Genomic DNA, 144,179 nt, shown 5'->3' with positions numbered 1-144,179 from the left:
GAGTTGGGATCCGAGATGATATCATCCGACACACATGAACCTGTACATCATAGGATCTTGCATCTTGTTTGGCTGCCTCACTCCCCATATTAGGATCGCTTCATTGGCGGCAAGTTGAGAAAAGGACGTTGCTGCCAATCATCCTGAGATATGAACCTTGGTCCGGGCCTATGGACGTGGGATTCATAGATTTTGTAGGTGGATCGGTGGTTCTGCTGAGTGTTGTGATGTAGATCCACTTCCATGGAAAACGAAGCTCTCTAGCGTCCCGTGCAGCCGGAAAAGATCTGAACCTCCTACCTCTCGCCGTGAGAGCATCTCCAGCCGCGTTCCCCAAACAGTCCCCCAAACCGCGCCGGATTGAGCGTTTGGGGGACGTGTTTCGTTCGTGCTGCGTTTGGGGGACGTTGCTCCCCAGTCGCGTCCCCCAAACGAAATTTCGGAAATTTTAAATTTAAAGAGATTTGACTAAATTTAAACTAAACCTAATCTAGAACCACTTGCGGCGGCCGGAGGCGTCGTAGTACTGCTGGAAGTTGTACATGTCGTCGGTGACGACCTCCTGCTTGACGCGCTCGTCGACGGGCTCGTCCTTCACCAAGCCGCTTGGTCCTACCTCGCCGTCGTCGGTGAGGTCCACCAGCGGCTTGCCGGAGTCGCGGATGGACATGGCGATCGCCGCGTCCAGGTCGCCCCTCCAGGCGTCCTTGTCGTTCATGGACGCCAAGAACGCCGCTCGCTGCCCTGGGCAGTCCTCGGGGTCGTCGCTGCTGGCGATGAGCCGCTGCTGCCGCTCATACTCCGCCAGCAGCGCCGCCTGCGACGCTTCCTCCGGCTCCTCCTTCACCTCCGGCTTCGGGATGAGGAGGGTGCCGCCGCGCCTCCCTTGCTGCCGCCGGCTGCCGCTGCCGCCACGCCTCGTGTTGACGGGCGTCGCCGGCTCCTCCTTGACCTCCCGTTTGGGGACGGTGTAGGGCGCCGACCGGTACGACGAGGACGGCGTCGATCGCGCCGGTCCTGAGGAAGAAGAGTGCGAGGAGGACGAGTACGTCGTCCTCCTCGGCTGCCATTGAGGAGACGGCGGCGGCGACGACGGCATCTCCAACCTTGGAGCGCCGTTGCGGATGCCGCGGATGACGTTGTCGAGGGTGCGCCCCGGAACGCCCCAGAACAGGGCGCGGCCGTCCTTGTTCCAGCTGTTGGGGCCGCCGACGAGCCCGTCGATGCTGTCCATTGATGGCGTGTAACACACACGTTCGTTGGGAACCCCAGGAGGAAGGTATGATGCACACAGTAGCAAGTTTTCCCTCAGAAAGAAACCAAGGTTTATCGAACCAGGAGGAGCCAAGAAGCACGTTGAAGGTTGTTGGTGACGGGATGTAGTGCGGCGCAACACCAGGGATTCCGGCGCCAACGTGGAACCTGCACAACACAACCAAAGTACTTTGCCCCAACGAAACAGTGAGGTTGTCAATCTCACCGGCTTGCTGTAACAAAGGATTAGATGTATAGTGTGGATGATGATTGTTTGTAGAAAACAGTAGAACAAGTATTGCAGTAGATTGTATTTAATGTAAAAGAATGGACCGGAGTCCACAGTTCACTAGAGGTGTCTCTCCCATAAGATAAATAGCATGTTGGGTGAACAAATTACAGTCTGGCAATTGACAAATAAAGAAGGCATAACAATGCACATACATATATCATGATGAGTACTATGAGATTTAATTGGGCATTACGACAAAGTACATAGACCGGCATCCAGCATGCATCTATGCCTAAAAAATCCACTTTCAGGTTATCATCCGAACCCCTTCCGGTATTAAGTTGCAAGCAACAGACAATTGCATTAAGTATGGTGCGTAATGTAATCAACACAAATATCCTTAGACAAAGCATCGATGTTTTATCCCTAGTGGCAACAGCACATCCACAACCTTAGAACTTTCTGTCACTGTCCCAGATTTAATGGAGGCATGAACCCACTATCGAGCATAAATACTCCCTCTTGGAGTCACAAGTATCAACTTGGCCAGAGCCTCTACTAGCAACGGAGAGCATGCAAGAACATAAACAACATATATGATAGATGTAGGATAACGTTGCATAGAAAACAAAAATTTTCCTACCGCGAACACGCAATCCAAGCCAAGATGCAATCTAGAAGACGGTAGCAACGAGGGGGTATCGAGTCTCACCCTTGAAGAGATTCCAAAGCCTACAAGATGAGGCTCTTGTTGCTGCGGTAGACGATCACTTGCCGCTTGCAAAAGCGCGTAGAAGATCTTGATCACGATCGGTTCCGGCGCCACGAACGGGCAGCACCTCCGTACTCGGTCACACGTTCGGTTGTTGATGAAGACGACGTCCACCTCCCCGTTCCAGCGGGCAGCGGAAGTAGTAGCTCCTCTTGAATCCGACAGCACGACGGCGTGGTGTCGGTGGCGGTGTAGAAGTCCGGCGGAGCTTCGCTAAGCAAACCGGACAATATGAAGTGGAGGAGCAAAGCTAGGGTTTGGGAGGGGGTGGCCGGCCACTCAAGGGGGGCGGCCAAGCTATGGTCTTGGGGTGGCCGGCCCCCTCCCTTGGCCCCTCATTATATAGGTGGATCCCAAGTGTTGGTGTCCAAGTCTTCGAATAAGACCCGAAACCAAAACCTTCCATAGGAGGGGGCAAACCTAGCCCAACTAGGACTCCCACCCAAAGGTGGGATTCCCACCTCCCCTGTGGGGGGGTGGCCGGCCCCCTATGGTGGAGTCCACTTGGGACTCCACCCCCACTAGGGCTGGCCGGCCATGGAGGTGGAGTCCCTTGTGGACTCCACCTTCCTTGGTGGTTTCTTCCGGACTTTTCTAGAACCTTCTAGAACCTTCCATAGAACCTTCCGCGACATTTTATTTCACATAAAATGACATCCTATATATGAATCTTATTCTCCGGACCATTCCGGAACTCCTCGTGATGTCCGGGATCTCATCCGGGACTCCGAACAAATATTCGAACTTCATTCCATAATTCAAGAACTACCATTTCAACATCCAACTTTAAGTGTGTCACCCTACGGTTCGAGAACTATGCGGACATGGTTGAGTACTCACTCCGACCAATAACCAATAGCGGGATCTGGAGATCCATAATGGCTCCCACATATTCAACGATGACTTTAGTGATCGAATGAACCATACACATATATTACCAATTCCCTTTGTCTCGCGATATTTTACTTGTCCGAGGTTTGATCTTCGGTATCACTCTATACCTTGTTCAACCTCGTCTCCTGACAAGTACTCTGTACTCGTACCGTGGTATGTGGTCTCTTATGAACTCATTCATATGCTTGCAAGACATTAGACGACATTCCACCGAGAGGGCCCAGAGTATATCTATCCGTCATCGGGATGGACAATATCCCACTCTTGATCCATATGCCTCAACTCATACTTTCCGAATACTTAATCCCACCTTTATAGCCACCCATTTACGCAGTGGTGTTTGGTGTAATCAAAGTACCTTTCCGGTATAAGTGATTTACATGATCTCATGGTCATAAGGACTAGGTAACTATGTATCGAAAGCTTATAGCAAATAACTTAATGACGAGATCTTATGCTACGCTTAATTGGGTGTGTCCATTACATCATTCACACAATGACATAACCTTGTTATTAATAACATCCAATGTTCATGATTATGAAACTAATCATCCATTAATCAACAAGCTAGTTTAAGAGGCATACTAGGGACTTCTTGTTTGTCTACATATCACACATGTACTAATGTTTCGGTTAATACAATTCTAGCATGATATATAAACATTTATCATAAACATAAAGATATAAATAATAACCACTTTATTATTGCCTCTAGGGCATATCTCCTTGATCTCCCACTTGCACTAGAGTCAATAATCTAGATTACATTGTAATATACCTAACACCCATGGCATTCTGGTGTTGGTCATGCTTTGCCCTAGGGAGAGCTTTAGTCAACGGATCTGCTACATTCAGATCGGTGTACTTTGCAAATCTTTACTTCTCCATCTTCGATGTACTCGCGAATCGAGTGGTAACGCAGCTTGATATGCTTCAGCCTCTTGTGTGACCTTGGCTCTTGTGCATTGGCGATGGCACCCATGTTATCACAGTAAATGATTAATGGGTCCAATGCACTCGGAACCACACCGAGCTCTACAATGAACCTCTTCATCCATACCGCTTCTGATGAAGCCTCCGAAGCCGCTATGTACTCGATTACGTTGAAGACTTCGCCACCGTGCACCGCTTCGAGCTTGCCCGACCATCGCAGCACCATTCAATATAAACACGTACCTGCATTGTGACTTAGAGTCATCAGGATCAGTGTTCCAACTTGCATCGGTGTAACCGTTTACAACGAGCTCTTGGTCACCTCCATAACAAAGAAACATATCCTTAGTTCTTTTCAAGTATTTCAGGATATTCTTGACCGCTGTCCAGTGTTCCATTCCTGGATCACTTTGATATCTGCTAGTCAAACTAACAGCATGTGCTATATCCGGTCTAGTACATAGCATGGCATACATGATAGATCCTATCGCCGAGGCATAGGGGATGTTATACATCCTTTCTCTTTCTTCTGCGTAGCCGGTCCTTGAGTTTTACTCAATACCTTGCCTGGTAACATAGGTAAGAACCCTTTCTTACTTTCGTCCATTCTAAACTTCTTTAGAATCTTGTCCAGATATGTACTCTGTGATAGCCCTATTAGACGTCTTGATCTATCTCTATAAATCTTGATGCCTAATATATACGATGCTTCACCAAGGTCTTTCATTGAAAAACTATTATTCAAATAACCCTTAACATTGCTTAATAGTTCTATATCATTCCCGATCAATAATATGTCATCTACATATAATATCAGGAATGCTACAGAGCTCCCACTCACTTTCTTGTAAATACAGGCCTCTCCATGACACTGTATAAACCCGAAGTCTTTGATCACCTTATCAAAGCGTCGGTTCCAACTTCTCGATGCTTGCTTCAGTCCATAGATTGAACGCTGAAGTTTGCATACTTTGTCAGCATTTTTAGGATCGACAAAACCTTTGGGTTGTACCATATACAACTCTTCCTCAATGTCTCCATTAAGGAACGCCGTTTTGACATCCATCTGCCAAATCTCATAATCGAAAAATGCAGCTATTGCTAACAAAATCCTCACAGATTTCAGCTTCGCTACAGGTGAGAAAGTCTCATCGTAGTCAACTCCTTGAATTTGTCGGAAACCCTTTGCGACAAGTCGAGCTTTATAGACAGTAATATTACCATCAGCATCTGTTTTTCTCTTGAAGATCCATTTATTTTCGACAGCCTTTCGGCTATAGGTAAATCTACCAAAGTCCATACTTTGTTATCATACATGGATCCCATTTCGGATTTCATGGCTTCTTGCCATTTGTTGGAATCTGGGCTCATCATCGCTTCTTCATACGTCGCAGGGTCCTCATCATTGTTATCCACAATCATGACATTTAGACAAGGATCATACCAATCAGGAGTGGCACGTTCCCTTGTCGATCTGCGAGGTTCAGTAGTTTCCTCGTTCGAAGTTTCATGATCATTATCATTAGCTTCCTCTCGTTGCCGGTGTAGGCGGTACAGGTACAACTTCGATGCGCTACTACGATCAACGAGTATAGATTCATCAATCTCATCGAAGTTCTACTTTTTCTTCCAAATACTTCTTTAGTGAGAAATTCTTTCTCAAGAAAGGTTCCGTTCTTAGCAACAAAGATTTTGCCTTCGGATCTGTGATAGAAAGTGTATCCTATAGTTTCCTTAGGATAACCTATGAAGACGCATTTCTCCGCTTTGGGTTCTAGCTTGTCCGGTTGTAACTTCTTTACATAGGCTTCGCAACCCCAAACTTTCAGAACGATGACTTAGGTTTCTTATTAAACCATAATTCATACGGTGTCGTTTCTACGGATTTTGATGGTGCTCTATTTAAAGTGAATGCGGCTGTCTCTAATGCATAACTCCAAAATGATAACGGCAAATCAGTAAGAGACATCATACTACGAACCATATCTAAGAGAGTTCGATTACGACGTTCGGACACACCGTTTCGTTGAGGTGTTCCCGGCGGTGTCAATTGTGAAAGTATTCCGCATTTCTTTAAATGCATGCCAAACTCATAACTCAGATATTCACCTCCACGATCAGATCGTAGAAATTTGATCTTCTTGTTACGTTGATTTTCTACTTCACTTTGAAATTCCTTAAACTTCTCGAAAGTTTCGGATTTATGTTTCATGAAATAGATATACCCATATCTACTCAGATCATCTGTGAAGGTTAGAACATAACGATAACCACCGCGCGATGCTACGCTCATTGGTCCACATACATCGGTATGTATGATTTCCAATAAGTCAGTAGCTCGCTCCATCATACCAGAGAATGGAGTCTTTGTCATTTTTCCCATTAGACATGCTTCGCATCTATCAAGTGACTCAAAGTCAAGTGATTCAAGTAATCCATCAGTATGGAGTTTCTTCATGCGTTTCACTCCAATATGACCAAGACGACAGTGCCACATATAAGTAGAATTATCATTTAGTTTAATTCGCTTAGCATCAATGTTATGTATATGTGTATCACTACTATCGAGATCTAACAGAAATAAGCCATTCTTTTGTGGTGCTCGACCATAAAAGATATTATTCATAAAAATAGAACAACCATTATTCTCAGACTTGAATGAATAACCGTCTTGCATTAAACAAGATCCAGATATAATGTTCATGCTCAACGCAGGTACATAATAACAATTATTTAGGCTTAAAACTAATCCCGAAGGTAGATGTAGAGGAAGTGTCCCGATTGCGATCACATTGACCTTGGATCCGTTTCCAACGCGCATCGTCACTTCATCTTTCAGCAGTTGTCGTTTATTCTTTAGTTCCTGTTTCGAGTTACAAATATGAGCAACCGAACCAGTATCAAATACCCAGGTACTAGAACGAGAACTAGTGAGATAAACATCTATAACATGTATATCAGATATACCTTCTTTCTTCTTCTTGACAAGGCCGCTCTTTAGATCAGCCAGATACTTGGAGCAATTACGCTTCCAGTGTCCCTTCTCCTTGCAGTAATAGCACTCAGCATCAGGCTTAGGGCCGTTCTTAGGTTTCATAGGAGGCGTGGCAGCTTTCTTGCCACCCTTCTTGAATTTTCCCTTAGACTTGCCTTGTTTCTTGAAACTGGTGGTCTTCTTCACAATAAACACTTGGTGCTCTTTCTTGTTCTCAATCTCAGCAGCTTTTAGCATGCCAAAGAGTTCAGGTAACTCCTTGTTCATGTTCTCGCATATTGTAGTTCATCACAAAGTTCTTGTAACTTGGTGGCAGTGATTGAAGGACACGATTAATCCCAGATCTGTTAGGAATCACTAGTCCCAAGTCACGGAGCGGCTTCGCATGCCCGGACATCGCGAGCCTGTGCTCACTCCCGGAGCGGCCTTCTTCCATCCGACAGCTGAAGAAATGTTTCGATGCTTCATAGCATTCCACTGCCGCATGAGTCTCGAAGATAGCTTACAGCTCATTCATCAACTCATGAGGATCATGGAGCTCAAAACGATTTTGAAGATCGGATTCCAGACTGCACAGGATGGCACACAGAACTTGAGAGTACCGAGTTTTCCGAGTTGCGTAAACAGCTTTTACTTCATCGGATTCATCTTCTGCAGGAGGGTCACCTAGCGGTGCATCAAGCACAAATTGCAGATTTCCGCCAGAGAGGAAGATCCTCACATGACGGAACCAGTCGGTGAAGTTGCTACCGTTGCTCTTAAGTTTCTCTTTCTCTAGGAACTGATTAAAATTGATTGAGGACGCCATCTCTACAACATATATTTGCAATAGTTTAGACTAAGTTTATGACAAATTGAGTTCAAATTTTAATTCAACATAATTAAAACCCTAGGTGAACTCCCACTCAAAACAATATCCCTCGCATTGTCTTAGTGATCACACGAACCAAATCCACCGCACCTAAAACCGATCATCACGAGAAAAGGTGTGATTTCAATGGCGAACACTCATAGTGTTCATCATATCAACCATATGATTCATGCTCTACCTTTCGGTATCACGTGTTCCGAGACCATGTCTGTACATGCTAGGCTCGTCAAGGCCACCTTAGTATCCGCATGTGCAAAACTGTCTTGCACCCGTTGTATGTACTTATCGAATCTATCACACCCGTTCATCACGAGATGCTTCGAAACGATAATACTTAATAACGGTGCTACTAAGGATGAACACTTTATTATCTTGAGATTTTAGTGAGGGATCATCTTATAATGCTACCGTCGCGATCTAAGCAAAATAAGATGCATAAAAAGGATTAACATCACATGCAGTTCATATGTGATATGATATGGCCCTTTTGTTCTTGTGCCTTTGATCTTCATCTCCAAAGCACGGATATGATCTCCATCATCTTCGGGCATGATCTCCATCATCGTCGGCGTAGCACCAAGGTCAATGGCACCGTCTTCATGTTTGTCCTCCATGTAGCAACTATTACAACTACTTTGAAATACTACTCAACATGAAATTTAAAGACAACCATAAGGCTCCTGCCGGTTGCCACAATACAATAATGATCATCTCATACATATTCATCATCATATCATGGCCATATCACATCACCAAACCCTGCAAAAACAAGTTAGACGTCTCTAATTTGGTTTGCATATTTTACGTGGTTTAGGGTTTTCGAGAGAGATCTAATCTACCTACGAACATGAACCACAACGTTGATACTAATGTTTTCAATAGAAGAGTAAATTGAATCTTTACTATAGTAGGAGAGACAGACACCCGCAAAGCCTCTTATGCAATACAAGTTGCATGTCGAACGAGGAACAAGTCTCATGAACGCGGTCATGTAAAGTTAGTCCGAGCCGCTTCATCCCACTATGCCATAAAGATGCAAAGTACTCAAACTAAAGATAACAAGAGCATCAACGCCCACAAACCATTGTGTTCTACTCGTGCAACCATCTATGCATAGACACGGCTCTGATACCACTGTAGGATAACGTTGCATAGAAAACAAAAATTTTCCTACCGCGAACACGCAATCCAAGCCAAGATGCAATCTAGAAGACGGTAGCAACGAGGGGGTATCGAGTCTCACCCTTGAAGAGATTCCAAAGCCTACAAGATGAGGCTCTTGTTGCTGCGGTAGACGATCACTTGCCGCTTGCAAAAGCGCGTAGAAGATCTTGATCACGATCGGTTCCGGCGCCACGAACGGGCAGCACCTCCGTACTCGGTCACACGTTCGGTTGTTGATGAAGACGACGTCCACCTCCCCGTTCCAGCGGGCAGCGGAAGTAGTAGCTCCTCTTGAATCCGACCGCACGACGGCGTGGTGTCGGTGGCGGTGTAGAAGTCCGGCGGAGCTTCGCTAAGCAAACCGGACAATATGAAGTGGAGGAGCAAAGCTAGGGTTTGGGAGGGGGTGGCCGGCCACTCAAGGGGGGCGGCCAAGCTATGGTCTTGGGGTGGCCGGCCCCTCCCTTGGCCCCTCATTATATAGGTGGATCCCAAGTGTTGGTGTCCAAGTCTTCGAATAAGACCCGAAACCAAAACCTTCCATAGGAGGGGGCAAACCTAGCCCAACTAGGACTCCCACCCAAAGGTGGGATTCCCACCTCCCATGTGGGGGGTGGCCGGCCCCTATGGTGGAGTCCACTTGGGACTCCACCCCCACTAGGCCTGGCCGGCCATGGAGGTGGAGTCCCTTGTGGACTCCACCTTCCTTGGTGGTTTCTTCCGGACTTTTCTAGAACCTTCTAGAACCTTCCATAGAACCTTCCGCGACATTTTATTTCACATAAAATGACATCCTATATATGAATCTTATTCTCCGGACCATTCCGGAACTCCTCGTGATGTCCGGGATCTCATCCGGGACTCCGAACAAATATTCGAACTTCATTCCATAATTCAAGAACTACCATTTCAACATCCAACTTTAAGTGTGTCACCCTACGGTTCGAGAACTATGCGGACATGGTTGAGTACTCACTCCGACCAATAACCAATAGCGGGATCTGGAGATCCATAATGGCTCCCACATATTCAACGATGACTTTAGTGATCGAATGAACCATACACATATATTACCAATTCCCTTTGTCTCGCGATATTTTACTTGTCCGAGGTTTGATCTTCGGTATCACTCTATACCTTGTTCAACCTCGTCTCCTGACAAGTACTCTTTACTCGTACCGTGGTATGTGGTCTCTTATGAACTCATTCATATGCTTGCAAGACATTAGACGACATTCCACCGAGAGGGCCCAGAGTATATCTATCCGTCATCGGGATGGACAAATCCCACTGTTGATCCATATGCCTCAACTCATACTTTCCGGATACTTAATCCCACCTTTATAGCCACCCATTTACGCAGTGGTGTTTGGTGTAATCAAAGTACCTTTCCGGTATAAGTGATTTACATGATCTCATGGTCATAAGGACTAGGTAACTATGTATCGAAAGCTTATAGCAAATAACTTAATGACGAGATCTTATGCTTTCAGCTTAATTGGGTGTGTCCATTACATCATTCACACAATGACATAACCTTGTTATTAATAACATCCAATGTTCATGATTATGAAACTAATCATCCATTAATCAACAAGCTAGTTTAAGAGGCATACTAGGGACTTCTTGTTTGTCTACATATCACACATGTACTAATGTTTCGGTTAATACAATTCTAGCATGATATATAAACATTTATCATAAACATAAAGATATAAATAATAACCACTTTATTATTGCCTCTAGGGCATATCTCCTTCAATAGATTGATAATCAACTTGACATAGTATTCAATATCCATCGGATCCCGACAAACACAACATATAGCATTACAGATAGATGATCTTGATCATGTTAGGCAGCTCACAAGATCCAACAATGAAGCACATAAGGAGAAGACAACCATCTAGCTACTGCTATGGACCCATAGTCCAGGGGTGAACTACTCACTCATCACTCCGGAGGCGACCATGGCGGTGAAGAGTACTCCGGGAGATGATTCCCCTCTCCGGCAGGGTGCCGGAGGCGATCTCCTGAATCCCCCGAGATGGGATTGGCGGCGGCGGCGCCTCAGTAAGTTTTTCCGTATCGTGGCTCTCGGTACTGGGGGTTTCGCGACGGAGGCTTTAAGTAGGCGGAAGGGCAGGTCAGGGGGCGTCACGAGGTGGCGACACAATAGGCCGGCGCGGCCCAAGCCCAGGCCGCGCCGCCTTGTTGTGTCGTCGCCTCGTGGCCCCACTTCGTTTCCTCTTCGGTCTTCTGGAAGCTTCGTGGAAAAATAGGCCCCTGGACGTTGATTTCGTCCAATTCCGAGAATATTTCCTTTGTAGGATTTCTGAAACTAAAAACAGCAGAAAACAGCAACTGGCTTTTCGGCATCTCGTTAATAGGTTAGTGCCGGAAAATGCATAAATATGACATAAAGTATGCATAAAACATGTAGATATCATCAATAATGTGGCATGGAACATAAGAAATTATCGATACGTCGGCGACGTATCATCTATCTCGACGTCGTACTTCGCCTTGAAGTACGTCGTCCACCAGGCGTCGTTGTTGTCGGCCGCCCACGTCGGATCCAACCGCTCCTCGGCGGTGAGTTGAGCCCGCCGGGCCTTGATGGCGTCCCTCCATTGGTCCGTGCGCGGCTTCGGCGGCGGCGGAACGCCAATGCCGTTCACGGCCATCTTCCAGCCGCCGCTGCTTGGCAGCCGCATGTCCGGCGGGACTGGATACCGGGCGTGGTACAGCGCCCACGCCTCCGGCACGGTGAGGCTGCCGCGGCCGAAGCCATTCGCCGCGGCGATCTTGCGGGAGGACGAGCTCGACATTTTTGGAGCGGCGAGGAGAAGATCTGGGAGGGGGGAGGCGGCGGCGACGAGAAGGATTGTGAGCGGCGAGAACTGCAGGGCGTCTTAAAACAGCGGCGGCAGCGGGTGGTTGCACGCAATAACTTCGGCGCGGACGGCCACGCGGCCATGCACGACGAGACGCGTCCTTGCATCCATAGGCGGACCCAAAAAGTTTTTGAAGCCTGGGCAAACAAGCTTAGTGTGCTAAATTTTTATCAAATACATATGAATTTGGGCGAAAATAGGCTTGACGGCCGGCCGGAAGCCTGGGCGGCTGCCCGGGCAAAAGGGATGATAGATCCGCCCCTACCTGCGTCGCCTGGGAAAACAGGAACGCCATTAACGTCGCTTGACCAAAGGTAGGCGATGGGGTTTTAGCCTTCCGTGCCACTGACGGGTCGGCCCCGCCACTACCCGCCTCGCTTTTCGTTCTGTCCGGCATGCCCGGTGCGTCCCCTGTGGGACGGGGACGGGCTCAGGGCGCCGGACACCGTGTATCGGGGCGCCGGGCAAAAATGGGCTTTGGGGACGTGGCTGGAACGCATTTTTTATCCGATCCCTTTGGGGGACGCTTTGGGGGACGCGGCTGGAGATGGTCCGAGGTCCCTTTTACAGTGGCCTATGGCGATCAGTCCTTGCGGAAGACTGCGCCGCGAGTCGCCGAACTACTTCTCCGCAGCGCTCCGCGAAAGCTCATCCAGATACTCAGTCGTTGCTGATAATGTTTATCCGAACTAAGCAACTTGGCCAACGGCAAGATTACACACACGTACGTGCAGCTTAGAAAACCAAGTTACAACATGTACGTGCCGGTAGATGGACCGAGTCATCGTTTGATCGATTAATACATACTGCATTCTTTTGATAGTAGGTCCCACTCATAATCAGTTTCCATTAGTCATGCAAAACTCTTAGCTCTCATTTATGTGAGAGTTTCACATCAATGCCTACCATGCTATTGCTTATATTCACTAGTAGAAACAAGGGCTTTTATCATGTCCTCGAAAGTGCTTTTGCACCGGATTTGGCACGAACCGGTGTTAAAGGAGTCATTAGCACCGGTTCGTGCGGTCTGCACGTCCAGGGGGCATTAGCACCGGTTCGTGCGGGATCTTTTCCACCGGTTCGTAACACGAACCGGTGCAAAAGGGTTGGCGTCAGCCACAAACTCTTTTACACCGGCTCGTGTTACGAACCGGTGCAAAAGGTTTTTCTGCTCCCCACGCACCTCCACCCCCCCCCCCCCCTCCCCGTGGATCGCCTTTTTTAACACTGTAAAATAGAAAAGAAAATGATAGATTATTCAAAAAAAAATCTTTTGAGATTCATGTATGTTATGCAACCTACTATTAGGGAAAATTAACAAATTTGAATTTTCACATTTATTGCAAAAAATGTTTGAAAAATGGTAAAACCGCATTAACTTTTGCATACGACGTCGAAAAAAACGTATAATATATCAAAATCATCGTGGAAAAAAATTACATCCGAATTCACCCGGGTTTACCCGGTTAGCTAATTTTTAGATTTTGGAAATTCCAAATGAAAATATGAAAGCAGGAAGATTTTAGTTTTTTTCAGAAATTTAGGATTTCATATTTTTTATTTTTTAAAATTAAAATTAATAATTGCATCCTGCATAAAGATTGCTATTACTTTTAGAAAATTATAAGATTTTCAAATTTTTAGGTTTTAGGTTTGGCAAAAAAAAATTAAAAATTAAAAAATTGAAAATAATTAAAAATAATACTAATTATAGAGTTAATGTTTATTTATTTATTCAAGATTATTATTACAACATTACTTTGGTTTATTAAAATAATTATTTGAAATTCGAACAATAAAGAAATATGACATCAATCGACATGTTAATAGGATTGATATGATACTACTATCACATACATGCGCGCGAAGCACTTGGATGTGGGATGGAAAGGAACTTGGAAGTTAAGCGTGCTAGTGCTAGAGTAGTGGGAGGATGGGTGACCGAGCGGGAAGTTTGAGCATGAGTAAGTAATTGGATTAGAGATAAGGGTAGTTAGAGACTAACCTTGTGAAATAACTAAAATATTAGAAATTCCGAAAAAAGAAAAAAAAAGGGAGTAGAAAATAATTCAAAAAAAAGTGTTTTTCTGCCGCGGCAGACCCTTTAGCACCGGTTCGTATTACGAACCGGTGCAAAAGCTCCCCCGCCCAGCGCCCCACAGCCGGCCACGTGGAGACCCCTTTAGCACCGGTTCGTAAGCGAACCGGTGCAAAAGGGGGGCCTTTTGCACCGGATGGTTTGCACCGGTTGGCCATCCGGTGCATATGGCCATTACCAACCGGTGCAAAAGGCCATATTTCTACTAGTGTATTTGAACTGAAATATTTTTTTGTCTCTCTCAGGTACAGTGATATATGTTTTTCTTTTGCTTGATGAGAAATCTTGCTGATATTATGCGCACCCCTGGAATTGTGATTTGAACTTTCAATCTATAAACCATGACAAAGTATCGTCAAACAAATGCCCCTCGCTAAGTAGAGTAAGAATGCATAGCAATTCGAACTGTGCTTAGCGAAACTGAACTCTCACCAGCTAGATTTTCCAGTTTAGGTGATTGGGTGTGCCCTTGAGTGTTCTTTCTTGGCAGCGAACACACGAAACCTGCGTTGACCGGCCTAGTTAGGTTTAATTTTTTTTTGCAATATTTTATATTTATGTCAACCATGGTTCAAACTATGTATTAGTTTGTGGAAAACCAGGTTCTAAACTATATCTTCATGTAAACCCCTCGTTCCCAATTATGTATTAGTTTGTGGAATAAAATGTTTATTATTCAATTTTCTATGCATTTATTTATAATTTTAATTCAAAACATCTATCGGGACCGCCGTTTTGGGAGCACCAGTGTGGGAACAACTCGCCCAAATAGAGGACGCAGTGCCGGCGTCCCCCAAACGGAGGTGCTGGCGCCCCTGCCGGCGCCTATTTGGGGGCTGCCGGTGGAGATGCTCTAAGGGCATCTTCAACAGGGTGACCAAAATCAGATGCTAAAATCGATCGATTACGCCTTTCATCGGCTCGTGGACACGAAAATGGTTATTTTTTTTACAGCACGTTCGTTTGCATCTGGGTGTGTCTCTAGCCGCCAGAAGCATATTATTTTTGAACAATTTTTTCATTCAACTAAAAACATAATGTACATACGAAAATAAAGGAAAAAATTAAGAAGGAACAAGGCCCCTAGACTACTTGTTGCTCCTCGGGGCGGATGAAGGCCCGACCCCGTCGTCGCCTCCCTCTCCCTCAGCTTCTCCGCCGCCTGCCGCTCCATCCGCCGCGCGGAGGACAAAGCTCGGTGGGCGGCTACGTCTTCCAGTAGCCGCTCCCGCAACACCTCGTTGGCGTCATCCTCGGCCTTCTTCAGCGTCTCGAAGGACGCGATTAAGGCCCTCTGCTCTGCCGCTTTCTCCTATGGGTCGGGCCTGCTCCAGCAAAGTCGTCATTGTCGTCTGACTCCTCCCTTGCGGCCGCCGCCTCCATGTGGTGTTGCTGCTCTGCGTCGAACGCCGCGTGCGCTGCCCGCTCCTCCTCTGCCTCCTGTTCCACATCAGTTATGAACTTGGCGTTCATGTCCGCATCGATAACATCGTCGGCGCTATCCTTCTCATCGTCGAACTCCTCGATGTCAAAGTTGTTGGCCGGGGAAGGTGGAGTCGCCTGTGGAGACGGAGGTGGAGGTGGGGTAGCATGGCCACCGCCAGCGCTGCTCATCATGGCAAAGTTGGTGGCTATGGTGGAGGTTGTGCGGCGGCTAGGGTTGAGGAGGGGATGAGGCAGCCAAGCGTGCAACCCTCTTTATAAACTCCGGAGGAAGGTGAGGGGCGCGGCACGTTTGGCAACGGCATTAATTTCCTTGATAGAGGGGGCGGTGGCCGCGCGGCACGCGAGGCGTCGCCATTAACGTCGCCGGTACTAGCGCGTTTGGAAATACGCATCGACCTAAATCGTTACCATACAGGTCTGAGGAAGATGCGAGCGGTCACGGGACGTGACGCGCAAGGTTCCATACGCATTGAAGACCCATATTTGGTTCGTGTTTGCGTCTTCACCGATAGTCCAGTTATTATCCGTCGGGCGCTGGCTCTGTGTCCGGTTGCGTCGGACGGGCAGTTTGAGATGCCGTGACATGGTCGCACCTCGCTAAGTCCAAGAAAACTCGTCTCGCGCACGGACAGCTCACTGCATCCCATCGCACGCAGAAAACCGAGCGCCGCGCAGTGGTCAAAGCGTCAAGCCCTGGAGCGGAGCTGAGTGCGTGTCTCATCACCACTTCGCACGGCACTGAGATCGACGCCACCACCGTACCCAGAAGAGAAGCCTTGGCACAGAAGCACCTCCCATGGCAGAGCGACAGAGGGCTGTACTAGGGAAAAAGATGAACTGAAACAGGCAAAGACGAAGCAGCAAGCAAACGCACGCAGGCAGGCCCATGGATCGATGGAAGCCAGCAGCAATGGTGTAAAAGCTGCAGTATCACGCATGCAATCACCCTGGCCCCCGCCTGCAGCTGCAGCTGCAGGATCAAATCTCATGGACACTCGCCCAGTCCAGTCCGGAGATCCCTCGGCCTCGGCAAAGGCCAAAGGAAACAAAAACAGACACCGATGAACTGCTTCCTTTCTTGCGCCGAGGGTACATCGCTTGGTCCCTTTGTGGAGGTTTGACCCACCCACCAATGGCTTTTCTTTCTTTGGCCAGTTCATTTGGAAGCCTCTTTTAGGCTTTACACACGCCCCAAATCGCTCTGAACTCGACTCAAATCAGCTAGCGCCGCGCTTTTCTTTTGTTTCGCCATGATTCTTCTACGGGGCTTTTTGGTGGTTAGGTCTCTCCATCTTTGGATCAAGCCTGCCATTACTTTAGATTAGAGTCTGTCCCCTGATAAAGATGCAATTAAAGTGCCTCTTCTTCCTTGCGGTCGTCAAGTTCAGCTAGGTAATCTCCAGACTGACAGCGCTTGGAGCCTTGGAGGGTGGTGATCGTGGCTATGTCAAAAGTGAAAAGGGAGCAAGAACCAAGAAGGGTGCGGTGTTCCTAAGCACTGATGCACATGCAAAAGCCTAACCTTTGGAAGTTACAGTGGCAGCCTGTTCTTCCTTTACAAAACATCCAGGCTATGCTCCCTTGCTTTCCCACAAGCATCATGCTCTATCTAACTTTGCTATGGTCTCCAGCATAGGCTATGACTGTCAAAGGAACATGACACTCACCAAATGTTGAGTTGAAGGTCTAAGGACTTCTTTGATTTATAGGATTTGTAGAAGAATTGCTCGTAGGATTTGGTTTCTATGGAATTTTTTTATATAAGTTGTTTAATTTATAGGAACATATCTTAATAAAAACTAATCCTATAAGAATTTTGTACTACAATTGAACACACTTATCTTAATATCTCATGAATTTTAGTTTATATCTTAAAAGGCATTAAGATATAAACTACAATTTAATAGGATTTTGTAGTAGTGTAAAAGGCATTAGGTTATATCTCATGAAAAAATTTATTTGCTACAATTGAACACACTTATCTTCCCATAGAATTCAAATGAGTATGACATCCCAGCCTTATGCTTTTATATTCCTATGTTTTTTCTACCCTATGAATCAAAGAAGCCCTTATTGTTAGACTATATGGCTAAGAGCCATCACATTCTAAATATGTGATGATATTAATGCAACTCACGGTAAAAGAAAATCATTCAACCACAACAAAGGGAAAAAGATCTTGAGAGATTGACTGTCAATAATTCAATATCCACATAGAAAGACCTTGAGTAGTACTCTCTCTCCATTCTATAGTGTCTATTGTTTTTTTGGCACGGAAATTAGCGCAAGAGTATTTTTTACACAAGACCCCTAGCTGAACGATTTGCGATCAACGTAAAATTTGGGGAATCCATATCTTTCTAACTTACCATAACAATTTTGGGAGCTGGACGATTTAGAAGCTGAACGGGGAGGGGGTAATTGGAAAAAAGCTAATCTACAACCTTATATTCTGAAACAAATGACAAAAATCTATAGGCACTATAGAAAGAAACGGAGGGAGTATGTATTAGGCTTTCATTTATTTTTTAAAAAAGGAATTGTCAGTAAGGATCCCTTTTGAACAAACAAAACATGAACATAACGAGCATTCTCCTTTCCTAAGAATATTTTTGTACACCCACGCATGGGTGTGGGTGTTTCCGTCACCGTCCATTTATTTCTCGATATTCGTGCCCACCATGGTTGATGAAAATATTCCTTTCTCTCTTTTTTTATCCGAATCTAAAAGCATAATGGACGGTGACGAAAACATCCACACTCATGCGTGGGTATACAAAATCCACTCTCGTTTTGCCCATTTTCCGCATTCGTTCTCATTGAGAGGCAATTTTCTATTGTCTCTTCCATAACCATAACCCATCATTTCTAGGCTTGTATGATTCATACTAGAATATTTTGAAACATAACAATAAAAAAAACAAGGGATTACGGTGTCGTGCCACCTGGAATGCTTTATGATTTATTTTCTCAATTTTCTTTGATAGCACATTTGCAACATAGTATTCGTGAATGGGAAGTTCTCGATGAAATGCCAGTGCAAATCAATTTCCAGAAAAATCCTTATAAAATTCATTTCAAATAACCGGCATAAAGTAAAATTCAAAGGGTCCCAACACATCAACATTCCTACGAAACCATTTTTGAATCAAAGAAGCCATAGATTACATGTTTTCTTATCTTCCATTGTGTTGCTAAGTTCCTATGTTTTTACCCTGATCAGAAGGTACACAGGCAGCCGGATTCACCATTTGACAAGATTCGCAAGGTGGAGGTTTCGTGCTATGGCAAGCATGCATAAATAACACAACCTAACCGGAATTTGGTGAAACGCCCCGTTTTTTCAACGAGCCTGCAGAAAATCGTTTGGAAAAAGATAAATTCTCAGTCATTTTCCACATTCGTTCTTATTGAGAGGCAAATTTCTGTTGTTTCTTCCGCGACCCATCATTTCTGTTGTAGAATTTTTTGGAAACACACGAATAGCAAAAATGCATCATTAAAATGTCATGTTGCTTTATGATTACAGTGTCATAACCAAGGTTTTAAATAGCACGTTATTTCTCTGCCAATAGTGCGCTATAGCATATTTAGAGGGTTCACGCTAAATTTTAGTATTTTTGCTCGATGTGACGCTAAATAGCATGCTATATCGCGCTAAAACTTTATAGCGTTAGCGCGCTATTTTTTCAGGCAAGTTGCTTTCATTTTTTCGTGGTGATGAATTACAATCTGTTGGTTCCACTTCTAAATCAGAAGATAATAAATAATATCGCTAATGCTAATATTTTCTAATAAATAGTTTATACTATGTTGATGCCTTGTGAAATGCTGATGTTAGCCTTCTAAAATATTTAAGATATATTTTTATATGTGGTTATGTGCGTATGATTCAGTTATTTTTGGATCATATATTCATTCAGTTATTTTTGGATCATATATTCATTCGTTCTAGTAAAATTATTATTTTTAGACTATATTTAGTATTATTTTAAAAACGCTGTTTGAAATATACCACGCTATTAACATGATATAGCGTCCACAACGTTTGAAGGAGGCTACCGCTATTTTATTTAGCACGCTATTTTAATCATTAGTCGTAACCCATCCACAAGATTTGAGTGAATGGAAAGTTTTCAACAAAATGTAGTGCACAGGAATTTCTAGGAAATGTTCTTATAAAATTCAATCATACAATTAAGTTAACCGTCATAAAGAGAAAAAAAAACTAGGCTGTATTTGGCAGCAAAATATTTTTGAAGTTTTTGGGAAATACTGCAGTTTTCTAAATTACTGCAGTTTAGAATCCTTTGATGTGTTAAAAACTGTGGGTTTTTCTTTTTTTGAGGGATGAAAAACTGTGGGTTTTTTTAGAACTAAAAAAAACTGTGGTATTAATACTGAAACGGATGAGCACGAGCCGTAACAAGGATACTACTGTCTCTGGTGCATTTTGTTCATCTACGCCCCACAAGTCAAAGTATCTAGTCTACTGTGCTACCCAGACATATCTCAAGTGCTTTGTTTGAGCTTTGAAGCATTATCATCATTTGTTTGCTACAAAAAAATTGAGTTTTCGTGTAGCAGTATATGATATTCACAGCTCCCATCAATTGGTCAAATGGACGGTTAAACAACATTCTCCAAACGTTTTGCAGTTTTTGCCACGAAATACTTCAGTTTTGGAAAACCTTTGTTGCCAAACTACAAAAACTCTTTGAATCAAAGATGCCACATATACATGTTTTCTGATCTTCCATTCTGCTAGTACATCTTTATGCTAGTTGGTAGGTAGTCCGATGTTCTTCCCCTGCCTTGAAGATCAGAAGGTACACAAGCTAGTTGCTAGGTAGTCCGATGTTTTTCCCCTGCCTTGAAGATCAGAAGGTACAGAAGCAGCCGGATCAACCAATGAGGCATTGACCAATCGCAATGTGGGGGTTTTGTACAATGGCAAGCATGCATCAAAACAAAACCGACCAGGAATTTGGATAAAACGAATTGTAGCGAGACAAGGAAAAGCATAATTAACAACAAAATCCCAATTTTCTGTTTTGAGGGAACAAAATCCCGATTCCCCCAGTCAGTTAGCACAATTCACATGCTGGTAATGCTCTATTGATTCTACACCGACTCAGGCTGAATGGGCTAAATCCGAAACCAGTAGGCAAGCTTGTAAAACTAGAACACTGACCTCAATTAACCACACACAAAGTGGTTCGATGGTCTGCTTCGTCGCCGTTTTGTGCTGATCTTGGACACCAAAATCAGAATGGGGGGTGAAAGTAAATTACAGGAGCCCAAGAAGAGCACTCCATGAATCAATAAACTCGCCTACTTGTCTAGAGGATGTTAGGAGCAAGAAGAGCAGAAAGCTAAGGATCGGTCCACAGGTTGGTCGTCAGATGCAGCCTCAATGGCCTCCCCAGGCGTACGGAGGCGAGCGGTGGTCGGGGTAGCCGGCGCCCATGGCCATGGGCTGAGACATCGGCAGCGGCAGATGTGCCTGCACTTGCTGGGACAGGGCGGCGTCGGTGGCGTTGGAGAGGTCGGGCTTGACGTCGGCGTCGACGGCGTCGTCCTGGAGCGGGAGGCGCTCGTAGACGGCGTTGGCGAAGGTGGCGGCGAAGAGCGTGACGGTGCCGGCGGCGACGAGCGGCCCCACGATGCACCCGCCGACGACCTGGCCCTGCCCGGCGGAGAGCAGCACGGCGAGGCCCGACGCCTCGGCGGGGGCCGGGGGCGGGAGCACGGTGCCGGTCATGGAGAGCAGCTCGAGGCGGCCCGGGATGGGGCCCGCCGCGCCGCGCACGGCGACGTCGGCGACGGCGCCCGACGCGCCCAGCACGCAGACGCCGCGGCCGCGGCGGCGCGCGTACTCGGCGACGCAGGCGACGACGTCGGCGCCGGGGGGCACCTCGAGGATGTGGGAGTGCAGCGCGTTGGGGCTGTCCCGCGTGATGATCACCGGCGGCTTGGGCTTGTTCTTGGACCCCATCGGCCGGCCCCGCGGCCGCCGCAGCGGCACGATGGCGCCGGCCTCCGGCCCCTGGCCCTGCTGCGGCGGCGGCGGCGGCGGCTTGGTCTCGGGCGAGAAGGCCGCCAAGGGAGCGTCTTGCGCCGGCGGCATGGACACCGGCGGCAGCTGGTCGTGCTGCGACGGGTAGTCCTGCCACCACTTGTTGCTGCCGGCGGCCATGCACGTAGGCTCCCCCCAATCCGCCACACTGGCTACCTCTACAGTAGAATCACACGACCTTGGCTTCTTTTCTTGGCGGTGCTTGTCTGGCTCGTCAAGATCTCGAACTCGGGGACAGCGAGCGAGAGGGGGAGAGAGAGACTGCGCGGTTTTGGGCGCTGCCTCGGCTCCCTCGCCCGCAGTTGTACCCACGCGCAGGAGAGAGAAGGGGTCTCGGCGTCTGGAGTCGTAGAGCAGAGCATGGAGCGGCTCGTGACGGGACGAGTGGAGCGCGACGAGAAGGCCCGGCATGTGCGCGGTGTGGCGGCGACGCCGGTACGTGTCGCGGTGCAGCGCGGCCAATCCGTAACGTTCGCTCGCACCGTTCCCTGCGCGGCGTTTCAGTTTTTCTCGGCGCCAAAAGTGAAACCGGACGCGATGCAGCGCCCCCGTTGCTGCCACGGAATAAAAGCAAGGTGCCATTGCAACACCACCTTATTAAAAACCTTTCAATCACTTTAAATACCTTAGTAAAAAAAAGAGTGTGTTTGAAACTTGCTGTTACAAAATCAAGTTATGGCTACATCGTTCAAGGAGGAAGCTAGGGGATCATCGTCCCAAGTACAAGAGATCTTATTAAAAACTATATTTAGCTAACTCCACTTGATTTGCTTCTCGGGGGAAGAACTTGAATGAAACATCTTCAATGGTTGTAACTTTGTCTATACAATTATTGTTGATTCATTTTACCACCTTTGTTCTCTGGTGAATGCTTCAATTGTTTCTATTGAGTCGGATTCTGCAATCACTCGGTTACAGCTTCTCTCCGTCGGCGCTAGTCCTTCCTTCATCGCATGAGCTTCCGACATTGCCACTGAAGAAACATGTGGGAGCAGCAAACAGCTCGCTGCAACCAGGCGACCCTCATAGTCTCGGATCACAGGCCCGACCGAACCAGCACCATCATCCACATAAAATGAAGCGTCCGCTTTTAGTTTGAGGACACGAGGTCCCGGCCTAGTCCATCGTTCATCTCTTAAGTCGCGTGTCCTTGCATTGGCCACAATAGTCAGAATAGATAGCTTGCACTTGTATATTGGCGGTGCATCTTCATTATGTGCTCTTTGTCTTTGGATCCACCATAGATAACAAGCCGCCATCGCAATAGTTTTCTTCATCTTTGCCATTTGGAGGCTCGAGTAAGCATTATCCGAGAGGCGGAGAAGTTGTTCAAGGACAACAGAACCCGCCCTGTCAACAGATTGTGCATCCTCCATGACTTAGCTAAGCCCAAGTTGTCTCCATATTTTCATGTGCCGTTTCACAAGTAAATAAAAAGATGATGAATATCTTCTGCCCCTATGTGACATATTGGACATTCTCCACTTGTTCCCACATGTCTGTTTGCTAAGAAATTTTTTATTGGAAGAATTCCATGGAGTGCTCTCCAAATTAAAGTTTTGACTGTACATGGAATTTTTCCAACTTCCAAAGAATACGCCAGGCCGGGTTTAGCGCCGATGCCCCTGGTAATGCCAAGCGAGCAACATTGTGGCCAAATTGATGACGCCACTGTTTATGATAAGCTTACCGTACTGTGAAGCATCCGTGTTTAGTAAGAGACAGGGAGATAAAATCATTAAACCCATTTGTATTCACATGTATTAAGAAAATTTGATTTGCATCCACAATATTGAATATTGAATTGATTAATTCCTCATCCCACTGGCCAGTCATTGGGTTTATCAGCTTGCAAACTTTTGTTAGAAGGGTAGTAACCACCGTGAAGTCAGCGTCCTATTTAGACTAGAGGGTATCCAGGGATCATTCCAAATATTTATGCTTTCTCAATTCCCCACCCTCCAAATAAATCCTCTCTTAAAGGTGGCTAAACCAGCTAATATGCTTTGTCAAGTAAATGATGACCCTGCCTTTGGTCCTGCCTTCAGAATATTACCTTGTGGATAGTACTTCGCTTGTAAAACTTAAGCACATAACGAATTCGGCCCATCAATTAATCAACATACCCGTTGTTAAGCTTCATGCACTAGCCACTTGAACCAAAAGTCTGAACTGATGGAAAGGCCTAGGCAATCCACATATACACTTCACAACACCCCCACTCGCGTGTGACGGGAGAAGAGAAAGTCAACACGTGAAAAAAGAAGAGCACACCGAAACAGCGGTGGCTAAAGAGGGGGGCAACAGCAATTTTTAGGCTTAATTGCGAAAACCATGTGAAAGCCAGGATTTGAACTTGAGACCTGGGGCTCTGATACCATGTTAAGCTTCATGCACTAGCCACTTGAACCAAAAGTCCGAACTGATGGAAAGGCCTAGGCAATCCACATATACACTTCACAACACCTATTTGGCCAGCATAGCAAGATTAAAGCTCTCGGAATCTCGAAATACCATACCTCCTTCATTCTTTGGATAGCAGAGTTTCCACCATGCAAACCAATGTATTTTGTTGCTATTCTCATCATCTCCCCACAAAAACTTAGCTACTGCATCCATCATGCTCTGGCAAAACCATTTAGGAATCATAAAAACTAATATTGCATACACTGGTATAGCTTGAGCTATGGCTTTCAATAAAATTTCATTTCCTTTAATAGATAATTGTTTTTCCTTCCATCCATTGATTATTTGGATAATCGTCTCTATAAAATGTTTAAAGCAATCACTTATGTCCTCCCCCACCAAGGCAGAGAGGCCGAGATACTTGTCTGAAAGAGCTTCGGTATCTATATGCAGTGCTTCACATATTTCTGATCTCATCAAAGCATTTGTGTTAGGAGAAAAGAATATGCTAGATTTTGCCAAACTCACCGTCTATCCGAGTTAGCATTTGTGTTAGGAGAAAAGAATATGCTAGAATATGCTATCAAGAACTTGTTGCAAGGAAGTTGCAAATAGTCATATCCGCTCTCATGAGAATCAGGAAATCATCAGCAAATAACAGGTGTGAAACTGACGGTGCATTCCTGCACACCCTTATCCCATCAATGCCACAAATTTATTCTTCATACAACAACAGACTTGATAATTCTTCAGTGCATAACAAGAACAAATAAAGAGACAGAGGATCCCCTGACAGAGCCCTCTCGTAGGTGTAAACATATCTGTCTCTTCTGAGTTAAACCGCACTTGATATCTATCAGGCCTAACACATACCATCATCATGTTGATCCAGACCTCATAAAAACCTAGCTTTTCCATCATATTTTCTAGGAAAATCCACTCCACTCTATCATAGGCATTATGCATATCTAACTTTACTGCACAAGAACCAACAACACCATTTCTCTTATTTTTGATAGCATGAATACTCTCATAAGAAACTAGCACATTATTCATAATGAGTATTCCAGGTACAAAAACACTTTGCATCGGAGAAGTACCCTCATGAAGAATTCCTTTCAGCCTCAAGGCAAGCACCTTTGAGATAATCTTATATATAATATTGCATAGGCTAATAGGACGAAACTGGGATTAGCTCAGGGTCATCAATTTTGTGGATAAGAACGACTGTAGTATCATTCCAACCATCTAGTATTGTACCTGAATTAGGAGCTTCCATAACTTCAGAAGTAATTTCTTCACCAAACATGTCCTAGAAATGTTTATAGAAAATCGCATGGATTCCATCCGGCTCTCGATCTTTAAAATCATCAATACTAAAAGCAGCATTTTTAACCTCCTCAGCAGAATATGGAGCTCTTAGCTTTTCATTCGTCGCCTCAGTCACCCTTGGATGGAATTTCTCTAGAAGGGTCGGACCAGTGAACTGAAATTCAGAAGAAAAGAGATTAGGAAAACAATCAAACACAATTGGTTTCTTTATCTCAGCACCTTCCACCCATTGATTTGATTTTTTAGTCTCTTTATGAAATTCTTCTTTCATCTAACCGAAGCAAAACTATGAAAAAATGTTGTGTTTCTATCACGATGGCTTAGGTTATATCTCTTTGACACAACGCGGCTCTATAAACATACAAATTGCTTATTAGCTTTTTTTTTTGCATTGCTCCAGGATGATGATGGATGCTGCTATCTACAACCTTGGTGAAGGGTGATCCAAGGATGCTAGAGAAGAAAGCGACACCAAGAGGCCAAGGGGAAGGCTGCCGAAGGTGGGCAACTTCCATGATGGCATTGGTCCAAGACATTTTCCTAACTAAAGTCATCATAGCACCAGGGTTGGTTTTGCTTCCAATTCTTGACTCCTTCCATCAGTATCTTGGCACCGTCCCAAAGACCATAATCATGAAGACCAACACCGATTGCTCCTGGATGGTGAAGCTGAAGGACGTCAATGACAACATTTCCTTGCATCAAGAGTTGGTTCATTTCCAATTGCTCACGACATCAAGATTGAGTACTTCATGAACTTCAAGGCACTCAAGGGAGATGTCTAAAATGTCATGAATTTTCACTATAGCGTGACTGAGGTGGTCAAGAAGTGCCCACATCATGAGCTAGCCCTTGCCATAATCGATGAGTGAATGTTGGTTATTATTATCTATCGTTTGAACTATGCTTATTTTCCATCGTCGTGTACCATGTATTGCAAGTTAAAGTTGTATGAACAAAGTAATTCCAGCTATGTTGTTCGTTTAATATGCTATATCTTATGGTGTAGTGTAGTTAATGGTTAGTATGCTCAGCACTTGAGGAAGAGGTTCTAACCCCCTCACGGCCTCACCCACCCCGTTCCACACAAAACAAAGCAGCAGGTTCAGTATCTTGCAAGTCTAAAACAAATCACGAAACAACGTGAATATTTTCTCTTAAAATGCGAAAATAGGATTGCATGCAACCAAACGGCTCAAGCCACGTTTTACCTCATGCAACATTTGGCGGGCCAAAACTAAAAAATGGGAAACAAATCATGTGAGCAACCAAACTGACCTATGGTTTCCGTGGTTAAGGGCATCGATGAGGTGTACAAAAATATATATGTTGTTTAAAAAGAGATAAAATGCATGCAATTTTAAATATTTAGACTATTTATTAGCGGAAAACCAGCCAAAACCGGTACAACCACCCTTGCCAACTCTCATAACGATAGTCGCGAGGGCGCACACAACCACTCTGGCTACCCATAGAAGCTATACACACCACTGACGTAAGGACATGGCCGAGGTTGCCCACCAGCGTCATGGTCCTCACTCTACAATGACCCTGACTTCCCGAACAAACGACCACCAAAGATCTTGCAATAGGGGCATTGTCTAGCTTAAGTTGGCCTATGCCAAACAAGTGAATCCTTACGCAGAGACATGCAACTTCGACTCTGATGATGACGCTTCAGATAGAACACGTGCATTTACCACAATGAAGAAGATCTTCACCACCGAACGGACTCTTGGAGGTCATTGTAGGACGCTAAAATGAAAACGTTTCAAACATAGAAGCTCTAACTACACAACATGGTAAGACCGACATGAAGTTAGTTGGACATGCTTGGGCCAGTGGGCTGCGAGCCAGCAACGTTGTAGGTTTTCACGCCTTTGTACGACTGTGTGGGGTGAGGAGAAAGGTTTGCTCTAGAGAAAGACGACGGCGCGACATCCGTGAATGTTGCTCTCATCATAGGGTCGTCGTGGAGCTCTTCGGTCCCTTTCTCTCGGACACATCTTCAGTTCAAGATCTAGACCTTGTGGTGCAAGGTTAGAAGACGACGTCGATCCCGCGTCGCTTCCCGTCTTGAGGGCGTTGTGTTGAAGATGGTGCTCCTCTTCACACTTTCATGCGCTAGACTTGCATGACATTACGTGTGGCAGGTGGGCAATTGCAGACGTGAGTTTTCGTTGTGTCGGCTTGCGTGCAAACAATGGCGTTGATGAGCACTGGTCCAATCGTGGGCTTGTGGCAAGATCTTGTTATTCGGCATCTGCTCCGACACCTCCTGCACAACAATGGCGCCACCACCATGCAGGAGCCACCAACATCACTGCTGGTAGGAGCCAATGGGCCAGATCAGGCCAAGCCCAGCTAGATCTGGCTCCTCAAGATGTCGAGCATACATGGTAGCAGCCACCTCGCCGGAGATGATCGACACGCGATAGGAACCATAGCTTCAGCCGCCGCCTATAGGGAAGAAGCCAAAGCTCCACCATACACTGCTCTGCTTGGAGCTGGGGGTCCATCGGGACACGGGCGAGGATGTTGGGACGAAGACAGCTGCCACGCCGATTGGAGTCGCCGAGGACGAGCTTCCCTCCACCACAGGCCCACACAGCCAGCTTAGGCCGCTGCGTGTGAGAAAAGCCCGCAGTCCTCCGACGCAGGCTTAAGTAGGCGGAGTCATCTGGCGGCGGCGGAAGAGAGAGGCGAGGGATGGAGGGTGGGGATGTTGGCAGTGGAAACTAGGGTTCCTCGAGCCACCCTGGGGACGACTCGGGGGTCAGGAGGATCTTACCACATATCTGTTTGAGTTTGAGCTAAATCAACTATTCACTTCTTAAGAAATATAAGCTCACTTGGTTAGGGAAGTGAATGTACAACCCAGACACCTAGATTCAAGTCCCCGGGGACGAAGATTTGGATTCTTATTATTTAAAAAATCAATGTAAAGGTTTTCCCCACCGTATTCCTTAAAAAAAAACTATTCACTTGTGTTTTTAAGCGGATCAACTCTTCACTGCAGATGATGCTAATCCAGTTGCTGTCGTGTACCATGGCCTTGCCTTAATGTTTACTCCGAGGTCCTAAAGTAGGATTATCCTGCTCGATAATATATGTATTTGAGTGCAAGTGGCCCGTACGTAGTCAGCTAGTTAATCCAGAGATTATTTATGCAGGCAGTTCGCAGCTTACGTGATAAGACATCTTAACGATTTGCGACTCATAAACATCAACACAACCTTACTATACCGTAGATATAATAAAAACCAAATATCTTCTTATAATTAGTATAAAGGAAAGAACATATGTAGTCTTCCTACCAATGTGCCAATAAAATATTTGTACCCCAAATACAAATATCAAACATATCTGATTCTTAACTTTAGATAACAGGATAATTGTTGGATTATTAGGCAATTTCCGTGTGAGTTTAATTACCGAAAGCAACATTACAGATACACAAGCATACTTAACCATACACATCAGACTAAGCACATGCATCAGATCTGAACATGGAACAAGTAGCAGTGCAAGGTAGGAGAGAGAAATCACGTACATCGCGACCGGGAAGGTCGCACCAGCAGTAGCACCACCACCACCATGGGAGTTGTTGATGTCGCCCATGGTGTAGTCGAAGTCGTCGATGAAGCAGCCGAACCGTCGAAGAAAAAGACGAACAGCAGCGAGCAGTCGCGCCGAGACGCTCCCCAAAAACCTTATCGCCCGTCTCCCGGTGCAGGATCTCAACGGACGGAGTTTCGGAGGCCTGCTCTCCCGGACGGCTGTGCACGCAGTCGCCGGGATGGGGAAGACTAGAGAGTAGCACAACAAAAGGAACTTCACGAGAGAGAGATCTGAGAGCCCTTTTCTCCAGATCTGATCGGACTCCTTGTATAGCCTGGGAGGAGAGCCGCCCCAACCGCGTTGACACGCGTAGGAAGCCAGGGACACGCGGCGAGCATGCACATGCAGGTCGACACGTACCCAACACAGTTGGTGCACCAAGCAAAAATTTAGGCTTCCTTGAGTGTGTCTCGAACTCGAGTCACGAAACGCGACGTGCGTGCGTGACATGACGTGCCGAGCCGAGACGTGCGGGCGGAGGAAGAGGAGTGCGCGAGGGCTCCTTCTATTCTCACTCACTTGGAAGGAGTAGAACAACAACCCTTATATACCACTCCAACTCACTCCCAACTGGCAATGTGGGACTAAACTTTGTCCCCCAAGGCTGTCCCAAGCTGTCAACGTGATGGGCCTTGAGATTTCAGGAATTGTAGACTATATGGGCTGCCTTACTGGGCTGCAGCCCATCTACATTCAACAATAATTTGGGTTATGACCTCGGCTAAGGTGTATATTTGATGACGCCGCAGTAAAACGATCGAAGCCAGATAAATACTCTCAAAAATCAAGCTTAGCAAACTTTGATTCTTCTAGAATATATCTAATATTTTGATGCTAAACCATTTTTTTCTTTTTTTTTGCATACAATAGATTTTTTAAACTATATGTTTATGCTTTGATTGTTTTTTGCAATTTCCATTTGTCTTTTACTGATTTGTTTGGAGGGAGTATTTTACTGATTTTGTGTGCTAACTAACTAGGATATAATGTATGCGAAATCATCGCCACATCATCATCTGCCCTACGATTTTGTTTGAAGATGGGACCGTTTCGTGTTAAAAGTTAAGTATTAGACTTGTGTGTTCTTGGAGTTCATGAAGAAAGAAAGCTCACATCATAGGTTTTCCGATTTGATGCTTGAAAGTTGGATAAGACGGTGATCTATGTTCAGATAAGAAGATCTGGTTGGGACTTAGTTCAACTGTACCCTGAAGAAGGTAGCTGTCTCGAAGGCTCATGCAACGTTCGCTAAAGCTGCCAAGTGGCCAAATCTGTGCGTCGGCTCATGTCCTAATTAAACCAAGCCCCGCCAATGACAGCGAAGATTAGCCCTGATCATACGACCTGAACCGCTTTTCAAGGTCACGCTTTTGTCGGGGCGTGGCGCACTTAGCCGGGGCTAATGATCCCGGCGCCGGTGCCGGGCACATGGGCGTCGCCCCGGCGGCACGGCACGGCGCCGCTGCCGGCACTATAATAAGCGCCTAATCGCCTCGCCGGGACACGTAGCGGAAATTAGCCGGGATAATCGAGGGATCCAATGGCGGATTTGTCGAGCTCGAAGGTGCTCGCGCACGTTACGGCCTCGCGGCTGCATGCGCTGGCCGGGACGTATATTAAACTTGGCTCGTACAGCTGGGATCATGTGTGTGGATCGAGCTAGTAGGAGAAAGGTTAGTTAATCCGGCGTGCTTAGCTGTGTTGTGAAAAGGGCGAGCTTGGCTTGATTCGGAGCATGTCGTACTGATTTGTTTTTTGATCAAGGGGTGTCGTTAGCGAAGTGGCGCCGCTTTGGCCGAGACCAGCGACAGATCACGCACACACTTACCGATGAAGATAACTTAAGGAATGGTGCCTTGGAGATGTGCAAGTTCATGTCTTCATGCAAGGGAGAAAATGTGCACGCCGCAGCGTCCATTATATTACGGTGGAGTGCGTTATCTGCGTCTGTGTAGACGGGTACTCGTTCTGTCCCTGTTCCAAGTCTAGAGTGTTTTTTCTCTCTAGTGAACATGGCGTTTCGTCAATTGAATCAAATCATTTCCAAGTACATCCTGGACGCAATCAGAAGAAACATTAGGAACCATTACAGACACCAGAAAGTTCAGAGCTACAAATTAAAACATGCGCCGATTCATTGAGCTTACGAGTGACAATGAAGAAGGAGCAACACACAAAATGTGTTGCCATTTTCTTGATGTCCCGCATGACTACCCCCGGAAACAAACGGTCAAGGGTAGAAAATTTGATGCGCTGCACCACACTGATGCAGTCCGATGCTAACGTGATTCGGTTGTTACCTTCCTGCCAAGCGGAAGCCAATGCACATCGAACATCTGCAAGTTCAGGCAACGAGACCTCATAAAGTAGCTCGCTGCACATAGGTAAGCATTCACCTTTGTGGTTCCTAATCACGACGTCGGCTCATATTTCGTCGGGGGTTTGAAGTTTAAACAGAGATGCAACAACACCAAGACAAAATTTTCATTCCGACGTCAAAGTCCATTTAGTAGCTAAAGCTAATGAAGAAACGGAATCATGGCTGGGATTAGAAAACATGTTTCACATAACTCAACAATGCAAACATTCAAAAGAGCCCATTTTAAATGTAGAGGCCCAATAAGCGGATGAAGTAAGAAGATGCTTTTAGAACTGACTACAACATGTTTAGTTGGCAGCCTCCCTTCCCTGAAAGAAAAAGTTGGCAGCCTCCCAATTTTTTGAAGATAACATGCTTCCATTTGATCAGTAGCAAGCGGTCATATTTCATGCTTAAATGTATTTTGCGCTTCAGGAAGCGCCTTTCATTTATGTCTTTCTAGCATTAGCAGACAGTCACGCTATGTGCATCTACCACGGATAAGAGCATCACTCATTGTTGTATCTTGAAAGAAAACCTTGGGCGGGTCAAACCAAAGAAGAGCACAAAGAATTGCTCCAAAACTAAGCATTAGTCAACACTTAATACTATCTTTGGTTTAGGAGATCATCATTCATGAATGGCTACAAAGCAAAATAAAGCATAGTAGCATATTAAAATTCAGTTTAACCATAAGGCATGGAGTTACATACAACAGATGAGCTCTCCGACCTTTTTCGCTTCTAAAATCCTCAACGACATCTTCATTGTTGTAAGAATTTCACCCTATATGTTAACTAATAGACTATTTGCAAGATAGTTATCTTCCATTTTATTATTCAATCTTATTTTAATGATCTTCATACTTTAGTTGCTATAGCCTATAGGAAAATTTATAGGGATCCTTTGATTCATAGGATAGAAAAATCATAGGAATAGAAAAAATATAGGATTGAGATGCCATGGCTACTTGAATCATATGCACCAAAACAGAGAAAATTGGGTGCAAATTAAGTCCTACTGTTTTTTCTAAAAGGGGAAATGCCCGGCTTCTGTATCACTAGTGGAGGAAATTTTGACGTTGCCTTGAATGTGAAAATTGATCATGCTCAAGGTGCTCTCACTCCAGTTTCGAAGCACTTGCCCTCAAATATGGTCTAACTCTAGCACAGTCGACTGGCTGTAAGAGTTGTCTTCTCTTCTAATTGTGCGGTGGTTGTGAACACTATTCTGAATGGGGTACAAAGATATGGAATCACAACACCGGTCTTTGATGATCGCTATTATATGTGCATGGATTATATCAAGACTAAGTGTGGATTTATACCCCGTGAGTCAAACCCACGAGCTTGCTAAATTAGAGGGGGTTTGGATCATGTTGTTTGGCTTGATGAACCTCGCAAGTAAATTATACCTCTGATGTTAAGTGACGTAACCTTGATTTCTATTGTGTAAGGATGTATAATTTTGTAAAGAAAAGTAAATCTAATCTAATAAGAATTAGTCTCTTCTTTGTTTGTTTCTTTCATGTCATCATCATGACTTCTATGGAATCATGTCATTATCTAAGAAGAAACAACTAACGCAGTTGGCACGAGCTGACTTGCATAACTAATTGGCAATCTCTAACCATGTACTGCATGACTAATCGGCCATCTCTATCCATCTACTGCATAAATAATTGGCCATCATTGCCACTCCTCCTCTCCACAGTTTTTAATGCACTGAAGTGTAAACGATTTAGATTTGAAGCGCATTGGCTTGAGAAAAAAGGCTTTATGGAGGGGTTCTTTTGTGGTACCCCCAAGTGAATTATAGCCATTAATTTCCGTCCAATCAATGGCTGAAATATATTCATACCACAGTCTAAAACTGGAGAGGTATGTTACATACCTGGGAGAATTTTCGCACCTTAGAAAAAAAAACGTATACGGGCCGAGCCCATTGGACTGGTCCAGCCCCAAGATCTGCCGATCGCTGTCAGGTCGATCCTCGTTCTTCAGCGATGCTCCTGCGGGAGATTCCGCCGCCGCCGCCGCTCTCAGTCCATTGCGCAACTGCGGCGTCGCCGCCTCCTCACCCCCTCCAGACAACATTAAGTTCTGAAGTAGACCTACCCTCGCCGTCCCCTTCCCCAGTAAGTCTCGGCGGCGGCGCCTTCCCTCCAATCCGATTCCTTGTGCGGGCGGTTTCGCCGAGCATTTCTACCCACCACCGAGTCCGCGCGGATCTCGGGCACCGGATTGGCCGCCGGACTTGCGGAGGGGCTTGATCTGGTGATCGGGATGAGTGAGGGGAGAGGGAGGCGATGAGCGTCGCTGGGATGCGCACGGGGAGCTGCGACTATCCCAACGTCGGCATGGCCACAGCGAAGCTCCGTTGCCCCGACTAGCGCTATTAGTTCTCCTATTCGCATCCTCCACGGCCCACGACTAGCGACGACCACCTGCGGTTGGAGCCTCCTCTCCAGCCTAGTTCGTCGTCTCAAGTGAAGGCAAATCCTCCATTTTGTTTCTCTATTTTTCTATTTCTTGCCATATGAGGATGAGCAGTATGCATGTTTGTGCTGATAAGGGGATTAGTGGAGTTGCTCCTTTTTAATGTGAAGCATATATGTTTGAAGCATGATACTTGTATGCAAATTGTGAGCCTGATGTAGCTGCCTACACTATCTTAATCAATTATTTCTGTAAGTATGTACATCTAGATAAGGCTGTTGATGTGTTGGAGAAGATGGTTAGCGACCAGTGTTTTCCCGATATAATAATGTACAACACACTCCTAAATGTTATAGAAGTGATTACTGGGAACGGTTAGTCAGTGTGAAATACTTAGCTCGTGCAGTGACCACAACGAGAGTGATAATCCTGGTCTATTGAGCAGTTACTTAGAAGTGACAGCAAGACCACAATTTCTTAGAATGTTTGGCAATGGAATTCATGACCAAATGAAAGATTAGTATGTGCAGTCCTTGAGAATTACTTGCAATTTCTCAGAACGTCCTGCACTTTTTCATCTTTATTGTTTGACGCTGTGGCTGCTGACCAATTCTTCTGCTAGTGTTCTACAATATATAGTTCATGGTTCTTGTCCGAGGTTTTTAAGATTTCAAAATGCCAGGGTTTAGCTTTGTAGCTCCAGTCTTAGATGACCTCATCACCTAGTTATTGATTTTAGCTGGCTTAAGGTGCAAGATCAGGTGGTTCAAACTCTGTTGGCATTTTTTCGTTGCTAGCATGTACTGTAGACTTTGTTTGCCCCACTTTCATTTGGTCATTCCTGTTGTTCCAATTATCTGGCATTTGTTTGCGCAGTTGACTCTTGTCTTTTGTGTATGTTGATAAGTGGGGCAAGGAATGTGAAATTGTGAATGCTAAACCCATGATGGTAGAACAAAATAAGCCAATATATTGTTATATACTTCAAGTGTATGTGTGAGATTTTAGACTGAAAGGCGACTTAATACCACTGGCATGAGTGGAGTATCTACTTTCAGACTATCACCTTACCATGATAGAATAGATTATTCTCCGTCCCTTGCAAAAGGAAGAAGATTATTCTATATCATGGATCATCTGTCACTCATCTTAAAGTTCCATTTATATTTCAATGGAACCAATAAAAGATTTGTTCATTATCGTGATATAGTGAGAGCTGCTTAATACTTACTCAAAGCATGGCACAACAGTATGCCTGTTTATGGACATTCAGTCTTTTTTTTTTTTGCAACATTTCTTATTTTGGTGGCTTGCATAGCTCTCAATTTGAAGAAGGCAAATTTAACGGCAACTTCAAATTCACATTTAATTGATCTATGAATTTATTTTATTTTACTTGCTAGTGGTATATATTCACTTGAACACTGCTATTTCGCTAAATGTATATTAGGCAGCCTTTGTTTTCTAGACTTGCTCATTTCAGTTTTTCATTTACAGCTGCCTGCATCGATCTGTACAGTTATTTTTTAAAAATACTTCAAATATATATGCCTGATAACTAGATTTTCCTTCTTCATTGTAAGCATTGTACCTTGTTATGATGCAAGTGCAACCATGTTTCAAATAGGAGCATTTGCTGGATTCACATAGGTGATGGAGGCAAGGCTTTGCTAGAGGCAGATGAATGCCAAAATAAGCTGTACTCTTTGGGAAGCTCAGGTCTGTACATGATACCGGATTACCATTGTTGTATATCCGTCTTTCATAGTTGTTTTGCAAAGTGCTTGAATTTTAGGGAACTCAAGAGTACATATTTAGTCCTCACTAGGTGGACTTAGAGCTTGCAAAGGCAGAATCAGTCAAAGTTGGATGATGAAGAGCTTAGAAACAAGTTGTGACTTAAGGTTGCAAAGCTGGGGAACACTTATAGCTAAGTTTGCTTCTGTGAATCCCTTATAGCTAAGTTCCATTTAGTTGTGTAAGCATATGTCTGTCGTATCCTTTCCAGAAGAGAAGTGCTTCCATGAACAATGAAACTTGTCCATTATATTGAGGTTCCGTTGAGTTCTACAACCTGTGTTCAAAGGAATGTTTTGGAGACCTTATCTGTGCCCAAAAGATCACCATCCTGTTCACTAGTTGTTGACACTATGAAGTACTCACAGTGATTCAATATTGTTATGTAATTCACGAATCTGAATGTGTTGTGTTGTCGCATTCTAGTGGTACGTATATCAGTAAAGAATTGAAAGCTTCGAATATTCATTTCATTTCAATACTCATTTCATTCCTGTTATATATTTAGCCACATTTCAGTCGAAAAAAATGGGCTCTCTTCTCACCACAGTATATAATACCACCAAATCTATTAGTGCACAGCTTAAAATCAATTGATCAACACAAAAATAACTTTACAAAAGAAAAAAACTAGATGAGAAAAAAAAACTAAAGGACACCATGAGATCCAAACACCAGCCTTCTTTCGCTGCTAAACTCTGTAGTGATGATAATGCAATTTCTCCAAATGAAGGGCGTGCTTGGTAGGTCACACCGTCGCAGACCCTTTTGACCGGAATCAATTAGCCGCCCTCCAAGTCCAGCCTAGAGCAAAAGTAAAATGGCAGGGGGGCATATTAGGCATTCCGTGCTCTCATGCAATTATTTGTTCCAAATTTCTGCCATGCCAAAGCGTGAAAAGAAAAGACAGATCAACTGATATGACGGCGATACTCTTCACGCTCCTCCTCGCCAGGGCCTTGACCATCCATATCTGAAAACCGCAATCATAAAAATAAGATTCATGTTAGTCAGGTAAATCATCTTGTACAAAAAAACAGCTTTATAATATACTTCACTCAACAGGACAAATATATCAGTAAAACACCATAGTACACATATTCTTATTTCCAATGGACTCCTTTCACAACATTAAAAAAGTTGATAGTCAAATTAAAGTATAAATAGAGTGGTCACTTCTTCAAGCCTTACATCTAGATTGCTACTGTAGCATTTAGCATGGAAATTGTCAAGTCCAATTGTCAGGAGAATTATTCAAAACGGTTTACCAATTACCACATGTTAGCTTGGCCTCCAGTATTGTTGTACTAGACGATACTCCGCGCGTTGCGGCAGGTCCTTTTAGAAAAAAATGATGGGCAATATGAATGTTAAAAGATCATATAGATAATTAAGATAGCATAACCTGATAGGTTATTGAAGTAGTGCTCAACTTTGTATATAGTGTGGTCAAAATAATAAGTTAGCAAACTATATAGAAATAAGGCTATTGAAAAAAAAGTCAATACAGTCAACATTGATTTAGAGAAATTTATTTGTCTTACATAAGGACATATAGGACTACCTAAAGATGCAGCGGTGACATATTTATTTATTTTACTGGTAAGTCATGTGTCCTTATTTTAGTGCATCACCTTCTCATTTATTCTGTAAATGCAGTCTCATCTCCATGGTTCAAATATTCTGAAAGTGAACCGCAATATATATATTATTGTGGTATTGTTTAAGAAAATTACATAGAAGAACGAACATCATGAATATGAAGTGACCAGGCCAATAATTGCAGCTTGTCCAAGTTGGACAAATAGATGTACGAAGCAATCGGTAGCTAACTATATGCTCCTGAAACTGAGCAACACAGTGACTATTAGAAGCGAAGCATAACTAAACACAGCAGAAGACGAACAAATCTGATCTCTTTTCTATATTACATTACCGTCCCCACAGGATCACTGCAGAAAGAACAAATTAATGAATCAGTTGCAATAAATCAAATTAAGAGGTTCTCCTGATTATACAACCCAAGTCGAGTTCTGAGCTAGTAGAAAATCTCATGTCAAAAATCTTAACATAGTCTCGGCAGAAATTATAATTCTGACCTAGATCTTGCAATCGGGCTACACCAATATTGAAGCGATTCAACCCCGTAAGGATTGGATCTCTGTGCATACAGTGCTAGTCCCATGGATCAATCGCTAGCACACACAGTTCGATGAATAAACAGAATAATGCGTCACTTATTACAACGTATGATCCATAATATATTTATTACAACTTGCATAGATCACGGCTAGCTCAAATAACACAGTTCAAAGCGGAAAACAAATAAATTCAAAGAGCTCCATCACGCCACAGGCGAACCTGCTGAGTGGAAGCTCGCGACCTAAATATGGAATTTCACTCTGTCCTCAAAGTTACCTGCAACATGAAACGTTGCAGCCACGCAGGGTCAATACATTGAATGTATTGGCGAGTATCACTAGAGACGTATAACAAACCTATCAAGTACATTTTCAAGGTGAGGGTTCAAACTTTTATTTTGCACAAAGCAATCACAGTCTCGTACTAGTTTTATTCCAGCAATTTTAATCTCCGAACTCGTATAGTGCACATGCGAGTAGGTCAAGCTCAGGGCCCCTACCATGCTAAACTAGTTATAAATTTATAATACATTGAAAATACTATAACACTAGTTATAAATTTAAAATCTGTAACTTTTGTAAAAAAAAATAGAAACTAACAGTACCAAGGTGTTCTTCTCATTTTTATGAATGCAGGGGTGTATTATTTCCTAATGTTGGACGTGTAATTATTTTTCTAATATTTTTACAAGATTAAACATTTCGCGATCTTTTAATAAGTTCGCCCAAAAAGTTGTCAGAAAAAGTTGCTCCGATGGAAAAACTTTGTACATGAAAGTTGTAGAAAATTTAATTATGAATTCAACATCAGAAGAATTATCCAAAACGGAGTTATAGATCAGAAGATATGAAAATTTTAAAGTTAGCTTCAGCTAGCACATTCACGAAGTGAATTGGATCGATCAGTCACATGCGCGTAAGAATGTTAATAATCTGGACCACAGGATGATAGTCTAACTCTAAAGTTGTGGGAGTTGTAGTGGGTCAGGTACCGGGTATAGCTCTCACCAAGTTGGCACCGGCGTAGGTCGTCGTGCCGGTGGCTGCTCCGATGATCACCGGTGATCCTGAGGTGGTGGACGAGGTCCAGTCCGACGCGGTGAAGGAGATTCAGTATTTATGGCTGTATGTTACTAATGGAACCAAATGGAGTGAGGGTGTCGTATGGCTCGTACCGGCGGCTGTAGAAGACGATGACAACAGCCTCTAATGTTTCGAGGGCGATGGTCTGCAGTTACCGCGGGATGGTCGACGAGAAGCAGTGCGTCACGGTGGTCCCGGCTGTATCGTTGGAGACCGCGTTTACTTCCCCAAAGGACAGCGATGAGTGGCTGATCGTGCTCAACTCCGGCGATGCTTCGGCGGAACTCCGGCGACGGATTCAGCTCGTTCCGTCGCTCTGCGCGAGATGGGAATCGATAAGAACGACAATCGGAAGTTACGGGAAAAGTTTATACAGAGAAGGACGGCTTAGGGCGAGGAGAACCTCAAGCTCGAGCTTGATGTGCGGCTGGCAATGGCGATCTCCAGCGAGAAATTTTGGCGGCCTGGCGGCTCGAAATCTAGGGTTTTTAGTGGCAAAAACAGAGGAGAATATGGGGTATTTATAGGACAATTTTCGTGCAAAAGGGGGCTAGAAACGGAGCAGATTTAGCGAAGGAATCGGGAGAGTTCGGTTCTGTTCGCTTATGCGAGGACGACTCCCAGGCTGGAGGTTGGAGATGACAAACGGCCCCACTTGTCAGGAAGAAAAATAAAAAGGAAAGACGCGAGGGGCAACGTGAGGGGCATGCTGCTAGGCTAGCTTGTCACGTTCGGCCGCTTGGCCTACGCGCGAGCGCTGATGCGCGTTCCGGCTGGGTCGCCCTTGCCGGTCGATTGTTCCTTTATTTTTTTCTCTTTTTTGTGTGCATTATTTCTTGTAATAGTTTTATGCCTCAAAATTAGCTTAAATAAATTATGATTCTTTTCTTTTTGAAAATGTACCAGTAGTGCGTATGAACATTAAGGAACACTGTTCTAACGCAAACCAAACGCAAGGATACACATATTTTCTGCATTTAGCCTAATAGGCGATTAGCAAATCTAGGTATTTTTTTATGCAAAGGAAATAACTAAAACCTTTTCGAAAATAAAACTTCCGTATGCTAATATGATGCAATGCATGAATTTAAAAAAAAATGGGTAGATTCTGGGATGTTACAAATATTAAGGTCAATCCAAACATCAATGAATCAACGGCACACAACTTCTGAATGAGCTCACAGAGGGGGGGGGGGGGGGGGGGGGGTTGGCATCCAAGCACGGTGCGAGCTGGTGGTAGCCTGCTGGTACAGCGACGGCTGGCAGGATGTGAAAAACAGAGATTTTAGGCGAATTCCGATTTGTATCAAGCAAACAGAAAATATCAAGAAATAGCCACCGATCGAAGCGTGTGAGATGACAAAGGACCAAGAAATATTGCCGCTTTGTCATCAAAGTTGTCAAGCGCTAGAAGGATGTCAGAAGTAATATTCATGTGGAAGAAGATGGGGAGGGAATGGATCGCCTGGAGCTATGCAGCGGACGCCGGCGGGACGGCCGGCCGGCTTGCCAGACGCCAACCCATACTGGAGAGATTTGAGAGGGGGCGCATGGCTTTTAAATAGGGAAACCTACGTGAACTTTTCATATGCCTTCATTAATTTCCGTTTCTTGTAGTGATTGTTGGGAGAGGAAACGACTGTGTCACTGCGGAGAGGAATGGATCGATGGTTGTACCGCTCTAGCGTCATATTGTGCGTCATAACAACAGTAATGCACCGATTGTTTGGATTCATGACCAGCCAACGTGAGGGCAAATAATGGATGACGTGGATGAATAAGAGGGCAGGAAAATTATGTAGTGGGGTCTCCTATTTAGAGATAGAAGATTACCTTCTGAATACTACTTTCCCGCATGACTGTATGTCTCTATTTGTGAAAAACAGTTGATTTGTTCTTCTGGTATAAACAGAAAAATGTATTTGCATACTTATTTATTTCTTAATATTAGTACATAGGAGGCCCAAAATCTTATACATATATGTTTGTGTGCAAAGCTAGAAATTTGCAGCCATGGCAAGTAAGGGAATTATCGAATAACTACAGTGCAGTCTGAAGATTGTTGGGGCTGATCGAGTGTGTTTCCTATGGTTTGCAGGTCTTCAGGTAAGCTACATGCGACAGTTTCTAAATTCTAACTAGTTAGCTACAGGGGTGTTACACAAGCAGATTAGCTGAAATCCATTCCTGTTGCTTGCTATGAGGTGCCTTCGGTGGCTTGCATGGGTGGTTCGATATTTACGATAGAGACATTATCAGAAACTCTGTGTGCACTTAAAGTGGTCTCCTACATTTCCCAGCTGTCTCTAATTAGGTGGCACGTACCTCGCTCAAGTTCCATATTGATGACAAACAAGATCATAATCATCTCTACGCATGCTCAATCTTCACCTGTCTTGTAACCATAGCCTAATCTCAGTATGTGCACTGAGAAAAATTTGCTTGATATACCAACTTTCTTTTGTTGTTCTGAAGAAAAGGGTTTAAACTTACATTGTAGTGTCTTACGAAGTGTTGTTTGTTTGGTCTAATCCAAGCAACATTATGATTAAAGCACCAAGGGTTAGTACCACTATAATTACCATGTTTTCATACAATGTTTGGATTTTGCGGGGAGGAACTTAAAGTATTTTAGGCTTAGTATCAGGATACAATACGAGCATTAGGGTTAATTAGGAGTCCCAGCTAGCTTCATAATCTCTAACCAACCTTAAATTCCTGATTGAATTTGACTAGCAATTGTACTAATCCAGCAGATTGAATGAGGAACAGGTGTAATGTTGCGTGCATAGGCTTGCGTACCTAAACATGCTCGATGTGGCAGCGGATGCGGATTAACCTGCGGCTTCGAGGCGGTGGAGTTGGTGCGGCGACGCCGTCCCTCCTCGATATGGCGGCGGCGACATCGCTGGCTGCTGTGAGTCGCTAACTTGGGAACCTGCTTGATGTGGCGGCGGCGTCGCTGGTGGAAGTGGCGGCGGAGTGCGTGACCCGGCACCATTCTTCCTCGCTCGAGCGCTCACTCGACGCGGTCGAGACCGAGTCGGCCAAGGCGCGGGTGGTGCTCAAGATGGAGAAGGCCATCAAGAAAGCCGCCGGAGAGGAAGTGAAGGACCCCGAGGAAGACGTCAACGCGCGGCCCGTGGTGCCGGTTGTGCGGCTCATGTACGGTTAGATCTCAGAGGCGTCGATCGTGCTTTGCTCCCGGTATTGAAAGAGACGAACAACGTCGAGGCTGTAGATCTCACGCTGAGGAGGAGCAAAACGGACGCGGACCTCGGCATCGTCTATGTGGCGACGGCGGCGGCTGCTGTCCATCGATACCTAGGCACGGGCAACTCTATTTGCCAGCTACTGGGCTGGCCCAAAAACTACTAACTTTTTATTATTTACATCCTGCTGGGCTACCGGGCCTAATCTACTACTCTCAATCCTGACCGTTGACCCTAATCATACCTCTCTCCACCCCAGGAGTGGTAAAAGGTACTGTAAAACAAGCCTTATGGAGAGTGGGACTTCCAGAGGCCTTCGACTGTGTCAGAGCGTGCACCACAATAGTTTGAAGCATACCTCAAGATGCACCGCCATATTCATCACGGGGCTACTCACAAACAACTCCAAGTTAATTTGGCTGAGCACATGTGAAACCAGAGAGAAAACCAATAGATCCATTTGATCGTGTGAACTATGTCTTCAATTATCGGTTTTTAAATTTGTAATTTAAATAACTGTATGAATTATGTCAATCAAATACTAATGTTAAAGGTTTACTATATGTAATTGATTTATGTATTTTGATGAAAAATGGTCAAGAAATAGACAAGAATGGACAAAAGTATGATAAAAACCCAAAAATTGAGCTCGTGCATATAGAATTTGGCGCACGCCATGGGAGTAGAGAGTAGAGACGGCCTCCGCACGGACACTTTTCCAAACCGCCACCAAGTCCTATCCACATAGGCAAAAACACCCAAAAAAATAGGCGCGCTCTTTTTTGCGAAACGTAATACATACATAAACGATCACAAATGTGTAGGTACACTTGCTTCTATGAACGTACACACATACACTTTACTCCTATATATGAGCACCTTTGAAAGTGCAAGAAACTGATCCTACGGATGTTGAGATTGACAAAGTCAACACAAACGTCTCGCTATCGACGGAAAAACCAAAATACCTAACCTAGGGTTTAATATCTTGTTTGGAGGTACCACTATCCTTCAAACCATCCAACCACATATTGATTCTCTGATAAATATGCTCCTGGAAATGGTCTTAAGGCATGTAAAATGCAATATCCTTATGAGAGGTCCTTAAAGAAATAAACCAATCTTTTGTTAAGAACCGGTGCTTATTTATACTAGTTAGACGCTTAACTAGGCACAACTCCTATACAAATAAGCATCATTTCTTACTAAAATGCTTGATTTATTTTTATAAGCACTCATCTAAGCATCTTACAAAATACTCCCTCCGTTTTCGGAAATTCAATTCGGCTCTTGGGTGCATATGCTCCCTCCATTTAAAAAAACATATTTCTAATTGTCAAAAAGATTTAACAAAAAAAATTGCATGTACATCTCGACAATCTCTGTGTGTTCGTGCAATTTCATGAAAATCCGATGTGTTTTGTGGTCGGTGTAAAAAAGATAAAATAAGTCTCATAAAAAACCTTATTTTTAGAACTAAATATTGTCATTTTTACACAGGTCAAACTACAAGTTAATTTTTCATGGAAAGACTTTGTGCCTACTTACCATGTCAAGATGTACACCTGAATTTTTAGTTTGGAATTTTTTGACATTTCAAAATATATCAAAATTGCAGTTCAAACTAAGAGCATCTCTAGTCGCGTCCCCCAAATCGTCCCCAAACGGCACCGGATTGAGCGTCTGGGGGACGTGTTTCATTCGTGCCGCGTTTGGGGGACGTCGCTCCCCAGCCGCGTTCCCCAAACGCCGCCCCAAAACATTAAAATACTCTTTTTTGTTTTTTTTTGCATTTTTATTTCAATAAAGAGAAGAAATATTGCACAAACTAATACATAATTTGGAAGTGGTTTATATGAAGATATAGTTTGGAACATGGTTTTCCACAAACTAATACATAGTTTGAACCATGGTTGACACAAATATAAAATATTGGAAAAAAAATAAACCTAACTAGGCCGGGCATCGAAGGTTTCGTGTGTTTGCTGCCAAGAAAGAACACTCAAGGACACACCTAGTCACCCAAACTGGAAAATCCAGCTGGTGAGGGTGCCCTGTTGGTTCTTCCGAGGAAGAACAACCAGAGACCTTTGTGCATATATTCACTGCGAAGAAACAACACTCTTCAGCCGTCGTCCTCGTCGGTGTTGTCGTTGTGGTAGTTCCGACGGCAACGCGTCTCGTCGAACACCTTGACGCTCATGTTCCTGTCGGCAAAGTAGGAGAACACGAGCACGAAGCCGGTTTGGAGGCTGTGGTGGCGCGCGAACTTCTCCCAGCCGATGTGGAGGTACATCTTGCCGCGCGCGTCGTAGATCACATCCACGATCCACCGGTAGTAGCCGCACGAATCCTCCCGCAGATGCAGCGTGCCCGGGCGTTCGTCGCCGGCGACGAAGTCGGCGAAGCCGTCCGGCAACCTCTGGATGCCGCGTGGGTCTGATGCGTGCAGTTAACACACGTCCGTTGGAAACCCCAAGAGGAAGGTGTGATGCGTACAGTAGCAAGTTTTCCCTCAGAAAGAAACCAACGTTTATCGAACCAGTAGGAGCCAAGAAGCACGTTGAAGGTTGATGGCGGCGAAGTGTAGTGCGGCGCAACACCAGGGATTCCGGCGCCAACGTGGAACCTGCACAACACAATCAAAGTACTTTGCCCCAACGTAACAGTGAGGTTGTCAATCTCACCGGCTTGCTGTAAACAAAGGATTAACCGTATAGTGTGGAAGATGATGTTTGTTTGCGAAGAACAGTAAAGAACAATTGCAGTAGATTGTATTTCAAATGTAAAGAATGGACCGGGATCCACAGTTCACTAGTGGTGTCTCTCCCATAAGATAAATAGCTTGTTGGGTAAACAAATTACAGTTGGACAATTGACAAATAAAGAAGGCATAACAATGCACATACATATATCATGATGAGTACTATGAGATTTAATCAGGGCATTACGATAAAGTACATAGACTACTATCCAGCATGCATCTATGCCTAAATAGTCCACTTTCAGGTTATCATCCGAACCCCTTCCGGTATTAAGTTGCAAGCAACCGACAATTGCATTAAGTATGGTGCGTAATGTAATCAACACAAATATCCTTAGACAAAGCATCGATGTTTTATCCCTAGTGGCAACAGCACATCCACAACCTTAGAACTTTCTCACTTGTCCTGCATTCAATGGAGGCATGAACCCACTATCGAGCATAAATACTCCCTCTTGGAGTTACAAGTATCAACTTGGCCAGAGCCTCTACTAGCAACGGAGAGCATGCAAGAACATAAACAATATATATGATAGATTGATAATCAACTTGACATAGTATTCAATATTCATCGGATCCCAACAAACACAACATGTAGCATTACAAATAGATGATCTTGATCATGATAGGCAGCTCACAAGATCTAACATGATAGCACAATGAGGAGAAGACAACCATCTAGCTACTGCTATGGACCCATAGTCCAGGGGTGAACTACTCACACATCGATCCGGAGGCGATCATGGCGATGAAGAGCCCTCCGGGAGATGATTCCCCTCTCCGGCAGGGTGCCGGAGGCGATCTCCTGAATCCCCCGAGATGGGATTGGCGGCGGCGGCGTCTCTGGAAGGTTTTCCGTATCGTGGCTCTCGGTACTGGGGTATTCGCGACGAAGGCTTTAAGTAGGCGGAAGGGCAGGTCAGGGGGCGTCACGAGGGACCCACACGCTAGGGCCGCACGGGCCCAAGCCTGGCCGCGCCGCCCTAGTGTGTCGTCGCCTCGTGGCCCCACTTCGTATCTCCCTCGGTCTTCTGGAAGCTTCGTGGAAAAATAAGCCCCTGGGCGTTGATTTCGTCCAATTACGAGAATATTTCCTTACTAGGATTTCTGAAACCAAAAACAGCAGAAAACAGCAACTGGCTCTTCGGCATCTCGTCAATAGGTTAGTGCCGGAAAATGCATAATAATGACATATAATATGTATAAAACATGTGAGTATCATCATAAAAGTAGCATGGAACATAAGAAATTATAGATACGTTTGAGACGTATCAAGCATCCCCAAGCTTAGTTCCTACTCGCCCTCGAGTAGGTAAACGATAACAAAGATAATTTCTGAAGTGACATGCTATCATAATCTTGATCATACTATTGTAAAGCATATGAGATGAATGCAGCGATTCGAAGCAATGATGAAGATAATGAGTAAACAAATGAATCATATAGCAAAGACTTTTCATGAATAATACTTTCAAGACAAGCATCAATAAGACTTGCATACGAGTTACTCATAAAGCAATAAATTCAAAGTAAAGGTATTAAAGCAACACAAAGGAAGATATAAGTTTCAGCGGTTTCTTTCAACTTCAACATATTTATCTCATGGATAATTGTCAACACAAAGTAATATAACAAGTGCAATAGGTAAACATGTAAGAATCAATGCACACAGTTTACACAAGTGTTTGCTTCTGGGATAGAAAGAAGTAGGTAAACTAACTCAACAATAAAGTAGAAGAATGGCCCTTCGCAGAGGGAAGCATGGATTACTATTTTTGTGCTAGAGCTTTTCATTTTGAAAACATAGAAACAATTTTGTCAACGGTAGTAATAAATCATATGTGTTATGTATAAGATATCTTATAAGTTGCAAGCCTCATGCATAGAATACTAATAGTGCTCGCACCTTGTCCTAATTAGCTTGGATTAACATGGATTATCATTGCATAGCATATGTTTCAACCAAGTGTCACAAAGGGGTACCTCTATGCCTCCTGTACAAGGGTCTAAGGAGAAGGTTCGCATTGGATTTCTCGCTTTTGATCATTCTCAACTTAGACACCCATACCGGGACAACATAGACAACAGATAATGGACTCCTCTTTAATGCATAAGCATTCAACAACAGATAATATTCTCATAAGAGATTGAGTATTTATTGTCCAAACTGAAACTTCCACCATGATTCATGGCTTTAGTTAGCGGCCCAATGTTCTTCTCTAACAATATGCATACTCAAACCATTTGATCATGAAAATCGCTCTTACTTCAGACAAGACGAACATGCATAGCAACTCACATGATATTCAACAAAGGTAAAAGTTGATGGCGTCCCCAGAAACATGGTTACCGCTCAACAAGCAACTTATTAAGAAATAAGATATATAAGTACATATTCTTCACCACAATAGTTTTTAAGGCTATTTTCCCATGAGCTATATATTGTAAAGGCAAAGAATAGAATTTTAAAGGTAGCACTCAAGTAATGTACTTTGGAATGGCAGAGAAATACCATGTGGTAGGTAGGTATGATGGACACAAATGGCATAGTTTTTGGCTCAAGGATTTGGATGCATGAGAAGAATCCCTCTCAATACAAGGCTAGGCTAGCAAGGTTGTTTGAAGCAAAATCAAGTATAAAATGGTACAGCAAGACTCACATATGAACATATTGTAAGCATTATAAGACTTTACATCGTCTCCTTGTTGTTCAAACACCTCAACCAGAAAATATCTAGACTTAGAGAGACCAATAATGCAAACCAAATTTTAACAAGCTCTATGTAGTTCTTCATTAATAGGTGCAAGGTACATGATGCAAGGGCTTAAACATGATCTATATGACCACAACAATTGCCAAGTATCAAATTATTCAAGACATTATACCAATTACCACATGCGGCCTTTTCCGTTTCCAACCATATATCAATGAACGAAGTAGTTCAACCTTCGCAATGAACATTAAGAATAAAGCTAAGAACACATGTGTTCATATGCAACAGTGGAGCATGTCTCTCTCCCACACAAAGAATGCTAGGATCCGACTTTATTCAAACAAAAACAAAAATAAACAAACAGACGCTCCAAGCAAAGCACATAAGATGTGACTGAATAAAAATATAGTTTCACTAGAGGTGACCTGATAAGTTGTCGATGAAGAAGGGGATGCCTTGGGCATCCCCAAGCTTAGATGCTTGAGTCTTCTTAAAATATGCAGGGATGAACCACGGGGGCATCCCCAAGCTTAGACTTTTCACTCTTCTTGATCATATTGTATCATCCTCCTCTCTTGACCCTTGAAAACTTCCTCCAAACCAAACTCGAAATAAACTCATTAGAGGGTTAGTGCAGAATTGAAAATTCATACATTCAGAGGTGACATAATCATTCTTAACACTTCTGGACATTGCACAAAGCTACTGAAAGTTAATGGAACAAAGAAATCCATCAAACATAGCAAAACAGGCAATGCGAAATAAAAGGCAGAATCTGTCAAAACAGAATAGTCCGTAAAGACGAATTTTCCAGGGGCACTTAACTTGCTCAGATGAAAATGCTCAAATTGAATGAAAGTTGCGTACATATCTGAGGATCACGCACGTAAATTGGCAGATTTTTCTGAGTTACCTACAGAGAACCCTGCCCAAATTCGTGATAGCAAGAAATCTGTTTCTGCGCAGTAATCCAAATCTAGTATTGACTTTACTATCAAAGACTTTACTTGGCACAACAATGCAATAAAATAAAGATAAGAAGAGGTTGCTACAGTAGTAACAACTTCCAAGACTCAAATATAAAACAAAAGTACTGTAGTAAAATCATGGGTTGTCTCCCATAAGCGCTTTTCTTTAACGCCTTTCAGCTAGGCGCAGAAAGTGTGAATCAAGTATTATCAAGAGATGAAGCAGCGACATCATAATTTGTTCTAATAATAGAATCATAAGGTAACTTCATTTTCTTTCTAGGGAAGTGTTTCATACCTTTCTTGAGAGGAAATTGATATTTAATATTACCTTCCTTCATATCAATAGTAGCACCAACAGTTCGAAGAAAAGGTCTTCCCAAAATAATGGGACAAGATTCATTGCATTCAATATCCAAGACAACAAAATCAACGGGGACAAGGTTATTGTTAACCATAATACGAACATTATCAATCCTCCCCAAAGGTTTCTTTATAGCATTATCAGCAAGATTAACATCCAAGTAACAATTTTTCAATGGTGGCAAGTCAAGCATATCATAAATTTTCTTAGGCATAACAGAGATACTTGCACTAAGATCACGTAAAGCATTACAATCAAAATCATTGACCCTCATCTTAATGATGGGCTCCCAACCATCTTCTAACTTCCTAGGAATAGAAGTTTCAAGTTTTAGTTTGTCTTCTCTAGCTTTTATGAGAGCATTTGTAATATGTTTTGTAAAGGCCAAATTTATAGCACTAGCATTAGGACTTCTAGCAAGTTTTTGTAAGAACTTTATAACTTCAGAGATGTGACAATTATCAAAATCTAAACCATTATGATCTACAGCAATGGGATCATTGTCCCCAATATTGAAAAAAATTTCAGCAGTTTTATCACAAGCAGTTTTAGCAGTTTCAGGTAATTTTGCACGCTTTGCACTAGGAGTAGAAACATTGCCAACACCAATTATTTTACCATTGATAGTAGGAGGTGTAGCAACATGTGAAGCATTATCATTACTAGTGGTGATAATAGTCCAAACTTTAGCTACATTATTCTCTTTAGCAAGTTTTTCGTTTTCTTCTCTTTCCCACCTAGCATGCAATTCAGCCATCAATCTAATATTTTCATTAATTCGAACTTGGATGGCATTTGCTGTAGTAACAATCTTATTATCATTATCCTTATTAGGCATAACTTTCAATTTTAAAAGATCAACATCAGAGGCAAGTCTATCAACCTTAGAAGCAAGAATATCAATTTTATCAAGCTTTTCCTTAACAGATTTGTTAAAAGCAGTTTGTGTACTAATAAATTCTTTAAGCATGGCTTCAAGACCAGGGGGTACACTCCTATTATTTTTGTAAGAATTCCCATAAGAATTACCATAACCGTTACTATTAGCAGAAGGATATGGCCTATAGTTGTTACCAGAATTATTCCTATAAGCATTGTTGTTGAAATTATTATTTTTAATGAAGTTCACATCAACATTTTCTTCTTGAGCAACCAATGAAGCTAAAGGAACATTATTAGGATCAACATTAGATCTACCATTCACAAGCATAGACATAATCACATCAATCTTATCACTCAAGGAGGAGGTTTCTTCGACAGAATTTACCTTCTTACCTTGTGGAGCTCTTTCCGTGTGCCATTCAGAGTAATTGACCATCATATCATCAAGAAGCTTTGTTGCCGCCCCCAAAGTGATGGACATAAAAGTACCTCCAGCAGTTGAATCCAATAGGTTCCGCGAAGAAAAATTCAATCCTGCATAGAAGGTTTGGATGATCATCCAAGTAGTCAGTCCATGGGTTGGGCAATTCTTTACCAAAGATTTCATTCTTTCCCATGCTTGAGCAACATGTTCATTGTCCAATTGCTTAAAATTCATTATGCTACTTCTCAAAGATATAATTTTAGCAGGAGGATAATATCTACCAATGAAAGCATCTTTACATTTAGTCCATGAATCAATACTATTCTTAGGCAAAGATAGCAACCAATCTTTAGCTCTTCCTCTTAAGGAGAAAGGAAACAATTTTAATTTTATAATGTCACCATCTACATCCTTATACTTTTGCATTTCACAAAGTTCAACAAAATTATTAAGATGGGCAGCAGCATCATCAGAACTAACACCAGAAAATTGCTCTCTCATGACAAGATTCAGTAAAGCAGGTTTAATTTCAAAGAATTCTGCTGTAGTAGCAGGTGGAGCAATAGGTGTGCATAAGAAATCATTATTATTTGTGTTTGTGAAGTCACACAACTTAGTGTTTTCAGGAGTATTCATTTTAACAGTAGTAAATAAAGCAAACTAGATAAAGTAAATGCAAGTAACTAATTTTTTTTGTGTTTTTAATATAGAGAACGCAAACAAGATAGTAAATAAAGTAAAGCTAGCAACTAATTTTTTTTGTGTTTTGTTTTAGTGCAGCAAACAAAGTAGTAAATAAAATAAAGCAAGACAAAAACAAAGTAAAGAGATTGAAAGTGGAGACTCCCCTTGCAGCGTGTCTTGATCTCCCCGGCAACGGCGCAAGAAAAAGTGCTTGATGCGTGCAGTTAACACACGTCCGTTGGGAACCCCAAGAGGAAGGTGTGATGCGTACAGTAGCAAGTTTTCCCTCAGAAAGAAACCAACGTTTATCGAACCAGTAGGAGCCAAGAAGCACGTTGAAGGTTGATGGCGGCGAAGTGTAGTGCGGCGCAACACCAGGGATTTCGGCGCCAACGTGGAACCTGCACAACACAATCAAAGTACTTTGCCCCAACGTAACAATGAGGTTGTCAATCTCACCGTCTTGCTGTAAACAAAGGATTAACCGTATAGTGTGGAAGATGATGTTTGTTTGCGAAGAACAGTAAAGAACAATTTCAGTAGATTGTATTTCAGATGTAAAGACTGGACCGGGATCCACAGTTCACTAGTGGTGTCTCTCCCATAAGATAAATAGCATGCTGGGTAAATAAATTACAGTTGGGCAATTGACAAATAAAGAAGGCATAACAATGCACATACATATATCATGATGAGTACTATGAGATTTAATCAGGGCATTACGACAAAGTACATAGACCGCTATCCAGCATGCATCTATGCCTAAATAGTCCACTTTCAGGTTATCATCCGAACCCCTTCCGGTATTAAGTTGCAAGCAACAGACAATTGCATTAAGTATGGTGCTTAATGTAATCAACACAAATATCCTTAGACAAAGCATCGATGTTTTATCCCTAGTGGCAACAGCACATCCACAACCTTAGAACTTTCTGTCCTTTGTCCCGATTCAATGGAGGCATGAACCCACTATCGAGCATAAATACTCCCTCTTGGAGTTACAAGTATCAACTTGGCCAGAGCCTCTACTAGCAACGGAGAGCATGCAAGAACATAAACAACATATATGATAGATTGATAATCAACTTGACATAGTATTCAATATTCATCGGATCCCAACAAACACAACATGTAGCATTACAAATAGATGATCTTGATCATGATAGGCAGCTCACAATATCTAACATGATAGCACAATGAGGAGAAGACAACCATCTAGCTACTGCTATGGACCCATAGTCCAGGGGTGAACTACTCACACATCGATCCGGAGGCGATCATGGCGATGAAGAGCCCTCCGGGAGATGATTCCCCTCTCCGGCAGGGTGCCGGAGGCGATCTCCTGAATCCCCCGAGATGGGATTGGCGGCAGCGGCGTCTCTGGAAGGTTTTCCGTATCGTGGCTCTCGGTACTGGCGGTACTGGGGTATTCGCGATGAAGGCTTTAAGTAGGCGGAAGGGCAGGTCAGGGGGCGTCACGAGGGACCCACACGCTAGGGCCGCGCGGGCCCAAGCCTGGCCGCGCCGCCCTAGCGTGTCGTCGCTTCGTGGCCTCACTTCGTATCTCCCTCGGTCTTCTGGAAGCTTCGTGGAAAAATAAGCCCCTGGGCGTTGATTTCGTCCAATTTCGAGAATATTTCCTTACTAGGATTTCTGAAACAAAAAACAACAGAAAACAGCAACTGGCTCTTCGGCATCTCGTCAATAGGTTAGTGCCGAAAAATGCATAATAATGACATATAATGTGTATAAAACATGTGAGTATCATCATAAAAGTAGCATGGAACATAAGAAATTATAGATACGTTTGAGACGTATCAGGGTCGCCCTTGAGGACGAGGACGAACTCGAACAGCACGGGCCCCTCCTCGTCCATCTCCGACGATGAAGACGACGGCGTCGCAGGCGACGGCGTGCGTGCATCTCTGCCGCGGCCACGGCCGCGAGCTCGGCCTGTGCCTCTACCAGCCATGGTGTCGACTCTTGAGATGGTGGCGGCTAGGGTTGGGGAGAGATGCGCTAGGGTTTGTGTGTGAGAGGTACGATGAGAGGCGGCCGTTTTTATAGGCCGGAGGGAGGCGGGGGAGCGGGGGCGCTCACTAACGCCGGCACGCTGAGCAAGGCGCGACGAGACGCTTCGATGCGCCTCTGCGGGAACTGCACTGTCGCTGCGCGCCAATAACTTCTGTCGCTAGGTAGGCGACGGTTAGGTTAAAATTCAATGTGCCGCTGACTGGTCGGTCCCGCCACTCCCTGCCTCGCTTTTCGGTGTGTCCGGCGTCCCCAGTGCATCCCCTGTGGGGCGGGGAGGGCCTCGGGGCGTAGGACACCGTAGGGGCATGCCGGACAAAAAAGGGCTTTGGGGGACGCGGCTGAGAACGTTTTTTCGTCCAGCACACCCAAATTCCTTTGGGGACCGATTTGACCGAGGACTGAAGAGGCTCTAAAGGGAGCATATGTACCTAGGAGCCAAAACACCACTCCCCTCCGTTTAATACTAATATAATTCTTTTTAACAAGCTATTTTAGCTTGGCAAAAGGGCTTATGTTATGAAACAGGATAGATGATACGCAGTCGGCACGAGCTAACTTGCATACTTAATTGGCCATCTCTATCCATGTACTGCATAATTCACCGGTAAAATATGATAGGCATTGACGCATTGTGTTTGTCAACTCATGCAATTTCCACGTGCTCTAATAGCGAGCCAAATCAGTGCAGCCATCCTTTCAAGTAATTGCACTGCAGTAAGGCCGATACTCTTCCTCTGTCCCATCAATCACCATACTCCTACCATCGCAGCGATGGAGGGCGCCGGGAGGACGACGACGACGGCGTGCGTGACCGGCGCGGGCGGCTTCGTGGCCTCGTGGCTCGTCAAGCTGCTCCTCTCCCGCGGCGGCAGCTACGCCGTCCACGGCACCGTTCGCGACCCGGGTAAGTTCAGCTCTTGAATCATTGGGATTCTATAGGTTGACTGTAACGGATGCTGAACAAGATTCGATTTTCCTGTTCCTGTTGGAAGGCGACGCCAAGAACGCGCACCTGCCGGCGTTGGACGGCGCCGCGGAGAGGCTGCGGCTGTTCAAGGCCGACCTGCTGGACTACGGCAGCATGGCGGCGGCCGTCGCCGGCTGCGACGTCGTTTTCCATGTCGCCTGCCCCGTCCTCGCCAATTCCACCCCCAACCCCGAGGCACGTCAGTTGTCAGTTCACCCCTCTTTCCTATCGCTTTCCCTCTATCTGTTCGATCATTTGCCAACAAGCAAAAAACAAAACAGGGGAAACTCGTCATGTTCTTGTAGTTACCAAATCCATGTTCGTGCAGGCTGATTTGATTGCTCCTGCTGTGACCGGCACGATTAATGTCCTCAAGGCATGCTCGGAGGCCAAGGTTAAGAGGGTTGTGGTGGTCTCTTCCGTCTCTGCTGTCATGGTGAATCCCAGCTGGCCTGAAGGCAAGGCCATGGATGAAGACTGCTGGTCTGACGTCGAGTACTGCAGGACGACCGAGGTGAGATCACCAAATCATGACGTCGTGACACATGTCACACCTTACTGCAGCGTGATGTTACAATTGTGCTACAAAGTCTCAATGGGTTGCTGAAACATCCACCTGCTAGTCTCACATTGTGTAAACATAACGTTCTTTCAGAATTGAACTGTTTCAGTGAAATTCATGCGTTTCAGACATCATCCTACTTATGCAGACATGTGGTTTTCGGTTTTCACAGGTTCTGATTCTGCCTCCCGTTGTTCTTACAGAATTGGTACTGCCTTGCCAAAACACTAGCAGAGCTTGAGGCCTTCGAATACGCAAAGAAAAGCGGACTAGATGTTGTGACAGTCTGCCCATCCTTGGTGATCGGGCCCTTGTTGCAGCCTACAGTGAACACCAGCAGCTCGGTCATAGTTGATTTCTTGACAGGTTTGCCTCACTTCGCGATACTAAGAAATTGCCATTTCCACCGCCTGAATTCACTCCAGTATGTTTATATGGCTGCATTAGGCCCTCCAATGTGTGGAAAGCGACCATCTTTGATGTCCCCTGACTTATCTGCAGGTGATCACGAGGTGAAGACTAAAATTCGAAACTTCGTAGATGTTCGGGACCTTGCCGATGCTCTTGTCCTGGTGTATGAAAACCCAGAGGTCTCCGGACGCTATGTATGCAATTCACATGCAACGAAGGTCTCTCATGTCATAGACCTGCTGAAGAGCATGTATCCCGCTTACAAATTTGCCAGCAAGTAAGCCTAACCATAGTTTCAGTAGATGCATAACAAATGAAATTTGGTGGCCCTTATTAGAACTCTTCCTCTGATTTGCGTGTCTAGCTACTTTTGGTGATAGACGCCGTTCCTGATTACTTGCTAGGGTGCTTTGTACCTTGTGGAATCACCCAATAATGGTGATCATTGATCATTGTGTATTTATGCCTATAAGTTCATCATGCTTCCAGCTTAGTGGTTATGGTGGCATGTCATGGCGTGGCTACTGTGACCTAATGCTCAATTTTGTTCCAAACCAATCGCAGGTTTGTCCAAGTGAGTGATGAGCCTTCATTTAGTTCCAGAAAGCTCGAGATGCTGGGCTGGAAAGTCCGGCCACTTGAAGAGACCCTCAGGGATGGTGTCGAATCATACAGGACTGCAGGTGTCCTTGATTGAGCAACCAATGTTGATGTATTGCATGAGCATGAGATGTCCGTGGAAGGTTTCTCTGCCTATTCTGACCACATTGTAGCTTTTTTGTAAGACAATATATATTGGCCTCGAGCGTTGCTTGAATAATGAAATGTAGAGGTGTGCATTTTATGCGTGTGTGTGACCGGAGCGGGAGGCTTCATCGCTAGGAATTTGCAACTTGGTATTCATTTTGTTAAAATCATCGTTGTTTTGGTAAAGTCGTCGCTATTTCCCCAAAACCGTCATTTTTTTGCCAAAATTATTGGTATCCATATCAAAACATAGGAATACGCCTAAGTGTCCAGCATAAATGAGCCCAGCTCACTTTTGTTTTTGCTCTAATTTACCAAAAAATGGAAAAAATTGCCTTGCTCTATCACTGCAGAAGCCCTAAAGCATAGATTCGCCAAAATTCGAGGACCAAACGGAGAAAGATGTAAAAGAAATTCTGAACTCCGCGCAACTGCCGACTGCCGCCCACCTCAGCGCAGCTTCGCGAGATGCTCAACAACCAAACTCGGCAGAGCAGACAGCACAGAGCAGAGGAGGGAGCAGTTAGCTAGTAGAGCTGTAGAAGCGGCGGAGAAAAGGTAAGAACATGGAGGCCGCGGCGAGGAAGAGCGTGTGCGTGACCGGAGCAGGAGGCTTCATCGCGTCGTGGCTCGTCAAGCTCCTCCTCTCCAAGGGCCACTACACCGTTCGCGGCACAGTGCGCGATCCTGGTAAGAGCACGCCCCGGTCCACCTCGCTTTGATCCGCTTCCATTCCCATTCCCCGAATGCTTATTCCATTTGCTGTGCCGTCTAAGATCTATGTTTATGAGGTAGTAGTATGTAGGAACAGATCAGTAGAGAGTAGTTGATGTTGATACAGAGGTGAAGCCCACAATATGTGGTTGTTGGGAGGGCTATTTGATAAAATGCCCCACTTTACTTTGCCATTTGCCTCAAAGGGCATATTTACTTTGGCATGGATGAAATGCCCTGCTTTACATTGCCCATTTATTAAAACTAGGAGGCATTGGCGCGGCGGCACGCCGCGCCCGTGGCGTAAAATCTGAAGAGTGATGGGCCTGAAATAAAGACATATACTTGTTGCTTGTGTTTACTGGAATGATGGATAGGTTCGTGCTATTGTAACTGCAAAATATCATTCAAATGCAAACATGGTTCAATTTAAAGGAAAAAACAGAAGCAAAATTCATCGGATTGCATTCTGAATATCCATGTATTTCTCTCAAACTGGCCACACTTCACCTCTGCTCCACCTTTTCATTTAATCCAAATATCCTACACAATGAAAGAGGATGAGTTCAGAGATCTGTGTAAAAACCTGAAATCCCCAAATTTAATCACAGATACGATCAGACAACCCATGGCTCACCTTGAAATGACTCCTCAAATCATCTATGGGGCTCAACAACCGCATTTGGAGCTGTCCACATCATTGGAGGCAAAGAGTGCTGTTGCAAACAGTAGCGCTGCATACCTCATTGGTCTTGAGGAAGATAAAGACGATGTGCTCAAAGCAGCCGCGCCGCCAGTGTAGGCCTCGTTCTGTCAAAATAATCTTACCCGTCCTCGAATTCCAGAAGGCCAGGTGGTAATCACGGTCGCGTTCGGACTCGTGGCCGCCGGTTCCGGTCGAGCTCGGGGGCGGCGTGCCGGGGACCTTCGCTTCTTTGGGACGGCATCACCCCATCCCCGGATCGCTCCCCGTCTTCCTGTCCCCCTCGATGTGATGAGTGCAGGTTCGGGTGCCGCTGCACCAGGACATCAACGACAACCACCCATATGGGGTCATCCTCCAGATGTTCTTCGCCAACACCGTGACCATCCTCCTCCGGCCACGAAATCGACGCGGACGGCGTCTTCAGCCTTGTGTCCCAGCCGCCATGGTCAGGAGGTTCAGAGCCGTGGGAAATTTTTGAGGTGGGTGAGGCCACAGCCTACAGGTGGTGAGCAAAGGGAGCGTCTTGGTTTGCGTCCTCGGAAAAGCAGTGGTAGCAGAGGTAGATGAAGAGGTGAGGGCAGGATGCGGCCCGGAGTTTCCTTTTTTTTGTGGGAAGGACCGAAAGAGAAGTGGAGGCCCGGAGTTTTCTAATGCAGTCAATGAGGCAGGATATCTCTAGATTTGTCTAAGCGGCTGCCACGTTTTTTATGACAAAGCTAGGTCTAAAAACAGGAGTAGCACAGTTCAGCCGGACCGTAATGCAGCAACATGACCGGAAAAGTTCTGAATGGATACGAACGAAAGAGGATCTCAGCCGGTAACCGGTAGGCTATGCGGTTAAAAATAAAAAGAATAAAAACTGTCATACCCAAACGACCAGAGCCAGGTGCACACGCGTCATGTTACGGGGCAGGCAAAACGTAGGAAATTAGCTCAACTACAGTACTTAAATCGTTATGAAGAGGTAAAAGTGTATGACTTTTATATAGTGTATGCCCCGTTTAGGTGATTTGCTGGTACTAGTTGAAATAATATCCTGTCAAGTCTTAACCTAGTTCTCTAACCTGCAATTAATCCTTTGGCCCTGAGCGGATTGACGTAGAGCTGGGCCACCCATGCACATCTGCCTCTCTCTCCTCCATATACGAATACGCACTTGCACAGGTCGGGAGATGGCGATGACCGGCCGGCCGGCCGCCGCAGCCAAGCCCAGTGTCGTGCTTTCTTTTCCCCGCGGCGTCCCTCTTAGCTCCTTCATCCGCGTCCCTGTGGTAGGGCGACTTCTCCGGCGTGGCGGGGCCACTGATGGCGGCGGCGGCGCGTCGCGGCGACTCGTGGTCTGGATGAGAGCGGTGAAGTGTTGGGACGCGGCGGCGGAGAGAGGGCGGCGCGGAGCTTCGTCGCGACAGTCGGACAGCTCGTCGCGGCGTAGCCTGGCTTTGTCCCAACGGGAGAGATACGGCCATACGGACGACTAACAGATTAGCTTAGGCAGGTTTGCATCAATCCACTTTAACTTGCAGTAAATCATTCAAATGGGGCATTTTAGCAAATGAGTAATGTAAAGTGGGGCATTCTATTCATGTCAAAGTAAATGTGTCCTTTGGGTCAAATGGCAAAGTAAAGTGGGGCATTTTATCAAATAGCCCTTGTTGGGACTTGGGAGTCAGTCAACTGAAGCTCGTGGTTGTATGCTCTTTGAGATCCTAAAGTTTGATGCTCCAGCAGTTTTCCGTTTTGTCTAGATCCATTCTCGTGGGGCAAAATGTGTGGTGGAACGCCGAGATGCATATCACAAGATACTGTATTACATTCGTAGCTCTTAAATCTTGAACATCGTTTGGGTGTACTTATGCGATATGCGATGGCAGCCTGGACTCTGGACTGCTCATAGTGGTAAGCTTTTTTGTGTGTGAATGTGCTTCAGGTGATGCTAAGAACGCCCATCTCAAGGCTCTAGAAGGCGCCGACGAAAGATTGCAGCTTGTCAGGGCTGACCTGCTGGACTATGACAGTGTAGCGTCAGCGATTGCAGGCTGCGAGGGCGTCTTCCATGTTGCCTGCCCTGTCCCTTCTGGCCGATTAACCAACCCAGAGGTGGATAGCTATTTTACCCCCACCCAGCTCTCGTTGTGCTACAGTACCCTGTGTGGAGTTTGCTCTCTTTGAGCCTTTCTCTCCTTGCTCCTCCCGCCGGCCTCTCTCCCCCTCGCCGCCGGCGGCCATGGTGGCTGACCGTGGGTGGGAGAGAGGTCTGGCTTCTTCTAGTTTTAGGTTCTATAGTTTGTAGCTTCTCCCCGGCGAATAAAAAGGTGGGCAGATCCGGATCTGGTGATGCTATTTCTCTTGTTCTTCAATCTCTGATTCTTGGAACTAAGAAAAGCATCGGTGGATCTCATGCTACCACCTTGCTGCCGCGTCCATGGCGAGATCTGTTCTTGGCTGGTCTTGCTCTTGTTTTCCCCACCCCTTCTTGCTGCAATAAAATGCCTCGGTGGTGCTATTTGGAAGCTTTGGTTGATCTTGGCATGCTGTTGCGCTGCCGTGCTGTCTGGCGAGTTCTTCCTTGGGGGACATTTGCTGGCATCGATGCCTCGCCCCCGTGTTCGATGGCCGAAGGGCGGCCCTCGACCAGAAGCCCAACCTCCTCTGGAGGCCCTCTGCTACACAGCGTCGGAGCTCGCCGTGGCTACACCCCCAAGTGGTTCGTCCCCGGTGGTGTTGACATGGCCGTCGCTGGTAGTTCTTCGTCGGATTGGAGAGCGCCCCGAGCTACTTCCTCTCTGACCTCGACGTCTTGCGCCTCGAGGTCGCCGGCGACCGGTGGAGAAGGGGACCGAGCACCTGATTGCTTTTCCAGATTTCTTGCTAGGGTCCTTTCTGTAAAGTGCAATGTCTTTTCTTCAAATTTCAGGTTTTTTAGGGCTAGAGATGTAAAAGGGCATTGCTGTAATTTCTGTACCCACCGCTTTTAATTAATGCTTCCAGGCCTTTCGAGGCCGTTCTTGTTCAAAAAAAAAAAAACCAACCCAGAGGTGAATAGTTGTCAGGAACATAAACATAATTACAAATCGCTGAATTTTAACAAGTTAGTATTTACTGAAAATGGAACCGTTGCTGCTTTGTTATAGGCAGAGATCATAGCTCCTGCTGTAACAGGCACACTGAACGTGTTGAAGGCCTGCCATGAGGCAAAAGTTAAGCGAGTTATCATGGTCTCTTCGGGCGCTGCTATCGTCGCTAATCCTAGCTGGCCTGAGGGCAAAGCCTTTGATGAAGACAGCTGGTCAGACGAGGACCACTGCAGAAAGAATGGAGTAAGTAAGGCAACACCTCATTGTTTAGCCCACACAGTCTATTTGTATTGCATAGACTCCTAAACTTTCGATTCAATGTTTTCGCTTGGAATGTACACGACCTAAGAGTTTCTTTGAGGTAGTATGACTAAGAGTTGATTTTAATCTTGAATTGTATCTCTCTTTTTTTTTAGATAAAAGGGTGGGGAAATCAACCACCATGTTTCCAACTTTGACTCAAGGAGAAACCACTAAGCTCAATGTACACTACTCCCTCCGACCCGAAAAACTGGGCGGGCGGGTAATTTTACAAAAATGTCCCCGCACTTTTTCACCTGAAGAAATCAGTTCGTCCCTCGTGAGCCAGCTTCGCCTCCCATTCCCCATTTCACCCGCCGCCGGCGCCAGGCCAACTCCGGTCGATTCCGCCCACCACTTCGCCGCGCGACCATCGCCCAGGCCATCTCCGGTCGATCCCTGTAGATCACATGGCCTGGAAGCTTGGCTACGCAGCCCCTCCACAAACCCTAGCCGAGGCTCATCAAGGCTATGTTTTTCAATCCAATTTCGATTCTTTTCGACGGCGGCTGCACAAATCCTCGCCGGCGCCGTCGTCCAGCTCACCGGAGGAGGAGGGTCTGCCGGTCGCCGCGCGCGTGGCCGACAGCTGCCCAGCGCAAAGACTCCGAGCCTGGGCAGCCGCCCCGCGTCCGCCTCAGGCTTCCTGCGTGCTCCCGGTCGTTGCGGCCCCTCCCCGATGCTGGTTCTCCGTTCTCGCGCCTGCAGGAGCCCGCGTGAGCGTCCGCTCCTTCCTCTGCTCGAGGTCGCCGCCTCGTCCCCAGGACCGCTCCTCACGATAGTCCCCAGGCCCGCTCCCCAGGCTCGTCCTCGGCCTCCTCCTGGACGTCTACATCGCGCGCGAGTGCGCCTCCTCCACAACAGCCTGGGAGCTGCTGCTCCCTGTCCAATCCTCAGGTACGAATCCTCTCTCCCTCCGGCAGATTTTTGTTTCTAGCTACAGCTCAGCGGGCCTCCCCTGTGCCCGCAAAGATTTCACCTGACTCCAGCTTCTGTTCCCCGCATAGTGGTGCGTTCTTGGCGGCGGGGAGAGACACCACCCAAGCCATGGGTGGCGGCGGAGAAGAGAAGCTGTTCAATTTCCTCCAGGTGCGTCCAAAGTTTGCTTGGCATGGGAGAGCCATGGAGGGCATGCTATTGAACCAGACAGTTGCTGTTGCCGCTCAAAATCCTCAAGAGGATGACAATGGAGGTGCGTCCAACTCCCCCCAATCCTCCTCCCCTCTTACCCGATGAAGGGGACTGATTCCGTGCACTGCTTAATCTGCTCGCAGAGGGCGTCATAGCCGGAGGGACCGCCGGCGTCGTGGTGGAGACGGCTCTGTACCCCATCGACACCATAAAAACCAGGCTTCAGGTGAATTACTTCTCTACCCACTTTTTTTAGCCTGAAGATGTGCAGTCAACTCTTGTATGGTTAGTTAGAGTTGCTTGTGGTCTCTGATTTTGCTCGGTTGTAATGACCAGACTCCCAAGTAGAATATGCTGCCAAGTAAGATTTAATTTTATGTTGAAGTGCAAATTACCGAAGTGTTGCATGCTGACTTGGTTAGAGATGCAAATGTCTGACAGTACCACAAAGTGTAGTAATTACCTGCATTGGATGCCAGGTCTTAACCTGACACAAATCCATGTTCTCTATGAAATGTCCATATGTAATGCTCCTTCTTAATGCAAAAATGCACTTCATTTATGTGGATGGCTTGAGGCACTTATGGCTGGAGTAATATGTTAGGCAAAGTCAGTGTCTTAGTGAACAATTGCTCTTGTAAGGACTTGTATCCAATGCACACATCAGGGTAAGTGAATAAGAATCCTGATCGTCAAATATCCAAAACTGAGCAAGCCTGAAAACTAGGTACAGTACTCAATTGCTTCCAACCTTTTCTAATAAGCTGATGTCACTGCCGATTTATTTTTACATTCAGATATATGGACAATATGAGTCAGTACATATTCAGATAAACTATGGATACATGATAACTCTTATCGATTCTCCTTGTATTGCTTGTTTGCTTGATAAACTCTGTATGCATGATAACTCTGATAAACTATGGATACATGATAAACTATGGATACCTATTTTCTATTGCTTGCTTGCCCATGTGAATTGCTGTTTAGGATGCCATGGTGTTTGTTTTATGCCTTCCTTGGCCTCTTGTTTGCTCTAGTATCTTCTATTATCGGTTGTTTTCTTGTTTTGCTCACCTTCTTCTCCTCAGGCTTCTCTTGTATTATTGGTTGTTTTCCCTTCCGCTTCTCCTCCTCAGGCTTCTCTTCTTGTATTGCAACTTCAAATTCGCTTACTTGTCTTTCCCGGATGAGATCAAGTTTTTTCTGTAAATAGTAACAGGTAGAGTTACTCATATTGTCCATACTATCTTAAAACAGAAATTACAAGCAATAAGACATGGACATACAATCTTGACTCGTCGCTTTGGACGGACAATGCTTGATGAGTCCTCCAACCATGTGGCATATTCTTTTCCTGTGATAACTAGGTCATTATCCACAATTAATTGGGATCTTCCTTTTATCTTTGATGCTTTCTTTGCTTGTGTAGCCTTGATCTCTTCCTCCTTTAGTTGCATCTCATATTCCTCTATCAACTTTAAGGTTTCTTCATATAGTTCGCTATCAACCTCTAGTGTGTCAGGCAAGTTTCCCTCCTTTATCAGTCTGTCCTTGCCCATGTGAATTAGCTTGTATGTATTTCCACCCTGGTTTTTCATAATCTGCACAAGAACAGACTGCAAGGTGACATACACTTTGGCAAGTGTATTCACGTCATATGCATCGTAAGCTTGTTCTACTGATTCTATCAGTTCTTTGAGAGTATTAGGTGCACTCTCAAATGCCAAGGATTGGATTGAACTGAAGAAGTAGAGATCTAGAACATTCACATCCGGGGAGTTAGGAGGTTGAAAAGTCAACCTAATATCCAATCCTGAAGCTTTTACGGCGGCTTGAAAAATAGGATCATCAGGCGGAACATGTGTTCTTGCATTGTCCTGTTGTATCCATATGGTTCCCACGTCTCCATCGTCGGGCCATACTTCAACAATTGCTGGAATTACCTTCTCACAGAGGTATTCCCGCATCACGTCTCTAGTAACATTGAGATTCTTTAGCATCAAATCGCCTTTTGTCTGATACTTTGAGTTGTACTTGGCCACATCCTCTATGACGAACGCCCAAATTCCGACCTTTCCGTCAAATGTCATGTTACCTTGTGCATCAAATCTTGGTCTTGCAACCAGAGTTAGGAACATCACCTTACCGATGTTGTTATGGTTACGGATAGTGCGAACTGGATCCGGTTCTTCTGGAGTTAGGTAATATGTTCGATTACGCTTTGTCATATCAAACCATTTTTCATCCATGTGCATTATGTTCCCCATCATTTTGAAGATAAGCTTTGCATCTGTTATTGATGGTTCATCTATCATTGAGATGCAATATAGAAGTCTTTTGAGTCTGTTTTCCAAAGATAGATATGGCTTGAGACTATTAGTATGGCGCCTTAAATCGCCCCATGCCAACCGTCTTTGTAGTGTTGAGAAAGGGACACCAAGGGACCTTGCCAGCGCCCTTAGTGTACCCCTTTGGTTCAATGGAACTTGAGGAACCCTTTCATCCAGATTAAGCTCTCTCCTCTTTCTTCCACACATCTTCCGATTATTGGAGAAATCAACCACTTCATTCCTGGCCTCTTGATCCATTGCCTTCTTCCATGTCTTCTCGACTGACCGAAGACTTATTCCCAAGAGTTGAGCCACATTTTCTTTATCTGCCTTCACAACAGGTCTATCTTTGCCTAAAGCTTTCAATGCAATATATGAGGCAAATTTGCTTCTCTCTGGCACATCCTTACGGCTCCGCTGCAAATTACGTTCTTCTTGCTCTTGTTCTTGTTCTTGTTCTTGTTCTGGATTCTGTTCTAGCTCCGCGGTTTGTTCTTGTTCTTGTTGGTCTGGAATGTGACCTGGCTGAGCAGCTTATTCTTGTTCTTGTGGAGTATGTGGACTGAAGTTCAGATCCAGAACCCTCCCTACATCATCCTCCTCTTCTGGAGGAGTTGAGTTGATATCAATGAGCAGGACCATTTTCTGCAGAAAAGAAATCCATGTCAGTACTGTACAATGTTCCATATTATAAGCATGAATGTAGCATACTACTGATGGTTATTATTGTGTAAGCTCATATAATCTTCTTGTTCCACTTCAGGTCTGAGGAGGAGCAGTTAGTGGAGAAGCACACCAACATCACCGCAACTGGTACGACAACTAATCTGATTGTTACCTTACTGTCCATTGCAGACCATGATTACATGGTAGTGTTTATGTTGATATATTCAGTCATGGTACTAAAAGGAAGGCATAAGTCTTAAATCAAAATTTGGAAGAACAAATGATAATCTGGATGAAATTAAGCAAATTCCTTGTTTTCAACCTTTCTCTGTTTACTCCTTCAGTTATCTGTTTGCAGGTTCGCGGGGCTTCTGCTGGTGTTCTTCTTCACGGCGTCGCGGGTGACGAGGGTCGGCGAGGCAAGGAAGCGCGCGCTTGATCCCGAGTTCAAGGAGGGCGGCCAGCGCAACTGGTGAGCGAGATCGCTGCTTCTCTTGCTCCCCTTTTTATTATCATGTACCCCATTGACCTAGGAGATGCAGTGGATCGATAGATACTCCGGAGAGATGGGAATTTCTTGAAGAGCTGGTGTCTCTGTTGTTAGGGGTGCTTGATTTTGATTGTTTTGGTATAATTGACAGAAGATGGTTCAGATTGTATTTGTAGATGGTTTACATTGACAGAAGAAACTTGGAGTGTGCTTGGTTCAGATTGTATTTGTAGAGTAGGATGATGATATATAGTTTACTGGAGCAACCTACTTTACACTTTTCTTACTGGAGTATTTCTAAAACTGGAATGATCATGATTTTTTGTGAAAAGGTACTCAAACCTTGTCCTTACTGCATATTGCTGTGATAATATGAATGAGAAAATGTGCTTTCAAGCAGTACTCCATTGCAGTACTCCAAATCATTCAAAGTTCTGAAACTTGAATTTATATGCAAGTGACAGTTAACACTGTCTAAATTTATATGCAGTGCAAACTTTAATTTTCCTTTGCAGTTATTTACTTCCATAAGGTTGCAAACTACAACCAGACAAGGTAACATGAAATCCTACTCCAGACAATACCCTTCAACACTTCAGAAGCAATAAACCAGCGCCACCATGTTTCTGTTTCAAACAATCAGCATCTAATCCTCTAAATGTACAGTAACTTGGTTTCATTTTTCTTTGGCACAGCCAGTGAAGCCTGAATCGGTGGACTCAACTCCAAATGATGCTTCTTCTGAAGTCCAAGAGTAAGTTCTCTTATTGCAAACCCACATTGTAGGTCATCTACTGCAGTGTTGGACTAACTGATCAGTGGATTTGCAAACCCACACTTCAGGTCTGAACATTGGATTTGCAATTTCGGTCATTGCTTAATCTGTACCCAGTTATCAAGGCTTTAATCCACTGCAGTGTTGGACTAACTGATCAGTGGCATAAAGGCATTTTTTGAAGGAGATATGCCCTAGAGGCAATAATAAAGTGGTTATTATTTATATCTTTATGTTTATGATAAATGTTTATATATCATGCTAGAATTGTATTAACCGAAACATTAGTACATGTGTGATATGTAGACAAACAAGAAGTCCCTAGTATGCCTCTTAAACTAGCTTGTTGATTAATGGATGATTAGTTTCATAATCATGAACATTGGATGTTATTAATAACAAGGTTATGTCATTGTGTGAATGATGTAATGGACACACCCAATTAAGCGTAGCATAAGATCTCGTCATTAAGTTATTTGCTATAAGCTTTCGATACATAGTTACCTAGTCCTTATGACCATGAGATCATGTAAATCACTTATACCGGAAAGGTACTTTGATTACACCAAACACCACTGCGTAAATGGGTGGCTATAAAGGTGGGATTAAGTATCCGGAAAGTATGAGTTGAGGCATATGGATCAACAGTGGGATTTGTCCATCCCGATGACGGATAGATATACTCTGGGCCCTCTCGGTGGAATGTCGTCTAATGTCTTGCAAGCATATGAATGAGTTCATAAGAGACCACATACCACGGTACGAGTAAAGAGTACTTGTCAGGAGACGAGGTTGAACAAGGTATAGAGTGATACCGAAGATCAAACCTCGGACAAGTAAAATATCGCGAGACAAAGGGAATTGGTAATATATGTGTATGGTTCATTCGATCACTAAAGTCATCGTTGAATATGTGGGAGCCATTATGGATCTCCAGATCCCGCTATTGGTTATTGGTCGGAGTGAGTACTCAACCATGTCCGCATAGTTCTCGAACCGTAGGGTGACACACTTAAAGTTGGATGTTGAAATGGTAGTTCTTGAATTATGGAATGAAGTTCGAATATTTGTTCGGAGTCCGGATGAGATCCGGACATCACGAGGAGTTCCGGAATGGTCCGGAGAATAAGATTCATATATAGGATGTCATTTTATGTGAAATAAAATGTCGCGGAAGGTTCTATGGAAGGTTCTAGAAGGTTCTAGAAAAGTCCGGAAGAAACCACCAAGGAAGGTGGAGTCCACAAGGGACTCCACCTCCATGGCCGGCCAGCCCTAGTGGGGGTGGAGTCCCAAGTGGACTCCACCATAGTGGGCCGGCCACCCCCCCACATGGGAGGTGGGAATCCCACCTTTGGGTGGGAGTCCTAGTTGGGCTAGGTTTGCCCCCTCCTATGGAAGGTTTTGGTTTCGGGTCTTATTCGAAGACTTGGACACCAACACTTGGGATCCACCTATATAATGAGGGGCCAAGGGAGGCCGGCCACCCCAAGACCATAGCTTGGCCGCCCCCTTGAGTGGCCGGCCACCCCCTCCCAAACCCTAGCTTTGCTCCTCCACTTCATATTGTCCGGTTTGCTTAGCGAAGCTCCGCCGGACTTCTACACCGCCACCGACACCACGCCGTCGTCTTTGTCGGATTCAAGAGGAGCTACTACTTCCGCTGCCCGCTGGAACGGGGAGGTGGACGTCGTCTTCATCAACAACCGAACGTGTGACCGAGTACGGAGGTGCTGCCCGTTCGTGGCGCCGGAACCGATCGTGATCAAGATCTTCTACGCGCTTTTGCAAGCGGCAAGTGATCGTCTACCGCAGCAACAAGAGCCTCATCTTGTAGGCTTTGGAATCTCTTCAAGGGTAAGACTCGATACCCCCTCGTTGCTACCGTCTTCTAGATTGCATCTTGGCTTGGATTGCGTATTCGCGGTAGGAAAATTTTTGTTTTCTATGCAACGTTATCCTACAGTGGTATCAGAGCCGTGTCTATGCATAGATGGTTGCACGAGTAGAACACAATGGTTTGTGGGCGTTGATGCTCTTGTTATCTTTAGTTTGAGTACTTTGCATCTTTATGGCATAGTGGGATGAAGCGGCTCGGACTAACTTTACATGACCGCGTTCATGAGACTTGTTCCTCGTTCGACATGCAACTTGTATTGCATAAGAGGCTTTGCGGGTGTCTGTCTCTCCTACTATAGTAAAGATTCAATTTACTCTTCTATTGAAAACATTAGTATCAACGTTGTGGTTCATGTTCGTAGGTAGATTAGATCTCTCTCGAAAACCCTAAACCACGTAAAATATGCAAACCAAATTAGAGACGTCTAACTTGTTTTTGCAGAGTTTGGTGATGTGATATGGCCATGATATGATGATGAATATGTATGAGATGATCATTATTGTATTGTGGCAACCGGCAGGAGCCTTATGGTTGTCTTTAAATTTCATGTTGAGTAGTATTTCAAAGTAGTTGTAATAGTTGCTACATGGAGGACAAACATGAAGACGGTGCCATTGACCTTGGTGCTACGCCGACGATGATGGAGATCATGCCCGAAGATGATGGAGATCATATCCGTGCTTTGGAGATGAAGATCAAAGGCACAAGAACAAAAGGGCCATATCATATCACATATGAGCGCATGTGATGTTAATCCTTTTTATGCATCTTATTTTGCTTAGATCGCGACGGTAGCATTATAAGATGATCCCTCACTAAAATCTCAAGATAATAAAGTGTTCATCCTTAGTAGCACCGTTATTAAGTCTTATCGTTTCGAAGCATCTCGTGATGATCGGGTGTGATAGATTCGATAAGTACATACAACGGGTGCAAGACGTTTTTGCACATGCGAGATACTAAGGTGGCCTTGACGAGCCTAGCATGTACGAGACATGGTCTCGGAACACGTGATACCGAAAGGTAGAGCATGAATCATATGGTTGATATGATGAACACTATGAGTGTTCGCCATTGAAATCACACCTTTTCTCGTGATGATCGGGTTTAGGTGCGGTGGATTTGGTTCGTGTGATCACTAAGACAATGCGAGGGATATTGTTTTGAGTGGGAGTTCACCTAGGGTTTTAATTATGTTGAATTAAAATTTGAACTCAATTTGTCATAAACTTAGTCTAAACTATTGCAAATATATGTTGTAGAGATGGCGTCCTCAATCAATTTTAATCGGTTCCTAGAGAAAGAGAAACTTAAGAGCAACGGTAGCAACTTCACCGATTGGTTCCGTCATGTGAGGATCTTCCTCTACGGCGGAAATCTGCAATTTGTGCTTGATGCACCGCTAGGTGACCCTCTGAGAAGATGAATCCGATGAAGTAAAAGCTGTTTACGCAACTCGGAAAACTCGGTACTCTCAAGTTCGGTGTGCCATCTGTGCGATCTGGAATCCGATCTTCAAAAACGTTTTGAGCACCATGATCCTCATGAGTTGATGAATGAGCTGAAAGCTATATTCGAGACTCATGCGGCGATGGAATGCTATGAAGCATCGAAACATTTCTTCACTGTATGATGGAAGAAGGCAGCTCCGTTAGTGAGCACATGCTCGCCATGACCGGGCATGCGAAGAAACTCGATGACTTGGGAATAGTGATTCCTAACAGATCGGGATTAATCGTGTCCTTCAATCACTGCCACCAAGTTACAAGAACTTTGTGATGAACTACAATATGCGTAACATGAACAAGGAGTTACCTGAACTCTTTGGCATGCTAAAAGCTGCTGAGATTGAGATCAAGAAAGAGCACCAAGTGTTGATGGTCAACAAGACCACCAGTTTCAAGAAACAGGGCAAGTCTAAGGGAAAATTCAAGAAGGGTGGCAAGAAAGCTGCCACGCCTCCTATGAAACCTAAGAACGGCCCTAAGCCCGATCTTGAGTGCTATTACTGCAAGGAGAAGGGACACTGGAAGCGTAATTGCTCCAAGTATCTGGCTGATCTAAAGAGCGGCCTTGTCAAGAAGAAGAAAGAAGGTATATCTGATATACATGTTATAGATGTTTATCTCACTAGTTCTCGTTCTAGTACCTGGGTATTTGATCCTGGTTCGGTTGCTCATATTTGTAACTCGAAACAGGAACTAAAGAATACACGACAACTGCTGAAAGATGCAGTGACGATGCGCGTGGGCAACGGATCCAAGGTCAATGTGATCGCGATCGGGACACTTCCTCTACATCTACCTTCGGGATTAGTTTTAAGCCTAAATAATTGTTATTATGTACCTGCGTTGAGCATGAACATTATATCTGGATCTTGTTTAATGCAAGGCGGTTATTCATTCAAGTCTGAGAATAATGGTTGTTCTATTTTTATGAATAATATCTTTTATGGTCAAGCACCACAAAAGAATGGCTTATTTCTGTTAGATCTCGATAGTAGTGATACACATATACATAACATTGATGCTAAGCGAATTAAACTAAATGATAATTCTACTTATATGTGGCACTGTCGTCTTGGTCATATTGGAGTGAAACGCATGAAGAAACTCCATACTGATGGATTACTTGAATCACTTGACTTTGAGTCACTTGATAGATGCGAAGCATGTCTAATGGGAAAAATGACAAAGACTCCATTCTCTGGTATGATGGAGCGAGCTCTTGACTTATTGGAAATCATACATACCGATGTATGTGGACCAATGAGCGTAGCATCGCGCGGTGGTTATCGTTATGTTCTAACCTTCACAGATGATCTGAGTAGATATGGGTATATCTATTTCATGAAACATAAATCCGAAACTTTCGAGAAGTTTAAGGAATTTCAAAGTGAAGTAGAAAATCAACGTAACAAGAAGATCAAATTTCTACGATCTGATCGTGGAGGTGAATATCTGAGTTATGAGTTTGGCATGCATTTAAAGAAATGAGGAATACTTTCACAATTGACACCGCCGGGAACACCTCAACGAAACGGTGTGTCCGAACGTCGTAATCGAACTCTCTTAGATATGGTTCGTAGTATGATGTCTCTTACTGATTTGCCGTTATCATTTTGGAGTTATGCATTAGAGACAGCCGCATTCACTTTAAATAGAGCACCATCAAAATCCGTAGAAACGACACCGTATGAATTATGGTTTAATAAGAAACCTAAGTATCGTTCTGAAAGTTTGGGGTTGCGAAGCCTCTGTAAAGAAGTTACAACCGGACAAGCTAGAACCCAAAGCGGAGAAATGCGTCTTCATAGGTTATCCTAAGGAAATTATAGGATACACTTTCTATCACAGATCCGAAGGCAAAATCTTTGTTGCTAAGAACGGAACCTTTCTTGAGAAAGAATTTCTCACTAAAGAAGTGACTGGAAGAAAAGTAGAACTCGATGAGATTGATGAATCTATACTCGTTGATCAGAGTAGCGCAAGATGCGGAAGTTGTACTGTACCGCCTACACCGGCAACAGAGGAAGCTAATGATAATGATCATGAAACTTCGAACGAGGAAACCATCGAACCTCGCAGATCGACAAGGGAACGTGCCACTCTGATTGGTATGATCCTTGTCTAAATGTCATGATTGTGGATAACAATGATGAGGACCCTGCGACGTATGAAGAAGCGATGATGAGCCCAGATTCCAACAAATGGCAAGAAGCCATGAAATCCGAAATGGGATCCATGTATGATAACAAAGTATGGACTTTGGTAGACTTACGATAGCCGAAAGGCTGTCGAAAATAAATGGATCTTCAAGAGAAAAACAGATGCTGATGGTAATATTATCGTCTATAAAGCTCGACTTGTCGCAAAGGGTTTCCGACAAATTCAAGGAGTTGACTACGATGAGACTTTCTCACCTGTAGCGAAGCTGAAATCTGTGAGGATTTTGTTAGCAATAGCTGCATTTTTCGATTATGAGATTTGGCAGATGGATGTCAAAACGGCGTTCCTTAATGGAGACATTGAGGAAGAGTTGTATATGGTACAACCCAAAGGTTTTGTCGATCCTAAAAATGCGACAAAGTATGCAAACTTCAGCGTTCAATCTATGGACTGAAGCAAGCATCGAGAAGTTGGAACCGACGCTTTGATAAGGTGATCAAAGACTTCGGGTTTATACAGTGTCATGGAGAGGCCTGTATTTACAAGAAAGTGAGTGGGAGCTCTGTAGCATTCCTAATATTATATGTAGATGACATATTATTGATCGGGAATGATATAGAACTATTAAGCAGTGTTAAGGGTTATTTGAATAATAGTTTTTCAATGAAAGACCTTGGTGAAGCATCGTATATATTAGGCATCAAGATTTATAGAGATAGATCAAGGCGTCTAATAGGGCTATCACAGAGTACATATCTGGACAAGATTCTAAAGAAGTTTAGAATGGACGAAAGTAAGAAAGGGTTCTTACCTATGTTACAGGCAAGGTATTGAGTAAAACTCAAGGACCGGCTACGAGCAGAAGAAAGAGAAAGGATGTGTAACATCCCCTATGCCTCGGCAGTAGGATCTATCATGTATGCCATGCTATGTACTAGACCGGATATAGCACATGCTGTTAGTTTGACTAGCAGATATCAAAGTGATCCAGGAATGGAACACTGGACAGCGGTCAAGAATATCCTGAAATACTTGAAAAGAACTAAGGATATGTTTCTTTGTTATGGAGGTGACCAAGAGCTCGTTGTAAACGGTTACACCGATGCAAGTTGGAACACTGATCCTGATGACTCTAAGTCACAATGCAGGTACGTGTTTATATTGAATGGTGCTGCAAAGAGTGGGCAAGCTCGAAGCGGTGCACGGTGGCGAAGTCTTCAACAGAATCAGAGTACATAGCGGCTTCAGAGGCTTCATCGAAGCGGTATGGATGAAGAGGTTCATTGTAGAGCTCGGTGTGGTTCCGAGTGCATTGGACCCATTAATCATTCTTTGTGATAACATGGGTGCCATCGCCAATGCACAAGAGCCAAGGTCACACAAGAGGCTGAAGCATATCAAGCTGCGTTACCACTCGATTCGCGAGTACATCGAAGATGGAGAAGTAAAGATTTGCAAAGTACACACTGATCTGAATGTAGCAGATCCGTTGACTAAAGCTCTCCCTAGGGCAAAGCATGACCAACACCAGAATACCATGGGTGTTAGGTATATTACAATGTAATCTAGATTATTGACTCTAGTGCAAGTGGGAGACTGAAGGAGATATGCCCTAGAGGCAATAATAAAGTGGTTATTATTTATATCTTTATGTTTATGATAAATGTTTATATATCATGCTAGAATTGTATTAACCGAAACATTAGTACATGTGTGATATGTAGACAAACAAGAAGTCCCTAGTATGCCTCTTAAACTAGCTTGTTGATTAATGGATGATTAGTTTCATAATCATGAACATTGGATGTTATTAATAACAAGGTTATGTCATTGTGTGAATGATGTAATGGACACACCCAATTAAGCGTAGCATAAGATCTCGTCATTAAGTTATTTGCTATAAGCTTTCGATACATAGTTACCTAGTCCTTATGACCATGAGATCATGTAAATCACTTATACCGGAAAGGTACTTTGATTACACCAAACACCACTGCGTAAATGGGTGGCTATAAAGGTGGGATTAAGTATCCGGAAAGTATGAGTTGAGGCATATGGATCAACAGTGGGATTTGTCCATCCCGATGACGGATAGATATACTCTGGGCCCTCTCGGTGGAATGTCGTCTAATGTCTTGCAAGCATATGAATGAGTTCATAAGAGACCACATACCACGGTACGAGTAAAGAGTACTTGTCAGGAGACGAGGTTGAACAAGGTATAGAGTGATACCGAAGATCAAACCTCGGACAAGTAAAATATCGCGAGACAAAGGGAATTGGTAATATATGTGTATAGTTCATTCGATCACTAAAGTCATCGTTGAATATGTGGGAGCCATTATGGATCTCCAGATCCCGCTATTGGTTATTGGTCGGAGTGAGTACTCAACCATGTCCGCATAGTTCTCGAACCGTAGGGTGACACACTTAAAGTTGGATGTTGAAATGGTAGTTCTTGAATTATGGAATGAAGTTCGAATATTTGTTCGGAGTCCCGGATGAGATCCCGGACATCACGAGGAGTTCCGGAATGGTCCGGAGAATAAGATTCATATATAGGATGTCATTTTATGTGAAATAAAATGTCGCGGAAGGTTCTATGGAAGGTTCTAGAAGGTTCTAGAAAAGTCCGGAAGAAACCACCAAGGAAGGTGGAGTCCACAAGGGACTCCACCTCCATGGCCGGCCAGCCCTAGTGGGGGTGGAGTCCCAAGTGGACTCCACCATAGGGGGCCGGCCACCCCCCCACATGGGAGGTGGGAATCCCACCTTTGGGTGGGAGTCCTAGTTGGGCTAGGTTTGCCCCCTCCTATGGAAGGTTTTGGTTTCGGGTCTTATTCGAAGACTTGGACACCAACACTTGGGATCCACCTATATAATGAGGGGCCAAGGGAGGGGGCCGGCCACCCCAAGACCATAGCTTGGCCGCCCCCCTTGAGTGGCCGGCCACCCCCTCCCAAACCCTAGCTTTGCTCCTCCACTTCATATTGTCCGGTTTGCTTAGCGAAGCTCCGCCGGACTTCTACACCGCCACCGACACCACGCCGTCGTGCTGTCGGATTCAAGAGGAGCTACTACTTCCGCTGCCCGCTGGAACGGGGAGGTGGACGTCGTCTTCATCAACAACCGAACGTGTGACCGAGTACGGAGGTGCTGCCCGTTCGTGGCGCCGGAACCGATCGTGATCAAGATCTTCTACGCGCTTTTGCAAGCGGCAAGTGATCGTCTACCGCAGCAACAAGAGCCTCATCTTGTAGGCTTTGGAATCTCTTCAAGGGTAAGACTCGATACCCCCTCGTTGCTACCGTCTTCTAGATTGCATCTTGGCTTGGATTGCGTATTCGCGGTAGGAAAATTTTTGTTTTCTATGCAACGTTATCCTACATTTTTTTAAGCAGGTCTTGTTGTTTTCTTACGCTGAAATGTTTGACATGCCTTAACAGGTCAAATGAGAACACTACTAAACCTTACAGGGAGTCGCTTCCAGCAAAATTGGAGGATGATGTGCACTCCACTACATCGTAAAGCCTTCTTTTGTGTTCATATAATTGCTTGCCAGTTATTTTGTGCTATGATGTTAACACAGAATGCTGTCATTCGGCGTTGCGTTTCAGGAGCGTGCTGAGAAGCCGATCGTCTCTCGCCGTCGGGATGAGTCGGGAACACAAGGTAAAGAAGAGGCCGAGCTCACCTGCCTGGGGGCAGCAGCGATGAGGATACTCCGGCGAGGTTGGAAACGCTGCAGTTCTCCGGCGGCTCGTCCTTCACCGGCGCGGCCTTCGTGTCCTTGCGACCTTGCTACCCCGCTCCGGCGCCCTCCACCGGCGCGACCTTGCTCCAGCCTTCCGTCGGCGAGCTCGACCCTTCCGTCGACGAGGTCGCCTGGGCAGGGGCGGCGCGCGGTCGCCGGACAGCAGCGGCGCGCGGTCGCCGGGAGCAGCGCGCGGTCGCCGGGAGCAGCGGCGCGATCGCCGGAGCGCGCGGTGGCCGGGACAGCGAGAGGCGCGCGGTCGCCGGGGAGCAGCGCGCTGATCGCCGGGAGCGCGCGGTCGCCGGACAGCAGCGGCGCGCGTAAAATTTGTACAAAATGTCGACTGATTCGTAGGCGTGGACGAATCAGAGTCATTTGCTCTAATCCGAAGCATAAACAAAGACAGGGGTAATCTTTCGAAAAAGAACTTTATACTTTCTAAATAAAGAAAAAAAGTACCTAAAGTACCTGTGGAAATGGTCAAATTCCAAATAAAATAATTTGAAATAATTAAAGTAAAGGGCACGCACAGAACCGGAAGCGCCCCTTGTTTCAAAGAGAGGAGGACGGGTTATTCACATTTAATTTGATGGTCAGAGGCAAATTGAAAGCTAAGCAGTGGTAATTAAGACCCCCGGTCGCCGGGGAGCAGCGGCGCGGTCGCCGGGGAGCGCGCGGTGGCCGGGGAGCAGAGGCGCGCGATCGCCGGGGAGCAGAGGCGCGCGGTGGTCTCCAGGATGCGAGGAACACGATGGAGGACCTGATTGCAAAAGTTTTTAAAATTCAAAGGGGTTTTCTGTAAATTGAATTAGAGCGCCAGCGCGCCCAGTTTTTCGGGTCGGAGGGAGTACAAGTGTTTAGCTGCAAAAACAGCACTAAAATCCTGTTACACACACTCACATACCTATTGCAACACCGCAACGCAGCATCAGAATACCTGTCCAAATTTCATGTCAACAGCCACTTCAATATAATGTGTCCTGTCCGGATTCTGTATGGTCCAAAACATGCATTGCTACTGCTGTCAGTGGGTGATAATCTGCACATAGATCTTCATTTTGGTTCAAACAAATCCATAACATCCTATTTGGAACCGAACCCATAACGCCTATCCCTGTCCTCCATCCTATTTTTTTTTAAAGGAAGCCCAATCAATACATGGTACTCCGTACAAGCTTACAGCTTTATGATAATACAACATTCTTCTGCTAACCACACAAGATGTTCCTGGTCTCTTATTTCCTACTCCCTCCGTTTTGAATTTTTTTTGGACCACCCGTTTAAAACAAATAATGTGTGTTGTTATTTTGATAGGATTGGTATTACCTATCCAAAACGCTGGCAGAGCGTGAGGCTTTTGCTTATGCAGCAAAAACTGGGTTGGACATCGTAACTATTTGCCCATCATTGGTAATTGGACCCTTGATGCAGTCTACAGTAAACTCTAGCAGTAAAGTACTTCTTAATTATTTCAAAGGTGGGTGTACTACGTATTTATTTACACCTCTCTTGGTTTTAATGCGGTTGTATAAATAAGAATATAGTACTCCCTCCGTCCCAGTTCGCAGGGCAAAATTTGCCAATATCTTGGTCCAAGGTGAAATCTCATTGGCCAAGATTTCTACATGCATGGAGTACTAGTGTGTGGTGCTTTCACATGCATGGAGTACTAGTGCGTGGTGGGAGATGAAAAGAGGAGTGTTTGCATGCAAAAATGAATTAGTTTACTCCCACATTAAATGCAAAATGTGCCTAGGAGGTGAGAGATTTTGGGACAAATATTTTTTGGAAATTTGCCTTGCGAACTGGGACGGAGGGAGTACTCAGCATTGCTATTTTTAAACATGGATACCAGAAATGATAGGTGTGCACTGGGTGCCTGTATCCAACTCAACAAAGCATATTAATCAATAGCATAGAAGACCTCCACATAACTAAAATCAAGTTGTTCACTGAACTAGTTAATGCTTATAATTATGTTCCTGTAAAAATTGATATAGCTTTCTTTTGCAGGAGAACATGAGACTGTAGAAAATAAACTCAGGAATGTAGTGGATGTTCGTGATGTTGCCGATGCTCTTCTTCTGTCATATGAAAAATCAGATATGTCTGGACGGTACATCTGCAATTCACCTCCAGTAAAAGTCTCTGATATGATAAATATTCTGAAGACCTTATATCCAACTTATACTTATCCGAAAAGGTAAACCTTTTTCTCAGCAGGCAACTTTGTGTTATATTACACGTGCTAGCTATTCTATTTATCCATGTTATGAGGTAGTTGACAACTTGACATTCCCTTAAAAAGAAGGATGATCAACCTTTGGTTGACTTTGTGTAGAATTCAAAGTCCATGTATTTTTCTGAGATAAGCATGTATGTATATCACTCAAAGGTATTTGAATAGGGCTGGAAAATTGGATAAAGCATACTGGAGTTTCCCGTTTATATACTGTGCCATATTCGATGTTAAAACACATGCAGCTCAATGCTGGCCTTCCCTCCTGCTTTTCAATGTTTAACTTGGAACTCATTTTTTTTTTCTCTCCAAATTGTCTTGTAGCTTTACTGAAGTGGAAGACAATATGATTTTTAGTCCGGAGAAACTCCAGAAGCTAGGGTGGACCTTCAGGCCTCTAGAGAAGACCCTGAGAGACAGCGTTGAATCCTACAGAGCATCTGGTGTCCTAAACTGAGCATCCAACTACAACTGGGACAAGTTTGGCTGTTTATACTTGCAAATTCTTTCTGATTCATGTAAACAGTGAAACAAAATAAGTTGGTGACACAATCATCAAGAGAATCATGTTGCCATAGAAAAAATAAATATTTTGTGTGAAACATATTTTCACTCAGATGGCCGAACCTGTTTAAGTATGAATATGTTGCATGTTTTTACCCCAGTGAAAATATGCTCCCTGTTTTCTTTTCAACTGGATCAACATGGTATCAAAATCGGACATCCCGAGTTAGATGAGTAGATTGTCCATCTTCCCGAAAAACATAATTAGAAGACGTGCAAGCGTCCTAAAATTCCTCATTGCCTGGGTTTCTTTGGGTCAATGGAACTAAAAAAAGATATGATATGAAGTCCGTTTGACGCTTTAACTAATGACTATATTTTATTTTCTAGATGATCATTGCCTTCAAGGAAAACAAAGGTGATGCTCAAGCTGGTCCTTCCTTCTCCGATATTTTCAGTTGAGTCCACCAGTGATCTTCAGCTTGACCAAAGAAATCCCTGATGTGCATTGTTATTCTAAAAAAGAAGTGATTTACTTGAAAGAAGATCTTTATGCAAAAAAGAATCATACTTATAACCAATTAAATATAATCATATTTTTTTCTAGTCCTTCCATTTCTCATATTTTTAATTTGACCAAATAAGTCCCTGGTTTACATTGCTTAATCGCAAAGGAAGAAGTGATTCTCTTGAAATCAAAGCTTTATGCAAAATTGATCATAGTCAAAACCCATTATAAACATGGGAAACACAAAGCTCTGAGTATGTGTTTCAGTAGTGTACTCTTTTTTTTCCTAAGAAGGATCATCTCCGCCCTCTCCAGATCATACATAACCCACTGGTTGATGGTTTTATGCTCGGGAATTTTAACGGTGTTCTGTTGCTCTACGAGGAAATTCAGCGACCAGCTAGCGGAGCAGCTCTACCGACTTTGATAGTATGAGATGAACAATGAAATGGTTCTAAGACTCCAACAGGTTCTGGCGAGGCGTATTTGTGGTCATTGTCGCTGAAAGCGGCGAAGCATTTTTTGTGTTGCGTCCGGTGTTTCAACACGCTACAAGAGTGTATGTTGTTTTCCATGTACACATAAGCGACATGTGGAATGATTCAAGACATGTATTTGGAAGGATTTAATGTATGTTGCAATTGTGTTTTGGGGATTTTGTCTACATTAATTTTCCTCCAAAGTTGTTTGTGTTACGACCCATTCTAAATGTTTTTGTTACGATCAATGAGTATTTGATGCTTACTTTTGCCCTGCAAGTTATAGAGGGCGGTGTTGTGCCTGATGTGGACTTGAGCGAGACAAGGTTCTGTTATCACCAGAATTTGACCGAGTCAGAGGTGGGCCACGATTGAGAAAGACTTGAAGATATACATGGAAGGGAAAAACAAGAATTGGCCTTATACACGAAATTGGGCTGAATTGCTCATTGTATCTGTAATATAGTAGATCGTATCTTTAGATTAAAAGTTAGAGTTTTACTCGTGCACGGTTAGGTGCACGTCCGAATTAGAAAGTCCATTTGGACTATAAATATGTATCTAGGGTTTATGGAATAAACAACAACACAACGTTCACCCCAAAACAAACCAATCTCGGCGCACCGCCAACTCCTTCGTCTCGAGGGTTTCAATCAGGTAAGCGACATGCTGCCTAGATCGCATCTTGCGATCTAGGCAGCACAAGCCCCACGTTGTTCATGCGTTGCGCGTACTGAAGCGTCTTTGATGGCGCGCAACGTAGTTATCATAGATGTGTTAGGGTTAGCATAGCTCTTCGTATAAACATGCTTACGTAGTGCAACCCTTGCATGTCTAGCCGCCCTCACGCCTATCTCAGGCGTGGGGGCGGCACCCTGCTTGTTCATCATCTAGTAGATCTGATCCGTTACGATTGCTCCTTGTTATGCAAGGATTAGTTTAATATCTGCAATAGTTAGGCCTTACAAAGGGGGGGAGGATCCAGTGGCACGTAGGGTGGCGTTCGCAAGTCCTAAACAGGATGTTCCGCGGATCAACATCATTGTTGGTTCTTTGGCCTTGTTTAGGATCGGCTTATGAGCACCGTGCGTGGCCGCGAGGCCCAACCTGGAGTAGGATGATCCGATTATGCGGTGAAAACCCTAAATCGTCGTAGATCTCATTAGCTTTATCTTGATCAAGCAGGATCACCAAGTATTCGTGCACCCCGTACGGATCATGGGTGGATCGGCTCTTTGAGCCGATTCACAGGATAACCTGAGAGCCGATCGAGGCTCGTATTTAATGTTTACGTGTATGCCATGCCGGAACATAAGCGAGGCATCCCCATCACCCTCCTGACCAGGTATAGGTCAGGTGGCACGCCCTGCACTTCGCATCGCCGCGTGTGACCAGAAGAGCATTGCGGGCCGTCGCTCGGAGGGGTCTCAGCCAGCCGCAGCTCTAGGCTCTTCCCGGCTCTACCGTGTTGACAGCCGCTGCCCGCCGGTGGGTTTTGGCGATCAACACATTCTCGGCACGCCGGTGGGACAATCGTCTACATCAACCACATCGCCATCTACATCTGAGATGGCGACGGACGGCACGCCGAGTCACCTACGAGGAGCTGCGCTGAGCTCAAGAAGAAACATGACGAGATCAAGGCCACCCTCGAAGCCGACCTCATCGGCTCTTTTCGGAGAACCCGTACCCATGGCATCGGATGGAAGGGGTTCTCACCACAAGGTGCACTCGATGGGATAGATCTCTCGCCCCGTCGGAGGAACGCACCAGGGCCTGCGGCGGAGATCAACTACTTGGTGGCTCACTCGCTACACCGCCACTGCGAAAACTTGGTCAACGTGTTGGAGCGTCTCGCTCTGCGCGCGTGATCCAGGAGATCATGAGCCACCGGTACTCGCCGTCGGGACCAGCTCTCGGGACACACCAAGGAGAGTTGCCACTCCGGTCCGTCCACCGCTGCCATATGCGTTGGCAGCACCACGAAGTGCCGGCTACACCGGCATTCGTCGTCTACAAGATCGGTGGTGACCCTAGTGACTACCAGTTCGGGGCTGAGGCGCCTCAGGAGATCCCTCCAGGATACGCGTGCACGTATGTGTCGAGATTATGGCAACCGGGCACTCTCAAACCAGGCCACAACGTCGGGGACTCCGGCGCAGACAGGGGAGGGACGTCGGCGACGTAGCTTGAGAAGCGACGTGGCTAACTAAGTACGCCACCCCGACGAAACTCAGAGCCCAGCTCCTGCGGTTGGCTCGAGCTGGAAAAGCAAACATGGCTGGCTAAGTACGCCACCCCGGCGAATCTTCAGAGTGCATCTCCTACAGCCAGCACGGCGGATCAGATCAGTACCATACTGAGAGACCAGTTCGGCATTATGCCGAAAAGGAGGGCAATCGGCTATTCTAAGCCGTACCCCGATGAGTACGAGATGATCCCGCTGCCACCTAAATCTCGGCTCCCTGACGTCTCCAAATTCAGTGGATCAGATGGCTCCGGCTCCATCGAGCACATCGGCCGATATTTGGCGCAACTAGGACCGGCTTCAGTGTCGGATCAGCTACGTGTGAGGCTCTTTTCACAGTCCCTCACAGGATCGGCTTTTGGATGGTATACCTCTTTGCCAGCAAACTCCATCCAGTCTTGGAAGCAATTGGAAGAACAGTTCCATTTGCAATATCATTCAGAAGCTTCCGAATCTAGCATTGCCGATCTAGCACAGTTACGTCAGAAGCGCGGAGAAACGGTGACAGAGTACATCCAGCGCTTCAGGAATCTTAGGAACCGATGTTATTCGGTTCGTATAACTGAAAAGGAAGCAGTCGAGTTGGCAGTAGCTGGCCTTGCAACACAGCTCAAGGACATGGCCTCCCAAGGGGATTATCCCTCGGCGGCGCACATGGTTCAGAAACTATCGGCATATGAACAGCGCCACCCAGACCTGTACCAAGACAAGTTCAAGCGTGCGATAGTCATGGTCAATACGAGAGGAAGGTGAAGTGCTGCGGAGACCAAGAAGTAGCAGTGGCTGAATGGACTCGGGGAGGAACCCCTGTGTCCTGCAAATGGGTAAAGCCACCAGGGCCGCCCAGGGGATTTGATTTTGACGTGACCAAGACTGAACAAATCTTCGACCTCCTGCTCAAGGAGAAACAGTTGACGATTCCTGAAGGTCTCAAGTTCCCCACGGCGCAAGAGCTAAACGGAAAGCCGTCTCGCAAATTCCACAACTCGCTTTCACATGCCACCAACGACCGCAGGTGTGGCGTCGGCACATCCAAGCGGCGATAGAGAAGGGGCGTTTAATTTTCAACCAAGACGCCATGAAGGTAGACACCCAGCCCTTCCCCGCCGTTAACATGGTAGAAGTCATCTACCCCGAGGGCTGCCACCAGGTCCCACGTGCTCAAAGCATCAACATGGTAGGACACGGGAACCACTGCGGCAAAGATGGAGATGAGGGCAGCTGCTCTCATAGCAAGGATACAGAGGAGGCCGCTCCACGCGATCGGCTCCATCATGATGGCAAGCACTACGTTACAGAGGGAGAAGTGAAGAACATAAGATATCAACGACCTCTCTCTGATCACCTCCTCAACAAATATGTGAGACAAGATGACCAACGCCGACGGTCCAACTATGATGATGAAGGAGATCGTCGGCTAGAGAAGCCGAGAAGACATCGTCGGCAGGATCGCTATGAGGAGGAGCACGAGCGCCGTGCCACGGACACATCAAGGGAGCAAGATGACAACGCGGACACCGGACTGCCCTTTCTTCGTACATCGCTGGGATTCAGGAATGAGCCGATTGCCCACAATCGGCAATTGCCCAGAATGCAACGAGAAGAAGAAGGAGGCAGCCAACGTGTCTGTGTTTGAGCGCTTAGGGCCTCTCCCACCACCAAGCAAACGTGCTGAGTCACTTCGTTGGGCAGATCTTGAGGATTCCGAAGACGAAGGACTAGAAGAAGAAGAAGACAGGTGCCACCGTCCGAGGTGGTGCCCTGACGGACTCAGCCGTTCACAAAAGCGCAGGGTTCAACGTTTGCGCGGCCTGGAGGAAGCCGAAAGGTTATACCTGCATACGCTAAGGAAGGCACGGCCTGATCCGGCTGCGAAGGTTCAGCGAGCCCTGGATGAAGAGGGTCGTCCACGGAAAATGGAGTGGCGCCCCAAACAAAGGAGAGCCGATGATGAAACATCGGCTGGAACGAACATGGTGTTCATCCTCCCTTCAGAGTTCAGTGCCCCAGGGTTAGATGAGACATCCGTGGCACAACTTGACTGCGGCCCACGGCCGGTTATCTTTGAGAAGCCACGAGATAAGAGCTACAGGCATCTGAAGGCCCTATACTTACGAGGGTATATCGATGGGAGGCCTGTGAATAAGATGCTGGTGGACACCGGAGCGGCAGTTAACATCATGCCGTACTCTATGCTACGTCGGCTAGGACGCTCTAGCTCGGATCTAATCAAGACCAACGTAACATTGAGCGATTTCAACGGCCAAGCGTCTGAGGCACAAGGAGTTCTGAACGTGGATCTGACCGTAGGAAGGAAAACTATCCCTACAACGTTCTTCATCGTCGATAGCACGAGCAGTTATGCTGTGCTGCTGGGAAGAGATTGGATCCACGCCAACTGTTGTATTCCCTCCACGATGCACCAATGCATAATACAGTGGGATGGAGATGAGGTAGAGGTCGTCCAAGCTGACGACTCAGCCGAAGTTTCAACGGCTGACATGAACGCATGGGAAGCAAAGAGGCCAAGAACCCCTCTCGTGCATCAATTTGGACGATTGCGAGCGTATTGATGTGACAAAGGGAAGGGTTAAGCTGGTTTTATCCACTGGCACGACCATGTAGTCGAAGCAAAGCGACGTGCAACTTGGCGAGGCTGATCCTTGAGATCGCCACCAAAGGCATGAAGGGACATTACGGAACCTTCGATCGGCGCTCCAATCATTATTGAGGCCGATCACAGCAATCGGCCAAAATTATACTCACCACATGTTACGCTTGTGTTCACCTTTGACCCTATCAAGAGCCGACGTGCGAATTGTGAGCCGATATCTGCCATTCTTTAACGTATTCGGCTCGGGGGCACCTAAATACGGAACAGATGCGAGGGTACGTGAACAAGATGCGTGGGTACATGTGTGCAATGAATGCGGGGGCTGATAGGAGAAAATCGGCCGGTAAAAAAAAATTTTACAGCCGATGCAAGGGCATCGACTTTAGAATTGAGAGGCAGCCGATGCGCAGCCATCGACTTTAGTGGATTTATGCAATTTTTATCGAGCCTCCACCAGATCCAGGCTAACGGTGGTACCTTCTGTTGCCTCGAGTGAGTAAAACAATGGAAACTTCTTCAGCTACTTCAAGCCGATCCGGGTTCCTGAACCTCTTTGTCAAGGATTTCCAATCTTTGGGGCTAGTTCAGTTGAAATGGAAGATTATCGGCTGTTGGAGGAAGAAAGAGGATCGGCTGTGGCGCATTCTCTACGACATTCTCGCCCGAGTAAGGCTCGGGGGCGCAGGCTCGAGTAAGACTCGGGGGCAACAGGCCTAGTGGGTACTCTGTTTAAAGAGCCGATGGGGATGCCAGCGGCTGATTTTTCAGTGCAGCCGCCTTCACAGATCATGAGTATTAAAAAGGACTACTGCTTTAGGTTGGAAGAATTCCAAGGTTTTCCTGAAGATTAACGCATTATCCGCCAGAATTAGGAAAAATCATCAGTTGAAGAAGGAAGGGACGAATTTCGAAGGACCGATGCGTTGTTATCGGTTTATTACGCATCGGCAAAGGGGGCGAATCGGCAAGGTCAGTAGAAGGAGGAATCGGCTAAATTAAACTCAAAGGAAATCGGCAAGATCGAATTGGGGAAAGTTCTTCATTGATTAGATTTCTTACATAAAGAGCTGATTGCTCTCAAAAGGAAGTACTAGGGGATACATTGCCCCATCTACTACTACGGCCCTATTCTAGAGGTCCTATCTATGGGCCATCACTTTGCTCTCGTCGTCGCCGTCGTCGCCGCTTATCGGCGCTGCTCCCGGCGGGCTCATCGTCGCTCCAATGGCCGCCGACCGGGCCCTCGTTGTCTTCATCTTCTTCGTCGGCGTCGTCCTCGTCGCCGTCGGTCGCTAAGATTGCCCGGCCAAGGGCGAGAACCGCTGGCCGGCGGCTCGTCGGAGGAGCTCTCGTCGTCGTCCTCTTCCTCCTCTTCCTGCTCCTCCTCCTCCTCGGAAGAGGTGAAGTCGCAGGAGAAGCTGTCATCGCTCTCCTCCTCCGTTTCCCCAACGGCGAGGAAGCGGAGGTCGCTCTCCCCGTCGGTCAGGGACTTGTCGTCCTCGGACCAGATGGAGAAGTCGTGGCTAGACTCTTCCCCGGCCGCAATGGCGCGGTGGGTGTTGGCCGCGTGGTCCTCCGCCGGGTTGTACTCCGGCGTCGGCTCGCGGGACGTGGAGGACTGGCTGGCAAGATCCGATGGGGCAGAGGAGGAGGAAGACATGGTGGCGCAGGAGGGCTCTTGGAGTGCTAATGCGAAGGGGATGCGAGAGGAGAACTGTTCGTGGCGGTTAAATAAAAGGGGATATAGTGGAAATTCAATGCCACAGCAGTTTCCGAGGAAGTGGTGCCACGCGGAGAAGTTGAGAAGGCAAGGCATCATGATACTGCAACGGCTCTGCCACGACATGACCCGACGAAGGAAAACAGAGTGATTTTGGAATTACCAATTCCAAAACCAGGGGGGCATGTGTTATCACCAGAATTTGACCGAGTCAGAGGTGGGCCACGATTGAGAAAGACTTGAAGATATACATGGAAGGGAAAAACAAGAATTGGCCTTATACACGAAATTGGGCTGAATTGCTCATTGTATCTGTAATATAGTAGATCGTATCTTTAGATTAAAAGTTAGAGTTTTACTCGTGCACGGTTAGGTGCACGTCCGAATTAGAAAGTCCATTTGGACTATAAATATGTATCTAGGGTTTATGGAATAAACAACAACACAACGTTCACCCCAAAACAAACCAATCTCGGCGCACCGCCAACTCCTTCGTCTCGAGGGTTTCAATCAGGTAAGCGACATGCTGCCTAGATCGCATCTTGCGATCTAGGCAGCACAAGCCCCACGTTGTTCATGCGTTGCGCGTACTGAAGCGTCTTTGATGGCGCGCAACGTAGTTATCATAGATGTGTTAGGGTTAGCATAGCTCTTCGTATAAACATGCTTACGTAGTGCAACCCTTGCATGTCTAGCCGCCCTCACGCCTATCTCAGGCGTGGGGGCGGCACCCTGCTTGTTCATCATCTAGTAGATCTGATCCGTTACGATTGCTCCTTGTTATGCAAGGATTAGTTTAATATCTGCAATAGTTAGGCCTTACAAAGGGGGGGAGGATCCAGTGGCACGTAGGGTGGCGTTCGCAAGTCCTAAACAGGATGTTCCGCGGATCAACATCATTGTTGGTTCTTTGGCCTTGTTTAGGATCGGCTTATGAGCACCGTGCGTGGCCGCGAGGCCCAACCTGGAGTAGGATGATCCGATTATGCGGTGAAAACCCTAAATCGTCGTAGATCTCATTAGCTTTATCTTGATCAAGCAGGATCACCAAGTATTCGTGCACCCCGTACGGATCATGGGTGGATCGGCTCTTTGAGCCGATTCACAGGATAACCTGAGAGCCGATCGAGGCTCGTATTTAATGTTTACGTGTATGCCATGCAGGAACATAAGCGAGGCATCCCCATCACCTTCCTGACCAGGTATAGGTCAGGTGGCACGCCCTTGCACTTCGCATCGCCGCGTGTGACCAGAAGAGCATTGCGGGCCGTCGCTCGGAGGGGTCTCAGCCAGCCGCAGCTCTAGGCTCTTCCCGGCTCTACCGTGTTGACAGGCCGCTGCCCGCCGGTGGGTTTTGGCGATCAACAGGTTCTAGTGAAATGGTGGTGACATGAGGGGCTACACATCTCCAATGTGTGGTCGTAGCGCAAAGTGGCAATCGTTAGGGTGGTCGGCCTACAGGCCTACATGGGGGCCTTCCTTCTTTCGAGACCATGCTTGTTGGCGGTGAGGCCGGCGGTGGTTTTATCTTCTCTATAGTGGTCATTTAAGCTGCCAGCTTCCATCCCGACCCATTGTTTCTAGTCGGAGTTTTAATTTAAATTTAGACTACATTGAACTAAAGCTCCGACACTAATTATGGATTGGAGAGAGCATTTTAAAATGGTTGAGATATCAGTAGCTTCTCTCGGCACGTGACTACCCTCTCTCATCCTTCATCTCTTGAGTGCCCCGCCCGTAGCCCAGCCACCCCACTGTTCTTCCTCGCTCCTCTTCAAAGACTGCTCTTCTACTCCTCATATACTCCCCCTTTGGGCAACCGCTTGTCGCTCCTCCTTTCTCCCCTCTCCCGCGACTTGCTACCTCCATTGTGTGCTTCGAACGCTATTGCTCCAACCAAATCCCCTGCTCCTTCCTCATCAGATGCTTCTCCTACGGCTCCTGGGATGAAGGATGATGCGTGATGTCTACGGGAGCTTCTATTCTTGTAGACAGTGTTGGGCCTCCAAGAGCAGAGGTTTGTAGAACAGCAGCAAGTTTCCCTTAAGTGGATCACCCAAGGTTTATCGATCTCAGGGAGGAAGAGGTCAAAGATATCCCTCTCATGCAACCCTGCAACCACAAAGCAAGAAGTCTCTTGTGTCCCCAACACACCTAATAGGTGCACTAGTTCGGCGAAGAGATAGTGAAATACAGGTGGTATGAATAAGTATGAGTAGTAGTAACGGTGCCAGAAAAGTGCTTGCTGGCGTGTAGTTGATGGTGGTAATATTGCAGACAGTAGAAACGCAGTAAAACAGTAAACAAGCAGCGATAGCAGTATTTAGGAACAAGGCCTAGGGATCATACTTTCACTAGTGGACACTCTCAACTTTGATCACATAACAGAATAAATAGATAGATGCTAGACTCTACACTCTCTTGTTGGATGATGAACACCACTAACTGTGTAGGATTACACGAACCCTCAATGCCGGAGTTAACAAGCTCCACAATATTCAATGTTCATATTTAAATAACCTTAGCGTGCATGACAGATCAACATAACCAAACCAAGTACTAACATAGCATGCACACTGTCACCTTCACGCTACGAAAGGAGGCATAGATCACATCAATACTATCATAGCAATAGTTAACTTCATAATCTACAAGAGATCACAATCATAATCTACGCCAAGTACTAACACGATGCACACACTGTCACCATTACACCGTGCAGGAGGAATAAACTACTTTAATAACATCACTAGAGTAGCACACAGATAAATTGTGATACAAAACACATTGCAATCATAAAGAGATATAAATAAGCACTTCACTATGCCATTCATAACAGTGAATAAGTATTCTGTGAAATATAGCCTAAGAGACCCACACGGTGCACACACTGTCACCTTTACACACGTGGGACAAGGAGTCTCCGGAGATCACATAAGTAAAATCCACTTGACTAGCATAATGACATCTAGATTACAAGCATCATCATATGAATCTCAATCAGGTAAGGAAGCTCATGAGATTATTGTATTGAAGTACATAGGAGAGAGATGAACCACATAACTACCGGTACAGCCCCGACCCTCGATGGAGAACTACTCCCTCCTCATGGGAGACAGCAACGTTGATGAAGATGGCGGTGGTGTCGATGGAGAAGCCTTCCTGGGGCACTTCCCTGTCCCGGCGGCGTGCCGGAACAGAGACTCCTGTCCCCCAGATCTTGGCTTCGCGATGGCGGCGGCTCTGGAAGGTTTCTCGTACCGTGGCTTTTTCGCCTCGAGGTTTTAGGTCGAGGGGCTTCTTATAGGCGAAGAGGCGGCGTCAGAGGGTCGAAGAGGCGGTGAGATGGTAAGGCGGCGCGGCCAGGGCCTGGGCCACGCCGGCCTACCTCCTGGGCCCACCAGGGCTCTCCTCTGGTGACTCTCGGGTGTTCTGGAAGCTTCGTGGAAAAATAGGATGCTGGGCGTTGATTTCGTCCGATTCCGAGAATATTTCCTTACTAGGATTTCTGAAACCAAAAACAGCAGAAAACAGGAACTGGCCCTTCGGCATCTCGTTAATAGGTTAGTTCCAGAAAACGCATAAAAACGACATAAAGTATGCATAAAACATGTAGATATCATCAATAATGTGGCATGGAACATAAGAAATTATCGATACGTCGGAGACGTATCAGCATCCCCAAGCTTAGTTTCTGCTCGTCCCGAGCAGGTAAACGATAACAAAGATAATTTCTGGAGTGACATGCCATCATAATCTTGATCATACTATTGTAAGCATATGTAATGAATGCAGCGATCCAAACAATGTAAATGACATGAGTAAACAAATGAATCATATAGCAAAGACTTTTCATGAATAGTACTTCAAGACAAGCATCAATAAGTCTTGCATAAGAATTAACTCATGAAGCAATAATTCAAAGTAAAGGTATTGAAGCAACACAAAGGAAGATGAAGTTTCAGCGGTTGCTTTCAACTTATAACATGTATATCTCATGGATATTGTCAATGCAAAGCAATATAACAAGTGCAATATGCAAGTATGTAGGAATCAATGCACAGTTCATACAAGTGTTTGCTTCTTGAGGTGGAGAGAAATAGGTGAACTGACTCAACATAAAAAGTAAAAGAATGGCCCTTCGCAGAGGGAAGCATCGATTGCTATATTTGTGCTAGAGCTTTGGTTTTGAAAACAAGAAACAATTTTGTCAACGGTAGTAATAAAGCATATGTATCATGTAAATTATATCCTACAAGTTGCAAGCCTCATGCATAGTATACTAATAGTGCCCGCACCTTGTCCTAATTAGCTCGGAATACCTGGATTAGCATCGCAATGCACATGTTTTAACCAAGTGTCACAAAGGGGTACTTCTATGCCGCCTGTACAAAGGTCTAAGGAGAAAGCTCGCATCGGATTTCTCGCTATTGATTATTCTCAACTTAGACATCCATACCGGGACAACATAGACAACAGATAATGGACTCCTCTTTAATGCTTAAGCATTCAACAACAATTAATTTTCTCATATGAGATTGAGGATATTTGTCGAAAACTGAAACTTCCACCATGGATCATGGCTTTAGTTAGCGGCCCAATGTTCTTCTCTAACATTATGCATGCTCTAACCATTCTAGCGGTAAATCTCCCTTACTTCAGACAAGACGAACATGCATAGCAACTCACATGATATTCAACAAAGAGTAGTTGATGGCGTCCCCATGAACATGGTTATCGCACAACAAGCAACTTAATAAGAGATAAAGTGCATAAGTACATATTCAATACCACAATAGTTTTTAGGCTATTTGTCCCATGAGCTATATATTGCAAAGGTAGAGGATAGAAATTTTAAAGGTAGCACTCAAGCAATTTACTTTGGAATGGCGGAGAAATACCATGTAGTAGGTAGGTATGGTGGACACAAATAGCATAGTGGTTGGCTCAAGAATTTGGATGCATGAGAAGTATTCCCTCTCGATACAAGGTTTAGGCTAGCAAGGTTTATTTGAAACAAACACAAGGATGAACCGGTGCAGCAAAACTCACATAAAAGACATATTGTAAACATTATAAGACTCTACACCGTCTTCCTTGTTGTTCAAACTCAATACTAGAAATAATCTAGACTTTAGAGAGACCAAATATGCAAACCAAATTTTAGCATGCTCTATGTATTTCTTCATTAATGGGTGCAAAGTATATGATGCAAGAGCTTAAACATGAGCACAACAATTGCCAAATATCACATTATCCAAGACATTTTAGCAATTACTACATGTATCATTTTCCGTTTCCAACCATATAACAATTTAACGAAGAAGAAACTTCGCCATGAATATTAAAAGCTAAGAACACATGTGTTCATATGAACCAGCGGAGCGTGTCTCTCTCCCACACAAGCATTTATTCAAACAAAAACAAAAACAAAAACATACAGACGCTCCAAGTAAAGTACATAAGATGTGACCGAATAAAAATATAGTTTCAAGAGAAGGAACCTGATAATTTGTCGATGAAGAAGGGGATGCCTTGGGCATCCCCAAGCTTAGACGCTTGAGTCTTCTTGGAATATGCAGGGATGAACCACCGGGGCATCCCCAAGCTTAGAGCTTTCACTCTCCTTGATCATAGTATATCATCCTCCTCTCTTGACCCTTGAAAACTTCCTCCACACCAAACTCAAAACAACTCATTAGAGAGTTAGTGCACAATCAAAATATACATGTTCAGAGGTGATATAATCATTCTTAACACTTCTGGACATTGCACAAAGCTACTGAAAGTCAATGGAATCGAAATATCCATCGAACATATCAAAACAGGCAATGCGAAATAAAAGGCAGAATCTGTCAAAACAGAACAGTTCGTAAAGACGAATTTTATTGAGGCACCAGACTTGCTCAAATGAAAATGTCCAAATTGAATGAAAGTTGCGTACATATCTGTGGATCACTCACATAAATTGGCATAATTTTCTGAGTTACCTACAGAGAATTTTTCCCAGATTCATGACAGCAAAGAAATCTATTTCTGTGCAGTAATCCAAATCTAGTATCAACCTTGCTATCAACGACTTTACTCAGCACAACAATGCAACAAAACTAAGATAAGGAGAGGTTGCTACAGTAGTAACAACTTCCAAGACTCAAATATAAAACAAAATTACTGTAGCAAAATAAACACATGGGTTATCTCCCAAGAAGTTCTTTCTTTATAGCCATTAAGATGGGCTCAGCAGTTTTAATGATGCACTCGCAAGAAATAGTATTTGAAGCAAAAGAGAGCATCAAGAGGCAAGTTCAAAACAAATTTAAGTCTAACATGCTTCCTATGCATAGGAATCTTGTAAATAAACAAGTTCATGAAGAGCAAAGTAACAAGCATAGGAAGATAAAACAAGTATAGCTTCAAAAATTTCAGCACATAGAGAGGTGTTTTAGTAACATGAAAATTTCTACCACCATATTTTCCTCTCTCATAATAATATCCAGTAGCATCATGAGCAAACTCAACAATATAACTATCACATAAAGCATTCTTATCATGAGTCTCATGCATAAAATTATTACTCTCCACATAAGCATAATCAATTTTATTAGCAATAGTGGGAGAGAATTCAACAAAGTAGCTATCATTATTATTCTCATCATCAAATACAGGAGGCATATTGTAATCATAATCAAATTTATCCTCCATAACAGGCGGTACTAAAAGACTACTATCATTATAATCATCATAAATAGGAGGTAAAGTATCATCAAAGTAAATTTCCTCCTCAATGCCCGGGGGACTAAAAAGATCATGTTCATCAAAACCAGCTTCCCCATGCTTAGAATTTTCCATAGCATTAGCAACAATAGTGTTCAAAGCATTCATATTAATAACATTCCCATTAGCATGCATATAAAGTTCCATGGGTTTTTTAATTCTCTCTTCAAACACATCATGTCCTAATTCAAGATAAACTTCATAAAGATCTCTCATATTTTTGTTGTTTTCCATTATGCCTAACTAGTGTAAACAAGAAACAAAAAGATGCAATTGCAGGATCTAAAGGAAATAGCTTCGAGCACAAACACAATGGCGCCAGAAAAGTATCATTACAGGAACCGGAGTATGAGTGCCTTTTACCTTTCCTCACCCGCAACGGCGCCAGAAAAGTGCTTGATGTCTTGGTGATCTTATATTCTTGTTGACATTGTTGTGCCTCCAAGATCAGAGGTTTGTAGAACAGCAGCAAGTTTCCCTTAAGTGGATCACCCAAGGTTTATCGATCTCAGGGAGGAAGAGGTCAAAGATATCCCTCTCATGCAACCCTGCAACCACAAAGCAAGAAGTCTCTTGTGTCCCCAACACACCTAATAGGTGCACTAGTTCGGCGAAGAGATAGTGAAATACAGGTGGTATGAATAAGTATGAGCAGTAGTAACGGTGCCAGAAAAGTGCTTGCTGGCGTGTAGTTGATGGTGGTAATATTGCAGACAGTAGAAACGCGAAAAACAAGAAACAAGCAGCGATAGCAGTATTTAGGAACAAGGCCTAGGGATCATACTTTCACTAGTGGACACTCTCAACTTTGATCACATAACAGAATAAATAGATAGATGCTAGACTCTACACTCTCTTGTTGGATGATGAACACCACTAACTGTGTAGGATTACACGAACCCTCAATGCCGGAGTTAACAAGCTCCACAATATTCGATGTTCATATTTAAATAACCTTAGAGTGCATGACAGATCAACATAACCAAACCAAGTACTAACATAGCATGCACACTGTCACCTTCACGCTACGAAAGGAGGCATAGATCACATCAATACTATCATAGCAATAGTTAACTTCATAATCTACAAGAGATCACAATCATAATCTACGCCAAGTACTAACACGATGCACACACTATCACCATTACACCGTGCAGGAGGAATAAACTACTTTAATAACATCACTAGAGTAGCACACAGATAAATTGTGATACAAAACACATTGCAATCATAAAGAGATATAAATAAGCACTTCACTATGCCATTCATAACAGTGAATAAGTATTCTGTGAAATATAGCCTAAGAGACCCACACGGTGCACACACTGTCACCTTTACACACGTGGGACAAGGAGTCTCCGGAGATCACATAAGTAAAATCCACTTGACTAGCATAATGACATCTAGATTACAAGCATCATCATATGAATCTCAATCATGTAAGGCAGCTCATGAGATTATTGTATTAAAGTACATAGGAGAGAGATGAACCACATAACTACCGGTACAGCCCCGAGCCTCGATGGAGAACTACTCCCTCCTCATGGGAGACAGTAGCGTTGATGAAGATGGCGGTGGTGTCGATGGAGAAGCCTTCCGGGGGCACTTCCCCGTCCCGGCGGCGTGCCGGAACAGAGACTCATGTCCCCCAGATTTTGGCTTCGCGATGGCGGCGGCTCTGGAAGGTTTCTCGTACCGTGGCTTTTTCGTCTCGAGGTTTTAGGTCGAGGGGCTTCTTATAGGCGAAGAGGCGGCGTCAGAGGGTCGAAGAGGCGGTGAGATGGTAAGGCGGCGCGGCCAGGGCCTGGGCCGCTCCGGCCTACCTCCTGGGCCCACCAGGGCTCTCCTCTGGCGACTCTCGGGTGTTCTGGAAGCTTCGTGGAAAAATAGGATGCTGGGCGTTGATTTCGTCCGATTCCGAGAATATTTCCTTACTAGGATTTCTGAAACCAAAAACAGCAGAAAACAGGAACTGGCCCTTCAGCATCTCGTCAATAGGTTAGTTCCAGAAAACGCATAAAAACGACATAAAGTATGCATAAAACATGTAGATATCATCAATAATGTGGCATGGAACATAAGAAATTATCGATACGTCGGAGACGTATCAATGCGCTCACCATGGATGGCATGAAAGATCTCGCCTTCCAGCTCGCCATGGAAGCCATGAACTGTGAGCTCCCTAGGCACGTACGGCTTGAGAAGGCGACATGCTGGAGTGTTTGGTCCAGGGTTCTGATATGTCTACAATGGGCCTCCAACATGGTGGATTCGTTGTCGGCGAATTAGATTCGGTGCATGGTGGTGCCTCCATGGTCGAAAATGGTACTAACGACTATCATTTTTTGGTATATCCACAAGTATTTTTTAGAGAAAAGGGAGTCATCCCCGATTTCATTAAGGAAACCAGTTTTCTGCTACAACGTAACAACCCTCACCACCCAACGCAACACAGAACATGTACTTAAGGTTTTTACAGATCAGGTAGACTGAAAACCTAGTTCAACTTGACAGTAAAAGGAGAGGACAATAGAGAGGGGGGAAAAGCAGATAAAAGCAGGAAGAGATCCAGTCGCAAACCAAAACTACTCCTACTTAAATTTGCAAGATTTTATGCTCCTTCTTTTTCCTCTTCTTTTCTTCTTTTTATTCCTCTACATCATCAACCTTGGCGTCCAGCAGATCCAGCTTCTTCTTGAACCAAATATTTCTTTAGCTACTTTTTCAAACACCCTTGCATAGAATTCCAACCTGTTCCTAGCGTCCTCATTCACCTGCAAACAACTCCAACAATTAATATAATAACAGATTTTTAGAATAACAACATAAGGTCTTCAGACCATATTTTCTCAAAACATGCCAGCTTTCTAGTTTTCGGTATATCCACAAGTAAACTGTTGCAATGATTTCTGGGCGAATGCTAGAGAGAGATTTCTTTAATGTGATGTGTTTCTTCCATGTTAGATGTGTGGGGCACATGTGTTTCATGTTGACGGTGAAACGTTCCTTTACATCGTACTGCAACCAAATAGATATTTATCGCAAATGTCTTTACATGGATTCAATCGAAAAATTGCAAAAGTTTAGAGACGATGGAAAAAAGTGTTACTAGCAAAGTTACATACATATGAAAAAAAAGACAGACACTCCCTTCCTTTGCCAATACTTGTACTTCTAATTTTTGTAACTTAATAAAGTTGACCAATTTTATGGAGAAACATAGCAGTATTTATGACACTTTAAAATGCAATTTAATAATACAGAAATTTAATTAACATCACAGTTTTATCTAAACTTAGTAAAAAAAATTAAAATTGACACAAAACAAAAAAAAAAAGATAGCAGTATAGCTATTTGATTGCGAAGTGCTAAAAGTTGTTGCTCGAAAGGGTGGGCAGCCGGCTAATTTTCACCAGATCAACCGGCTCGTGATGGAAACTTGAATCCACAACTAGTTACGGATGCAATTTTCTTTTCGTGACACTTTCTAATTTAAAAAAATGGAAACTAAAATTATGGACCAAAATTGTGTTGTATTTTATGCATTTGTGCAGTTTCATTCGAAAATATGACCATGTATAATCTACACAAAAATAATAAATGATACGTAAATAGTACATGACGCTATTCACCTATGTCTTTTTTTTTGCACAGGTCACATACGTATGATCTTATTTTGACACAAAAATTTCCAGATTCCTAATATATAGCATAGCCAACATCTACAATTTTAGTTTACTTTTTTAAAAAACTTAAAAGTGTAAAAAAAAAAGAGGTACATCCACAACTAATTGCTGGATATTCGCCCTCGCTCGTGCTCGACTCTCCCCATTTAAAAACTCTCTGAACCTTTGGAGCGACGAATGTCGGACCCATGAGCTCATCCATTCGTAGGTCAACGGCAAAAGAAACCGAAGTGGAAAGATTCTCATCTCAAAGAGAGAGAGAGAGAGAAAAAAAGACTGGAAAGACCTCGAAACTAGCAGCAACACCGGTCTCGACCTCTCTGGGCTCCTGTAGTCTGGTGTCTAGACTCTTTGGCCTGCCGTCTACCTCAGCGCGGCGTGGAGAGACGCAGAGCAACCAAATTCCGCAGAGCAGAAGGGGACTAGCAGAGGCGGCGCGAGAGAAGACAGAGCATGGAGGCGGCGGCGAGGAAGACCGTGTGCGTTACCGGCGCAGGAGGCTTCGTTGCCTCCTGTCTGGTCAAGCTCCTCCTCTCCAAGGGACACTACGCGGTCCGCGGCACCGTGCGCAATCCTGGTAAGGGCCTTCCTCTGCCCGATCCGTCCTTCTCAGTTCCCACCTCCCCAAGTTCCTCTTTTCTCTTGGTCGTGCCGTCGAAGATCTATTATTAATTTATTGTCCAGCGGTATGTAAGTTGCTGAAACGAAACCAGACGAGGGCAACACGTGGTTCTTGGATGTCGACAGAAGCTTCTTGAGATCCTAAAATTCTGATGCTTTAGCAGTTTTTATAAGTCTCTTGGAGCAAACTGTGTAATGTTGAGATGAAATTGCAAGAATTATAAACTCCTACATTTTGTAGCTATTGAATTTCTGCACTCTTATCTTAGATCTAAGTTGGTGACGGTCTGTTCACTAATCACTCTTATGAGATTACTTCTTAAATTGCTAAGAATTTAATTATGCCAAGTATCCTACAACGTATGCAGACATATCACATATGTATGGCTTTTGACCAGTTCCTTAGATTAATGTAATTTTGTATAGTTTTTTTTATTTTGCATAAAGTTAAGAACTATGACGACGCAAGGGTTTAAACAACTCAAACAACGCAAAAAAAAAAAAAATCTTGTGCAGCAGCACGAGCATCTGTCTAGATTGAATAGTAAATTGGGTTTACTTGTGTGTGATGGACCCAAGAAATTTTATATACATGATGACGGTGTTGTGTTTTGTGTGTGCCCATGTGCTGCAGGTGATGATAAGAATGCTCACCTCAAGGCACTAGACGGTACTGGGGAAAGGTTGCAGCTGGTCAGGGCTGACCTGCTGGATTATGACAGCGTTGCATCAGCGGTTGCTGGCTGTGAGGGAGTCTTCCATGTTGCTAGCCCTGTCCCTTTGGGCCGATCAACCAACCCTGAGGTGAATTTTTAAGGACATATGTTTGTCAGTTTTGTGGGGTTTTCAGCGGAAACAAGCTGGTGAAGATTGTGATTTAGTATGATGCAATTTATTGCTAACTATGTGTGGTGGCTTTGCTTCCTGAGTTAGATATAACGCCTACTTGGCTTTAAGGCCTAGAAGCATATTGCAATTAATTTTCCATCCTTTCAGGATGTCTGTGATTGCCTATGAACATAGTTCATGACATCAGACATTGTTTATTGCCTGATTTGTGCTTTCTGCGACATCAAGCTATCTGAAAGTTACCTCTTTCTCTAATATAGTTCTATTATATGGATATCACTGCGCATTGGTTGATTTCTAGAAACAAGTGCTGACGATAATAATGTATTCTTTACTGCTTTGTAGGCAGAAGTCATAGCTCCCGCTGTAACAGGCACACTGAATGTGTTGAAGGCTTGCTACGAGGCAAAAGTTAAGCGAGTTGTTATGGTGTCTTCAATGTCTGCTGTGTCCAATAATCCTAGCTGGCCTAAGGGTAAAGCCTTTGATGAAGAAAGCTGGTCAGACGTGGACCTCTGCAGAAAGAGTGAGGTAAGTAAGGCAATGCCTTCACATTTGCTAAACCTTTGGTAGGCTAGTATACATAGACTCTTAATTAATCGCAAACATATATTTGACTTGGAATACATGTGGTTTTATATCTAATTTTAATCTTCAATAGTAAGTATTCTTTGCTGAACCATATTTTTATCTCGAGATTCAAATATGTTGTAAACAATCATTTACCGGTTTTAGGTTAGCTGTAATTTAGGATCCACCAAATTAAGAGCTAGAGACTTTTTTTTCCTGTTTGAATTCATATCACGGTTATCTTTTTGTTGGATCCTGTGAGCACATCCTGAAATGCTTGATTTTTTTTTGAAAATATCTGGCATTTTTAGGGAGCTTTGCAACCACACATATCTCCATTCTCCAAGTTTGTTACGTGTAATAGATGTCCTTTGGGAAGAGAAAAGTTTCATATGCCTTCTCAGTGCATTTACAAATATGTTAATACTATAACATTTACCTTACTCTGGGCCTTGACTCTCAAATTCATGTCTTGAATTCTTCGGTCGTTTTCACATGTTGAAATTTTTCTTTAACTCAAAAGTCACCTATCCACGCTCTTTCGATTTTTTCGCATTGCTTTGTCCAAAGCGGAAGTCATTGAATAGGTGTCTATGACTTTATAATAAAAAAATGATGTTCTTCAGCAAACCACACAAAATGTTCCTGGTCTCTTTTTGTAATTCCTTGCTCTGGATCACCTATTTGAAGCAAATTATCTGTGTTGTCATTCTGGCAGGATTGGTATTACCTTTCCAAAACACTTGCAGAGCGTGAGGCTTTTGCTTATGCAGCAAAAACTGGGTTGGATATTGTAACTATTTGCCCATCATTGGTAATTGGCCCCTTGATGCAGTCCACAGTTAATGCAAGCAGCAAAATCCTCCTTAATTATCTTAAAGGTGGGTGTGTTTATCTTAGTTTTCTCTTCTTTTATGCAATTACATAAACGAGTGTTAACTGGAATTGCTCTATTTGAACTGGGCCATCAGAAATGATGCATGCCTCTGTTGTTTGTTTCCAACTCAACCAAACATGTTAACCAATAGCAGAAAAGAACATTATGCCTTTACAATCAAGCTATTTTGAATCACCAAACTTGTGTAAGCTCATAGTTATGTTTCTGTAAAAATGAAAATACTTTTTTCTGCAGGAGAACACGAGACTGTAGAAAATAAAATCAGGAACATAGTGGATGTTCGTGATGTTGCCGATGCTCTTCTTTTGATGTATGAAAATCCAGAGGCGTCTGGACGGTACATCTGCAGTTCATCACCAATTAAAGTGTCTGATATGATAAACATACTGAAGACCATATATCCAATGTACACTTATCCGAAAAAGTAAGTGCCTTTCTCAGCAGGCAACTTTGCTTTTCTTGCTGCTACTTCAATTCTGCATTGATAATCTAGATGATATTTCTTAAAAGGAAGTATAATTATCGAAGTCCATTTTTTCTTTTCTGAGCATGTCCGCATCACTCAGAAAGTCTAGAATTGGGACTGGCATATCATATAAAGTGCAGTACAGTAATATGGAATGTAAATTTTTAACTAAAAGATGTCCCATATCACAAAATGCTACGGAGTACAATGTTTGTCCTTCCTTCCATTTTTTGAATTCTTAACTCGCAAGCAACTTATTGTTCTTTCTGCTTTGCAGCTTTGAGGAAGTGGAACACAATATCATTTACAGTTCAGAGAAACTTCAGAAGCTAGGGTGGACCTTCAGGCCTGTAGAGAAGACGCTCGGTGACAGCGTCGAATCCTACAGAGCATCTGGCATCCTGAACTGATCATGCAGCTGAGACGAGTTTAGCTATTGATGGTTTGCAGCAATACCCCTTTCTGATTCATGTAAACCGTGAAACTATCATCAAGGAGTCATGTACCACAAAATACGTAGAAGCATTTAAATAAAGAAAGAATCATGTGAGCTGTGAAACAAGCACAAGAGTAGTTTCAAGCAGAGTAGTTGCATGTTTTGTTCGCTGAAATATTTGATGCATATTATAATTCCTGAGCCAGCTGAATTCTGAACAGGTCTCCCATGTTAGCCTGTAACTTGTGACGTTCAGCATGGTAACACAGTTGGAGTTCCTGACTTGAATGTCCCCAACAACATTTGTAGAGTAGGGTACAGTACAGCGCGCATAACACATTCAGTTTGACTGAAGGTGGAACAGAAGAGAGCCAGGGACCAAAATTTAATTTTCAAAAATTGGCAGGGGCCGCGCGAACGCGTACCCCCTCTACCACAAATTATGACGTTCACTCTCCCACTTGGGGAGATGATAAGCCAACGCATCCACCAAGTGCAATGTGGACCATTGACCTAGGCCACGAGCCTTCTTGATCGCTCGTAGACCCCGTCCAGGTAAGTATGTTGCAAGGTTGGCGGAGGCCCTGTATATGTAGGACGTGTTTGGATGATTACCAAAGCTGACCCTACCAAAAAAATGGCTAGCCCGCGAATATTGGCAGCTGTTTGGACTGACGCCAGAGAATTGGCTCGCCAATCACCCTGGCCGCGCGCCCGTGTAAATCTCGCCAACGCGCGGGCGATCTGTGGGCGTGCAAAAGCTACGCCAAAAAATTGGCACGGCGACTTTGCCCCTTTGTTAGGTGGGTCCATATATTTTTTATTGTTAATTGGTGCATGTAGGTCGATGTTCTGATTCTTTGGATAACTAGTAATTGTGCACGTGCCACGCACGTGTAATCGTGAGAAGGTTGTATTAAGTATTATGGCATATATTTTGTTAGCATTTTTTTTGAATTCCACCCTACTTCAGTGAGTTACATTTTTGTAGCTTTCTTCATCTACATCTTCTTTTAGTTCTAAATGCTAAACTTTGGGCCTACAGAAACCACTCATCAGTAAGCCACCAATTTAATTAAGGAAAACTTGTAGAATACTATTTGAAACAACAACCAATATATAACCATTCTTTTATCGGTGGCGTTTCATGGCACAAAATCGGATGCACCACCGAGACAAAGAAAGTTCAAGATGCAAAGGCCCTAAAAAAATAGTATACAATCGCCAGCTTCAGAGCACAAGAGCCTGACCCGAAACTTACACCTTGCATTTATGTCTGACGTTAAGCATGCCCGTAGGTCATCTTCACCCCTCTTTGCATATATAGAGCAAAATAATCAAATATCAGATCAACAAGAATGTATGACAGTGAACAAAATTGTCAAACTGAAATATCAAGAAGAAAGCAACATTCTTTGTATCTTCATTTCTGAATTTTGATGGTCTGGTAGAAATGAATCCCTTCTTTTCCTTGTTCTCTACTGTTTCCGCATCTTGTAACTCCAGAAGTCATAGATAAAGAGATGCACATGCCAAGGGTGGTTTAACTGGCAATGAGCGGGCACTGCAAAGATAGTCTTCCTAGGAGGTAGCTCCCCTCGTCATGCAATCCCCAGTTATCTTGAAAGAAATAGGAATACCAGTAACAAGAACCAGGAGAGCAACCAAAATTGTTCGAAGATGCTATAGCAAGTTGTGCTTCCTCCGGCCCTCACAAAGCTCATATCCACTTGGTTCTTAACCTGCTAAATTGGCATATAACACTCAAGAATTCACCGTAACTGAAAACTAATGCACAACTAACATAATATGTAAATTCGGCAGAAAAAACAGTATACACCACATAAAAATAGAATAATGATATGCTATATCATTGGTTAAACAATAAACACTCATATGATGCATGTTTAGAATTCCGATAAGCTCATGGTGGCATTCAAACACCCTGGATTTTGACCACAGCCAAGAACTGACTACATTTAGTCATTAGATAACTTCAGAAATGATTCAACGGATTGGAGATTTCACAAGAATTAATTAATTGAGAGTTTGAGACAAGTTTCACACATCATAGATACTATGCTTAATTCTTCTTCTTTTTAATTCGCACTTGATTAACCACATTAGTAATAAGGAAAAAAAAGATAACTAAAAGATCCTTGATGTATGTATCAGAGTGGTCGGTTACAGGCATGTGTGACCCCGGGACGGGATCCTCTAACGTTTAGCTACAAAGTCAGGTAAGCTACAGTCTGACTTGTCTTCTTCCTAATTGTATGATTTTGGATTAAAACAACTTAAATTATTATACATAATACTTAAATTATTATACATAATACTTCCTTAGGCCAATGATTTTCACTTTTTCAGTTATACAATGCAAGCTTTTCATACATATAATTTATTTGTTTGAAATCTATGGACAACCTGAGTTGCTAAAACTTTATATTACAGTGTACCACTAAAATGATATATGCACAGTATATACCGCACATACATGAAGAAGTGAATGGATGTATATATCCAACCAAACAAAAGAAACTAACAATATATTTCTGTCCATGTGCTCTGTACGTAACGAAAGCCAGAACAAAACTGCACGAACAAAATTATTTAGTCAAATGACGCGCATAAATTTCCAAACCATCCGAAAAATCGTACAATTCATGGTTATTTGCCGACACACAAAAAAGGAAAACAAATTACACAAAACTAAAAGCCAAAGAGCGTTTTATAAACTGTCAACTCGTATTATATTTGATAGTCAATTCTGTCACAAAATATTGAAGTGAATCAACTAATCAAATTATATCTTTGTTACTTATATTGCCACTGCTGCTCATCACACTTTAAGATTATTTACAAATGATGGAACAGTTTTGCTCATGTCACTCCTATGCAAACTGATCAGCACTGTAGTCAATTATGAAGCTCCTCCTATAATTTTGTTAATCTTCGCAGCAGGTGTTGACACATACATTCAAGCGAAAACTTCCAACCTCTCAGATTGTATCAATATGCTATGCATTTTTATTATTATGCATGATAATTTCAACCGAAGCAGTAAAGAAGTAAATAGATCTTTCTCTATCTAAGCAGCCACTAATTACATCGCCACATTGGATCACATCATAGATACTATGCTTAATTCTTCTTCTTTTTTAAAGCAGATGTAGTACAGGGAACACACTGCTTCCATGGCACCAAGAGCATTTTGTTTACGTGGTTCAAAAGCTAACTAATATTCCATCCAAGAATGTAGAAGGCTCAGATGCACATCAAATGTGAAATTCTACTACAGCGATGTTACACACAATTCAAACATGCCTTTTCAGAAGAACTCTTTACTAATAAAATGGCAATGTTGGATCCGATCAATTCGCAATGAGATGGTTCATATCACTGAGGACATTACCACAAGCAAAATAGGGCCCCAGATCATGCCATCTTCAATTGCTGCAATGTTTTTCGTTGAAGAAGAGAATGGATCAGACCTTGATTGGCGGCAGACGTGCTGCTGCGTCCGCGCTCGTGAGGGACGACGCGAGCGATGGGCGGCGGGCGACGGGACGTGCGGCGGGCGGCGGGCGGCAGGCCGGCGGCGGGCGACGGGCGGCAGGCGGGCGACGGGCGGCGGGGGACGGGCGGCAGGCGGGCGACGGGCGGCGGACGGGCGGCGGGCGACGGGCGGCAGGCGGCGGCAGGCGGCAAGCGGCAGGCGGCGAGCGGATTGTCAGCCCCGGACTGTTTTAGCGCTAATGTCGGGTGGCGTTTGAAGCGTTGGATGATTGTTTGACGGCTGCGATCTTTTGGATCTGCCCCCTCTGGGCCTTTTTATATTGGTATATAGATATATTATAGATTAAATGGTTGGCCCACGCACAATTAGCAATTGCATGCTCCAGGGTAGTCCGCGTGTGTCGCAAGATCTAACGCCTGGCATTGTTTTCGTAGTTTTTTTTTTTTTGTTTCTCTTTGTCTTCATCTTAGTATTGCTGCATGTATATCCTCAAAAATTTAGATAAGAGATCAGAGGTGTCAAATATTTTTGGGGGGCTAGCTAACCAAACACGAGACCATTTTGCCAAAATGTTGGTCAGCACCATGGCTATAATCCAAACAAGAACAATCTGCCAAAATTTTGGTCATGCCCTTGCATTGGTCATGCCAAATAATTGGTGGGACTAGTCAGGGCTCAAACCAAACATGCTCGTAGCCTCTTCCATCTTCCGCGTCTGTGCCCAGAAGCGAGGTGGGACTAAATGTGAGGTACGCTCGCTGAGTCGCTGGTGCAGCAGGAGCGCCAACTCCCTTGTTTCCTGGGCCGATTGTTTTCTGGAGGCCCACAGAGGTTCAGCCTTATGGTGGGTGGCATCGTGGCAAGACGCCTTGTAGTCTGTAGAGGCGCCGGGAGAGAAGAAAGAGCATGGAAGCGGCGGCGAGGAAGAGCCGTGCGTGATCGGCGCAGATGCACTGAACCCATGAGCTACCTGAGTTTTGGTTAGGCGGAGGTTCCTAAACTGCATGTCGATATGAAAAAGCGACAGCAATCCATTCTTTCACTATCTAGCCAATCTTTTCTTCTACTTTTTTTTTTAATCGGGGGCAAAAGCTTTGCCCCAATCTATTAATTAAGAAGAGGAATGCCCAGTTAATTAACGGGAAACCGGGCAAAAAAACCGTAACAACAACACCACCAACCACAAACGACAATAACACTTACAACACATGGGGACTACTCCCAAAGCAAATAACTCCTAAACTTTTAAACAACAGAGGAAAATAAACCATCAACCAACAGCGGACTCTTTTCTTGCGGCGCCATTTTTCTTGCTTTTGCTCCTAAGGTAGTCTTTCACCTTCTGGATTTTGCCCCTCGAAGACTTCTCCTCTAGGAGGCGAGCAATCTCTTTGCTAGATCCAGGGCTAGCCGCCTCTAGCCTGGCGAGAAGGTCGCAAAGCTCACTAGCAAAGAGCGCATCAGAGTTAGGTGCCGAAACATCTGCCTCGATAACCTTGTCGCCACAAGGGCTTGCCTCCACTGGCGGTGGTGCAGAAGCCACCTCCGAGATCACAAGCGAGTCTGCCTGATGGTGAACCATCGAAAGAGGAGGGGAAGGGTCCTCACACAGCTCATGCAGGTCGGGCATGATCTGAATCACAGGCATGATCCCATCGTTGCCCTCGCACTCAGGGGCAACTGACACATCAGGTTGCGGTGATGGGGAGACCCGAGGGGATAAACAACCAAAGAAGCATTCCTCTCCAACCAAATCTGCCTCCCCACGGGCCCTACCATTAATGGCTTCATCATCAACCTTTGATGCCATCACATCGACCACATCATCATCAACAACCACAAACGGCTCTTGCTCATAGGACTCACAGGAAGCAATCAAATCCACACGCCCCATGGACTCGGTAACACGCGCCAACAAAAGCTTGAATTTTGCAGCTTCCTCACGCAGAGGACGAGCCACCTCTTCGATGCGGACGGCGACAAGCTGAAGGATCTCCATGCGCAATAGGGCAAACTGGAACAGCAAGGCAGGGTCCAAACCGATGTTGGCATTGGAACCTTTGCAACACCCGGGAGGGGACCTAGGCGGCACCATCACACGTAGCGACGGGTAGCCCACGACCTCAGCCCAACTACGCGTCAACGCCGGCTGACAAGGTTGGACAGACGGGGTGCAACTCTTCTGGCAAGGAGTGCGAGCGGCTTGAGAGCGATCGCGAGCAGCCGGAGAGCGAGAGCGACAGAACCTTTCGCGATGCCCTGGGCGACGGCAACGAATGCATCTAAAGTAGTCGCGGCATGCGCTGACATGGTGGCCACGCTCGAGGCAACGAAAGCACCTTCCTCGAGCCCAACGCTTGAAGGCGAGGCTACGCTCAAAACCTTCCCTTGACGGCTCGAGGGAAGAGCCCTGGTCGGAGGGGCGCCCCTGACCCACATGCTCCCAACCCTCCTCAGCTTCAACAACTTCAACAGAAGCAGCAGTAGCAGCAGAGAGGCTGTCGCATGCCAACGGCGAAGAAGGACAAGTCTTTGTCTTCTCAGCTTGGGGAATGTCCTCAAGCGGCAGCGACAGGCACCCAAGTCCCTCAACCAACACGGCAGGGTCACGCAGCTCCCCGCAGGAAGGGGCAGAAGCAGCCGGATGCGCCAAAGCAGGCTTGCAGGCACGACGAGCACGGCACAGCCGCCCACCAACGGCAGAGGGGGATGAAACCACAACCTCAGCATAGGAGGGACGCCCCAAGCCATCAACAACCGAGGACGCAGCAGGGCAGATGCAACTCATCATGCCAGTCTCGTCTTCAAGGCGGCAGGAAGCAGCAGTGGACGTTGTCGATCTTGAGGCCAGCTTGGACGGCGAGGACAGGGGTGATACTGGGACGAGCTCCATCGATGAGGGAACTGAGGCGCAACGGCGCGGCTGCCCAGTAGAGCCGGAGCTCGGAGTCGGGGCCAGGCCGGCAGCAGGCGGCGGGGTGCGGGAACTTGGGCGCGGGGTCACCATCGCCGGCCCAGGGCGAGGGCGGGCGCGAGCTGGACCACGATCCATCCGACCTCGATTGGACGGGTCAGACCTCCGGTGGGCGAGAGCAGCCGCTCCAAGCCGGTCAGCGGGGACTCTAGCGGCGGAACGAGGAGCCGGAGAGGACGCCGCACCGCAGCTGTCAACCGCAGGAGGCCGCAACGGGCCACCGACCATCTCTGGCAGACGCCACACCGCCAGCGAGCGGAGAGCACGGCCACCGCGGCCCCGGCGACGGCTGCGCCGGGCAACAAGCTGGACGGAGGGAGGGCACGGAGGAGATCGCGGATCTGGTGTCGGAGCTGAAAAGCTTGGGCGGAGAAGGGAGATCAGGACGGCGGCGCGGGCGCGCGGTCCGTCGCGGCCATGGTCGCGAGAGCCTTTTCAAAACAGTCGCTTATATTGAAATTCATCTTTTCTTCTACTCAGATGCTAATAATGAGATGAACGGGTCAATTGCCACGTTCGGACAAATATAAACTTTTTATTTGACAGTCCAGTGTATATGAACTCTGTCGGACGGCTGAAGGATACGGACATCGAAGCGGACGCTTCCGTCAACTTCCAGGATGAGATGGTAACTTAAGACTGGTGCCAATGCATAGCCTCACTCTCACCCGCCACGTCAGCTTTTTTCCTCACTCTCACCCCACTCTCACCCCACGGTGCCAATGCACAGGCTATAGTGCCAGCTTTAGTTCTCTCTCCTCCACGTCAGCTTTTCTCTCTCTTCAACATCAGCATTTCTTTTTCACATTACAACAATATAAATAATGCAAGGAAATTATTTTATTGAACTAAAATTGTTACCGATTACATCATAAAAAAATTACATAAAAATCTGAAAAGATTACATAAAAATCTGAAAAAATTACATAATCTAGGAATTAGCCCACACATGCTCCATCAAATCATGCTGGAGCTGTGTATACATCGGTGACTCCCACATTTCGGCGAAGTAGTCCTCGAAGAGCTGATCGTGGGCACCCAGACGATCACGCCTGATGAACTCTCGGCGGCGCCAACGTCTGCGGTGACCCAGCATACCACTGCATGTTGTAGTATACAAGTCGTTGATATGATCTTTGCGAAGGGACTTCTTCACAATTTGCCATATCCCTCAGAGTGGTACAACAGAAACATTGCAGGTCATAACACTCCATACTTTATTACAAACATTGTCTTAACAAGTTGGTATTCTCACAGGTCCTATGAGAACACCCTAAGATACTACTAAAGTACGATTACAACTCATACTAAAGATGAAAGAGCTCAACAGCTTATTTAGATAAGCTCTACGCTGCTCGGCTCTATGATGCTAGGTATATCACTACTCCTCCACCTCCGTGTCATCTGATCCGTAGACTATCCCATAGTCTACGCCTTCTACTCCGCCGGTAAGATCGGGTTCTTCGTAGACCAGCTCGTAACTTCCTTCTGGTGCTCCATCGTTGATTGCCTCCACTTCCGGATCACAGTCTAGCAAGGGTGTCGAAAGAAAGTGAGTACAGAGATACTCAGCAAGTTCTAAAAGAATAAGAGGTGTTTGATGCACTAGCTACGACCATTAATCAGGAAATCTCAGGTCAATGCATGTTTTGAAAACATTTCTTCAAAAGGTTGCTTTTATTATGAAAACTATGCCCGTCAGTCTTCACAGGTTGACTAGAATTTCGTGGAGTTCCTTTCCTGCCGCGTTCGCAGTTCCCTTCCCGGAACAAGGAGTGACAGCCACAATTTGATACACTCTGCAGTGGTGCGTTACTTTTCCCACAAGAGATCTCACCCTTTTTGCCATCCGCAGAGACTTGCCCCCGTTCACACTTCCTTTGGTGTGAGGCCAGGTATAAAGATCCAAGCCCACACCGCCTTCTCCGCGACTGCAAACCCACCCTTTTGTCCAACCGTACACCTCCAGTAGACTTCCCCCGATAATACGGCTTTACTCATGGTGTACTCCGGACAATCCTTCATAGATGGTAGAGCCATCATCACTAATGGATGGGGATTTAAAAGGCCATCCCAACCTACGGCAGTGCCTCCAACACCCCGCCGGCTCTACCAATCCGTTGGCGTGCAGAAGGGAAAAGATACGACTGGCTTCCCCAGAGCCATTATAGATCTCATGGTCAACGCGATTTGTACGACGCTAGAATCACTGGACGGCATTGGTAATTTAATCCTAGGGTGATATAACCCATTGCAATGGAACCTCCACCATATCAACACATACCATGGTTCCATTGCCAGCCACATAGTCATATTCATAGTTGGAAAGTAACATTTTATTTGCGATGCAGGAATGATAAGTATATAGCTTTGCATTAAAGTAGTAGAAAATAATCAAATTGACATGAGCAAGGGTGAACTTGCCTGTGGACTGCGAGATAGTGCAGTTCAATGCAGTTGATGGAACCTGGACCTCGGGTTCTGTAAGAAGCATCATTGTCCGGTAAGGACAATGTTATAAAATCCAAATAATGCAATCATGGATGGATTATTTTATGTTGAATCCCTTTACCCCGTTGAGTTATAGCAATTTAGGGTTGTATTTAAGATTTATGTCTTTGACGGTAATTTACAGTTGATTTAAAAGTATAAACCATTTTAATTCACACAAAGTACAATAATTCAAAGTAAAACTATTTACTTGGTAATTCCCTTAATCATTCCAAAAATAATTGAAAATTATAGAGTTACCTCTATAGTTTTTGGAATAAAAAAAAGAGTATAGTATTTTTTTCTGGGAAAAATACCCTTTTTCAAAAGAAATGACTTGGAATAATAGAATTTCATTTTGAAATGTTTGAAAATAAGTATTTGAACTTATTTGAGATTTTTCCTTGAATTTTAATTACAAGGAAATAATAATTTTAAATTCCAAGTTATTATTTTAAATTCTTAAAATTCATAATTTTGAATTTGTTTCATAAATTCCATTTCATATTTTATTCTTGTTAAGATTTATTTTTTCATTCATTAATCCAATTTTTAATGGATTTTTAGAGTTGTGTTTGATTTATTAAAATTTGGTAAAGTTCTGGCCTTTTATTAAATGTTAAAAGACCAAAATACCCCCCTAGACCCATATTGGGCCCAGCCCAATAACTTAGGCCCATGGGACAGCCCACTAAGGCTTGCCCCATAGCGGCTCGGTGGAGCCGAACGGCCCACCGCACTCTCACTCACTCGGCCCTCTCACTCGATCGACCTAACCCTAATCTCTCTCGCGACGCCCTGGCGATGGCGTCGCCGCCATGGCCGCCGCCTCGCTCCGGCCATCGCCGTGCTTCCCTGACCTCGCCACCTACCTGATCTGGACCGCCGTGAGACGATCTATCGATCTGTCCGTGTGGTTTCCTCGATTGCTTCCTCTCCTGGCGAATCGCCTCCTCTCTGGATCTCGTGGATAATCACCTTGGGCGACTGGGTGATCTCCGACGAGCTCTCGCCCTCGCCGTCGACGTGTGCGCCTCCGAGACCGACCTGGCGCAGGTGCTGCTTGCAGTACCTGTGCCGTCGTCTCCGTGCCGTGCTGCTGTGGTGGTGTTCGTCGGCGTAACGTCGGCGCCTTCCCTGGTTTTGCAGCTGCTATGGCCGCGCGAGCACTGCCTCGCCATGCCATAGCCTCTGCCACCAGGCGCGTGTAAGTTGCTCTGCTCCTTCTCCTTCTCCTCTCCATACCTGTGCGCCTCTCCAAGCTACTGTGCTTCTTCTTCCTTATGCTCTGTTGCTCTCTGGTGATCCTGTGATCACACAGAACTCTCCATGGTTGCTTAATCCTCCTATGCTACCCTGTGCTGCAAGCTCATGGCCAAATCACCAATTTCTGGTACTGGCCAGTGTTGCCTTGCTTGCTGTACATGCTCTGTTTGCTTAACTGTTGCTCCTAGCCTGCCCTAATTTGGCTATGTTCTGTGGTGCTTGCTTATGAACTTGCTATGTCATGCTATACTTGCTTATGGGCTTGCTTGTGCTTACTGGCATGTTACACTTGCTTGTCTAGGTGTACTGTGGTTCATCAGTGACACTTGTGTGTGTGCCAGTGGTGCCTGTGATATGCTTCAGTGCTTCCTATGCAAGCCAATGATCCCTTGGATCATTCCTTGCTTGTTGGCTAACTTCCCTGTGTAACTGGGCTTGCTATAATTGATCCATTTGATCAATTGATTGTCAGTGATAGCTTACTAGTTAATATTGTGGCTAAGTGATTCAATTTCCTTTGTGATGCTGATGCTCAAGCATCACTGTGCTGTTGCTTACTCAAGCTACTGTCATTGCAAAGCATGGATCTGTGATAAATTCATGCTTGTATTAATTAGATTATGATGAACTGCTTATGCAGTAATGATTTAAATGACTTGCTTGGATATGAATTTGCTGTTCATGATTCTTTTACAAGCAAATAGAGTCTGAATCCATTTCTGGATAATGATGTGATATATTTGGCTTTCTCTTAATTGGTGCTAAGTGTGATGTGACCTCAGTAGCCTTGCTACTGACTGGTTGCTCACATGGTTGGTTGGATCTTGTTGGCTACTCATCTTTGCTTGCATATTTGGGAATCATAATAAATATGAATGCCAATATGCTTGCCTGTGAAGAAATCTAGGGTTTCTGATGGTTGTATGCTTAGGATTTACTGTGTAGTCTTAGCTGCTAATCTTTGCCATCTACTGGTGCTATCTATGCATCTAATCTGGCTAGTGTGTGCATCTGTGCATATGTGATAGTTTACGTGTATAAGATCCGTACCTAGATGCTTTCTATTTTAGTGGCTTTTGATCGCGGTAATCCTTGGTGAAAACCAAGTGATGATCTACCCATATGAGCATCTGCTCATCCCATGCTTATTTCATGCATATGATGGATCAGATCCCTTGGATCTTTTCCAGGAACTAGGTATACCTTGTTCCAGCTCCTAGAAAGAAATGTTTTGTTGATGCAGACTTGTGGTTTGTGTCACAACCCTTCACCTCCAGGTCTTGGATGATCTTCTCAGGTCACCATGATTTCTGGTGGTTGAGTGGGTGTGTGTGTTGGTTCTGTTCTTGAGCAAGCCTGGATGAACTGTGCTTGTTCTTGCTTCACCCTTACCTGGTGAATCCTTATCTGGTCGACTGGTTACTGTTTCTAGGGTTTGTGCCCCTTTTATATGAACCCTACTTCTGTTCTTGCAATGACACACAAGCCTGGCTTGCTTTGGTGACTAAGCTTGTGCATTGCCTTGCTGTGGCCTGCCCAGCACACATGAGCTGTGTGCTCTCATATGCTGAAACTTGAGCCCCTGGTGGTGCTCAGGTTTGGTCTGCTGCTGCCCTTATCTTGTGCTGTCCAGGTTTTGGACAAGCACAAGTGTACTGTGACAGTTTCACTGTCCAAACTGAACTTTGTGTTATTTCTACTAACTGTCCAAACTGAATCTGGTTAACACTTGTATTCTGGTGAGTATTTGTTCTTTGTTTTGCAGGTTTTGAAGATGAATATGACCAGAAGATATTCATCAAGGCATTTAGGCTAGGTTTTAGTTTAGAACCACATTGTAATTTTCCTTTTTCATTTCTGTTTATTATTGATCAATTCTTGTATCAAGAATATTGTAAAGACAATGTATTCTGTGTTGATTATCAATAAAGCTCAAGTTTTTGTTTATGAGCTTTTGCTTTATGTAATGTTTATATCCTGAATTAAATATTGTATTTAATATCCAATTGTGAAATTCAAAGTTATTTGAATTCATAAGTTGTGTTTGTATTGGGAATTCATATTTATATTGTTCAATGCTTATTGTTAAATGTATTAACACTTGTCAAATGAAATCATTCCCCAAATCAATAAGATACAAAAGAGATCATGTCGAAATTTCCCTAACTCACATTGCCTAACCCTAAGTGCAAAATGAGAGAGAACCTCGATCCCTCTTAGGTTTAGTTGCAATAAGGCGCGAAAATTTCCCCCGTTTTGCGATGAAATGCACATCCCATTTCTAAATCTACCCTTCGTTGTTCCTATGTTCTGGGTTATTACAGCCTCTCCCCCTTAACAGAAACTTCGTCCCGAAGTTAAGATTGGTACCTGAACATCTCGGGGTAAGACTTCTTGAGTTCTTCTTCTGTCTCCCAAGTGGCTTCTCGCTCAGGATGATGTTGCCATTGCACTTTGCAGTATTTGATTGCCCTGTTTCTTAACTTCTTCTATTGTACTTCTAAGATCTTTTCAGGCCTTTCCACATAAGTTAGATCAGATTGCAATTCTATTTCTTCATATGTGATGGGATCATCCGGTGCCTTCAAACACTTTCTGAGTTGTGAAACATGAAACACATTATGAATCTGACTTAGTTGTGCCGGTAACTCCAACTCAAACGCTGTTCCTCGATTCTGACTGATTATCTTAAATGGTCCAATATATCGAGGACTTAACTTTCCTTTTACTCCGAACCTCTTAAGTCCTTTCATTGGGCTAACCTTTAAATAAACCATGTCCCCCACTTTTGGTTCCCAATCTCTTCTCTTCAAGTCGGCGTAACTCTTCTGACGACTCTGAGTTATTTTGAGTCTATCCCGGATTACCTCGATGACTTCTTGTCTCTCCTTGATGTAGTCCGGTGTAAATTCCTTGTTCTCTCCGGTTTCATACCAACAAATTGGTGATCTACACTTCCTTCCGTACAATGCTTCGTACGGTGCCATCTGGATGCTACTCTGATAACTATTGTTATATGAGAACTCTGCTAAAGGTAAATGGTCCTCCCATGAGCCTCCAAAGTTCAGAGCACAAGCTCTAAGCATGTCTTCAAGTATCTGATTGGTTCTTTCGGATTGTCCTCCGGTTTGTGGATGATAGGCTGTACTGAAATCCAACTTGGATCCCAAAGATTCTTGTAGTTGTTTCCAGAATGCTGATGTAAAAATTGAACCTCTATCTGAGACTATCTTCTTTGGTACTCCATGCTTGCTAACAATCTCCTTCACATATATATCCACAAGATTTTCTGCAGTATCCTTTGTGTTTACGGCTATGAAATGAGCACTCTTGGTAAGTCTGTCCACTATTACCCATATCATATCCTTCTTCTTACTAGTCATTGGTAGACCAGTAACAAAATCCATTCCGATTTCATCCCATTTCCATTCCGGTATCTCTAGTGGTTTGAGTAATCCCGCAGGACTCTGATGCTCTGCCTTCACTCGTTGACATGTATGACATTCCGAGACATATTGTGCTATTTCTCTTTTCATGTTGTTCCACCAGAACATCTCCTTCAAATCCATATACATCTTAGTACTTCCCGGATGTATTGAATAAGGGGTTTCATGTGCTTCCTTTAATATGATTGACTTCACTTCGGGATCATCTGGTACACAGATCCTTTTCTGGAAGTATAATGAATCAAAATCCCCTAGATGGAATTCTGATGGTTTTCCTTCTCCAATCCTCTTGATTTCCTCTTGGATGAACAAATCATCCGCTTGCTTTCGGATAATCTCATATTTCAAGTCTGAGTACATCTCATCCATAATCCTCATGGTTGCTATACTTCCTTTGACATCACCTTGAATAAACAAAATCTGAGCATCCTCTAACTCTTTCCGAAGTTCCTTTGGAATCTCCCATTCCGTAGGTTGATTCTCCGTACTCTTCCTACTTAGGGCACCTGCTACTACATTAGCTTTGCCTGGTGTATAGTTGATCTTAAGATCGTAATCCTTAATCAACTCTAACCATCTCTTCTGTCTCATGTTTAATTCCTTCTGGGTGAAGAAATATTTCAAACTTTTGTGATCGGTGTATAACTCACACTTGGATCCATATAGAAATTGTCTCCAACTCTTCAAAGCATACACAACTGCCGCTAACTCGAGATCATGTACTGGGTAGTTGTGTTCATGTGGTTTCAACTGTCTTGATCCATAAGCTATTACCTTCCGATCTTGCATAAGAACACATCCAAGTCCATTCTTGGAAGCATCACAATACACCGTGTAATCCTTTTCTAGGTTCAGGAACTGCTAACACCGGTGCTGTGGTTAACTTATCTTTGAGTGTTTGGAAGCTGGCTTCACACTCATCAGTCCACACAAATGGAGTATTTTTCTTGAGTAACTTGGTCATTGGTCCTGCAATCTTCGAAAATCCCTCTATGAATCTCCGATAGTAGCCTGCCATACCAAGAAATCCTCGTATCTCCTTAGCATTTTTAGGTGATTTCCATTCCAATACGGACTGAACCTTGCTTGGATTCACCGCTATGCCTTCTTTGGTTATGACATGTCCAAGAAATTCAACACTATCTAACCAAAATTTGCACTTGCTGAACTTCGCATATAGCTGATGTTCCCTCAAAGTTTGCAGAACTATCTTCAAATGCTTGGCATGTTCTTCTTTATCTTTGGAATAGATTAGAATATCATCTATGAACACTATCACAAACTTGTCCAAGTACTTCATGAATATCTTGTTCATCAAATTCATGAAAATTGCTGGTGCATTTGTTAGTCCAAATGGTACAACCAAGTATTCATGGTGTCCATACCTTGATACAAACGCTGTTTTTGGTACGTCTTCCTTCTTGATCTTGATTTGATGGTATCCTGACCTTAAATCTATCTTCGAGAAGACTCCTGCTCCTTGAACTTGATCAAAAAGGTCTTGGATTCTAGGTAAAGGATACTTGTTCTTGATAGTTACATTGTTCAAATTTCTGTAATCTCCACACATTCTCTTTCCTCCATCTCTTTTATCCACAAAAATAACTGGTGTACCCCATGGTGACACACTTTCTTGAATAAATCCCTTCTGTTCCAGTTCATCTATCTGGGCCTTCAGTTCCACTAACTCCTTTGGTCCCATCTTATATGGTGGTTGTGCTATTGGTGCTGTGCCTAGAATCAGATCGATTGTGAATTCTATCTCTCTATCGGGTGGCATTCCCGGTAGTTCCTTAGGAAATACATCCTTAAACTCATTCACTACAGGAATATCTTCAATTCTCACTTCCTTCAGGCTATTTAGTTCCAATCCGATCTCCAACTCACTGTACTTATCTCCTTGGAACACTATTCGACCTCCGATGGAGTTGCGAAGTGATACTGTTTTGTCTCCACAGTTAATCACCGCTCCATTTTCTGTCAACCAATCCATCCCTAGGATGACTGATATGTCCTTCATGGGTATGATGAATAGGTCCGCGAAATACACACAGTCACATATGGTTAGGACTTGTGCTTCTTTCACGTGGGTTACTAAGATCGTTCCCCCCGCGGATAGAACAGTTATAGGGGTTTCTAACTTAGAACATCTAAGCCCGAATTTTTCCACAAACTCCAATGCAAGAAAGGATGTGGTTGCTCCAGTATCAAATAATACTTTGCCAGGATGAGTAAGAATGCTTAGCGTACCTAAGACTGTTTGATCCGACTCTTCCGCTTGTTCCAAAGATGTGCAATTCAGCTTTCCATAAGGCTTTCCCTTCTTGTTGTTGTAGTTGTAGTTGCAGTTGTTGTTGTTGTTGTTGTTGTTGTTGTTGTTGTTGCGGTTGTTGTTGTTGTTGTTTCCACCTCGTCCTCCAAAGCTCTGTCCGCTCCAAGACGCCTTGTTTGGACACTCCGGCTTGATGTGTCCTTCCTTCCCACAACCATAACAAATGATTCTGGGTTTCTGACAATCCTTCTGCAAATGACCCTTTAGGCCACAATTGTTGCAGATGATTTGGCTGATTGGATTCTGATTCTGACCTCCCCGGTTGTATTGATTACCAGTAGTAGGTCTGTATCGGGGTTTGAAACTCCGATCAGGTGTTGGTTTACTGATTGGGTACTTCCTTGGCTCTATACGAGCCCTCTTCCTTCTGTCCTCCTGTACTTGCCTATAGTCATCCTCGAAAGTGATTGCCGAGTCAATCAGTTCCTGGAATTTGGCAGTCCTTGCCAACCTCAGTTGCATTTTCATGTATGGATTCATGCCTTTCATGAACCGCTTCTTTCGCTTCTCCTCTGTATCTACATCCTCAGGTGCATACCTGGATAACCTGTTGAAATCCCGAACATACTGCATGATGGGTGCAGTATTCTGTCTTAGTTCTTCAAACTCCCTCTTCTTCAGCTCCACCACACTGTCCGGAACATGAGCATCCCGAAACTTCTTCTTGAACTCCTCCCAGGTGAATACCTTATCTGGAGGGTGTACTGCTACAAGGTTCTCCCACCATGACGCTGCTGGTCCTGACAACAGATAAGTAGTGTATCGAATCTTCTCCTCATCGTTGCAACCAACGGTCTTCAGCTTCCGTTCCGTATCCATGAGCCAGTCTTCAGCATCCATTGGTTCTGGAGCTGATGTAAATGGTAGTGGTCTTGCATTTTGGAAGTCCGATAGAGTTACTCCCTTGCCTTCATTACCCCTATCATTGATGACATGGGTAAAGAAATCTTGCATGTTCTTGCTCTGGCTTTCCTGGTAACGCCTCCTATCTTCCTCCATTGACCTCATATACTATTGGAAGTCTGGGTGCATCATTGGGTGTGGTGGTGGTGGTGCGTTCTCTGCTCTAGCTGCTGCATCTGCCTCCTCTTTTTCTCTCGCTTCCCGCTCTCTGCGAGCCTCTTCGGTTTCTACTAACGCCATTTCCCCCTAGTCCTATAACAAAGAGCGATTACTCATAATTACATCATGCAAATGCTTTCTGAGCTCAACTCAATGCCCAGAACTAGTCACACAATGAAATCAAGAAGCAAATACAAAACAAACATTTATTATGCATATACTTTGTATAATACATAACACACTCACAAACTTATATTACATGTGGTACATATAAACCACTTATTTGGCTCAAAGCCCAAGCCAACGGGAATTTAAAATACGCTCTAATACAATACCACCTAGATTACTTTATTCTTTCTCGGAGCTCTACTCCTCATCATCATAGCTCGCCTCCGCGTACATTCCTGGGGTCCATCCGGTACAGCGGTCTGTCCTCCGAACACCGTCCGGAATGAAAGTTCTTCCCGTAGGTATGTAGTCTGAATCGGACGAAGTGCCGAGACAGAGATCTGTCATGCCAAAGTAACTAGATAAAGACTCATACATATCCCCAGTGGAATACAGCTCATCTTCTCCTGTCATCCATGGAGGATTCCTATTCACTTGACCCCTCATCTTCTTCTTCTTCTTTTTCTTTGTTCCAGAACTCTCACCTATGACGTACTGGGATGTTTTGGGTAACCCCATCTCCAAATCTAAAGAAATGGAGTTGGTGTCTTTCTCTTTCTGCCCATGGCTTTGGTTAACATTCTGGTTAACCGCGCCTCCTTCATCCTCTGACTCACAAGTGATGGGTTCTCCTTCATCTCCAAATGGTTCCCCGAAACGCCAACCAGTCGAATTCTCGATTGGTGACTCCGAGCAGTTTAGGTTCCTGGAATCATCTCCCCCATATCCAGACTCATATGATGCTGACACGTGTGGATAGTGCGGGACAAAGTTAGGTGTAAGTGGATCTCTCTTGGGCAACTGGTCACTCAAATCTACATAGCTGTCTAGGCTAAAGAAAGGTGTAGTATGTTGTGGTTGTGCCCTCAAATCATGCATCCGAGCTTGGACTTTATCAGGGTCCGTGAACTCAGCTAGCATGTGGTCAATCTCACCTCTCATCTTCATGTGTAAAAGGTACATCGTGGTCAATAAAGACTTACAGCTATCCATGTGCTGTGCTGCAGCTTCAGGACTTCTGTGTGCTAACACCAAATGATTCAGAGTGGGATCCTCATCTTCCTCGGCATGAGGTATATGAGAAAACTCTGAACATAGCAGTTCTACTGACTTATGCTGCCTGATCTCAAGGATTGCCTTGAATAGGCCCATGTGGTAGGTTGTGGTGATAGTTTTGGCTTCTCCGTATGGCATTATACGACTCATCAGCAGTTTTTCCGGTAGTTGGACCGATACTCTGCACTTGGCTAGGATTTCCCCATCATAGTAGGTATACTTGATAACAGGTATCCGTGGATCACAATGAAGTTCCTTCAGCATCCCACACAGGAGAGCTGTTATTGGTCCATCATAATCACCGAGCCAACCCTCAACCTTCCTCAAAGTCCTCTTAGGAAACGTGTACGCCATTATGGCTGTATACAAAAGCAGAATATTAGTAGTGATAATGCATCATAATAGCTATAATAAAGAATTATCGCACTAAAATATATGGTTTTGCTATTCCCAAGTGAATAATCACCATACTTCTAGAGAATCCTTTACTATTTCTACTAGACTCCTACAGGTTTCTTCCCAATACTAGGTTTTTCCAACCTAAGGTCGCAACATTTGCTCTGATACCAGCTGCGGTGACCCAGCATACCACTGCATGTTGTAGTATACAAGTCGTTGATATGATCGTTGCGAAGGGACTTCTTCACAATTTGCCATATCCCTCAGAGTGGTACAACAGAAACATTGCAGGTCATAACACTCCATACTTTATTACAAACATTGTCTTAACAAGTTGGTATTCTCACAGGTCCTATGAGAACACCCTAAGATACTACTAAAGTACGATTACAACTCATACTAAAGATGAAAGAGCTCAACAACTTATTTAGGTAAGCTCTACGCTGCTCGGCTCTATGATGCTAGGTATATCACTACTCCTCCACCTCCGTGTCATCTGATCCGTAGACTATCCCATAGTCTACGCCTTCTACTCCGCCGGTAAGATCGGGTTCTTCGTAGACCAGCTCGTAACTTCCTTCTGGTGCTCCATCGTTGATTGCCTCCACTTCCGGATCACAGTCTAGCAAGGGTGTCGAAAGAAAGTGAGTACAGAGGTACTCAGCAAGTTCTAAAAGAATAAGAGGTGTTTGATGCACTAGCTACGACCATTGATCAGGAAATCTCAGGTCAATGCATGTTTTGAAAACATTTCTTCAAAAGGTTGCTTTTATTATGAAAACTATGCCCGTCAGTCTTCACAGGTTGACTAGAACTTCGTGGAGTTCCTTTCCTGCCGCGTTCGCAGTTCCCTTCCCGGAACAAGGAGTGACAGCCACAATTTGATACACTCTGCAGAGGTGTGTTACTTTTCCCACAAGAGATCTCACCCTTTTTGCCATCCGCAGGGACTTGCCCCCGTTCACACTTCCTTTGGTGTGAGGCCAGGTATAAAGATCCAAGCCCACACCGCCTTCTCCGCGACTGCAAACCCACCCTTTTGTCCAACCGTACACCTCCCAGACTTCCCCGATAATACGGCTTTACTCATGGTGTACTCCGGACAATCCTTCATAGATCGTAGAGCCATCATCACTAATGGATGGGGATTTAAAAGGCCATCCCAACCTACGGCAGCAGCTCTCCAACACCCCGCCGGCTCTACCAATCCGTTAAGGCGTGCGAAGGAAAAGATACGACTGGCTTCCCCAGAGCCATTATAGATCTCATGGTCAACGCGATTTGTACGGCGCTAGAATCACTGGACGGCATTGGTAATTTAATCCTAGGGTGATATAACCCATTGCAATGGAACCTCCACCATATCAACACATACCATGGTTCCATTGCCAGCCACATAGTCATATTCATAGTTGGAAAGTAACATTTTATTTGCGATGCAGGAATGATAAGTATATAGCTTTGCATTAAAGTAGTAGAAAATAATCAAATTGACATGAGCAAGGGTGAACTTGCCTGTGGACTGCGAGATAGTGCAGTTTAATGCAGTTGATGGAACCTGGACCTCGGGTTCTGTAAGAAGCATCATTGTCCGGTAAGGACAATGTTATAAAATCCAAATAATGCAATCATGGATGGATTATTTTATGTTGAATCCCTTTACCCCGTTGAGTTATAGCAATTTAGGGTTGTATTTAAGATTTATGTCTTTGACGGTAATTTACAGTTGATTTAAAAGTATAAACCATTTTAATTCACACAAAGTACAATAATTCAAAGTAAAACTATTTACTTGGTAATTCCCTTAATCATTCCAAAAATAATTGAAAATTATAGAGTTACCTCTATAGTTTTTGGAATAAAAAAAAGAGTATAGTATTTTTTTCTGGGAAAAATACCCTTTTTCAAAAGAAATGACTTGGAATAATAGAATTTCATTTTGAAATGTTTGAAAATAAGTATTTGAACTTATTTGAGATTTTTCCTTGAATTTTAATTACAAGGAAATAATAATTTTAAATTCCAAGTTATTATTTTAAATTCTTAAAATTCATAATTTTGAATTTGTTTCATAAATTCCATTTCATATTTTATTCTTGTTAAGATTTATTTTTTCATTCATTAATCCAATTTTTAATGGATTTTTAGAGTTGTGTTTGATTTATTAAAATTTGGTAAAGTTCTGGCCTTTTATTAAATGTTAAAAGACCAAAATACCCCCCTGGACCCATATTGGGCCCAGCCCAATAACTTAGGCCCATGGGACAGCCCACTAAGGCTTGCCCCATAGCGGCTCGGTGGAGCCGAACGGCCCACCGCACTCTCACTCACTCGGCCCTCTCACTCGATCGACCTAACCCTAATCTCTCTCGCGACGCCCTGGCGATGGCGTCGCCGCCATGGCCGCCGCCTCGCTCCGGCCATCGCCGTGCTTCCCTGACCTCGCCACCTACCTGATCTGGACCGCCGCGAGATGATCTATCGATCTGTCCACGTGGTTTCCTCGATTGCTTCCTCTCCTGGCGAATCGCCTCCTCTCTGGATCTCGTGGATAATCACCTTGGGCGACTGGGTGATCTCCGACGAGCTCTCGCCCTCGCCGTCGACGTGTGCGCCTCCGAGACAGACCTGGCGCGGGTGCCGCTGCGCACCGTGCCGTCGTCTCCGTGCCGTGCTCTTTGTGGTGGTGTTCGTCGGCGTAACGTCGGCGCCTTCCTGGTTTTGCAGCTGCTATGGCCGCGCGAGCACTGCCTCGCCATGCCATAGCCTGCGCCACACCAGGCGCGTGTAAGTTGCTCTGCTCCTTCTCCTTCTCCTCTCCATACCTGTGCGCCTCTCCAAGCTACTGTGCTTCTTCTTCCTTATGCTCTGTTGCTCTCTGGTGATCCTGTGATCACACAGAACTCTCCATGGTTGCTTAATCCTCCTATGCTACCCTGTGCTGCAAGCTCATGGCCAAATCACCAATTTCTGGTACTGGCCAGTGTTGCCTTGCTTGCTGTACATGCTCTGTTTGCTTAACTGTTGCTCCTAGCCTGCCCTAATTTGGCTATGTTCTGTGGTGCTTGCTTATGAACTTGCTATGTCATGCTATACTTGCTTATGGGCTTGCTTGTGCTTACTGGCATGTTACACTTGCTTGTCTAGGTGTACTGTGGTTCATCAGTGACACTTGTGTGTGTGCCAGTGGTGCCTGTGATATGCTTCAGTGCTTCCTATGCAAGCCAATGATCCCTTGGATCATTCCTTGCTTGTTGGCTAACTTCCCTGTGTAACTGGGCTTGCTATAATTGATCCATTTGATCAATTGATTGTCAGTGATAGCTTACTAGTTAATATTGTGGCTAAGTGATTCAATTTCCTTTGTGATGCTGATGCTCAAGCATCACTGTGCTGTTGCTTACTCAAGCTACTGTCATTGCTAAGCATGGATCTGTGATAAATTCATGCTTGTATTAATTAGATTATGATGAACTGCTTATGCAGTAATGATTTAAATGACTTGCTTGGATATGAATTTGCTGTTCATGATTCTTTTACAAGCAAATAGAGTCTGAATCCATTTCTGGATAATGATGTGATATATTTGGCTTTCTCTTAATTGGTGCTAAGTGTGATGTGACCTCAGTAGCCTTGCTACTGACTGGTTGCTCACATGGTTGGTTGGATCTTGTTGGCTACTCATCTTTGCTTGCATATTTGGGAATCATAATAAATATGAATGCCAATATGCTTGCCTGTGAAGAAATCTAGGATTTCTGATGGTTGTATGCTTAGGATTTACTGTGTAGTCTTAGCTGCTAATCTTTGCCATCTACTGGTGCTATCTATGCATCTAATCTGGCTAGTGTGTGCATCTGTGCATATGTGCTAGTTTCTGTGTATAAGATCTGTACCTAGATGCTTTCTATTTTAGTGGCTTTTGACTGGCAGTAATCCTTGGTGAAAACCAAGTGATGATCTACCCATATGAGCATCTGCTCATCCCATGCTTATTTCATGCATATGATGGATCAGATCCCTTGGATCTTTTCCAGGAACTAGGTATACCTTGTTCCAGCTCCTAGAAAGAAATGTTTTGTTGATGCAGACTTGTGGTTTGTGTCACAACCCTTCACCTCCAGGTCTTGGATGATCTTCTCAGGTCACCATGATTTCTGGTGGTTGAGTGGGTGTGTGTGTTGGTTCTGTTCTTGAGCAAGCCTGGATGAACTGTGCTTGTTCTTGCTTCACCCTTACCTGGTGAATCCTTATCTGGTCGACTGGTTACTGTTTCTAGGGTTTGTGCCCCTTTTATATGAACCCTACTTCTGTTCTTGCAATGACACACAAGCCTGGCTTGCTTTGGTGACTAAGCTTGTGCATTGCCTTGCTGTGGCCTGCCCAGCACACATGAGCTGTGTGCTCTCATATGCTGAAATTTGAGCCCCTGGTGGTGCTCAGGTTTGGTCTGCTGCTGCCCTTATCTTGTGCTGTCCAGGTTTTGGACAAGCACAAGTGTACTGTGACAGTTTCACTGTCCAAACTGAACTTTGTGTTATTTCTACTAACTGTCCAAACTGAATCTGGTTAACACTTGTATTCTGGTGAGTATTTGTTCTTTGTTTTGCAGGTTTTGAAGATGAATATGACCAGAAGATATTCATCAAGGCATTTAGGCTAGGTTTTAGTTTAGAACCACATTGTAATTTTTCTTTTTCATTTCTGTTTATTATTGATCAATTCTTGTATCAAGAATATTGTAAAGACAATGTATTCTGTGTTGATTATCAATAAAGCTCAAGTTTTTGTTTATGAGCTTTTGCTTTATGTAATGTTTATATCCTGAATTAAATATTGTATTTAATATCCAATTGTGAAATTCAAAGTTATTTGAATTCATAAGTTGTGTTTGTATTGGGAATTCATATTTATATTGTTCAATGCTTATTGTTAAATGTATTAACACTTGTCAAATGAAATCATTCCCCAAATCAATAAGATACAAAAGAGATCATGTCGAAATTTCCCTAACTCACATTGCCTAACCCTAAGTGCAAAATGAGAGAGAACCTCGATCCCTCTTAGGTTTAGTTGCAATAAGGCGCGAAAATTTCCCCCGTTTTGCGATGAAATGCACATCCCATTTCTAAATCTACCCTTCGTTGTTCCTATGTTCTGGGTTATTACAACGTCTTGGCACCACCTCCTCGGCTTGCATCTCCTCCTCGTACTCCTCCTGGAATGCAGCGATGAAATCACCCTCCACTCCGTCGCTCGAACTGCTGCTGGACGAAGACATGGCGTTGAGTGGAGTGGAAATGGAAAGTGGAGGTGTGGAATGACCGAAAACATATGGGGGTATTTATAGGGTTTTTTGAACCAGCAACGGCTAGCTGACGTGGACGAATCGCGTCGCGCCACGTCAGCTAGCCGTTAGCCACTCCCGCCCCACTCTCGCCCGCTCTCGCCCGCCTCTCGCCCGCATAACGCCCGCCTCCCGCCCCACTCTCGCCCGCTCTCGCCCGCCCTAACGCCCGCCACCCTCTCGCCCCACCCCGCCATCGCGCCGCCCCGCCTCTCGCCCCTCTCCCGCCTCGCTCTCGCCGCCAACGCGGGCGGCAGCCGGGCGGGAGCGGGCGATAGCACCGGGCGCCCCCGCCGGCGCCCCTCCCTCTCGTCTCGCCCGCCTCCCGCCCCTCTCCCGCCCCGCGCCGGGCGGTACCGCCCCGCCTATCGCCTGCAATGGCACCAGCCTAAGAGTATCGGTAGTGTCTTCTTTCAGGTGGCTGCTCAAGCCAAAGGAGAGGATCGAGAAGCCATGGAGCCAGCCGGCGCAACGACGACGAGGGTGTGTGTGACGGGCGCCGGAGGATTCATCGCCTCGTGGCTCGTCCGGCGACTCCTTTCCGGAGGAGACTACGCGGTGCACGGCACCGTCCGTGACCCTGGTGAGACGTTCTTGTCTCTTGTTGGTCGACCCCCGGCCGGCCTCGACCAGAGGTAAAATTCGACCAGTTGCCAACGTAATGGATTGTCATGCGTGTGCGTGTGTGCAGGTGACCCCAAGAACGATCACCTGAGGGCGCTGGATGGCGCCGGCGAGCGGCTGAGATTGTTCGAGGCCGACGTGCTGGACTACGCGAGCGTGGCGTCCGCCGTGGCCGGCTGCGACGGCGTCTTCCATGTCGCCAGCCCCGTTCCCGCCTCCAAATCCAACAACCCCGAGGTAACACTACAAGATCGAGCTATGCCGGCCGATTGGCTGATTTCCCGGCCGGCTTACACGCAAGTTGTCCGGCGCAGGTGGAGTTGCTGGCACCGGCGGTGGCCGGCACGCTGAACGTACTCAGGGCCTGCAGCGAGGCCGGAGTACGCCGCGTCGTCGTGGTGTCGTCGGTCGGCGCGGTCTTCGTCAACCCGAACCTCCCTGAGGGACCCTCGGTGGACGAGGACTGCTGGTCCGATGAAGACTACTGCAGAACTACCGAGGTGAACTCCCGTCGGCTCTAGTTAGCTTATTCGGGTGGTGACCGAGATCTTAGTACCAATATAATCTATCTTTTGGCTTTTTGTCAGAACTGGTACTGCCTCTCCAAGACACTGGCCGAGCGCGAGGCCATAGCTTACGCCGAGAAGACTGGGACGTGGTCACCCTGTGCCCGTCGCTGGTGCTCGGCCCTCTACTGCAGCCCACGGTGAACACCAGCAGCCTGTTCCTCATCAAATACTTGAAATGTATGCCGGTTTCATTTTTTGCCCTTTCACATTCAGACGTACAAATGCAGATAACACCATAGCCACCGTGCAATTCTAAGTGATCTGATCTGCGCAGGCGACGGCGTTGACGCCATGGACGACAAGGTGAGGAACATGGTGGACGTCCGCGACGTCGCTGACGCTCTCCTGCTGACGTACGAGAACCCGGAGGCGGCCGGCAGGTACATCTGCAGCGCGTACGCCAGGAAGGTGTCCGAAATGGTTTCCGTCATCGAGAACTTGCATCCGAACCTCAATTACCCCAACAAGTAAGCAGCCAACACTTGATTTGCTCACCATAGGGACGTATATACAGTGATGATTTTGGCACATGGTGACGATGATTTCGGCAGGTTCGTCCAAGTGGGGGATGAGAAGGTGTTCAGCTCCGAGAAGCTGCAGAGGCTGGGATGGAGGTTCAGGACGATGGAGGAGACGTTGAAGGACAGCGTTGAGTCCTACATGGCTGCAGGCATCCTCAACTGAGCTTGGCTGCATAGGCTGTCTTGTGCAAGAAGAGTACGGCACTGAGCACCGCTGATGTGGCACTGGTTCTGAAGTCAACTTCATACGGAGGAATACTCACATGAATACAAGGCTACATCGTTTTCATTTCAAACTTTGAGTAATGATTTATTCAACCGAATATAAATTATATGTCATTTAAAAATATATCATTAGAAAGTTCATTGAATTGTGCATCCGATGATATAGTTTCAAATTGCATGCAACTAATATTTGGTTGATCCTACTAGTAATCAAAATTGCCTCAAAAAACGAAGTGGTCTTGTATTTAAGAACGGAGGAAGTAGCTGATTTGTGGACTGCTCAAACCGTTCCGTGAAATTGTAATAATTTTTTTCAAAAATATATCTTAGAAGCTGTATACATCAGCTGGAAGAAATACCAAGACAGTCGATACAAAGCCAAGAAGGTTACAACTTCGTTCCACGATACAACGCCAAAAGATAAACAACACACCCGATGATAAACGGCACTCATTGCCCAACATTTTATCACGAATGGCGGGAAGAAGAGCACATGGCTTCAGAACCGTGTTACGAACCAAGCAAGACAACATTGAAGCTCGACCTCAACTTCAAGGCAACCCGGACCAACGTACCTCCCCTCATGGTCCTAGAGGAGTCAGCGAGAAGAAGACAGGGTCTTGACAGACTTCGGCAATATACCGAACCGAGTGTCTTCCACGTCGTACATATATTGTGCCCCGGAAGCGCAATCCTTGGGCAGCGGCCACCACCTTCAGCACATCACCACCCCCAGACTCCTAATGCCGCATCGGTCAATCCTCGACAGCCTAGAAGATGTCTTCAAGAAGATAATGACACCTTGGAGTCGCCGTCGTTGGTCCAGTGAACCGGACGTAGGGTTTCCCTCGGCATAGAGGAGAAGGAAGGCATAGTGAAGACCAAGATTGCGCCTTTAGCAAGGTAACGACGATTGCAGTCTCTGTCTACTACTGGCGTTTGGAGATTTAAAATCTAAGCTACTTCTGTCTACTGCAACAAACTCCACTACGATAAATATTTCTTCGCGCTTGTACTCGTTGCTAGTTGTTGAAAAAATTATTTATGATTTTTTTGGGATAATTTATGATTTTTTTTACAAAATAACAAAAAAAATATGATTTTATTACTTTTATAGCTGTTTGTATTGCTACCGATTATTATTAATAATCAACAAAATTTTCGTAAAAAAATTCATGGAACTCGATCTCATGATCGCGTGGAAAAGCTTTTAGAAGTGTGCCGCTTTCGACGAGGCACCAAACAAAATCAAGGGTCAACACCTGGCTGGCTGGCTGGCTCTGGCAAAGCCGCACAAAGCGGCGAGGTTTGTGTTTGTCTAGCTCTGCTAGCATGAGCTGAACAATGCCCTACACTTGTCGTAGTGTCAGGCCCAGCTGTTGCCACGCGCAGGCGCATGAAAACAATGGCCAGAGGCGGAGCTATCCAACGCCAGAGACTCATATAGATAGACCTCTGTCGTCCTTGGTGATGGACATGATCTCTGCTACATCGACTCTCCCTCTGCTCCCCATTCAACTCCAGGGAGGCTTACCGCATGCTCTCCCCACGGTATGACAATGATGTGTCCTCCTACACCTCCTGGGGACTCCTCTTGCCTGTCAAGGTTCGGGTTTTTTGGTACCTCGCCGACATCGACAGGCTCAGCACTCAGTCCAACCTCTTCAAGAACTACGCCCCCTTCGATGTGTGCGTGGCCCGCCCCTCGACCGAGACGGGGAGGCATCTCTTCTTCGACAGTTTTCTTGCTTCCGAGGTGTGGGCACGGTTAGGCGTCTCGGTCCCAGCCAGCAGTTTCTCCTTCTGGGATTTACCACCACCCCGAGGGACGGCTACCAACATCTAGCATGCAGGCGTCGCGATGATTCTTGTTATATATGGAAGGCGCAGAACGATCTCATCTTCAACGCCAAGACATCCACGTCATGCAATGTGCTCCGCAGAGGTGGCGATGACCTTGCTACTTGGAGGTGGAGACACAAGATCCATGACCGCGGGCGGCTGGATACCCTTCGTAGTTTCCTCTTGTCCGGTACTATGTAAAATTTTATGTTTCCTCCTCTAATCCCCCTGTACCCCTGTTTTCACACATTGTACGGATGGTATGACTGCCAACTCACCTCGAGTAATAACACCCCCCTCCCCCCTAAATTCTAAAAAAAAAATACATAGACCTCCTCTGTAGACAAACGATTTGAGTCAAGCCACTCTACTACAAGTAGCGGTGGCGTATCCGTACGTCGATCGGTCGACAAGGCGGCGAAACAAAGAGAAACGAAAATTCATGGAGAATTGGAGGTCGATGGGAGGAAGACGAACACAGCATGTGATCGCCGCCGACGGATTCATCGCCTTGTGGATCGTGAATCGGCTCCTCTCCACGGAAGACTACACGGTTCTTCTGTCCATATCTAAGCAAGCCCAAGAAGTAAGGAAGAACGTCTCCGATTAGCCAAACAAGTGTTGTGATGTGCGTCATTGATCTGTGGGTCTTACGATACGTTTTGTGTGACAAGGAGACTAGTCTACAGTCTACTCGTATGCAGGTACGTTGAGGCGGAAAACAGCAACAATAGGATGATGAGCTCCAGGAAGATAGACGTTGCTGGGGTGGAAGTTCAAGGCGGCGAAGGAGTGTCTCAGAGACAACCTGGAGTCCTGCAAGACCGCTGAGTTCCTCTGCTGACCGACGGAGACCTCCGAGAAGAAGAAGCATATATAGCGCCGCTAAGTGAAGATGCAGTACCCGCAAAAAAAAAGTGCATGATGCAGTAAAATAGGAAAATAACAAAAAAATGAAAAAATGAAAAGAAATTTGTCAAGAGTGGGATTTGAACCCACGCCCTTTCGGACCAGTACCTGAAACTGGCGCCTTAGACCAACTCGGCCATCTTGACATTATGCTTATCGAAGTAAGCATACATTATTTGTAGTTTAACTGGGATCGGCAACCTTTCACCAACTTCGCTTCACGGCTAAATATCTGATTGCTTTTAACTCGCCTGTCTAGGTCGCCCCTAGCCATGCACTATAGTTTTTAGACAGTGGAAACACAAATATATGATGATTTAGTACATAACCCTTATCGGTAGATTATTAAGTGTTTATCATGTAAACATACTTATTCGAGTGTAAGGCGTTGCTACGGATCTTTTTTTCTTTTCCAAGCATTATATTTCAACATCGGGTTATATTTCCTCACATTAGAGCATCTCCACTCGCACCACCAATCGGCCTCCCTAAATAGATTATGATGCAGTCAGACAAATTTTTACAACCAACCGCGAGCCTGAAATGCGTTTTTGGTTTGAGGCGGCCCAATAAAGTGTTTGTCCTGGGTCATGTATTAAAATGGGTACCTGTGCCGGATGTGTGCCTACCCTTCAGATCGATATGTGCCTACCCTTGAGATGGAGGATGAGCGCGGGCGGCATCAGCATGTCGCCGGTGCCACTAAGCGTTCGGACAAATGCCCTCCGCACCACACTAACGGCCGAGAAGAATGGCAAGCCACTCTAGGATGCCAACCACCTTGCCTAGAGGGAGCTATTATTCCGCCACCGACAAGAGCTCGAGCTCATGCGCCATGAAGTCAGCCTGGTCTCGCCTCCAAAGGAGAACCAAGCTAGCTAGGAGATAGAGGGAGGTCCCAGAGCGCACCATCGATCCCTCCTTAGCACATCAACAACCACATTAGTTTAGTTTATTTTAGTTTAAATTTTATCTAAATTTATTTATATTTGTAGCATATAATAAAATTTAAATTGAATTCAAATCTTCGTTAGTGGGGGCACGGTTGGGCAAAGGCGCACCATATATGACTGCCTTGCTCCTATCTGGTGTGATCTATCCGTAAGGAAAAAATAGTGTCATAGTACAACATCATTATCCAAAAGGAAAGTAAAATTTCTGCAGGAAGAACACCTGATACATAATCGATAGAATGGCATAGATCCTTTCATGTACAATTATGTATCTATGATGGGATTCTTCCCTACTGCTTTTTACCAAAATGAACAAATTATTTGTGCCAGATAAACATCCCATATATGACTGCAATAACATGATATTACAATCGCAGCTGACAATATTTGTGCCAGATAAACATCCCATATACTGGTGGGAGATCCACACACAATATGAAAAACAACAATTCCTGATCAAGTGGTGAAGTTATACCTGAACAAATAAAGCATCCAATGCATAGACAAAATGTATAGTTAACAGAAAATTTGATCTAGGAATACACTACTAACAAGTAACAACAATGTCTAGCCAATATATACGTACGATCCCCTTTGGCTGTACTTCTGACTCAATATCGCTTAGCTCAACTACATAGTTGCCCCATCGTCTTAAATGATTCAAATAAATATACCCCGATGGATTTGATCACCCCAGCAGAAAATGGTAGTACATATGACAATATCAACATTCGTCGGTACCTTACATCATGTGTCCATGTCCTCAGACCTACCTTTAGCTCCACTACTACAGCTCAATTGTTGATGTGTGTGCAAAACTCAACTTGAAACAAAAATGTCATCAGTTGAGGTTTCCTATAGTAATACACACAAGACCCTTAATGATCCATCTATAATGGGTTGTCACAATAAGAAAGAGTGCTTGAATTTAATGCGTCATCTACAAACATGCATCCTTGAATTTCACATAAAAAATGGCACCAAGCCCAGAGATTTGGCCGTACCAACCCAGATTCATCATCTACAAACATGCACCCAGCTTGAAGTAAATATTGACCATTGTGTACTGAGTTCTCGAAAAAGAAGTATTGCTTTGTATTTTTGTTCATCAAAGAATCTAACTCAACTTCTTTGGAACTAAAGAACCGAAGGATACAATGCACCATCATTTTCGTAATTGATCAAAAATGTCGAAGTACTACAACCTGGAAATAAATAAATAAGTGGTTCAACAAAAAATATGGCCTAGTGGCATCTAAATAATTTTGCACACGATTAACAAAAAGTAGAATAGTGTGATGGAGAAATCCTTGCATTTTTATAGATGATAGTTGAATGCCCGTTCATCTTAATTTCATTTCTTACAACAGATGTAAAATCTATGTCATTTCCAAACAATTCCAAATTAATGCTTCTTCATAGAATCATGTATTTTCCCAAGCAGCAACACATTTATGTAGTGATAGAAATAAACAATGCATCAGAAATCCAATTTTATGGAGAAAAAATATTGCAAGAGGCAGGTCTCGCCGAAGTAGTCTTTTCATGGAGGTTTGTTCAATGGGGTGTTTTCTACGTTAAAGAAAATAGAAATATTTTCAAGGAAGCTACAAGCAAAAGAAATATTTTTTATTGCAAAAGGTTCAAGTTGCTAGTGACATCATGAATACTTGTTTTCACCTTAGGACATCTCTGGATATATGTTTCATTTGGTGCCCACTACAAAATAATAGTGGCCAAAAGACAGATACATAAAATTTTCCAAGCAAGACAACCATGCTTTCTCCACTACCGTGAACTATGTAAACACTTGTCTGGAGAAGAAAGAGTGTCATTGCAAACAATTATATGTGCTCTAAAGTCTAATATACCCAGTCCAAAAATATACCTTTTCAATCTTATTACCTCTATAAAACATATTTGCATTCTGCAAGGCAATATTTTTGTTTGCACCACTGGCAGCATCAAACATGAGAAATGATGGGACTTCTAATACGGCCTCATTAACTTAAATCCGAAATTAAAATCAAGCTCTTTCTTCTCATCCTTGTTTTACCTGCACCAACACTGAAATGGCAAACATCACATGAAAGCCTAGGGAAAATCTAAACGCATCTTCCTATTCCTTCTGTGATTCCATCTATCCATACAGAATTAATATGCTTATACTCTGTATGGCAAAAACTATGTTTAAAAAATATTAAATGATTTCCTTTACAAATATAGGTACGAACCGAACATATTTGATTATGACACATAAGTTATTTCCTTAATTAAATAGCTATATGATAAAGGAATTTAAATAACTATTTAGTGGAGCAAATAAATATTGCACATCATGGCCAATTGGACTAAGCCTGTTCCAACAACAAAGATGTCGCTATCTATAATAAACAATCTGAAGTTGGACAAATACATACTGAATTAATATTAACAAAAGCACAAGAGCTACGACGCAAGCTAGGAAGAGATTCTGTTCGTGAACTACTAATATAACATGGTTCATCTTATAACTGCTGCTAATGATAACCAAACCAAGCATTTGTACCATAAGCTCGTGAGTACTTGGAACTACGCCCCTGCTTGTTGCTCTCATTGGCCAGATCTGATGAGCTATGTGTCACTTTTGGCCATTTGCTCTTCTTCTGCTCGTTGCCGTCGGTCCCTTCAGTTCGCGGTTGAGCCCTGCATAGCAAGTGGTTACTTCTCCCTCAAATAAAAGTGTTTGCTTCTCCAAAAAAAAGTTAATTCAGAAGAAAGCAAAATGGCAAAGATTCTTCATTACCATCATGTGACAAGAGCAGGGGGTAGGAATTGACTCTGCAAGTGAAACCGTTGTTGATACGAATAAGATTTTGATTAAATCAGGAATATGACCACTTAGCTGAAATCAGGACCTACTCACAATATTGCCCAGTCAAGAATAGGAAAGAACATATTATTTGTGGAGATCTAAAATTTCCTCGGATCGATCTAGTTGCTGCCCTCCGTCTTGCTTGTTGGATATGACCACTGAGCTGAAATCAGGACCTAGTCACAATAATCCCACGAGGTCAAGGAGCAGATGGCGTCGAGAAAGTGGTGCAGATAGAGTAGTGGCCAGTGGGTCGAACCCAGCACCCCGCCGCCGGGGCCAGCGACGCAGTGACTTGATCCCCGCGATGAGAAGCTGATCGAGGTGCTCGTCGTTGGTGCCGCCGCCATCTTAGCGGACCCGCGCCCAGTGAAGCGCAGTGCCGCCTGACCAGCGGGCTGATGCAGGGGATGGGAAGCGTGCTCGGGAAGGTCTGGGTCGGCGGAGCAGCAAGTGTAGGGATTCGTTGCATGGAAAACAAAAAATTTCCTACTGCGAGAACGCAATCCAAGCCAAGATGCAATCTAGAAGACGGGAGCAACGAGGGGATGATCGAGACTCACCCTTGAAGATTTCCAAAGCCTATAAGAGTAGGCTCTTATTGCTGCGGTAGACGATCACTTGCCGCTTGCAAAAGCGCGTAGAAGATCTTGATCACGGTGCCACGATCGGGCAGCACCTCCGTACTCGGTCACACGTTCGGTGTTGATGAAGACGACGTCCTTCTCCCCGTTCTAGCGGGCAGCGGAAGTAGTAGCTCCTCCTTGAATCCGGCAGCACGACGGCGTGGTGGCGGTGGCGATGGAGAACTCCGGCGGAGCTTCGCTAAGCGTGCGGGAGAGGTGGAGGAGAGGGGGGCGGCTAGGGTTTGGGAGAGGGGTGGCCGGCCACTTAGGGGGTGCGGCCAAGCTAGGGCTTTGTGGTGGCCGGCCCCCTCCCCTATGCCCCTCATTATATAGGTGGATCCCCAAGTGTTGGACTACAAGTCTTCGAATAAGACCCCAACACAAGAACCTTCCATGTAGTAGGGAAACCTACCCAAGGTGGGACTCCCACCTCAAGTGGGATTCCCCCCTTCCATGTGGGGGGGTGGCCGGCCCCCTTAGGTGGAGTCCACCTTGGACTCTCCCCTCTAGGGTTGGCCGGCCATGGGGAGGTGGAGTCCCTCCGGGACTCCTCCTTCCTTAGTGATTCCTTCCGGACTTTTCTAGAACCTTCTAGAACCTTCCGTAAAATCACCGGATCATTTTCAAACTTATAAAATGACTTCCTATATATGAATCTTATTCTTCGGACCATTCCGGAACTCCTCGTGATGTCCGGGATCCCATCCGAGACTTCGAACAATACTTCGAACTCCATTCCATATTCAAGTTCTACCATTACAACATCAAACTTTAAGTGTGTCACCCTACGGTTCGTGAACTATGTGGACATGGGTGAGAACTTTCTCCGACCAATAACCAATAGCGGGATCTGGAGATCCATAATGGCTCCCACATATTCAACGATGACTTTAGTGATCGAATGAACCATTCACATACGATACCAATTCCCTTTGTCACGCGATATTTTACTTGTCCGAGGTTTGATCATCGGTATCACTCTATACCTTGTTCAACCTCGTCTCCTGACAAGTACTCTTTACTCGTACCGTGGTATGTGGTCTCTTATGAACTTATTCATATGCTTGCAAGACATTAGACGACATTCCACCGAGAGGGCCCAGAGTATATCTATCCGTCATCGGGATGGACAAATCCCACTGTTGATCCATATGCCTCAACTCATACTTTCCGGATACTTAATCTCACATCTATAACCACCCATTTACGCAGTGGCATTTGATGTAATCAAAGTACCTTTCCGGTATAAGTGATTTACATGATCTCATGGTCATAAGGACTAGGTAACTATGTATCGAAAGCTTATAGCAAATAACTTAATGACGTGATCTTATGCTACGCTTAATTGGGTGTGTCCATTACATCATTCATATAATGACATAACCTTGTTATTAATAACATCCAATGTTCATGATCACGAAACCATGATCATCTATTAATCAACAAGCTAGTTATACAAGAGGCTTACTAGGGACTCCTTGTTGTTCACATAACACACATGTATCAATGTTTCGGTTAATACAATTATAGCATGGTATGTAAACATTATCATAAACACAAAGATATATTATAATAACCATTTTATTATTGCCTCTTGGGTATATCTCCAACAGTCTCCCACTTGCACTAGAGTCAATAATCTAGTTTACATTTGTAAAAATATAACACCTTGGCCTTCCGGTGCTTTATCATGTATTGCTCACGGGAGAGGTTTTAGTCAACGGATCTGACACGCTCAGAAACGTATGTATTTTGTAATTCATTTGCGTCTCAACGCATCACTCATTTCCAAATGAGTCGGCATTAAATATGTTTGGTCTTCTGGTGGAACCTTAATTCCGCGGTCTGAAATATGTCACTAATATTGTCACACACAATATAGCTTCAAAGTTCTGACTTTGTCAGAACTACACCAAGTTCTCAAAGAACCTCTTGACTTAACATCCTTTGTCATTGTCAAAACAATGACATACTCTGCCTTCCTTTGTAGAATCCGTCACAATATTTAGAACTCTTCTAAATCTAGCATAGACAACTTCTAGCTCATTGTGCTACCTTTTAAACAACACTTAGTCTAATTTGAGATTGAAATTTTATTTTCATATGTGACAAAACAAATATCGGTGCAACACCTTACATCGATTTGTTTGTCATTTCTCCATACAAAACTATATATATATCCTTGGTTCTTCTTAAGTACTCAAGAATATTCTTACTGTTTTTCAATGATCATCACATGAATCATTCTGGTACATGCTCATAATACTTTTAGAGCACAGGACATCTGATTGTGTACATATTTATTCGTGATCTATAATCACTCATGTGTTTTTACTCATTGAGTGTCAGATACACTCAAGTCTTGTTAAACCTTCACATGACAAGAACATTTTCTTAATATTTCTATATTGAACTACTTCAATATCCATTCTATGTACTTTGACTTAAACTTATTATGTGTTTCAATCTATCTTCATAGATCTTGACACTAAATTTGTTTCAGTCCATATCCTTTCATTGAAATTAATTTCTCAATGAAACCTTTTAATCAAGTATATAATTACATCATTTATAACCCACTATATGTCATCTACATAAAGTATTATAAATATGTCTTAGCGCTCCCACTTAATTTCTTGCAAATGCAAGCCTCTTCATTGTTTCTGATGAAATCAAAAACTCTTTGACCATTTCATCTGGTGAAGATTCCAACTCCATGATACTCACTTCATCCAATTGAAGTTTGTATACCTATCTAGTATTCCACGGACCAGCAAAACTCTTGGTTGTATCTTGTATACACCTTTAATACATACTTCTGATAAGTAATGTATTTTGCCATCCTACTAGCATATCTCATAAAAGAAATATGTAGTGATTACTAGAATAATCCACATAGACTATAAACATTGCTACAGAAGATCTAATCTTATTGTATTCAACTCTTTGAACTTTGTCATAAACAACTTTTTGACAAGTCAAGCTTCATCAATTTTATAGATCCATTTACTTTCAATAAGTATTCATCTATCTTGGATTTCATGGCGTATAGTCATTTTAAAGGAGTCAGGGCCCATCATAACTTCTTTGTTTGTAGTTGGTTTATCATTGTTCAAAATCAATCCTTTGTCCACAAATCATTTATTTGATCACAAAGTAAACCATACCTACAAGGTTCAATATGTACTTCGATCTCCATGGCTAAAACACTTTGTAGTCATGGAAGCCATGATCCTCGTGGTCGCTTCCAAAACCAATTTCCGATGCTGCGATACTCTGATCATTATGCTCAGGTTCATAAACCTTATCAAGTTCTTATTGTCCTCCCACTCAAATACTTCGCTAGAAAACAATTTCTTTGAAATAAGCAAGTAACATTAACAAACACTTTTGTCTTTTACTTCATAGTGGGAAGAATTCCCAATTCTGGGATAACAACAAAGACATTTATCCGATTTTGGTTGTAAACTTATTTACATATGCTATGCATACCAAAATTTAAGAAATGACTATTAGGGTTCATACTCATGCCATAACTCGTATGGTGTCATTTCAACGGATCATGATGATGCTCTATTCAATGTAAAAGCGTTAGTCACTAAAGCATAATCCACAAAAAAAATATAACGGCATTCAATATTTTATCTCATCATTGACCCAACATGGTTTGGATACATTTTTCGGATACTATATCATCACTATTATACTCCAAGAAATGTGAGTTGTAGAACAATTTCATAACTCTCTTAGATGTTCGCTAAAACTCGTAATTCAAATATTTTCCCAATGATCCAATCATAGATATTTGACTTTTCTATTACGATGATTTCCACTTCATGCTGAAATTTATTTGAATCTATTCAAATGTTTCAAACTTCTTCCTTAGCGAATATATTCATATATATACTCAATTCATTGTTAGAAGTTTTCATGAAGTAGAAGAATTTCCCGCACACAACTATGCTCAGTGAACCTCATATATCATCATGTATGTTTCCACTAAGTTAGTTGCCTGTTCAACTCTTGGCCTATGAACAGTATCTCAGTCATTTTCTTTAGAAAAGATTTGCAAGCGCCAAATGATTCAAAAATCAAATGACTCCAAAAATCCATTTGCATGGAGTTCCTTCATGCGTTCCTTTCTAACATGACCTAAATGGCGGTTCCACAAATAAGTGGAATTCAAATCATTTGCCTTATGGCATTTTAGCGTCAGTGTTATGTATGTGTGTTTCACCATTAAGATTTATAATAACTTATCCATCGTACTGTAGGATAACGTTGCATAGAAAACAAAAAATTTCCTACCGCGAACACGCAATCCAAGCCAAGATGCAATCTAGAAGACGGTAGCAACGAGGGGTTTATCGAGTCTCACCCTTGAAGAGATTCCAAAGCCTACAAGAGTAGGCTCTTGTTGCTGCGGTAGACATTCACTTGCCGCTTGCAAAAGCGCGTAGAAGATCTTGATCACGATCGCTTCCGGCGCCACGAACGGGCAGCACCTCCGTACTCGGTCACACGTTCGGTTGTTGATGAAGACGACGTCCACCTCCCCGTTCCAGCGGGCAGCGGAAGTAGTAGCTCCTCTTGAATCCGACAGCACGACGGCATGGTGTCGGTGGTGGTGGAGATCTCCAGCGGAGCTTCGCTAAGCATATGCGGGAGAAGTGGAGGAGGAGAAGAAGCTAGGGTTTGGGGAGAGAGGGGGGTTGGGCGCCGGCCCTCTAAGGGGTGCGGCCAAGGCTGAGCCAAAGAGTGGCTGCCCCCCTCCCTCTCCTCCTCATTATATAGGTGGAAGCCCCAAGAGTTCTAGTCCAAGTCTTCGAATAAGACCCCAACACTAAAACCTCCCATATGTGGGAAACCTACTCAAGGAGGGAGTCCCACTCAAGGTGGGACTCCCACCTTTCCTTGAGGTGGGGTGGCCGGCCACCTCTAAGTGGAGCCCACCTGGGACTCCTCCTTTAGGGTTTGGCTGGTCAAGCTTGTGGAGTCCTTCCGGGACTCCACCTTCCATAGTGCGTTTCTTCCGGACTTTTCTAGAACCTGCCATAAATGCACCGGATCATTTCCAAACTTGGAATATGACTTCCTATATATGAATCTTATTCTCCGGACCATTCCGGAACTCCTCGTGATGTCCGGGATCTCATCCGGGACTCCGAACAAATATTCGAACTCCATTCCATATTCAAGTTCTACCATTTCAACATCCAACTTTAAGTGTGTCACCCTACGGTTCGTGAACTATGCGGACATGGTTGAGTACTCACTCCGACCAATAACCAATAGCGGGATCTGGAGATCCATAATGGCTCCCACATATTCAATGATGACTTTAGTGATCGAATGAACCATTCACATACGATACCAATTCCCTTTGTCACGCGATATTTTACTTGTCCGAGGTTTGATCTTCGGTATCACTCTATACCTTGTTCAACCTCGTCTCCTGACAAGTACTCTTTACTCGTACCGTGGTATGTGGTCTCTTATGAACTCATTCATATGCTTGCAAGACATTAGACGACATTCCACCGAGAGGGCCCAGAGTATATCTATCCGTCATCGGGATGGACAAATCCCACTGTTGATCCATATGCCTCAACTCATACTTTCTTGATACTTAATCCCACCTTTATAACCACCCATTTACGCAGTGGTGTTTGGTGTAATCAAAGTACCTTTCCGGTATAAGTGATTTACATGATCTCATGGTCATAAGGACTAGGTAACTATGTATCGAAAGCTTATAGCAAATAACTTAATGACGAGATCTTATGCTACGCTTAATTGGGTGTGTCCATTACATCATTCATACAATGATATAACCTTGTTATTAATAACATCCAATGTTCATGATTATGAAACTAATCATCCATTAATCAACAAGCTAGTTAAGAGGCATACTAGGGACTTCTTTGTTGTCTACATATCACACATGTACTAATGTTTCGGTTAATACAATTATAGCATGATATATAAACATTTATCATAAACATAAAGATATAAATAATAACTACTTTATTATTGCCTCTAGGGCATATCTCCTTCAGTCTCCCACTTGCACTAGAGTCAATAATCTAGTTTACATTTGTAAAGATATAATACCTTGGCCTTCTGGTGTTTTATCATGTTTTGCTCACGGGAGAGGTTTTAGTCAACGGATCTGACATGCTCAGAAACGTATGTATTTTGTAATTCATTTGCGTCTCAACGCATCACTCATTTCCAAATGAGTCGGCATTAAATATGTTTGGTCTTCTGGTGGAACCTTAATTCCGTGGTCTGAAATATGTTACTAATATTGTCACACACAATATAGCTTCAAAGTTCTGACTCAGTTTAACTACACCAAGTTCTCAAAGAACCTCTTGACTTAACATCCTTTGTCATTGTCAAAACAATGACATACTTTGCCTTCTTTTTGTAGAATCCGTCACAATATTTAGAACTCTTCTAAATCTAGCATAGACAACTTCTAGCTCATTGTGCTACCTTTTAAACAACACTTAGTCTAATTTGAGATTGAAATTATATTTTATGTGTGACAAAACCAATATCGGTGTAACATCTTACAGCGATTTGTTTGTCATTTCTCCATACAAAATTATATATATATACTTGGTTCTTCTTAAGTACTCAAGAATATTCTTACTGTTTTTCAATGATCATCTCATGAATCATTCTGGTACATGCTCATAACACTTTTAGAGCATAGAACATCTGATTGTGTACATATTATTCGTGATCTATAATCACTCATGTGTTTATAATCACTCATGTGTTTTTACTCATTGAGTGTCAGATACACTCAAGTCTTGTTAAAACTTCACATGACAAGAACATTTTCTTAATATTTCTATATTGAACTATTTCAATATCCATTCTATGTACTTTGACTTAAACTTATTTTGTGTTTCAATCTATCTTCATAGATCTTGACACTAGATATGTTTCAGTCCATATCCTTTCATTGAAGTTAATTTCTCAATGAAACCTTTTTAATCAAGTATATAATTACATCATTATAACCAGCTATATGTCATCTACATAAAGTATTATAAATATGTCTCAGCGCTCCCACTTAATTTCTTGCAAATGCAAGTCTCTTCATCGTCTCTGATGAAAACAAAAACTCTTTGACTATTTCATCTGGTGAAGATTCCAACTCCGTGATACTCACTTCATCCAATTGAAGTTCGTATACCTATCTAGTATTTTACGGACTAGCAAATCAATTTGTTGTATCTTGTATACACCTTTAATATACACTTCTGTTAAGTAGTGTATTTTGCCATCCTACTAGCATATCTCATAAAAGAAATATGTAGTGATTACTATAATAATCCACATAGACTATAAGCATTGCTACGGAAGATATAATCTTATCGTAGTCAACTCTTTGAACTTTGTTGTAAAAATCTTTTCAACAAGTCGAGCTTCTTCAAGGATATTCCATCCAAGTCCATCAATTTTATAGATCCATTTACTTTCAAAAAGTATTCATCTATTTTGGATTTCATGGCGTATAGCCATTTTTAACGGAGTTAGGGCCCATCATAACTTCTTTGTTTGTAGTTGGTTTATCATTGTTTCAAAAACAATTCTTTGTCCACAAATCATTTATTTGATCACAAAGTAAACCATACCTACAAGGTTCAATATGTACTTCGATCTCCATGGCTAAAACACTTTGTAGTCATGGGAGCCATAATCGTCGTGGCCGCTTCCGAAACCAATTCCGATGCTGCGCTACTCTGATCATTATGATCAGGTTCATAAACCTTATCTAATTATATTGTCCTCCCACTCAAATACTTCACTAGAAACAATTTTCTCGGAAATAAGAAACATTGACAAACATTTTTGTCTTTGCCTCGTGGGAAGAATTTCCAATTAAATCTCTGGGATAACCAACAAAGACATTCATTCGATTTTGCTTGTAAACTCTTAGACCAAAATTTAAAGAAAATACTATTAGGGTTTATACCCATACCATAACTCGTATGGTGTCATTTCAACAGATCATGATGATGCTCTATTCAGTGTAAAAGCGGTAGTCACTAAAGCATAATCCACAAAATATAATGGCATCAATATTTTATCTCATCATTGATCCAACAAGGTTTGAATACATCTCTCGGATACTATATCATCATTATGATACTTCAAGAAATGTGAGTTGTAGAACAATTTCATGACTCTCTTAGATGTTCGCTAAAACTCGTAATTCAAATATTTCCACCATGATCCAATCATAGATATTTGACTTTTCTATTACGATGATTTCCACTTCATGCTGAAATTTATTTGAACCCATTCAAATGTTTCAAACTTCTTCCTTATCGAATATATCCACATATATATACTCAATTCATTGTTGAAAGTTTTCATGAAGTAGAAGAATCTCCCGCACACAACTATGCTCAGTGAACCATATACATCATTATGTATTTTTCCACTAAGTTTGTTGCCCGTTCAACTCTTGGCCTATGAACGGTATTTTTAATCATTCTCTTTAGAAAAGATTTGCAAGCGCCAAATGATTCAAAAATCAAATGACTCCAAAAATCCATTTGCATGGAGTTCCTTCATGCGTTCCTTTCTAAAATGACCTAAATGGCGGTTCCACAAATAAGTGGAATTCAAATCATTTGCCTTATGGCATTTTAGCGTCAGTGTTATGTATGTGTGTTTCACCATTAAGATTTATAATAACTTATCCATCATACATGGATTAATGTCATAATTTGAACAACTCATTGTTTTCATTTGACCAGAGCAAAATAACAATTATTAAGTTCTTTATTATAAATTCTAAGGGCTAGATAGAATGCCAACGACGAACATAATAACACTTTATTTTGTTCTAGACGTGCATTCCTATCATATTCCTTGTCAGTCACTTAGGCCATTGTATTCTTGTATTGCGGTGTTTTGTATGACACTTCATACCAATCAATATAGTACTAATACCCAAGAATTTCATAGTGTGACCTAACTAGGAATACAACCATAACATGTATATCATTTATATACACCTGAGCTAGACTTTCTAGTCTTTTCTTTCTTTCTGCCAAAAATATCTTTTGCAGTTTCTCTTTTAGTTTTCCTCATTATTCAGAAAAACACTTCAACATCAATAATTTCTAGGTTTGTTGGTCTAATACCAATAACCTTGAGGTTCTTATTTTGAAGTTGATCATCATATGACAAGTGTTCTAGATTTCACCATTAGTAACTTTGTAATACGATGAACAATTTCACTCATAATTTTATCCATCAATTCATGACAACTTTCTGAGAACATGTCTGTACATGCTAGGCTCATAAAGTTTAACCTTAGTATTCGCATGTGCAAATCTGGCTTGCACCCGTTGTATGCACACGTAGAATCTATCACACCCGATCATCACGTGATGCTTCGATACGACGAGTCTTAGCAACGGTGCATACTAAGGATGATCACTTCATGGATATGCGAATATCGTTAGTGCCCCAATAGTTGAAGGATTGTGACGCCTGGCATCTTCAACCTTCATACATTCCCATAAAACTTATGAGTTTATGTAGTCTCACCAAATTATATTCTATCATCTTGCAATAAGGTCTTAGATATCACATATATCTCATACCTTGATTATTGCTGAAAACTAAATTTTCAGCTCCTTACTTTTCAAACAGATTTGAACTTCAAGTTTCACGGAGACAAGATAACTTTAGGTACTAATTGAAACCATAGCTCTTTGAATCAACAATGTGAGGTTTACTAAAAGTTTGCAATAGGACTTAATCAATTCTTGATTCTTTAACAATACGGTACCAATCCGTAAAGTTTCTTGTCAGATTTTAACAGTATTTCTATCTCAATAACAAGACTAGCGCATGGTAGAAAACGGATGCCAATACTACAAAATTAATTCAAAATACTACTCAGACTATGTTTATGATAATTAGTTCATGTTCTAATCTAATTACTAATGAACTCCCACTTAATACAACATCCCTCATAGTTGTTAAGTGGTACACGATCCAAATCCACTACACCAAAACCGATCATCACGTGAGATGATGTAGCTTCAATAGTGAACATCAACATGTTGATCATATCATCCATATGACTCGTGTTCAACCTTTCGGTTTCCATTGTTCCGAGGCCATGTCTGTACATGCTAGGCTCGTCAAGCAAACCCAAGTATTCCGCGTGTGCAACATGGCTTACACCCGTTGTATGTGAACGTTGAATCTATCACATCCGATCATCACGAGATGCTTCGAAACAACGAACTGTACAACGGTGCATACGAGGGGAGAACACTTTATTATCTTGATATTAATGTGAGGGATCATCTTATAATGCTACCGTCGCGATCTAAGCAAAATAAGATGCATAAAGGATTAACATCACATGCAGTTCATATGTGATATGATATGGCCCTTTTTGTCTTTGCGCCTTTGATCTTCATCTCCAAAGCACGGACATGATCTCCATCATCTTCGGGCATGATCTCCATCATCGTCGGTGTAGCGTCAAGGTCCATGGCGCCGTCTTCATGGTTGTTCACCTCATGTAGCAACTATTACAACTACTTTGAAATACTACTCAACATGAAAATTAAAGACAACCATAAGGCTCCTGCCGGTTGCCACAATACAATAATGATCATCTCATACATATTCATCATCATATTATGGCCATATCACATCACCAAACCCTGCAAAAACAAGTTAGACGCCTCTAATTTGGTTTGCATATTTTACGTGGTTTAGGGTTTTCGAGTAAGATCTAATCTACCTACGAACATGAACCACAACGGTGATACTAGTGTTGTCAATAGAAGAGTAAATTGAATCTTCACTATAGTAGGAGAAACAGACACCCGCAAAGCCTCTTATGCAATACAAGTTGCATGTCGAACGAGGAACAAGTCTCATGAACGCGGTCATGTAAAGTTAGTCCGGGCCGCTTCATCCCACTATGCCACAAAGATGCAAAGTACTCAAACTAAAGATAACAATAGCATCAACGCCCACAAAACCATTGTGTTCTACTCGTGCAACCATCTATGCATAGACACGGCTCTGATACCACTGTAGGATAACGTTGCATAGAAAACAAAAAATTTCATACCGCGAACACGCAATCCAAGCCAAGATGCAATCTAGAAGACGGTAGCAACGAGGGGTTTATCGAGTCTCACCCTTGAAGAGATTCCAAAGCCTACAAGAGTAGGCTCTTGTTGCTGCGGTAGACGTTCACTTGCCGCTTGCAAAAGCGCGTAGAAGATCTTGATCACGATCGCTTCCGGCGCCACGAACGGG

General features: G+C 44.2%; 5 protein-coding genes, 2 long non-coding RNA genes, 2 other non-coding genes and 1 pseudogene across 9 annotated transcripts; 5 read left to right on the top strand and 5 right to left on the bottom strand.

Annotated features, from left to right (window-relative positions):
• Positions 1-20,572: 20,572 nt before the first annotated feature.
• On the bottom strand, positions 20,573-21,804 carry LOC127312707 (AT-hook motif nuclear-localized protein 27-like). The gene has a single exon (XM_051343246.1). The coding sequence runs from the start codon at positions 21,753-21,755 to the stop codon at positions 20,970-20,972; it is 786 nt and encodes a 261-aa protein (XP_051199206.1). The 5' UTR covers positions 21,756-21,804; the 3' UTR covers positions 20,573-20,969.
• An 11,494-nt stretch (positions 21,805-33,298) lies between these two features.
• LOC127312706 (uncharacterized) lies at positions 33,299-36,087 on the top strand. Its single transcript, XR_011748355.1, has 2 exons — positions 33,299-33,847; positions 35,419-36,087. It is a non-coding gene; the product is annotated as an uncharacterized lncRNA (long non-coding RNA).
• A 1,473-nt stretch (positions 36,088-37,560) lies between these two features.
• LOC127312705 (uncharacterized) lies at positions 37,561-39,461 on the bottom strand. Its single transcript, XR_007858507.1, has 4 exons — positions 39,216-39,461; positions 38,905-39,128; positions 38,722-38,796; positions 37,561-38,006 (listed from the first exon to the last, which is right to left on the bottom strand). It is a non-coding gene; the product is annotated as an uncharacterized lncRNA (long non-coding RNA).
• A 14,087-nt stretch (positions 39,462-53,548) lies between these two features.
• On the top strand, positions 53,549-55,642 carry LOC127312702 (cinnamoyl-CoA reductase 1). Its single transcript, XM_051343243.2, has 6 exons — positions 53,549-53,762; positions 53,851-54,020; positions 54,154-54,339; positions 54,591-54,753; positions 54,889-55,075; positions 55,363-55,642. Exons 1-6 carry the CDS (start codon positions 53,630-53,632, stop codon positions 55,493-55,495), a joined length of 972 nt encoding a protein of 323 aa, XP_051199203.1. The 5' UTR covers positions 53,549-53,629; the 3' UTR covers positions 55,496-55,642.
• Positions 55,643-55,741: 99 nt separating this feature from the next.
• Positions 55,742-77,949, top strand: LOC127312704 (cinnamoyl-CoA reductase 1-like). Its single transcript, XM_051343245.2, has 6 exons — positions 55,742-56,235; positions 58,893-59,062; positions 60,097-60,282; positions 76,371-76,533; positions 77,070-77,259; positions 77,620-77,949. The coding sequence occupies exons 1-6, from the start codon at positions 56,112-56,114 to the stop codon at positions 77,750-77,752; spliced, it is 966 nt and encodes a 321-aa protein (XP_051199205.1). The 5' UTR covers positions 55,742-56,111; the 3' UTR covers positions 77,753-77,949.
• Positions 62,358-63,794, bottom strand: LOC127312701 (uncharacterized). The gene is made up of 2 exons (XM_051343242.2): positions 62,760-63,794; positions 62,358-62,676 (listed from the first exon to the last, which is right to left on the bottom strand). Exons 1-2 carry the CDS (start codon positions 63,786-63,788, stop codon positions 62,479-62,481), a joined length of 1,227 nt encoding a protein of 408 aa, XP_051199202.1. The 5' UTR covers positions 63,789-63,794; the 3' UTR covers positions 62,358-62,478.
• Positions 77,950-96,113: 18,164 nt separating the features above from the next.
• LOC127312703 (cinnamoyl-CoA reductase 1) lies at positions 96,114-99,879 on the top strand. The gene is made up of 6 exons (XM_051343244.2): positions 96,114-96,405; positions 97,084-97,253; positions 97,644-97,829; positions 98,587-98,749; positions 99,001-99,190; positions 99,510-99,879. Exons 1-6 carry the CDS (start codon positions 96,282-96,284, stop codon positions 99,640-99,642), a joined length of 966 nt encoding a protein of 321 aa, XP_051199204.1. The 5' UTR covers positions 96,114-96,281; the 3' UTR covers positions 99,643-99,879.
• Positions 99,880-100,071: 192 nt separating this feature from the next.
• LOC127318178 (U1 spliceosomal RNA) lies at positions 100,072-100,231 on the bottom strand. Its single transcript, XR_007861733.1, has one exon. It is a non-coding gene; the product is annotated as a U1 spliceosomal RNA (small nuclear RNA).
• Positions 100,232-124,123: 23,892 nt separating this feature from the next.
• LOC127311213 (cinnamoyl-CoA reductase 1-like) lies at positions 124,124-125,865 on the top strand (annotated as a pseudogene).
• A 2,618-nt stretch (positions 125,866-128,483) lies between these two features.
• TRNAL-CAG (transfer RNA leucine (anticodon CAG)) lies at positions 128,484-128,564 on the bottom strand. Its single transcript has one exon. It is a non-coding gene; the product is annotated as a tRNA-Leu (tRNA).
• Between the last annotated feature and the right edge of the window lie 15,615 nt (positions 128,565-144,179).

This window comes from Lolium perenne, chromosome 7, assembly GCF_019359855.2.
Source record: "Lolium perenne isolate Kyuss_39 chromosome 7, Kyuss_2.0, whole genome shotgun sequence".
NCBI lineage: Eukaryota > Viridiplantae > Streptophyta > Magnoliopsida > Poales > Poaceae > Lolium > Lolium perenne.
This window is presented reverse-complemented; position numbering and strand designations above follow the sequence as displayed.

Bases quoted from the DNA above. Each gene is read 5' to 3' on its own strand.
- LOC127312707 (XM_051343246.1), bottom strand. From the start codon at position 21,755: ATGGCCGCCGGCAGCAACAAGTGGTGGCAGGACTACCCGTCGCAGCAC.
- LOC127312702 (XM_051343243.2), top strand. From the start codon at position 53,630: ATGGAGGGCGCCGGGAGGACGACGACGACGGCGTGCGTGACCGGCGCG. The intron at 54,021-54,153 runs GCACGTCAGTTG...ATGTTCGTGCAG, and splicing joins ATTCCACCCCCAACCCCGAG to GCTGATTTGATTGCTCCTGC. The intron at 54,340-54,590 runs GTGAGATCACCA...TTGTTCTTACAG, and splicing joins AGTACTGCAGGACGACCGAG to AATTGGTACTGCCTTGCCAA.
- LOC127312704 (XM_051343245.2), top strand. From the start codon at position 56,112: ATGGAGGCCGCGGCGAGGAAGAGCGTGTGCGTGACCGGAGCAGGAGGC. The intron at 60,283-76,370 runs GTAAGTAAGGCA...TTATTTTGATAG, and splicing joins ACCACTGCAGAAAGAATGGA to GATTGGTATTACCTATCCAA. The intron at 76,534-77,069 runs GTGGGTGTACTA...TTTCTTTTGCAG, and splicing joins ACTTCTTAATTATTTCAAAG to GAGAACATGAGACTGTAGAA.
- LOC127312701 (XM_051343242.2), bottom strand. From the start codon at position 63,788: ATGATAGATGAACCATCAATAACAGATGCAAAGCTTATCTTCAAAATG. The intron at 62,677-62,759 runs GTATGTCCATGT...TACTATTTACAG, and splicing joins CAAAGCGACGAGTCAAGATT to AAAAAACTTGATCTCATCCG.
- LOC127312703 (XM_051343244.2), top strand. From the start codon at position 96,282: ATGGAGGCGGCGGCGAGGAAGACCGTGTGCGTTACCGGCGCAGGAGGC. The intron at 98,750-99,000 runs GTGGGTGTGTTT...TTTTTTCTGCAG, and splicing joins CCTCCTTAATTATCTTAAAG to GAGAACACGAGACTGTAGAA. The intron at 99,191-99,509 runs GTAAGTGCCTTT...TCTGCTTTGCAG, and splicing joins ATGTACACTTATCCGAAAAA to CTTTGAGGAAGTGGAACACA.